This window comes from Bidens hawaiensis, unplaced genomic scaffold (genome assembly GCF_021521415.1).
Source record: "Bidens hawaiensis isolate Kalapana, Puna unplaced genomic scaffold, B.hawaiensis_p1.1 tig00009774_1, whole genome shotgun sequence".
Classification (NCBI taxonomy): Eukaryota; Viridiplantae; Streptophyta; class Magnoliopsida; order Asterales; family Asteraceae; genus Bidens; species Bidens hawaiensis.
In genome coordinates, this window is record NW_027491730.1 from 603,484 (window position 1) to 747,662 (window position 144,179).

The 144,179-nt window shown below is 37.0% G+C and overlaps 7 protein-coding genes and 3 pseudogenes across 11 annotated transcripts; 6 read left to right on the forward strand and 4 right to left on the reverse strand.

The window, feature by feature from the left end:
• Positions 1 to 5,263: 5,263 nt before the first annotated feature.
• Positions 5,264 to 10,614, forward strand: LOC143533499 (NAC transcription factor 29-like). Its single transcript, XM_077028262.1, has 3 exons — positions 5,264 to 5,683; positions 8,997 to 9,280; positions 9,842 to 10,614. Exons 1-3 carry the CDS (start codon positions 5,590 to 5,592, stop codon positions 10,184 to 10,186), a joined length of 723 nt encoding a protein of 240 aa, XP_076884377.1. The 5' UTR covers positions 5,264 to 5,589; the 3' UTR covers positions 10,187 to 10,614.
• A 1,192-nt stretch (positions 10,615 to 11,806) lies between these two features.
• Positions 11,807 to 12,392, reverse strand: LOC143533500 (protein transport protein SBH1-like). The gene has a single exon (XM_077028263.1). It carries the CDS (start codon positions 12,341 to 12,343, stop codon positions 12,020 to 12,022), a length of 324 nt encoding a protein of 107 aa, XP_076884378.1. The 5' UTR covers positions 12,344 to 12,392; the 3' UTR covers positions 11,807 to 12,019.
• Positions 12,393 to 22,301: 9,909 nt separating this feature from the next.
• On the forward strand, positions 22,302 to 29,366 carry LOC143533522 (auxin response factor 4-like). Its single transcript, XM_077028282.1, has 12 exons — positions 22,302 to 22,617; positions 22,694 to 22,750; positions 22,833 to 22,997; positions 23,104 to 23,188; positions 23,496 to 23,586; positions 24,801 to 24,965; positions 25,536 to 25,655; positions 26,282 to 26,357; positions 26,447 to 26,615; positions 27,211 to 27,872; positions 28,479 to 28,669; positions 29,089 to 29,366. Exons 1-12 carry the CDS (start codon positions 22,327 to 22,329, stop codon positions 29,246 to 29,248), a joined length of 2,232 nt encoding a protein of 743 aa, XP_076884397.1. The 5' UTR covers positions 22,302 to 22,326; the 3' UTR covers positions 29,249 to 29,366.
• Positions 29,367 to 30,108: 742 nt separating this feature from the next.
• Positions 30,109 to 50,975, forward strand: LOC143533541 (auxin response factor 4-like; annotated as a pseudogene). Its single transcript, XR_013135375.1, has 7 exons — positions 30,109 to 30,159; positions 30,870 to 30,988; positions 31,535 to 31,610; positions 31,696 to 31,864; positions 32,404 to 33,049; positions 33,701 to 33,891; positions 50,840 to 50,975. The product of XR_013135375.1 is annotated as an auxin response factor 4-like (transcript).
• A 5,585-nt stretch (positions 50,976 to 56,560) lies between these two features.
• Positions 56,561 to 58,837, forward strand: LOC143533501 (general transcription factor IIH subunit 2-like; annotated as a pseudogene). Its single transcript, XR_013135370.1, has 4 exons — positions 56,561 to 56,859; positions 57,465 to 57,938; positions 58,020 to 58,380; positions 58,475 to 58,837. The product of XR_013135370.1 is annotated as a general transcription factor IIH subunit 2-like (transcript).
• A 1,519-nt stretch (positions 58,838 to 60,356) lies between these two features.
• Positions 60,357 to 65,340, reverse strand: LOC143533542 (E3 SUMO-protein ligase SIZ1-like; annotated as a pseudogene). Its single transcript, XR_013135376.1, has 16 exons — positions 65,293 to 65,340; positions 65,109 to 65,189; positions 64,977 to 65,019; positions 64,818 to 64,884; positions 64,555 to 64,717; positions 64,325 to 64,458; positions 64,140 to 64,208; positions 63,529 to 63,616; positions 63,374 to 63,449; positions 63,217 to 63,290; positions 63,029 to 63,142; positions 62,141 to 62,302; positions 61,947 to 62,051; positions 61,779 to 61,859; positions 60,562 to 61,697; positions 60,357 to 60,487 (listed from the first exon to the last, which is right to left on the reverse strand). The product of XR_013135376.1 is annotated as an E3 SUMO-protein ligase SIZ1-like (transcript).
• Positions 65,341 to 67,156: 1,816 nt separating this feature from the next.
• On the reverse strand, positions 67,157 to 69,318 carry LOC143533502 (type III polyketide synthase B-like). The gene is made up of 2 exons (XM_077028264.1): positions 68,776 to 69,318; positions 67,157 to 68,251 (listed from the first exon to the last, which is right to left on the reverse strand). Exons 1-2 carry the CDS (start codon positions 68,942 to 68,944, stop codon positions 67,257 to 67,259), a joined length of 1,164 nt encoding a protein of 387 aa, XP_076884379.1. The 5' UTR covers positions 68,945 to 69,318; the 3' UTR covers positions 67,157 to 67,256.
• Positions 69,319 to 98,996: 29,678 nt separating this feature from the next.
• Positions 98,997 to 100,775, forward strand: LOC143533523 (elongation factor 1-alpha). Its single transcript, XM_077028283.1, has 3 exons — positions 98,997 to 99,498; positions 99,581 to 100,470; positions 100,547 to 100,775. Exons 1-2 carry the CDS (start codon positions 99,037 to 99,039, stop codon positions 100,466 to 100,468), a joined length of 1,350 nt encoding a protein of 449 aa, XP_076884398.1. The 5' UTR covers positions 98,997 to 99,036; the 3' UTR covers positions 100,469 to 100,470; positions 100,547 to 100,775.
• A 2,138-nt stretch (positions 100,776 to 102,913) lies between these two features.
• Positions 102,914 to 106,444, reverse strand: LOC143533504 (nuclear transcription factor Y subunit A-9-like). Of its 2 annotated transcripts, XM_077028265.1 has the most exons (6): positions 106,313 to 106,444; positions 105,007 to 105,190; positions 104,813 to 104,913; positions 104,462 to 104,530; positions 104,158 to 104,322; positions 102,914 to 103,563 (listed from the first exon to the last, which is right to left on the reverse strand). In XM_077028265.1, exons 2-6 carry the CDS (start codon positions 105,155 to 105,157, stop codon positions 103,159 to 103,161), a joined length of 891 nt encoding a protein of 296 aa, XP_076884380.1. In that variant the 5' UTR covers positions 105,158 to 105,190; positions 106,313 to 106,444; the 3' UTR covers positions 102,914 to 103,158. The 2 variants fall into 2 exon arrangements, with proteins under 2 accessions (XP_076884380.1, XP_076884381.1); XM_077028266.1 differs by lacking the exon at positions 106,313 to 106,444 and having other exon boundaries at positions 105,007 to 105,292.
• A 10,729-nt stretch (positions 106,445 to 117,173) lies between these two features.
• LOC143533543 (uncharacterized) lies at positions 117,174 to 139,394 on the forward strand. Its single transcript, XM_077028296.1, has 39 exons — positions 117,174 to 117,266; positions 117,360 to 117,431; positions 117,551 to 117,622; positions 117,710 to 117,775; positions 117,845 to 117,922; positions 118,000 to 118,044; positions 118,127 to 118,188; positions 120,065 to 120,444; positions 121,488 to 121,683; positions 121,763 to 121,900; positions 122,224 to 122,351; positions 122,414 to 122,624; positions 122,703 to 122,934; positions 123,026 to 123,176; positions 123,258 to 123,557; positions 126,949 to 127,171; positions 129,664 to 129,847; positions 130,944 to 131,015; positions 131,096 to 131,167; positions 131,274 to 131,345; positions 131,428 to 131,499; positions 131,580 to 131,651; positions 131,733 to 131,804; positions 131,875 to 131,946; positions 132,027 to 132,098; positions 132,381 to 132,452; positions 132,536 to 132,607; positions 133,738 to 133,803; positions 133,888 to 133,965; positions 134,046 to 134,090; positions 134,937 to 135,001; positions 135,101 to 135,477; positions 137,258 to 137,453; positions 137,521 to 137,661; positions 137,742 to 137,860; positions 137,933 to 138,143; positions 138,374 to 138,605; positions 138,681 to 138,831; positions 138,926 to 139,394. Exons 3-39 carry the CDS (start codon positions 117,597 to 117,599, stop codon positions 139,322 to 139,324), a joined length of 5,220 nt encoding a protein of 1,739 aa, XP_076884411.1. The 5' UTR covers positions 117,174 to 117,266; positions 117,360 to 117,431; positions 117,551 to 117,596; the 3' UTR covers positions 139,325 to 139,394.
• The last annotated feature ends 4,785 nt before the right edge of the window (positions 139,395 to 144,179 follow it).

Sequence of the window (144,179 nt, forward strand, 5' to 3'; positions counted from 1 at the left end):
TGGTTGGTCGCCAAATTTTTTATTTGCTTTTAATTTGTTATACGTTTTTAAATTCTAGTCGGTTCGCTGCCGTAAAATATGGGGTTATATTTATCGTTGATAGTGTTAAATGATTCCGGCCAAATTCATGTTAGCTCGCGGTTACAACCCAAGGGTTTTTTCCCGTGAGTTTTTTTGTCCATCGATTCTTGATGAATTCGCGTCAGGTCACGACTACAAAGCGCGTGTATTTTTTGTTTTCGCCATGTTCTTTTTTATGTAACTGTGTTAATTTGTTGTATTTGAGCGTGAACGAGTTAATTTATTGCTTTAGTTTCGGAGTCGTAACCTGATACCAATCGAACCCATGTTAGTACACCACAGCACATGGTTTTCTATGTACGATCAAATCTCGACAACGTCGATTCTGTCAGAATTCGCGTTAGTTCGCAAACACAACACAAGGATTTTTATAACTTTTTTTCCCCTCGATTATTTAGTCAACGAATTCGTATCATTTCACAACTGCAACGCACGTTTTTTTTTGTTCTCCACTTTTTATTTTTTTTTTAAATATGTTAAATTGTTGTGTATTTAAGTATGGACGAATTTATGATTTGCTTTATTTTTTGAGCCGTAACCAGATACCAACCGAAGTGTCATCGGTTCGTAATCGGAGCACGTGTTTTGTTATGTTAATTTGTTGTATTTTGCGTTAACAAAGTTTTTTTTGTGGGGGGGGGGGGGGGGGTAATACTGGTTTCGTAACCTGGCACTGATCGAATTCACCTCGACTCGCAGACGCACTACACGATTTGATAAGTTGTATGAGTACGTCTGTCAATAACATCAACCCGGGCACAACGCGCCAGGAATCTTCCTAGTTATTACTATGAACAAGTTTAATGTCGCTAAGTCTTGATTGGGCCACTTAGCGCACCATATTGGCCCTTGCCGATTTTTTTAAAAAATTCCGGTAACATAACGAACATCACAAAAACCGACCAAATTCGCGTAGACTCACAACTTCAACGCCCGGGACCAACAATGCTTGGGAATTTTTTACCAACCGACACCGCCCCATTGGTCCGTCTCAAGTTTTATATTTTTCTATTTTTTAGCTCTTGTAGTCTTGTACCATAACAAAGGTAATCGAAACCAACCGAACTCGTGTTGACTTACAACCTCAATGCCATGAACCAACAACGCTTGGGTTTTACCACCCCCCAGGGGTGTATAGACCAAATAAACGTTCAATATTTTATTTTATATATGTTACTTTAACAAATTTATTTTTTGGGTTTTAACACTCGGGTTTTACCAACGGCGTCAATAATATAACCTGATGATGATGTCCGAAATCGTGTTGACTCACCATCTCAACATCCGTGACCGATGACCTTTGTGTTTTACTGACATGCCCGACGTAAAACACTAGTTTTAAACACCAAAGATATGCAAAATCATCAAAAGATAATAAAAACTTGTAGATTTGTATTTGTTTATTACATGTCAAATAATATATAGTAATGTTCGGGACCATCGGGCCCAATTTATAATAAAAAGGGTATAAATGTTTGGTTAAACCACTTTTTGGAATGAAGCATTCGGAGGTATGTTACCAAACCCATATATACCCAATTACCCAAGGAATCCATATTCTCTCCCCTCAAGACAACAATTCTCTAGAGATGTGTGTAGGTAAACTACAAATGTTGTTGGTATTTTTTTATTACATTTACTATATCTAGTGTTCTTTAAATTACATTTATTATTGGGATGTGATCCTCCACACCACCCCACCCCACATGCCTATACGGCTCGTATAAGCCTATACGGTCGTATAGGGTATACATGCCTGACAAGGGGACAAAAAAAACAGTTTTTTGCAGCTTATACGACCGTATAGACCTATACGACCGTATAGGCATTAAATATCTCGTATTGCATTCAGACAAAACCATAAAAGCTATACGGTCGTATAGGGCTATATGACCGTATAGAAAATAAAAGCTATACGGTCGTATAGGGCTATACGCTATACGACCGTATAGAAAACATTTGCAGAAACATTCAGACTGCCTTAATTGCTGCCGGAAAACGATTTAAAAAAACCTCAAATTTTGGGGTGCATTTTTATTTTAATGTATGTTGACTAGATGTTGAAAAAACCTCAAATTTTTATTATATGTAAGCAACAAATATGCCTAGACAGTCTTGAGCTTTGGACGAGCTAAGCTTGAGCTCAACATTTAAACCCGTTAAGATAAATGAACCAAATACGACCCGTATAAATAACATATATTGCATATATGGTCATCATTTTTTTTTTAAAAAGTGTCTATAAACGAGCTAAATACGACCCATATAAATCACATATATTGTATATATGGTCATCATTTCTTTTTTTTTTTTTTAAAAAGTGTATATACGGCCATATAGGCCTATACGACCCGTATAGGCCTATACGGCCGTATAGGCCTATACGAGGCACAATAAACGATAACAGACAACCTCTGACACGATTCAGGTCCTATACGACCGTATAGCCCTATACGATCCGTATAGGACAAAAAATGGTGTATGGAGATCCAGGGTGGTGTGGAAGGATCCCTTGCCTTATTATTCAATAATACAATGGATGTTGTACGTGCATCTTTTACCAGTAAGTTATTAAAAACATTATGGAAAAAAGTTGATTGTCTTTAAATGAAGATGAACATAATATTGTTTGTTTAAAAACAATTAATATTTTGCATATTAATCTTAATCACTCGACCCTATATAGATTTATCTTCAATACTACTTTTTTTTTCAAACAGTATATTTTATAAGCAACCGACACTCGTCGAAAGACAACCTCCACGACCCAGAGGACAGCCAACACCACAACAACAGCAACCTGCATGAAAATAAACTTATATAAATTCGACCAAATTATCGACTTGCTTTTGTATCTATTTTTCAACCAAATTGATGATAGTTTCTAGTAAGCATTATAATTAAATTAGACAAAGCAATCTTTAAACGAACTGGCTTTACATAAAATAAACATGTTTTTAGCACAACTCTAAGTCTTATTTGAATTCATCATGGTTTAAAAGTAATTGTTCTAAACCATTAGTTTAAGGGGGTGTTTGGGATTGTTTATATTGTGAGAGAAAAAGTTTCATAAGTTACAATGTTATAACTTATTTATTTAATAAATTATAAGGAGGTAAAATAAGGAATCCCAAACACCCCCTAAGTTAGGACAAGTAACTTATGACAACGTACGTCAGATTATATGAAATGGTGCGATACGAACTTAAATGGGCTTGGGTTTGAAGAAAATGGTTTATGTTATTAAAAGGTGACACATTTTTGACACCGTAACAAGTTGGATGCATAACACATTGAACGCTTAAATTACAAATGTTAAGCATGTCAACAAGTTGACACAACCCATTTAAAGACACGAAAAACAACACAGTCTTACACTTGTATAAATATATCTTCTTTTCATAACTCTAAAATTCTAAGAATCGTTCAATTTCTCTTATCCTCAACTTTTATTTGTCATTTATCCTAGCTACTGAAGATGCAAAGATACCATATTTGTAGTTTGGTTGACGCAAGTTTAACCTTGTCAATTTTCCTATATAGTTTGGTTGTTTGTTTTTGTTTCGCTTCACCTTGTTAGTTATTTCTCCTTTTCTATTTGTTCGGGTTTCTTGCTACTGGTAAGTTTGCCGTTTTTTTGGTTTTAATAATATTGGTCTTTAATTATTCTTTTTATATGGTTTATGACAAGCCACTCAAGAGTACATTTAAGTTTTCTGATTCTGTTTATATAATACTGTGTATGTGAGGGTTGGCCCTAAAGAATTGGGCCAAATAGCTCTTACTTTAGGTCCTTAAACTTTAGCGCCATGATCTTTTTCTAAAATATATAGGAATAGGAGGCTACATTGTTGATCACATTGATAAACTTATTTAATCTAAACTAATTTAGTAGGTTATCTTATTCATGTTTAAGGTTTAAGTAAGGAAGTTTGGCGGTTAAAATACCTGCCGTTTAATTAAATTAATAAATAATCACGATTGACGATTATGAGCTTCGTAAAATTACTGAGAGTTAAAATTTAGTGCTACAAGTTAACAAATCAACCTCCAACTTAGTGTTTTTTAACGGCGACTCATACACTTATGACTCATCTACTTCCTATACTCCTTAACTACGCCAAAAGAATAATCTATCACATGCAAGAATTTGAACCATGGTCTTCATCCAAAAAAGACAAAAGTCTTTACCACTCATTCCAGACACGCAATAATGACACCTCCAATTTTGTAGAGCTCTAATTTAAATAAACATCTTTAAACAACTAATAAGTATGTAGCTGGTAAACTATACAAAGTTTTTCAGAAAAAACTGTATTTACAAGAAAAAAATATATAAATAACATACATACAACTTAATTAAACAAATATTAAGTCAAACATAAATGCTTAATAAACAACTCTAATTATAGTTATTATCAAGGTTTTGTCATTAGTGAGAGAAGATGTCGTTATCCAATTCCAGCTTTTTTTTGTACCCATGACAGTCTGGAATAATTTGTCAAGAAAAATATAAAAAGGCCAAGACAAAATTACATCATATCGCTAGTGTAACCCCATCTCTAGATGCTTAAATTTTAAGAATAGTTTCTCATTTAGCTAAATTATAATATGATGTTTTTTTATGACTTATACTGTTATTTATATATGTATGTGTATTAGTTGATTTCATCATAACTATTTTTAATTTGTGATTTTATATTGTTAATATGAATAATAGTTATTACACATTTATAAATAATATGCATGTTTAACCTTGCTAGCTTAGTCAAACTCATTATGTGAAGTTAGGTTTTGATCTCGTTTATAAAATAAACTCTAATTTGGACTTGATATCGAGCTTAAGCAGGATATCAATTAGGCTCGACTCGTTTTGAGCTTTGAGTAAGCTAATATTAAGTATTTTTTAAGCAGCTCAATTGATTTACACACTATAATTATGCCAACCTTAGTTGTTATTAACAACAAATTTAAGATTCAAATTTTATTTTTATTTTTATTTTTTCCGCATAAATAAGTACATTATTTTAAATGAAAATACAATACTAATAAAATTCCAAGTTAAATAACGCGTACATTTTTATTTTATTTTTACCGCGGTATATATAAAAGTGATAAACATATACTAAGCAAAAAATAGCAAATACATGTCTACATTCCACAACCTTGGGGACGGGTTTCACAATGTAATACAACATAAAAAGTTAAAACTAGAATCTGCATTAATATTTAATAGATTATTATTCTATAATCTAGTAAAAACGACATATATTAACTTTTGTGTTGTCCCAGATTGTTGATTGGCTAATATAAACAGTGTTTGTGATTTTGTTAATCCCTCTCCCGTTCACCCAAACAACATGGAGGTAGGAGAGGACTTTCCTCGTCTTCCACCCGGTTTCTGGTTTCACCCTTCTGACGAAGAGCTCATCATGCATTACTTGTTTAAGAAAATTAAACTACTTTCGCTTCCTGCCTCGATCATTGCTGAAATCGAGCTATACAAATATGACCCATGGGATCTTCCTAGTAAGATTTTCGTGTTTCCTATTATTATTGTTGGGTACGTTAAAGATTGATACATTTTGTGTGTACTTGGCAGGTGTAGGGGTATGGTATTAAACCCGGTTTACAATCCAAAATTTATTATATTTGGTTTGTTTTATTATATGGGCTAATACATTTGTTATTGGGCTGAGGAGGTTTGTGGAGGTAGCCCTAATTGGGCTAGGCCCATTAGGGTATCATGATGGTGGCCATGAGACTCTATATAAGGAGGTCTTCACCTCCTTATCAATTGGTCATGCTCAGTAGGTGCCACCACCAGTTTTTGTGTCTGTGAACAAGAGATCTTCAAGATCATCTTAGCGGTCACCTCCACACCCCCAAAACGCCACTGCAGATCGCGAGCAGCCGGAGGAGAGGATCAGCAGACCAGGATGCGGTTCATTCATCTCGAAATCCGTGGAAGCTCCGTCATGGGTCAGGTCAGATTCCATTTCGTGCTTCGACATTTTAGCGCCATCCGTGGGACGGCAATGAACCACACTGGCCTCTCTTCTCGGCCCTCCGATCCGTTCATCAAAATCTCAGGAAGAACCACCAAGCTTTTGGGGGAAACCCTTAGATCTATGTTTTCAGATCTGGAAAATACTTCCAGATCTGGAAGATGCAGGAGGAAACCACCAAGCTTTTGGGGGAAATCCTTAGATCTGTGTTTTCAGATCTGGAAAATACTTCCAGATCTGGAAGAAACAGGAAGAAAACAACGAGCTTTTGGGGAAAACCCTCAGATCTGGGTTTTCAGATCTGGGTTCGTCCGAGCAGCAGCCACACCTCATATTCATAGGTTTATAAACCCTATCAGATCTGTTGGTTTTACATAAAACCTACCTGATGTGGATATTCAAAACCTTTGGGTCGCGCGCGCGCCCAGGCAATTACTCTGCGCCTCAGCGGGTCGCGCGCGCGCAACCAATTACTCTGCGCCTCAGCGGGTCGCGCGCGCGCGCCCGGGCGATTACTCTGCGCCACAGCGCGTCGCGCGCGCGCCCAGGCAATTACTCTGCGCCTCAGCGGGTCGCGCGCGCGCGCCCAGACATGAAGGCAGAGCATGCTCAAGCAGCAAGCATGCTCAAGCAGCAAGCATGCTCAAGCATCAAGCATGCTCAAGCAGCCAGCATGCTCAAGCATCAAGCATGCTCAAGCAATAAGCATGCTCAAGCATCAAGCATGCTCAAGCAATAAGCATGCTCAAGCAGCAAGCATGCTCAAGCAGCAAGCATGCTCAAGCATCAAGTACGCTCACGCATATCACATGCTCACGCGTAACGCATGCTCACACATCACAGATGCTCACGCATTCAAAATCTTTAGATTACGCGTCCCACCGCGTATCAACTTCGGGTTCCGCATGCGCGCTCCCGGCGATCACTTCGCCACAGCAGTTTTGCATTCGCGCCACCGCATACAAGTTTTCGCATACATGTTTCGCACTTCCTTTTACTAATTTGAGCAATATGACAACATTATATTGACATCAAATTAAAAAGAAAGCGAAGTAAAACATACATGCGTGAGCTCCAAGCTCAAACGCGTTGACGAGTCTTAACTCTAAAACGTCAGGGCCTTAGCCCAAAAATATGAGCTTTAGCTCAAACTTAAAGGTTGGGAATCCTCATAATATCCCGTATGGCTACGCGCCAAACTTAAGGGTTGGGGACCCTCATAATATCCCATACGGCTCCGCGCCATAGGCTGGGAATCCTCACAATTTCCCATACGGCTCCGCGCCATACTTAAAGGTTGGGAATCCTCAATTTCCCATACGGCTCCCCGCCATACTTGAAGGTTGGGAATCCTCATAAACCCGTCGGCCACGCGCCAGCTTTTATTATCATTACTTTCATTGCCCGTAAGACGCCCCGCGCGCAGGTTTCCATTATTATTACAGCCCGTAAGACGCCCCGCGCGCAGGTTTACATTATTATTACAGCCCGTAAGACGCTTCGCGCGCAGGCTACTATTATTATTAACAGCCCATAAGACGCCCCGCGCGCAGGTTTCCATTATTATTACAGCCCGTAAGACGCCCCGCGCGCAGGTTTACATTATTATTACAGCCCGTAAGACGCTTCGCGCGCAGGCTACTATTATTATTAACAGCCCGTAAGACGCCCCGCGCGCAGGTTTCCATTATTATTACAGCCCGTAAGACGCCCCGCGCGCAGGTTTACATTATTATTACAGCCGTAAGACGCTTCGCGCGCAGGCTACTGTTATTATTACAGCTTGTAAGTCGCCTCACGCGCCAGCTCAGTTATTATTACAGCTCGCAAGTCGCCTCACGCGCCAGCTCAGTTATTACTCTTAGCTCGTAAGACGCCTCTCGCGCGCAGGCTTTATTATTTTCAGCTCGTAAGACGCCTCTCGCGCGCAGGCTTTATTATTTTCAGCTCGTAAGACGCCTCTCGCGCGCAGGCTTTATTATTTTCAGCTCGTAAGACGCCTCTCGCGCGCAGGCTTTATTATTTTCAGCTCGTAAGACGCCTCTCGCGCGCAGGCTTTATTATTTTCAGCTCGTAAGACGCCTCTCGCGCGCAGGCTTTATTATTTTCAGCTCGTAAGACGCCTCTCGTGCGCAGGCTTTATTATTCTCATCTCGTAAGACGCCACTCGCGCGCAGGCTTCATTGCTCAGCTTGTAAGACGCCTCTCGCGCGCATGCTTTATTACCCAGCTTGTAAGGCGCCTCTCGCGCGCAGGCTTTATTTCTCAGCTCGTAAGACGCCTCTCGCGCGCAAGCTTTATTATCCTTATAACTCGACACCACCATTATCTTAAGGATCACAACGCGTCACCATCATGGAGAAAATCTCCCAGACTCAAGACAATAAAGATAAGGCCGAATAAAAGGGAAAAAACCGCCCTAACACCTTATAAAGTCCAACGCTCCATCTAAGCGCTTGCGCGCCCAGGAGCAACGCTGGACTTGGGGGGGCTTGCAGGGGTATGGTATTAAACCCGGTTTACAATCCTAAATTTATTATATTTGGTTTGTTTTATTATATGGGCTAATACATTTGTTATTGGGCTGAGGAGGTTTGTGGAGGTAGCCCTAATTGGGCTAGGCCCATTAGGGTATCATGATGGTGGCCATGAGACTCTATATAAGGAGGTCTTCACCTCCTTATCAATTGGTCATGCTCAGTAGGTGCCACCACCAGTTTTTGTGTCTGTTAACAAGAGATCTTCAAGATCATCTTAGCGGTCACCTCCACACCCCCAAAACGCCACTGCAGATCGCGAGCAGCCGGAGGAGAGGATCAGCAGACCAGGATGCGGTTCATTCATCTCGAAATCCGTGGAAGCTCCGTCATGGGTCAGGTCAGATTCCATTTCGTGCTTCGACAGCAGGAAAGGCGTTGTTTGGTAAGGATGAGTGGTTTTTCTTTACACCGAGAGACAGGAAATACCCGAAGGGGTCTAGGCCCAAAAGGTCGGCGGGTTCGGGCTTTTGGAAAGCTATGGGAAAAGATACGTCGATTTTTGCTTCTTCAGGGTCCAAAAAGATAGGGGTGAAAAAAGCTTTGGCCTTCTTTGCTGGGAACCCGACCAAGAGTGTAAAGACTGACTGGATTATGATTGAGTACCGACTACCCGACCCATCTGGCACATCCAAACAAAACGGATCAATGAGAGTAATCAAATTCTTTCCATGAGATAAAATTTTATATTTTACACATGGCACAGGGTGAGAAGAAAAACAATCAACTCTTAACTAAATAAATGAATTAATTAAAAAACAAATTAGTCGCTTATGATTTGTTAGATAACTGGTATTTAGGGATTCGTTATGTTTATGTGTATAAATAGCCGAATTAGCATAACCAAACCAACGTTATACCAACCAATATACTTTTATTTTGTTACATGTTGTCATTTATCATCCTAAACTAAAAGAATTGCTTATATTTTGTTCGGCATGATAAACTAAATTTACTAGTTGAAATTACTTGATATATCAACCATGTCAAAAGCTGATAGTTCACTGAATTAACCCAACCATTTTTCCCCATAGCCGAATTAACCAAGTGATTTTTTATCGAGACCAATAGACTATATATACAAAAAACAAAATATCGGTTATAGATTTGGTTATAACCTATAATCAAAACAAGCCATGCTCACACTTGTTACACACGATTGTAGTAATGTTGATTCTTTGATTATATGTTTAGTGCTTTATATTTTACTTACAGTTGGATGACTGGGTGTTGTGTCGGATCCGCAAAAAAGGCAACAACTCAAAGAACATCTCACAAGTAGATGAAAACCCAAAAAACAAGTTGATGGATGGTCAATTTACAACAATATCACAGGAGTTCCCTTCATCCTACATGACTACAAGGGGCAATTCGGACATAATGTCATGGTTCAAAGAATTTCAACTAATTGGCTCGATTCTTGCGGGTCATGATCTTTCATCAATGCTGGAAACATGTTCTCCCAAACTACTTCAGGATGACAACAATTGTCGAGTTTATGAAAACAGAGATGTCACTTTTGGATGTTTTGATGGAGCTCATCAAGGGTGGATCAATTAAGCAAGCGTGATCGGGTTTGGTGTGTAAACTCTGGTGTTGTGAATAATGATGTTTATAATAAGTGGAAAGTATAAGTTATGTTATGATGTAAAAATGCTTGATGTAAACATGTTATATTTGCAAATAAAACTTGTGTGTTAATATGGCGTGTAGTGTGGTCTTTGCATCATTCTTCCAGATCTTGATAGCCCGTTCCAGTTAAGATTTCGGTACCGGGTCCTTCGAAAAATATTTTGAATATTTCTCTTAACTTGGCGAAGTCGAGTATTAGTTTGAGCAGTTCCATTAAACGGATTGTTGATAGAGGTGTTCAACGGTTCGGTTAACGATTTATTTAATTTGTTCGGTTATGAGATTTTTGTACCCATAATCGAAAACCGAACATAACCGAATTCAAAAAGGGCGTAATCGAACCAAATTCAATTCGGTTCGGTTTCTGTTAAAATCAAACAACCGTACAAATAGAATCATCCAAACAACAATTTGGTCTGAATTTAATTTATGTTTGTGTTCCGGATCCGAAAAGACGTAGAAATCCATTATAAACAAACACAACATAATGCTAAAACAAAAAGTTAAAGACCATAAAACATCTAAACCGTTAAAATATAAAAGATTTGATGTTTTTTGTCCAAATCAAATAAGGACATGTGCATTGGGCTACATGGTATAAATGGGCTTAAAAAAGAAAGGCCGTATACAAAATAATTAATATAGCTCAATTAATTCGGTTAACTGAATTAATTGAACTAATCGCTTAAGAAACAAACAGATCCACAAAATAAATCAAACTAATCGCTTAAAAAATAAACAGATCCGTAAAGCGAACCATCAAACGAATTCCGAATTCGGATTTCTTGATTACGGATATTATTTAGTTTTAACAACCTAACACTCCTAAATGCGGGTAATGATACTTTCTTTTGTCTTGACTGTTGGTTGGAGGTTAGTTGGTGAGCTCTCGGTTTCCTGTTTTATTTGGCCTCGAGTTGACTAAATTGTCTCTGGTGGTGGATCGACTATGTATGTTCTGAGTTGGCCAAGGGTGTCCCAGTTTCAGGTCTAGACCTTGAAGAGTTAAGAAGTCAGCTCGTTTTGTGCCAATCTGTGATCTTAGGTCACAATAAGGATCAATAAGATTGGTCGCTAGACATAGTGGTGCAAACGAACCGAGCTACTCAAGATCGGCTCGTGAAAAAACTCGATCGAGCCTAAAAGTAAGCTCATTTAGTAAACGAGCCTGAGCTTCACTTATATAGTTCGAGCCGGCTCACAAGCCTAAACGAGCCTGTCATTTGTATAATTTTTATAATATATACGTATATATATTTACATGTATATATATATATGTATACAATAACTAATATATTAACAAAATAACTAAACAATATGTATTAAATTTTAATTGAAAAAAATATAAAAATTAATTAATAAATACCAAAAGAGCCAAGCCGGAGCTCGAGCTAGAAAAATATAGATTGAAACGAGCCGAGCTCTAGGCTCGTGTGCACCCCTAACCTACACAGTTAGGGGAATTTCTCAGTTAAATGGTATCTTAGCTTGGCGGGCGGATAGGTACCGGGTTAATTGTCGTACTTATAAAGTTTTAAATTTTTAATAAGTTTTAATCAAGTCAAAATCTAGTGAATATCTAAAAACACAACGATTAATTCACTGAAATTAAATTAAGGATTTTATATTATACCAATCAGATAAACACAAACGATAACAAATTTACAGAGCAGCACGAGTAAGTTAGACCTAGGGTTTCCGATCGGATCATAATTCATACAACAAGCAAACAAACACAACACATCCGTACAGATTCAACCTTCATTCAACGGATGATTGGCGGTAGAGCTTACCGAACACATGCAGAGCAGTAACAAAGCCGATGAAGCAGACGCTCATAACCAGAACAACAGTCGGACTGATCTTAAGGCCTGGAGCATCGTCGGTGTAGAACCTCAGCATGTTGCCGCCGCTATTACCGCCGGATCCACCGCTGAAATTGGAGGATGATCCGGTACTGGTGAGGCGACGGCGGCGTAAGCCGGCGGTGGCGGCGGGGGAGCCGCGGGGTACGGCGCCGGGCGGGCCGGGTCGGGAGTTGGAAGCGGAGGAGGTGGTTTGAGATTGAGATGAACCTCTAGCCATTGATGATGATGCAGAAGATGATTGTAGAGTAGGTAGAAATGAAGAAGAAAGAGAGTAGGTGAGTTTGAAACCCTAGGTAACTATTTTTGGTTTTTTTTCTAGAAGTTGATTAGATTTATTAATTTAATTTAAATATTAATTTATTTATATCAAAATCTTATCATCATTATCATCATCATCATCATCATCATCATCATCATCATCATCTTTACATACGTGTAAGGTATCGCTACTAAAACAACGTACCATCGTTATTGATTCAATATCAACTTTTTTAATTTTGGTATTGGTAAGCTCAGTGTTGCAGAAATCGCTAATCGGTAGTCAAGCAGTGGCGTGAGAACTATCGATTAATTGGAATTAGTCGAAATTAATCGGATTGGACTTTAATGTATATTTTTTCAATTTTATACATACACACACATTTTTATCTGTAATTTTCAGCTTTATACATACACAAACATATTGTGACCGGAAATTGGTTGGAATCTCGCTAGAAACCGCTAGTTTTTGCTACAATCTCGTCGAAAATAGTTGATTTGGGTCGGAATCTCGCCGGAAACCACTGATTTTGGACGGAATATCGTCGAAAACCGTCGATTTTGGTCGGATTTGACCGTTGGCCGATTAATTGGCCGACTGGCCCAAATTAATCAGTGAAAGGGGAACTAGCGATTAATCGGGGATTTTATCGCTGCCTAGTCGGAATTTTTGCAACACTGGGTACGGTACTAGTATTTTATTAGAATTTTTTCTCTGGGTACTGTACTGACAAATTCAGTATTAGTACTCATTTTTCTTAAAATCCGGTCAGTACCGATTTCATCCCTAGTATAAACCAGTCACTATGAAAAACCGCCTCGAATTAGGTTTCAAACTTAAGATGTCAAGTATCAGCCATCACCGAATCAAGTTGAAATTTTATGCATGATTGTTACTTGTTAGTGATCTTTGGTAAAGGGTTATTAGTTATGCTATGCTGATGAGCGATGACATGCAAACTTTGGTATACACAAAGTGATCAAAGCACGATCTTATGGCACAAAAAGACACTTTTAAACAATTCATTCTGATTCTATGAATCATTAAATCTGGAATTGGGTTGGTTTGCTTGACAAAAAACAGTAGATGGTCTTCATCCCGTTTGACCCATATTTTTAGCTATGCTTTTCACCTCTCCCACTTAACCAGCCTGTTATTAGACAACCTTGATTGACCCGTTGATACATAAACGAGGATTAATATCTAAAGTTCTCCTATACGTATCCATTTGGCGTGCATTTCTGTTTTTGTCCAAACTACATTGTGACTTCAAACACACAAATATAGTAATATAAGTATATAAACCATGCCAACAGCCTCTATGTTGAAATTTGATTATGATTCATCAAACATTTTTAGCCAGATTTACTTTATAATATATTATATTAGGTGAAATTAAAAGAGACATGGTGATACACTGATACTGATAAGTGATTAATTCCGAAAGGAAGGCCCGAGAACAATTAACAGATCAGGCCCAAATCAAATGCGTGTACGAGTTGACGGCCCACCTTACATTAATAACTAAAAGTTTGTCTGCCTATTAATTTGTTTTTTTATTTTTACACCTATGAATCTATGGACATGACTCATGACAGCTTGCCTATCCCAATTACTTCCTCCGTTCCATTTTAAATGTCTATTTTTTCATTTTTGGTTGTCCCAATTTAAATGTCATTTCTATACATATAAATTCAATTTTTAATTGTGTCCTTACTATTAAATGTTATTTTTTAGTCAAATAAGAAAAATAGTTTTTAGTCATAATAACTTAAAGGACATTATTGTCATTTTACAGCTCATAAAATAAAATGATCAAATATTTTTTAATTTGTGTGTTTTGGGTCCCATGACATTTAAAATGGGACGTAAGGAGTATTATGTTTTTTTTTTCTTTTGTTATCTTTTAATAAACTGTATATTTTAAGCAATAATTTGTTTGATAAAGGCTTTCTATTTAGAATGTTTCAGACTTGCGGGCATGATTTTAATAAAATTATTTTGAAAAACTAGATAATAACATTTAAAAAAATAATAATAAAAAGAGTTATAAAATTCAAAAACCAAAGATACAATCGACCAGAATTGATTATTGTATGAGAAACAAAAGGTAAATTAACTAAAAATATAGATTAAAAAAAGGGAAAAGGTTAATGTTGTGAAGATGCCCCAATTGCAAGCTTGCAATGATGGCGATACGATTTGCCTCCTAGGTAGGTCTCCCACTTTGTTGTAGCCAACAATTTACACTAAAATATTTAAATGCTTAAAATTATTAGTTTTTTAATTTTGTTTTTTTAACTTGTTAAAATAGATGGGCTGTGATGTTTCTTAGTTTACTTTGTCATTTTTCTTGCGTCGATATGTGTTAAAATTAGCAAGGTAAAAAAATAAATTCATGTCTGGTAACTTTTTAAAATTAGTGATTGTTTAATATTGTTAAATTCGGGAAGGACCAAACTTGGTTGAAACTTTAATACAAAGCGGATCCAAAAGTTAGAAGACTTCTACCCATACCAACTAGACATGGACGTACAAGACATGAAAAATACCCATCTCAAATGAGCATAAGCTTCTCCCCACCTATGCTACATTCCTATGACGTTTGAAGTCAATATATTATTGATTTGTTTCTTTTCATATGTAAAACATGTGAATCGTCAATTTGGATAACTCATGTGTACATATTTAGTAAGTCTGTTTTGTTTTTAGGCATTTACTTTCAGTTTTTTCATTTTTAGCATTTTTTTAATGACTAAATGTTAAACTCTGTAGAGATTGTGTAGGAAAAGTGGTTCATTTTGAGTTAAAATAATAATAAAAATATAATAACGATACTCTCGTTAATCGCGGGAAATTCACTTAGTACAATACCGTTTACAAAAGTACATAAAAAGAATATAAAATGCAAATTTATATACCAAAATGATTCAATCCATATCTTACTAGGAGTGCTTCCATAAGCTTTCTTCTAGTATCCATGTCATGAGTCTTCATCACTTGAGTCTTCAACAAATGTTTTTTCAAAACAACAATTCGTTTATTGAAATTGGGTAACGGATTTGGTTGAGGGTCGTGTTAGACACGGGGCCCTTAAAACAGATTCTGTGCCTACTCTCAAGCGCGTCTGTTTCCCAGGGTACAACAACCGGAACAGTATGTGTACTGCCGGAGATGGCCACGAACCCGAGGAAGTCACCGGCTATATTGGTGTTTATCAAGATGTAGGAAAATTTGTTGAAGTTGTTTGACATAAATATAGAGAGTGCTCATCTCTAAATTTTGTCATGAGTGTATGTAAGTGACTCCAAAATAATTTTTTAAGTGTTTTACAACATGAACCAACAAGTTCATTATATACTTACACAAAATGAAAAATACTCAACCAAAATTAATATGTCATAAATAATAAAATTAATTTTGTTATAAACAAGATAATTAATCTTGTAATAAACTTGAAATTAATTATTGTAATTAATATGGTTAAATACTTTTAATTAGATTTAAGTGGTGAATCAAAACCATCATATTTATTCATGACATGAGTTGAAACAAACTATTTGACTAGGTCCAAACAACTGTTCGCAACAGTCTGTTATGCAGGCGCGACACTCATGCGCTCCTACGTGGGACACGATGTTAAAGATAAATCCAATTTTCTCTTCTTTGGTTATTCCAACCATACAACTTCGAGCATTGATATTCATTCATCTAAGCTCCGTTTTAGACACTCAAATCAATATTTATACAACACATATATAAATATATTATTCATGTCCAAAGTTAGTGAAAAACTCATTTTCACTAATAAGTTTTTCCAACAAATTGAACCCTTAACCTCCTATTTTACAATGTTTTGTTTTTCGTTTAACATGCTATATTTAAACTCACTTATAAAAATGGTCTAGTGTGACGTTTATACTGAACTTGATGTTTATATCCTTCTTTAAAATTATTTGTTGTTTATTTGCTTTTACTTTGGGTCAACCTTTACAAGTCTATAATTATTTAATGCTTCTAAATGATTATATATTATAAGCTACTAAAGTAAAAGTTTAATAAATGAAGTAAAACTGTTTATGGGCTGTTTGGTAGGCCTCTAAACGGTTAAATTTTAAGACGCGGTGAATGATTCATATGTTACCTCTTAATCAGTCAAACCTTTTATTGATTTATAACACATTGCCAAACAAGTCTTAGTTTGTAACTTTGCGAATACGTTAAGCTGATCTTAAAAGTTTGGCGTGTTCAAATTGACAATTTTCATTAGCATAGTTTAATAATTTTAATCCGTCTGATCATTTATAAATTATTAAATTATATATCAAATAAAAATATAAAAGTACAAATCTTCTTATGGTGTTGTTAATGATAAAAAAGAAAAGCTATTTATGTTTCTTCAAAAGTTAAAATGATTGCATTAGACAACACAAGTGTTTTTCACTTTTTTGATTTTTTTGAATAAATGGAAGACTCGCATTTTCTTGACCATTAGTAAAGCAAATGATTAAAATTTGATTCTAATGTTTTGTAATGTCTCAAGTGCAAAGTAACAATATTTTAAGTTTTTAACCAATGACTTTAGATATTATAAACTATATGAACCGTAAAGTTTTATTTTCTTGGGACGAGTGGTTAAAAAACCCTCTCTTGTTGATGTAAGTTGTTTATTTTGTTTTCGGCATCTTGCCGATTTATTTGTTTTTATATAATCTCTGTCGTTCAAAAAAAATGGCGTCTTGAAAGAACTTATACGAGGTCTCGACTCTTGAAGAGTCATGCCAATAACCGATACAAGTCAGATTTCGAGAAACTTTAATCAAATAAAATATTTACACAAATAATAGTTATAGAAAAGCAAAACAAAGATTAAACGATACATGCTTATAGATCAAGAGGTGTTTCCTCTCATATTTTCCAATATCATGGTTTTTGAAAACAGCCACCACCAAATTTAGTAAACCGAACCCTAGATGAATTGAGCTACATTGTATTTAGAGTTTGTGAATTTGATATGCTATATTGAAATTCGATGTTATACATGGAATTCTATCATGGCAGTACAACTAGTTATCTTGTAGTAAATTTGTTTGAATAGAAACAACCAACTCTTTAGCATATAAAAACATGAAATATAATTTGTGTGGGTCAATGAACCTAGAAAATATTATTATTGTGTTTTTCCTACTTTATCTTGTTGGATTATTCCTTGACCTTTACAACTAATCATCTTTATTCTATATCTTCTTTTATATCTTGCTAAAATGTAAACAAGACAATAAGTGTGAAATGTGTGAAATGCTAAGTAACAATACTGATTTTGTTCGGTTAGATGTACTAATCATGTATGTACCGCATAGTTTAAGTTGCGGCATAAAAACGTCTTATAAAGACCATGCACGAAACCTAATTGATCTTGTGAAGGGTCGATAAGTATTAATCTCATATATCAAAATTTTAGAATTGTTATATATAAGTCAATAAAAACTTATGATATTTAACATTTACTATTTTGAAAAATGTAAATTGTTGGAAAAACTATTGATTAAAGTTGACGGATTATTCTTGAAAAAAAAAGCATAGCGTTAGGCCATGGAAAGTGAAATGATATTATGATGTTTTGGGCATGAATGAAAGAAAAAGGCAAATAGAAAAAGTGATGCTAATCATTTAATTAACCCAAAAGGTTATGTTAAGAGGAAGAAGGCGTATGTAGGTACCTTCAATCGGGTATGGTATCCCCATGTGTGTAAACCGTTGTCTTCATTTAGGGGTAGTCAGAGATAGAAGGATTCAGGTACTATAACCCGAAAAAAGAGGAGAGAGAGAGTTACAGGTATTTGAGAGAATTGATTATTTAAGTAATTTTGAGGTATTAGATAGTGTAAATGACATGATTGTGTATGATTAATGTATTTTGTTCAATCCAATGTTAAAAAATAATGATAATAACTAAAGTCAGCCTGCTATTTTAACATTTTCCGTTATTGGGACCATGTGACAAGAAATGGATTCATATACCCCTATGCGCATATATGTGAGATTGTACGACTACATAAACAATTTTATAAAGCAAAGCCAAAATGTTGAAGTACATTCCTTTCAAAAGGAAATGTATACAAAATTACAAAGTAATCACAATTTTTAACATATTATTATTTTTAAAACATGTTATATTGAATTATAAATCATTTATGGTGTAATTAGGTTTTGAAGCTCAAACCCCTTCCAATACTCGCAACTAGTGATACTAAGGAACAATGACTACTAACTAACTAGTCTTCGGCCAATAGATCAGTAACCGTGAGACAGCTAATTCGATAAGTTGTCAATTGTCATACTACGAAAACATCGTGAAAATGATTTAAATATTTTGTTAAGAGTCGCAACGTTTAATTGTTTAATTTCACATGTGATTTAATAACTGTTTTATTGACTATTAGATAATTAAAATATATTTTAATAACAATATATTAAAATATTCTATATTTTGCAACGATAATAAAAAACAACATCACATTACAGAAATTAACTTTATTTGGTAAATGGTAACCACCAACATCCACTTTAATCAATTGTTGAGTACGAGCATGTCATGCATGTAATAAGAGCAGATTATTAATTGAGGAAATAATAATAAAATACAAAAAAATATTTAGTACATTCATTTTATTTTATGTATTACCGTACATATTTGGGATGTGTCATATGATTCGTTGTTAAAAATAAAGTACATGCTTGAAAATTGATAAAAATGCAGAAAAGGTAAGTAGATACAGGTTAATATTTTATAATTAATGAAACGAATGCACTAAAATAAAAATAAAATAAAAACTTGTGATACCGTATAGAGATAGAAGCTTCCGTAAATATGATGGGTTGAACACTAAAAACGAATACATAAAATTATCTTAGATAAAATTTGGAGAAGAAAACCAAACAAACTATAAAATGAATAAGTTAAATAGTAGAAAGAAATCAAAATTATGGAGTAACTTTATAAAACGTAATCAAGTTTTTTTCTTGATTAGGTGATTTAAGTTTAGTTAATGGTCTAATTAGACTAATCCTAACGGTATTTATTTATTTGTTTATTTATTTATTTATTTATTACCTTTTAATCAGGTTTACGTACCGACAAGAAATTGTAATTTTTTTTTAAAAAAATTGTTATATCATGCCAAGTAAAATATAAGAATTTATTATACTAGACCACTGAAATGGAACAAGAAACTTTTGTTTTTAATAACTTTAGTGGCATGAACAACAAATTCTAGCTAAAAAAACATTTATAAAACATATAAGGTTTCTAAAAAATAATTGTTTATTTAATTTTATAATGCATATGCTATTTGGGGTTAGGTTAATATACAAAATGAGATAAAAATATAAAAGACGGAAAAGAGTTTATGAATTAAAAAAAACCCTAAAAATTCAATAAAAATATTAATTAAAAAACATAACTTAAAATATAAATTAAAAACAGAAAGTAAAAAACTTTTCTTAACTTCTTCTATTAAAAAAAAGAAAATTAAATTCAATCTTTTAAGGCCCAAAAGTATAAATAGAGTTAAAAATAAACTAAAATGTTTCGCCCGACGTCTTTGTTCAGAAACACACACACATGCACAAGGGCGTCATTGTGTTGTGTCGTCTTTTTTTCCTCGACATTGTGTCTTTTTTCCTTAATATTGTGTTATATTTTGTCCAACATTGTGTTATATTTTGCGATATAAAGACACAATAAATCGCAAAATATAATATAATTTTGAGTAATATAATAAAATAATAAACAAAAAAACACAATAATCTTTTTTTAATGAGGACAATAAGGGAAACATTTTAATTTTTTTATTTATACTTTTTTTGTTTTTTACATAATTATTGAGTTATGATTTTGTATTATTCTTTTTTAGTTTTTTTAAAGAGTTTTTAGACCACAAATCCTTCTAATTTTCGTCTATTTAAAAAATTAAAATAATTAATCCCATGCTACTTTATATGGTAACATGCAATGAAAGTTTTTCACATCATTATGAATCAAAAAACTTTCAGTTTAAAAAACTTAACTTTCATAAAAATGAATCATAGACCCAAAATTATTAATAAAGTACATTTTGTGAGCTCTTAAATTGAAGCAGGTTTATACTTTATGCTCACATAAACTCTCACCTAAAAACAGTAAGCACTGCAAATAAGTAGAAGTAAAGATATTTTAATATATTCTCGTACGTAATATTCGTTTTCATACATCTTATTACACAAAAAATACTCTGATTCGTCCCACATATTCGAAGAACCATCACACTAAAAGAAAAAAAAACATGAATAAGCTACAATTATATACAAAATCTATTTGAAAGATCTTTCATATGAAAAAAGGATAATAAAAGAAAGTTAAATTAAGGCTGGCAATTGGGTACCTGTTAAAGACACGATAAGACCTGTTAATCAAAAAAGTGCGGTATGTGATTTTTTTATTTTCTTAAATAATTGAAATTAGTAGGCTAGACTCCCTCATTATCCCTTATTGGTACACAAAACTTAAAACTTTCTTATAGTCATGACATATAAAGTAGTTAAAAGAGTCGTATTCACGTTTGATATTTGTTTTACGCGCGTCGCCTCTTACCTGTTAAACCTGTTAAGACACGAATTGTCAGCCCTAAGTTAAATTATTGAGTAAAGTGTCATTTTCGTCCTTATGGTTTGGCAAATAATGCGAATTTAGTTCAAAAAATTTATTTTTTGCATATGTACCCTCCACGTTTCCCAGTTTTTGCCAATTACATCCAAATCACTAACTCCGTTAAATTTAATTGTTAAGTTAGGGCTAGACATGTCTTTTCACTAATTCTTTATTATAATACTTATTTTAGTTAACTGCGGTTTTCGTCCATGTGGGTTGTCCAAATCTGCGGTTTTAGTCCAATAGTTTCAAGTTTGCAATTTTCGTACTTGTAGTTTTATTTCACTTGCAATCAAACCCGAATTTATTAACCTCGTTAGTTTTGGTCGCTAACCCATTTGCGTGTCCCTCACATGACGACCAGTTTTGTCGTTTCTCTCCATAAATAAACTTCAGTCCTAATTCGCAAGACCCCTCACGTGAGGGGCTAGGGTGTATTTGGGGAAAAAAGAAAAAAAACAAAGAACAAAACTGTCCCTCACGTGAAGGGAACACCGATGGGTTTAACGACCAGACTTAACGATATTAGGGAATTCGGGTTTAATTGCAAGTGAAATGAAACCATATGGAAGAAAATTGTAATTGTAAATTTGAAACTACTGGACTAAAACTGCAGATTTGGACAAACTAGAGGGACGAAAGCCGCAGTTCACTAAAATAAGTATTATAACAAAGAAATGGTGAAAAGACATGTCTACACCTGACTTAACGATTAAATTTAATGGGGTTAGTAATTTGGATGTAATTGACAATAACTGGGAAACGTGGAGGGTCCATATGAAAAAAATAAACTTTTTAGACTAAATTTGCATTATTTGTCAAACCACAAAAACGAAAATGACACTTTAATCTAAATTATTACTCAAATGTCTATTAACATTATTGTACGGTTGTCAAACTTGTCCCCCTGTTCATAACTAACACTAATAATCTTTCATCCTAAAAAAGTTAGAAGACAGACACTTGACACATTTGGCCTTTTTCCCTTTGGTTTCTGTGCTTGCTGCCTATGCATTTGCATTGGTCCATGTCTTCAACCCCACACACTCTCCCTAAATAGTTGCTAATGGGCTGACAATCATTTCTTGATATATTTTGCTTCATCTTCATCTCCATCTTGTTGGGTGCCATAAAAAACATGTCTTTTCTTACTTATTTCACTTCACTCATCCCCTTCAAGATTCTTGATTTTCATGCCTAATATTATTCAAGAACCACTTTTTTTTTTTAACAAATTGAATTTGGGTTTGTAATGGAAATTGATTTGAACCATGTTGCAAGTGGGATTGAGGCTGGGGATGAATATTCATCCTTAATGTCATCAAATCTTGATTCTGAATCATCAATTTACAAGCAACTTTGGCATGCTTGTGCTGGTCCTCTTACCACTCTCCCAAATATAAATAATGTGGTGGTTTATTTCCCACAAGGTCATTTGGAGCAAATGTGTTCTCAGTTATCTCTTCACTTGTCACATATCGAAATTCCAAATTTGGGCTTGAAACCTCAAATATTCTGCAAAGTTGTTGATGTTAAATTACTAGTAAGTTTTGAATTTTGAGTGATTCTTCAATTTAAATTTTGGCTTTTTGATGTTTGACACAATTCTTAAAACACAGGCCAACAAAAACAATGATGAAATCTATACAAAACTCACTCTTCTCCCCTTGATAGAGGTATAAAGTAGTCATTTTTATTAGTTTTATGGTAAAAATGAAGTAAAGCTTTGAACTTTTTCTTGGTGATGAGGATGTGTAGATGACTGGTAAGAATTTGCAAGAAGGTGAAGAAGAAAATGGTGACGTGGCGGTCACAAAATCAACCCCTCAAATGTTTTGCAAAACACTAACTGCTTCTGATACATCCACTCATGGTGGATTTTCAGTGCCTAGGAGAGCTGCTGAAGATTGTTTCCCACCTCTGGTTTGAATTTTTGTTTTTTTTATTAAAGTGTTTTTAATATTTAACTTGAATTCTTATTAAAGTTTCAGTTTTTAGTAACTACATTATATTATTACTTCAATTTAAGGATTATAAGCAGCAAAGGCCCAATCAAGAGCTAGTTGCTAAGGACCTTCATGGAGTAGAATGGAAATTTAGACACATTTATAGAGGTGATTTTGATTAAAAGATATTAATTTTACCATAGTTATTTTATACAAGAACAAGAATATCATTTACATCATGAAATTTTTGAAATCATATATGCATGGCATACTAACTATTTATATATAAATGTAGTAACTTTGACAAAAATATTTTTGGTCATCCCAACCCAACAGCCTGTCTTGTAACAGGAAATGACCTGTTTTGACTTGAACCCGTGTCATGACTCGTTACCGGACCCGGACTTCCTACTCGTTTTCTAACTCTGGTTAAAAATATGTATCATAATTTGGGAATTTGGTGGCGTTTTTTCAGGTCAACCAAGGCGCCATTTGCTTACTACTGGATGGAGTACATTTGTAAACCAGAAGAATCTAGTTTCTGGCGACGCAGTTCTTTTTCTAAGGTATAAGTTATAACTATACCATTCAATAAGAATTATATGCATCTTTTTGGGTTAACTAAGATAACTTTAGACTCTTAAAAAATAATATTTGTGTGCATATGTGTATATATAAAATATACGTATAAATTGAATTTTAATAATCAAAACTATGACCAGCTGACTGATAATAATCCATATTGGTAGACGACACATATTGATAGGACTATCATTAGTCAAAATGCTAGTATGAAGTATTATCGGTAAATGGGTCATAGTTACGGTTATTAAAAATCATTTTGCCTATATATATAAGTGCAAATTTGTGGAGACAATACGCTTTTTGTCGGTATTTCATTGAAATTCTGATAAGCGAAAGATGATACTAATACTATAAAAAATAGCCAAAATGTAATATGTTGGTAATGTGTATGGATACAAGAACTTGAGGATTATTCTTTTGGTCTGAAACAGGGAACAATAAAAATGTTTGAAACACTTAGGCATATTCCAAGGGGATGGTGCTTGTAACACTTTCATTTGTTGCAGCAATAAAGAGAGTAGAAAATGGAGAAAGAATCATTTCTTTTAGACTTCAAACTTTTACTTTTACTTTTTCTGGGGTTTAAGATGCTAACAAAAAAAGACATGTATACACATGATTAAACAATATGCTTACCTTCAATATCGTTGCTACGATCATACGTGTTACATTTATATAGGAAGAATAATACGGGTCAACGGGTCATGCTCCATATCTTGTTTGAGTTAGTCGTTATTTCTACCCTATGTGTGTGTGTGTGTGTGTTTGATTGTTCACTTTAAGGAGGAAGAGAATAAGGCAAAGGGAATCCTCAATGATCTTCTCTTTTCATATTTAAGAAAGATCTAAAAGTTTTGTGCTTGGTAATGTGGGAGAGAATAAAAATGACAAATGACATTTTTTTCTTTATTTTAAAGGGTTGATGGACGTCCAATATCTCTACATTTAACAGTTATGTACTTAAACTTGGTTCTGTATTGAATGTGCGTCGCTCATAAAGATATAGTTAGAAGAGTTTGATGAGGTTTCTTATATAAACAAGACACTAATAATGACTTTAACTCAATCATTTAGAAGCCAAGATTAAATCATTATCCATTTTAAAGCATGGACTAGTAGCAACATGAACAAAAATGTTAACTTAAAAGGTCTACAATGGTGTTTGGTTTTTATTATTCTTTTATGGTTATTTTAGAGGCAAAGATGGTGAGCTAAGGTTGGGAACTCGAAGAGCTATTCGACCAAGAAATTTTCTTCCCGAAACAGTTATGCCCGACTCAAATTTCTTCATGGACATGTTTGCCCCTGTAGCTAATGCAATATCTATCAACACTACTTTTGATGTTTTCTACAGTCCTAGGTAAAATCTAAGGTCATTAAGGTGGTGTTTGGATGTGCATTATTAAACTGATTATTAGATTACTTTGGGGCCAGATAATAATGATTTTGGATTATTACTGTCATACCAATTGCAACCAAACCAGTTCATAAGTAAAAAAGGTGATTATTGGAAGATTTAAGTTCGCTTTTAGACCTTGTGGTTTGACCATTTTAACGCCTTCTTTCCAAAATGGGAATTTCTGTCATATCTGCGATTGTCGCTCAATTGTTTAACTATTTTTGTCATGACACTAACTCTGTTAGATATTTTAGGTTAGTTTTCCAGATATGACCAAAACAGCCTTTTTATTAAAAAAATAATAAACAAATTAAAAAATTTGTTAACATAAATACAACACTTAAACAACAAATAAGGTTTTTTTTTTGTAATCTATTAATACTTATGAAACACTCAAACAACTAATTATGTGAAAGATTACAACTGATTATCTGATTCTTGTGATTTGGTATATCACACAATCAGTTTTATAAATGCATATCTAACATCAACCTTTTGTTCATTTGTTAATCCAAACTTATAATGATGCAGGTCTAACCGAGCCGATTTTGTTGTTCCTTACGCGAAATATATGAACTGCATCAGCAATATGATCACAATTGGCACAAGGTTCAAGATGAGATTCAGTATGGATGAATCTCCTGAAAGAAGGTATCTTTGAGATAGCAATGATGACCAATTTATTTCTTGACGTGTCTGTTTATAATTTTCCCTTAACGGGTCAAACGCGTAAAATATATGTATCACTAAAAGCAGCTAAAAAGGAAACATGCCAAATGAATAGAAAATCACCTGAACTTTATAGTTCATATTTACTAACTTCAAGTTTCCATTGCATAAAGCCTCATAAGTTATATTAAAAGGTTAGATTATAAATGAAATAATGCAGTTTGTATAACGATATTTAACATAACAAGTATGTAGAAAAGATTTGTAGTTGCTGCAAAAGAAGAGTTTCCAATGCATAAAGCCGCCTCAAATTATTTTATTAAAGAGTTAGATTATTAATCAAATAATGCAAGTTGTATAACGATATCTGCGACATACTAAGTATGTAGAAAAGATGTATAATTTATTGAAAAGAAGTGTTTTGGGTCAATCCAACCCGATCTTGCAACAAAAAGTCCCTACTTTTGACTTTTGACAGGAACTCATGTTGAGCGATACCCAACGTGTTCAACCCGCCTATTTTTGCCACCTGTAGTAACTTTTGATACAAAGATACCACCTTTATGTTTGCTGGCGCTTAAATGAAAATCTTGATCATTTTCTTGCAGGTTTAGAGGTGTTGTGATTGGTGTTAGTGACATGGATCCTTATAAATGGCCTAAATCGAAATGGAGATGTTTAACGGTACTTCGCGTTTAACTTCATAAAAAGAAACTAGTTTCTATACATCTGTTTGTTTGTTTGTTTTTTAATGTTTTTGGTCCATTTAACAGGTGAGGTGGGATGAAGATGTTGGAAACAATAATCAAGAACGAATATCTCCGTGGGAGATTGATCTTTCGGGTGCTTCAATGCCGCTTTTAAGCATTCAGTCATCTTTAAGATTCAAGAAACTGAAGGAAAATCTTCACTCAACTCCATCTGAACACCCTGCTGCTGCTGGTATGTCATTTTCTTGACTATATAACACTAAAAAGATCTTGACCCGTTTACTTATAAATGAATCATATTGGGGATGTTTCGGGTCAACATGACCAGTTTTGACTAGGGTGTTAATCGTGTTGGGTTGACAGGTTCAACCTAAACACAACCATATATTTATTCGTGTCAAAAACATTCGCCCTAATATGCACATACTATAAATCGTGTAATCCAAACATGACCCTTTTAACTCATTTGTCTAAACGTGTCAAAAGGATTGGCGGGTGATAACCAAGTTTTAAGCGTGTTAATCGAGTCGGTGGGTTGTAAAACATGGGTTAAAACGGGTTAGGGGGTTAACCTGTTTAACTGAGCATGCCAACCAAAAACCTGATTATTTTTATGTCAGAAATTTCCACCCCTAGTTTTAGACTTCGAATCTTGTAAGTTAATTTTTTCCTATTTTAGTAATATTTTTATTAGTACTAAGTGGTCAATGATATTAATTCTTATAATTGTTTTTTTTAACTAAAAAAAAAGGATCCAGTTACAACAGAGATATTTAATTACTGTATTATTATTATTATTATTATTATTATTTCTATTTTTTTTGCAGCATGGGGTGGATGTTTAGACTTTGAGGAGTCAACAAGATCCTCAAAGATCTTGCAAGGTCAAGAAAATACTGTTGGTAAGATGTATAACCCGTTAACCTTCAGAGTACAACCCTCAATGCACGCGGGTTTTTCTCCAAATCCTGTATTATTAACCTCGGGAAAAAGTACAAACGTTGTCACCAATATTAACCCGACCATTTTGGGATCAAACAACACTAGATTCCCAACGGTCTTGCAAGGTCAAGAAATTTGCTCGTTGAAATCTCTAACCGAGCCTTGGGGCCCACCAAGAACCAGTGGTGGGCCCAACCAAACGGGTTTTTATCCACTTGGGTTCCCAATGAGTCGGGCTCCTGTCATGCCCACAATTGGGTTCCCAATTAGTCGGCCCATCTTTGGAAATGGGCTTACAAGAGATCATAATATTGTTAATGGGCTAAAGCTACAACTTCAAGCTCCCGTTGACCTTGGGAAGATAAGTGTTGACCCGACTCCGATCATTGAAGGTGATTCGGGAAGTGAGAAAAATGATGGTGGTGGTGGTGGTGGTGGTGGTTCTGATAGCAATGGCATTAGTTGTAAATTATTTGGTTTTCAGTTGAATGGAGCTTTACCATTAATGGAAGATGATCAAAATTTAAGTAAAAGAAGTTGCATTGAGGTAAAATTTGTTACTTGTAATGTACAAGTTACTAATTAGAGGTGTCAAATGGTCGGGTCGGGTCGAGTCGGGTCGGGCTTGTTAGATAAATGGTCAAAACTGATTAGGTTAGAATTTTCACTTTTGCGTCTTATATACGTTATAAATAATTAGTTTTCTAAAAAGTTGTATACGCTTAAGCTAAAAAAATTCTAATATATTTAATTTTAATTGTATAAGCTTAAGCTAAAAAGTTATTGGATGATGAAAATACCATTGAATTCTTTTAAATATAAAAGTATATTTATGATGTCTCAATACGCAATAAGTTAAAACTGATCTATTTCAAAAAATTCTAAAGACATTTTTATCATCTGACATGTTTTTATCAGATTTAGTATAAATGAAACCAGATTTCATACTTAGACAAGTGTGACATGGCCTTTGCATGCATCATCCTTAAATTTTGATCCATTATCACGTTGGGTATGTTTCTCGTTTAGTTAGTCTCTTAAAGTTTATTAATGGAAAATGAGTCAAAATTGTATTTCTAGACGAAATACGACCTTTTTGTCACATAGAAAGCTTTGGTTACAATTTTTCTTTCTTTTTTTCTTCCATATGAAGGTTCACAAACAAGGAAACAAAGTTGGAAGGGCCATTGATCTCTCAAAAATGTCAAGTTATCATGAGTTATTTAGTGAACTCGAATCTCTATTTCACATGGAAGGCGTGTTGACTAGTCAAGATGGTGTGTGGCAGTTGCTATATACCGATGAAGAAAACGACATGATGGTTGTCGGGGATGATCCATGGGAGTAAGTTAACATTGTACAATTGTTTCATGCACTATTTGAATGACTTAAGTTTAAATTCAGATCAACTTTTGAATTTTAATACGCAAGAAACAAGTTACTTTAAACTTTTATATATCTTGAAAAATAAAATCGGTTTAAAGACGATGTTAGGAATATAACAACGGTTGAAAAACAGACTTTTGTTGAATTCACACATAAGTTCTAAAACTTTATTTTTGAATGATTAAATGGTTGGAATTAAAAAAAAGTAACTAAAAAGTTATTTTAAAGTCTAATAACTTGATCATATGAGAAAAGAACCTTGTCATTATTTTCTTAATTCTTCAAAGTAAAGGTGTTTATTTAATTCATACTAAGTAAAATAAAATCAGTTGAAAACTTTTAATAGAAATTAATCCATGAATATATATTTTATGTAGTGAGTTTGCAAGGATGGCTTCAAAGATTCACATATGCACCATAGAAGAAGTGGAGAAACTAATGAGTGGTGGTGTGATTAGTGATGACACCAGTTGCTTGGAGGAAGCACCAGCCATGGTGGATACCGCTAAGTCATCACTGATAGGCACGACGGAATAATTCTCCGGTATGGTGGTGCTAGGGGTTTATAGTGTATGTTTGTGCAAGTGTTTTGTGCTAACAAGACCATGGAAGTTTTAACTTGTGTAGTAAAGAAATTTGAGTGTGACAAGCATGTAAGAATTATATGTAGTAAAAAGTTTAGGTTTATTACATAAAAATGTAACAAATTTCATTTAGCAATCTTTTGTTTTAGATTTAACTAACATCTTACAACTTAGTTAAAACTATCATAACATCACCCTTTACTTATTATTGAATTTTTAAAACTAACGCAACATCATATTTTCCACAATTTATTAATTGGCACGGTCACCCACGTCACGTCACGTCATTCTTTAAAGATCTTTCGTTCTTAACTAAGAATTTATCCTTGACCTTACATTTATCTTTAACGATTTTAATTATACACTAAATATTTCATAATTAAATGATTTAATTTAATAAACTATTAACTTTTTTTTTATTATCATAATATGGATATAAATGAAATTATTTTAAAAATATATTAGTTCAAGGTAAATAACTTTTACAAAAGAGTTTTTTTTTTTTTTTTTTTGAAGATGTGAGCATGCATCAATGCACGTCATTGAGTCAGTTTCTCACTTATATTAGATGAATTGTTGAAGTCAATCCACCATACGATACCATGATGCTTCTTGTTCGCCTATGATATTGGGCTGATGATGGAGAGTAAATTACAAGACCTAAATGAAGGCTTGAGGAGTGGAGAGCAGCCTTAGAGGGCAAAGGCTTATGCATCAGTCGGTCTAAACCCGAGTACCTCTATTGTAACTTTAGTGTGGTCAACAGTGAACTAGTAGTAACATGACCAAAAATGTTAACTTAAAAGGTCTACAATGGTGTTTGGTTTTTATTACACTTTTATGGTTATTTTAGAGGCAAAGATGGTGAGCTAAGGTTGGGAACTCGAAGAGCTACTCGACCAAGACATTTTCTTCCCGAAGCAATTATGCCCGACTCAAATTTTTTCATGGACATGTTTGCCCCTGTAGCTAATGCAATATCTACCAACACTACTTTTGATGTTTTCTACAGTCCTAGGTAAATTCTAAGGTCATTAAGGTGTTGTTTGGATGTGCATTATTAAACTGATTATTAGATTACTTAGGGGCCAGATAATAATGATTTCGGATTGTTACTGTCATATCAATTGCAACCAAACCAATTCATAAGTAACAAAGATGATTATTGGAAGATTTAAGTTCGTTTTTCGACCTTGTGGTTTGACCATTTTAACGCCTTCTTTCCAAAATGGGAATTTTTCTTAGTTTAACTATTTTTGTCATGACAGTATGACACTAACTCTGTTAGATATTTTCGGTTAGTTTTCCAGATATGACCAAAATACCCTTTTTATTAAAAAAATAATAGATACAATAAAAAAAGTTGTTAACATAAATACAACACTTAAACAACAAATAAGAGTTTTTTTTTTATTATCTATTAATACTTATGAAACACTCAAACAACTAATTATGTGAAAGATTACAACTGATTATCTGATCTTCGTGTTCGGTATCACATAATCAGTTTTTCTAATGCATAACTAACAAACCCCTTTTGCTCATTTGTTAATCCAAACTTATAATGATGCAAGTCTAATTGAGCCGATGTTGTTGTTCCTTACGCGAAATATATGAACTGCATCAGCAATATGATCACAATTGGCACAAGGTTCAAGATGAGATTCAGTGTGGACGAATCTCCTGAAAGAAGGTATCTTTGAGATAGCAATGATGACCCATTTACTTCTTAATGTGTCTGTTTATAATTTTCCCTTAACGCGTCAAACGGGTAAAATATCAGTATCACTAAAAGCAGTTAAAAAGGAAACATGCCAAATGAATCAAAAATCACCTGAACTTTATGGTTCATATTTACTAACTTCAAGTTTCCAATGCATAAAGCCTCATAAGTTATATTAAAAAGTTAGATAATAAATGAAATAATGCAGTTCGTATAACAATATTTAACATAACAAGTATGTAGAAAAGATTTGTAGTTGCTGCAAAAGAAGAGTTTCCAATGCATAAAGCCTCCTCAAATTATTTTATTAAAGAGTTAGATTATTAATCAAATAATGTAATTTGTATAACGATATCTGCGACATACTAAGTATTTAGAAAAGATTTATAATTTCTTTAAAAGAAGTGTTTTGGGTCAACCCGCCTATTTTTTGCCTCCTGTAGTAACTTTTGATACAAAGATACCACCTTTATGTTTGCTGGTGCTTAAATGTAAATCTTGATCATTTTCTTGCAGGTTTAGAGGTGTTGTGATTGGTGTTAGTGACATGGATCCTTACAAATGGCCTAAATCGAAATGGAGATGTTTAACGGTACTTCGCGTTTAACTTTATAGAAAGAAACTAGTTTCTTTACATCTGTTTGTTTGTTTTTTAATGTTTTTGGTCTATTTAACAGGTGAGGTGGGATGAAGATGTTGGAAACAATAATCAAGAACGAATATCTCCGTGGGAGATTGATCTTTCGGGTGCTTCTATGCCGCTTTTAAGCATTCAGTCATCTTTAAGATTCAAGAAACTGAAGGAAAATCTTCACTCAACTCCATCTGAACACCCTGTTGCTGCTGGTATGTAATTTTCTTGATTATGTAACACTAAAAAGATCTTGACCCGTTTACTTATGAATGAATCAAATTGGGGATGTTTCGGGTCAACATGACCAGTTTTGACTAGGGTGTCCAGTCGTGTTGGGTGGACAGGTTGCTGGTTGAATTGTTCAACCTAAACACAACCATATATTTATTCATGTCAAAAACATCCACCCTAATATGCACATACTATAAATCGTGTAATCCAAACATTACCCTTTAGCTCATTTGTTTGAACGTGTCAAACAGATTGATGGGTGATAACCAAGTTGTGAGCGTGTTAATTGAGCCGGTGGGTTGTAAAACATGGGTTAAAACAGGCTAGGGGGTTAACTTGTTTAACTAAATGGGCTAAACATGTCAACCGGAACACAACCTGTTTAATTGAGCATGCCAACCCAAAACCCGATTATTTTTATGACGGAAATTTTCACCCCGGGTTTTAGACTAAGAATGTTGTAAGTTATTTTTTTGCTTCTTTAGAATATTTAATTATAATTGTTATTTTTTTTTTGTAGCATGGGGTGGATGTTTAGACTTTGAGGAGTCAACAAGATCCTCAACGGTCTTGCAAGGTCAAGAAAATAATGTTGGTAAGATGTACAACCCGTTAACCTTCAGAGTACAACCCTCAATGCACATGGGTTTTTCTCCAAACCCTATATTATTAACGGGAAAAAGTACAAACGCTGTCACCAATACTAACCCGACCATTTTGGGATCAAACAACACTAGATTCCCAACGGTCTTGCAAGGTCAAGAAATTTGCTCGTTCAAATCTCTAACCGAGCCTTGGGGCCCACCAAGAACCAGTGGTGGGCCCAACCAAACGGGTTTTTATCCACTTGGGTTTTCCCAATGAGTCGGGCTCCTGTCATACCCACAATTGGGTTCCCAATTAGTCGGCCCATTTTTGGAAATGGGCTTACAAGAGATCATAATATTGTTAATGGGCTAAAGCTACAACTTCAAGCTCCCGTTGACCTCGGGAAAACAAACGTTGACCCGACTCCGATCATTGAAGGTAATTCGGAGAAAAATGATGGTGGTGGTGGTGGTTCTGATAGCAATGGTAGTAGTTGTAAATTATTTGGTTTTCAGTTGAATGGAGCTTTACCATTAATGGAAGGTCATCAAAATCTAAGTAAAAGAAGTTGCATTAAGGTAAAATTTGTTACTTGTAGTGTACAAGTTACTAACTAGAGGTGTCAAACGGTCTCGTCTGGTCAGGTCGAGTCGGGTCGGGCTTGTTTGATATATGTTATAACTAATTAGTTTTCTAAATATAATTAAAAAGTATGATGGTAAATTTTGGGTGATATAACTCAAGTGCACTTAAGTAAGTTTATTTATTAATAAGCTCACCCGTATATCAAAAATGATATGAACTAATATATATATCACTCCGAATATATTTAAATTTAGTTGTATAAGTTTAAGCTAAAAAGTTATTGGATGACGAAAATACCATTGAATTCTTTTAAATATAAAAGTACATTGAAGATGTCTCAATACGCAATAAGTTAAAATTGATTTATTTCAAAAAAAAAATCTGAAAGCATTTTTATCATCCGACATGTTTTTATCAGATTTAGTAGAAATGAAACCAGATTTCATACTTAGACAAATGTGACATGGCCTTTGCATACATCATCCTTAAAAATTTTGATCCATTATCACGTTGGGAATGTTTCTCGTTTAGTTAGTTTCTTAAAGTTTATTATCGGAAAAGAGTCAAAATTGCATTTCTAGATGAGATACGACCTTTTTGTCACATAGAAAGTTTTGGTTACAATTCTTTTTTTCCATATGAAGGTTCACAAACAAGAAAACAAAGTTGGAAGGGCCATTGATCTCTCAAAAATGTCAAGTTATCATGAGTTATTTAGTGAACTCGAATCTCTATTTCACATGGAAGGCGTGTTGACTAGTCAAGATGGTGTGTGGCAGTTGCTATATACCGATGAAGAAAACGACATGATGGTTGTCGGGGATGATCCATAGGAGTAAGTCCTTATGAACATTGTACAACTATTTCATACACTATTTAAACGACTTAAGTTCAAATCAAATCAATTTTTGAATTTGAACGCACAAGATACAAGTTACTTTAAACTTTTATGTGTGTCAAAAATCGATAAAAGAATGGTCTTAGAATATAAGAGTGGTTAAAAAAATAGACTTTTGTTGAATTCACACACGAGTTTTGAAATTTATTTTTGAATGATTGAATGGTTAGAATTTTTTTAAAAGTAACTAAAAACTAAAAGTTATTTTAAAGTTTAATAACTTGATCATATAATAAAATAACCCTATCATTAAATTTTTAAAAGTAAATGTATTTGTTCATTTTCATAGTAAATAAAATAAAATCAGTTACTTGTAGCAATGAGCTATGTTGAAACCCTAATTGAACCGGACATGATTTTTGTGAGAGTTCGATGGTGGGTTTTAGTTAGAATGATGATCAAGCCAATAGGAAGATAAGAATGTAAAAACCCCAATTGAAAGGATTGTTTGATTATGAGTGCTCGAGTGTTAGTGTGTAAGGTGACTCTTGATGACCATGCAAAGTGAGTGTATTATTTCATTTCTCATGAACTTGGCATTACAAAAGGAATGTATACAATATATATAGGGTCCAGGGAGAATCTCCCTATAGACTGTTACTCTTCAGGCTCCCTTTATTATCCGCTGGTCCTTTGACTTCAACAGGGAGCTGGTCATTATCCATTGGACCTTCTTTTCCCTCCAAGATCAGGTCCACTTCAGCTCTATAGCACTCAGGTTGACAAGGATAATAGACTTAGTCCAAGCCCGTCTTTCCCTTTCTCTCCAGTATTCCCTTTCTTCTCTTCCCCCTAGGCTGTAGCTGGCCTCCCTTTATCCGCTGGATATTGCCTCATCTCCTGGAGCATGCGTGCCTTGGGATCCCCCCCCCAAGTCAGGTGCAAAGTAATTTCTGACCCCTTTGACTTGGTCTTTCATCTTATTATACCCTTTGTCCTTGGGCCTCTTTTCTTGGGCTGGGTATCATGTTCTTCACTTGATGGGTTGTGACCTAGGAGCTTTCTCCTGGGCCATTATTCTCTTTGACTTAGGCTTCCTTACTTTAGCCATCCTTAATTTGAGCTCGTGTTTCCTACTGGACCTATTTATCTTATCATTTGAAGAACCCATTTCAAAGGTAACCTCTTCAAGTCTTCCCTGTCTATTATCCTTATAGCTCATGATAAAGGTGATAGACTAAGCCCCGACCCGGCTCATCCTTATCTTTCTTTGATTTATATTATCTAATCCCCTTTTATCTTTTCAGTCCATTACTGGCCCACACTTGAGTCGACGACATTTATGAAAAAGCCTCTCATGTTTCCCTCAAGATGTCATGATATCTTTCGAATCGTCTGCCTTTCTCTTGATTGTTGGTTCCTCTTTCCTACTTTGAAATTTACATTTCCTATCTCCTTATTATCTAATTGGTAGGATGTTTGGTTGGAGTAACTAGTACTCTCCATGCATCTTGGTTTCTCCTGGGCTTTCTTGACTTGGTCCCATTTATGGGACGGAGACCCATTTCATAGGAGGCTTTCTCATGTAGTCCCAACTCATCTTTCTCATAACATACGGGATAGGTTCATCCCTTTTAGACTCATTCATTGGGCTAGTTTCGGACAAGATCCTTTTTCGATACCTGGCTGAGGTAGATGATATTTAGTTCCCATGAGCCTGACCCAGTTCTCTTGGTAGTTTAATCTACATAGTCCCTCTTCTATATAATAAAGGATGAGTAAGCCATAAACACAATGGGTTGATTCCATTTGACTCATCAGATTTGGGCCCAGTAAGGTTGAGATGGCGAAGTTATGGGATGAAATAAAGACCAAGCATTATACGCTCATCCCCACACAATGGGCCCCGTTCTGTAATTATCTCTTCAAGTCCGCCAGTCCCTTATGCTAATTATTTATGATTGGGATAAGGGACTTTGAACCCGAGTTTCTTTAGCATAACCAAGAAAAGATTAAGTTTTCTCTTTTGGGTAGTTAGGTTAGTTTTATGTAATTTCTTTCTTCTTATTGAACAACCCTCCTAAAGTTGTTAGAAACCCACTAACAGACTTTAATAATGATCTTGCTATTCTTGCTTTACTAGTAGTGGACATAGAAACGAAGACACAAACAATTTCCAATGTGATAATATATGATGAAAATGTATCAAACCATCGACGTTAATCATGATGATTTGACTTACTTCTATATATTTCTCCTCTTGCTCGCGGGTGTATCATGATGTTGATTATAAGGTTTTCACCTGTGAGGTGGATGTAGTAGGTTAGCTATCAATTTGTAGTCGGTCTTTTCTTTCACTCGTTGTGAATATGATTCGATTGTCTTTCCCCCTTTAGGGGGGGGGGGTATATGTATGATGTCCCATTTAATGGGAAATATATAAGTTGTGAGCCTCATACAAGGGGCCATGTCCCACTTGGGGGAGGTATAAGTTCTAAGAGTCTTAGAAGGGGCTATTTTCCCTTGGGGAATTATGATTATTGAGCCTCATAGATGGGGCTATTTTTCATGGGGGTAATTATAAGCATTGAACCTAATGGATTAGGTTAATTTTGTATACGGATCCAAGCCCCTCAGCCAGGCCTTCCTTTCACACTTGTGAAGGAGCATTGATGTCATTTTCCCATTAACGGGGAATTATAAGTGATGTGCCTCTTAAAGAGGGCTTTATCCCACCTGGGGTAATTCTAAGTATGATGCCTCTTTTAGAGGGCTTTTATCCCATCTGGGGGAATTGTAAGTATGGTGCCTCTTTTAAAGGGCTTTATCCCATCTGGGGGAATTGTAAGTATGGTGCCTCTTTTAGAGGGCTTTATCCCATCTGGGGGAATTATAAGTATGGTGCCTCTCTTAGAGGGCTTTATCCTATCTTGGGGAATTATAAGTATGGTGCCTCTTTTAGAGAGCTTTATCCCATCTGGGGGAATTGTAAGTATGGTCGACCAATTATATTTGTTAATCATAAATATAAAAAGCATAATTAGTTTTAATACATATTAGATATCTTACACATGAAGATGATGGAAGGGGCTACTGGTAGGGGCTCATTCGCTTCTTATAATAGATAATAGGGATATGAAAGGTACTTCTCCATGGAAAATTTTTGGAATGTGAAGTGTTAACTCATGAGGCTTTTTTCCTTTCATAGCGACTTTGTCAGTCTTTAGAAGGGAACTCTTCTTCTCATTCATTGGAAGGGAATTATTTTCCTTGGAAGTCTCTCTAAAATGGTGATCTCTTTATGAGATACGTCTTCATGCATAGAAACTGATGAACGGGGTCCCTCTTGTCGTGTTAAATAAACTTCAATGACGAAGACCCACAACACAATGATAAAATATCAAATTAGTCCCCCAGCTCCATGCTGGTGTATGGGGGAGGGTTCCTTCTGAATGGAATTGACCTTTCACATATGTCGACCCTTAAAACATTCCATCCCTTGGAGGGGATTATTCTCCTTCAGATAAAATTCTTGTAATGCAAAAAGTTGTTGTAGAATGCTCTCTTTCCTTACATGAGGGGTTTCTCGAATACCTTGTAATATGAGATGTTGTTGTGGAAGGCTCTCCTTCCACATGAGGAAAAACTTTTCAAATACTTCATTAATTGGAAAGTGATTACTCTTCTTAAGAAGGAAAATCTGGAAGAGGTTGTTTTCCTTTGCAGGGAACCCTTGCCCAAATGATACTTTCTTTTTTGGAGGGAATTTTTAAATACCTCCTCCCTTGGAAAGGAAATTTTCTTCTTTGAAAAAGATTCTTAAAATATGGCAAGGGGCTTTAGTAGGGATTGTATGGGAGGAGTGTTTGTAATGAAGGGATTGTTTTGGGAGGAGCATCATTATATATGGATTGTCTTGAAATGAGGTATCCTCCTTGGAAGGAGGCTCTGTTATGACTTGCTTGTCTTGGAAGGGGTTTTGGTAAGAAGGATTGTTTAGCAAGGGCCTTTTTCTAAAGGAATTATATTGCACGGGGGGTTTGCTCTTGAGGGGTTATTTAGTAAGGGGGGTTAGTTCTGGAGCAATTGCTCAGTAGGGGGCTTCATTTTTAGGAGATGGTCCCGCAAAGGACCTTGCTTTGGGAGAGTTACTTTGGGGGAGTTATTTAGCAAGCGAGTTTGTTCTGAATCCCAAGATGGGCCTTCATATTAAAGTAAATGTCCCAGGACACCCCCTGGCAAGGGGCTCGGGGGCTTTGTTTTGAATCACAAGAAGCGCATTCATATTAAAGTAAATGTCCCAATACACCCCATTGGGAAGGGGCTCGAGGGCTTTGTTTTGAATCACAAGGGCATTCATATTAAAGTAAATGTCCCAGGACACCCCCTTGGGAAGGGGCTCGAGGGCTTTGTTTTGAATCACAAGGGCATTCATATTAAAGTAAATGTCCCATGACACCCCTTGGGAAGGGGCCTTCCTTCAAAATTTTATTGTGAAGTTTTACAATGCACAGGGTATGTATGAATTGTCTTAAAAGATATACGTCTGTGGGTTAAGCCACATCAAAAAAAAATTATCATTGTTTAAAAAAGTGGACTTCCCAACACTCTTTTATTTCATTCTATTTTAATCATCCATGTGTAGTGACAAAAAATGGAATAATCACGAGGATAGTGCTTTTTCTTTTAAATGTATATTATAAAGCCTAGCATGTAGGTTAACACATACTTTCTCCAAAACCAAGGCTCCTCATACTTATAACTCACATTTCCCTTCACTTGTTTATTTTAATGTTTTCCTCTTCCCAATAAATCTTGTGTTCTCTATCAAGATATGGCTAACTTGATTGTTTTCCTTTCCAAATTCCAACCAAAAAATAAAAAAAATCTCATATTAACTCTAATAGAGTAGGAACATATTATTTAATATCTTTTTTGTTTCTCACAATAGAAGTATGAATTTAGAAATAATAACAAAAGTTAAATGAACAACTCTAGCTTTTATTTGTCACTATCAAAATAGCCAAAGTTAAAAGCTATGTTTTTCTTTCTACCCTATGATATGTAAGATTTGACTTGTTGATATCAAATACCATGTGTAACTCTTTTATCAAATAGTTTATTCTTTCTTTCTTTTATTTCTCTCTCTCTCTCTTTTTATTAATTTTCTTATATATAGGTAAAAATGATGATGAAGTTTGATTTTCTTTATGTTTCCTTTGTATCATACTAATTATTTGAATACAAAATTAGCTTTTGGTGTCTTGATGTCCTATAACCTACACACCCTGTCAAGGTAATGCATACCTGATGAAACCCAATTGGTGAGGTGTTCCCATAGCCGTAATAAGGAATCTTTGAGAAATATTAGCAAGATTTTGTTGTTCCTTGGACATGATCCACCTAGAAGACTAGTTATCCTGAGCGAAATAAGCTTGACCGCGATCGGAGGGGGCTCCAAACTGAGCCGAAATGACTCAAATTTAAGAAGAAGGGGCTCAAAGTTGAGCTTGCTCCTTGATTTTGCCAATCGGACGTTTGTAGATCCAAATATCGTGTAGGCGTTTGTCATTTTCTTCTCGCTTTTGCTCTTCGATACATGCTCTCCGGAGAGTATTTCAAGATTCTTGCCCTTTTTTTTAAGACTCTCCGGAGAATATTTCAAGATTTTTTGACTTCACGGAATATTTTGAAAAGCCGGAGAAAGATTCCGGCCATGGAAAAACGCCGAAGAATCTGAACCGGGTTGACACTTGTTTATCGAAACAGTGGACAGACAACAAGAACCTTTTGCCGGCGAGACAATGACGGCGGCAGCGTATTTAATGGTGGTCGTCACCTGAGCCAGAAGAAAACAATAGTGGTATTCCTCCCAGGCTTTGATCATCCCTTCTTCCAAGGTTTTGGTGAGACCTTCAATAAAGAAGGTCCCACGGACGGCGCCAATGTTGAAACCCTAATTGAACCGGACATAATTTGTGTGAGAGTTCGATGGTGGGTTTTAGTGAGAATGATGATCAAGCCAATAGGAAGATAAGAATGTAAAAACCCCAATTGAAATGACTGTTTGATTATGAGTGCTCGAGTGTTAGTGTGTGAGGTGACTCTTGATGACCATGCAAAGTGAGTGTATTATTTCATTTCTCCTTAACTTGGCATTACAAAAGGAATGTATACAATATATATAGGGTCCAGGGAGAATCTCCCTATAGACTGTTACTCTTCAGGCTCCCTCTATTATCCGCTGGTCCTTTGACTTCAACAGGGAGCTGGTCATTATCTATTGGACCTTCTTTTCCCTCCAAGATCAGGTCCACTTCAGCTCTGTAGCACTCAGGTTGACAAGGACAGGTCAGCCCTTGACCCTAGGTTTTGTCTGGAGTGCCCAGGGTATTGTTGGGCTGGACCGGGCTAGACTTTTTGGTCTCTCTGACTGGGCCTGGCCAGACGTAGGTGCTGTTTGTTTTTCAGAGGTAAAATGTCAGAAGACTGCGAAACCACATCTGCCAACATCTGTAGCAGAAGAGGTGGACCAAAACTCTGCAGTCTGCAACAAGAAGACTGTTTGTTTTTTAATAACTGCAGACTACCAAAACTATTCTAAATCTAATCTAATCTAATCTCAGAAGACATATAACAAGTTAATGTTTGATATATTAGCTAGCATTCACAGTTCAAGTAACTTCAAAGCAATTATCTTTTCCACAAACTAACGCCTAACATAGCAACAATTATCAAGTAAAATCATGAAAATGTTTATAGCATAAAAATAACAATCAAAACACGTATTCATTACCACGAGAGAAACAAACACACACTCTGGTTCAATAAGCCCTAACAATCACCAAAATCAATCAAAACATGTATTAACCACTACGAGATAGCATAATCTGGTTCAATAAACCCTAAAATCACCAAACTCAATAATAACAGAACCTACACACCAAACATCAATAGTAACAAAAGGTATGAAATTAAACCTGATATGGGGGAATAGAGGACGGCGGGGTTGCAGCGGTGGGGCGGCACTGGAGCAGTAGAGCGGCAGCGGCAGGTTGCGGCGGCGCTGGAGCAGTGGAGAGATGGGGTTGCAGCGGTGGGAGAGTTGGGCGGCAGTGGAGCGACGGGTTGTGTAACACCCCGACCGATGGCGGATTATACATCGGGGCGCCACGTATTGTTTCATTACTCGTGACACTATTTGGGTGTCAATATTTAATAAATACATTTTCATTGCGCACGCGCAGAACACAAATCGTAAAGTAACATAGATCATATCATAACTCAAAATATTCAAATATCATAATTTGTCTTGTTACATTTTAATCTAGGTCCAAAGAAAAAGAAAACATCCTACGTGTCCTTGAGATTCCCAAAAGCAGCTACAGCAAACCTGAACATGTGTTAAAATAAAACGTCAACACTTGCGTGTCGGTGAGAAATCAAGTTTAACAGATATAAATAGATAACAACAAATACTGCGCGCAACATGTGCTTAACTGGGGTTTAACATAGGGTGTAATCAGATTGTGATCAAGCCTAAATAGATCATAGCTCATAGTTCAATCCGTGCTCCCACTCGAGCACAAAAACAAATAATCATACGTGCATGTGTAAACAAAACAAGAAAACCGTAAACGATAGGTCTCCCGTGTTCATCTAATGGATCCATGAAAACTTCGGAATAGGCCGAACAAAGCGGTTAATGATTCACACATACAAATAAACAGCCAAGTAAACGTCCATAACACATGGGGTTTTGCGCACATAAATTTCATAAACAAGTTTAAGACTCAAGTTGTACGAACACATGAACATCCCAAAACGTTAAAAATAAAAGGGGATTAAGTACGAGATTACTCACCTGAAAAAGGTGTGTTGAAAGATAATGCAATAACCAACTTTTAAACAAGCACAAGTTAACCTATAAATAAGAGGTTATTGGTTTAACGATTGGTTTTTATGTCTTGAATATATGCAGTAAGTATCGATTTTTGTTAGTTAAATAAATTAAAACAAAATGTATATATTATTTTTTTACCGAGATTCTGGGCAGAACAGAAGAGAAGACGGAGGCAAAGAGAGGAGTGGCGTTGCAGAAGAATCACGGCAGAGAGCAAAGGGAGAGAGATTTGGGGAGTGTTTAAGTGTAGTGTGTGTAGTGTTAATAAACAAGAAATTAGCTTAATTTATAGGAAAAACCCAAGGGAACACAATCCCTTAAAAAGGGGAAAAGATCTTATCAAATCAAGCAAAAAATATTAAAAAGCACAAGAATCCAAAAGCAAAAGATAATAAAAAGATATGCCGGCAGCTGCAGGGGATGGGGAAAAGCTGACAGGTTACAGATCAAAGCATGGGAGGTGTCAGATAAAGCACTGTTCAAGACATGTAAAAGAAGATTTCAAAAGATTATGTCAGTCACTTTTTCTGTCAACCAATAGGATTGGTGCGCATGCTGCGCCGAAAGTGGCTTTTCGGACAGATGTCGGAACTGACCTACAGTGCTCAAACCAAAGATAAGATATTTCAAAAGCATACAGGCTGACCTAAACTGAAGAAAAGACTTAAGGTCTAGCGCGAGAAGACTCGAGCGCGCGCGCGAGGGCGAAGGCAGACAGAGAACAATCCTTAGCGCGCCGCGGGAAGAACTACAATCCTTAGCGCGTCGCGGGAAGAACTACAATCCTTAGCGCGTCGCGGGAAGAACTACAATTCTTAGCGCGCCACGGGAAGAACTATAATCCTTAGCGCGCCGCGGGAAGAACTACCATTCTTAGCGCGCTGTGGGAACAGTTCGCCTCGCGTATCGCAGGAACAGTTGGTCTTCACGCAGGCTTCCTTGTAAGGAGTCTGGCGCGTGGAGCTGCGCAGACATCCTTAGGCAGGAAGAACCAAAGGACAAGCAAAGAGTTTGAGAGAAAAAGGGGTTCAAGGCGTAAAGGTTAGGCAGAGGGGCGGGACGGCGACAACAGAGAAAAAGGGAGGCGGGACGGCGACAAGAGGAAAAAGAGGCGGGACGGCGGAGAGAAGGAAGAAAGGGACGGGTCGGCGGAAAAGAAATTATTATTATTAGTAAGTAATATAAAAATATATATATATAATTTATTTAATGTTAAATTTACAAAGATTAATAATCAAAATTTAAATCATAAAAAGAATCGGATTCGAAAACGGGTACCTGGGTCGGGTCGAATTGGGCAGATGTCACAGTCTCCCCTACTTTAAGAAATTTCGTCCCGAAATTTATCTCGAAGCAGGTTGCGCAGAGAAAAGGTGCGGGTACTTGATCTTCATTTGATCTTCCCTTTCCCAAGTGAACTCGGCTCCGCGCTTGGACTGCCAACGAACTTTGACAATAGGGATGCGACTGCGCTTGGTTTGCTTTACCTCGCGATCCATAATCTCAACAGGCTTCTCAACGAAATGCATAGACTCATCAACTTGAACTTCATCAAGTGGTATGTGGAGGTTCTCGTCAGCTAAACATTTCTTGAGGTTGGATACATGAAAAGTTGGATGCACATTGCTGAGCGCGGGCGGCAGGTCCAGTTTGTAGGCAACTTTTCCCACCCTCGCAAGAATCTTGAATGGACCAACATAACGAGGTGCAAGCTTACCTTTCTTCCCAAAGCGGACAACACCCTTCCAGGGCGACACTTTGAGGAGAACAAGATCACCAACTAGAAATTCGAGAGGCTTCCGCCTGCGATCTGCGTAACTCTTCTGTCGGCTTCTGGCAGTCAGCAGATGATCACGGATCTTGGCGATTTTATCGGTTGTCTCTTGAACTAGTTCGGGTCCTGTGATTTGAACTTCACCCACTTCGTTCCAACAAATCGGCGAGCGGCACTTTCGACCGTAAAGTGCTTCAAATGGGGCCATACCGATGCTGGAATGATAACTGTTATTATAAGAGAACTCAATCAGAGGTAGGTGTGAATCCCAATTACCTCCAAAATCAAGAACACAAGATCGAAGCATATCCTCAAGGGTTTGGATGGTTCGCTCAGACTGTCCGTCAGTCTGAGGATGATATGCAGTACTCATGTCCAAACGAGTTCCTAACGCAGTTTGGAGAGATTTCCAAAAGCGAGATATAAAACGGCCATCGCGATCGGATATGATGCTCAAGGGAGCACCATGACGGCAAACAATTTCTTTGACATAAAGATGCGCAAGTTGTTCAACACGGTAGGTTTCACGAATGGGCAGAAAGTGGGCAGACTTGGTCAATCGATCCACTATTACCCAAATGCTATCATGTTTGCTTGCGGTCAAGGGTAACTTGGTGATAAAGTCCATTGCTATACTTTCCCATTTCCACGTAGGAATTTCAGGTTGTTCGAGCAAACCAGATGGGCGTTGATGTTCAGCTTTTACCTTAGAACAAGTTAGGCATTTAGCTACGAACACAGCAATATCCTTTTTCATACCAGGCCACCAAAAAGAAAGGCGCAAATCTTTGTACATTTTGTCAGCACCAGGATGAACGGAATACCGAGTTTTGTGCGCTTCACTCAGTATGACAGAGCGAAGATTCTCATCATTGGGAATCCAGATGCGATTGAGATAACAGAGAATTCCATTCAGGTTAGGGACTAGATGCGCTTCTGCACCACACGCTAATTCGGCGCGTAGGTTGCCTTTGCTGATCGATGCGCGTTGCGCGTCGCGAATGCGCGATTCAAGATCGTTTTGGATCGGCGCGAAGTGAAGCTGCGTGCGCTGCAAAATACAGTTGAGTTGACTGGGTTTGCGGCTGAGCGCATCGGCTACCACATTAGCCTTTCCAGGGTGATATCGGATCTCACAATCGTAATCGCTGATGAGTTCGTTCCATCGGCGTTGTCTCATGTTATGTTCCTTTTGATTAAAAATGTGCTGAAGGCTTTTATGGTCTGTGTAAATGATACACTTAGTCCCATAGAGGTAGTGTCTCCAGATTTTTAAGGCAAATACAACTGCACCAAGTTCGAGGTCGTGAGTCGTATAATTCTTTTCATGAATTTTGAGTTGCCTAGACGCGTAAGCGATAACCTTGCCTCGTTGCATAAGTACACAACCGAGACCTTGGTTGGAGGCATCACAATAAACGACAAAGTCGTCAGTACCCTCAGGTAACGCTAGAACAGGAGCTTCGCACAACATTCGCTTGAGCGTTTGAAAGGCTTCTTCTTGCTTCGAGCCCCAAATATACGGTTTGCCTTTGTGTGTTAATGCTGTTAAAGGCAAGGCGATTTTTGAGAAGTTCGAAATGAATCGCCGGTAGTAACCGGCTAAGCCCAAAAAGGAACGGATTTCGGTAGGAGTGGACGGTGCAATCCAGTTCTTGATTGCTTCAATTTTGGATGGGTCGACATGAATACCCATCTTGTTTACAACATGACCAAGAAACTGTACTTCATCAGACCAAAACTCACACTTGGAGAGTTTGGCATAGAGTTGTTCGGTTCAAAGCTTTTGCAACACCAACAGAAGATGTTGTTCATGCTCGGCCTTGGTTTTGGAATATACCAGAACGTCATCGATAAACACGATCACGAATTGGTCCAAGAAAGGCCTACACACCCGGTTCATTAGATCCATGAAGACAGCGGGTGCGTTGGTTAAACCGAAGGGCATGACCAAGAATTCAAAATGACCGTAGCGGGTTCGAAAGGCAGTCTTGGGAATATCCTCTTCGCGGATACGCAACTGGTGATAGCCAGAACGGAGATCGATTTTGGAGAAACAAGAGGCACCTTGGAGTTGGTCAAAGAGGTCGTCAATACGCGGTAAGGGGTACCGGTTCTTAATGGTGAGCTTGTTCAGCTCGGTAATCGATACACATGCGAAACGAACCGTCTTTCTTTTTGACGAACAACACCGGAGCACCCCACGGCGAAGAGCTAGGGCGAATGAATCCTTTATCGGTCAACTCTTGAAGTTGACTTGCTAATTCTTGCATTTCAGCGGGTGCAAGTCGATAAGGAGATTTGGCTACGAGGGATGCACCAGGGACAAGATCAACACGAAACTCGACTTCCCGAGCGGGAGGTAGACCAGAAAGATCATCGGGAAAGACTTCAGGAAAGTCACGCACGATGGGGATTTCAGAAAGTTTCTTCTTTCCTTCATCGGGTTTGACCACATGAGCTAAGAACGCGACACATTTCTTCCGTAAAAGTCTCCGGGCTTCAGTGCATGACATAAGTTTAAGACCGTTAGATGGTTTATCGCCGTAGATATGAAGATCTTGACCATTTTCCCGAGGAATGCGAATCAACTTCTTGGCGCAGATTACTTCGGCGCGATTTTGCGAGAGCCAGTCCATACCAATAATCACATCAAAACTTCCAAGTGGCATGGGAATGAGGTCGATTAGAAAATCATGTTCATTAAGGTTAAGCGTGCAATCTTTGATCACGGAGTTTATTAAAATAGTTTCACCATTAGCCAATTCAACTGAAAAGTTTTCGTTTAAGTTTACTCGCGGTCGCGCAAGTTTTTGTTCAAATGCGCGAGAAATAAAACTCCTATCGGCGCCAGTATCAAAAAGTATAGATGCATATTGCCCGTTAAGTAAAAATGTACCATTAACCACGTCATTATTCGCTTGCGCTTGGTGCGCGGTTATATTAAAAGCTCGTCCGCGCGTCACTTGGTTTGAAATTTGGTTAACCGGGTTAGCTTGGGTAATTTGTACTTGCAGTCTCGGGCACGCGTTCCGGAAATGACTGGGGTCACCGCAGTTATAGCACGACCTGGGTCGTGGATTAGGGTATGTTGGTTGTGGGTTTAGCGGGTAAGTTGGTGGTGTTTGCGCGATTGGGTTGGCGGGAAGGACTCTACAGTTCTCAGCAGTGTGACCAGTACGGCCACATCGGTTACATTGTCGACACGGGACTTGAGTTGGATGGTGAAGTCTACAGGTTGGGCAAAAGGGTTGGTTTCCTGTGTAAGGTTTCTTAGTTGACGGGGCAGGGAGTGCGGGATTGGTTAAGGCATAGTTATGGACTACAGGGGGTGTTGGGTAGGTTGACAGTAGGTTAGGAGCGTATACTGGAGGTTGGTAGGCAGGTTGCTGGACAACGAGCGGGTTGGTAAGCGCGTAGGTTTGATGATTGGGTCTGCGCCTACGCTTGAGGTTGTTACGGTTTGAGGGTTCTGGCTTGGTTTCTGTTGGTTCTGGGACAGTCTTGGTGAGTTTGGTCTTTTCGGCTCCCCGAAGGAACAGGGTTCCTGCCCTGACATGGTTGTCGCTGAGCACAGCGGCCAACTCGATGGCGTCAGAGAGGGTTGCTGGGTTCCTGGCCCATACAGAATCTTGAATTTCCATGGGGAGACCCCCAAGAAACTTCTCGATGGCTCGGCGGGAAGGGGTAACTAGGTGCGGGACAAGCAAACTTAGTTCGTGGAAGCGCGTAGCGTACTCGCGCGCTTCGCCACTGTACTGCTTCAAGTTCCAAAATTCCTCATTTCGTTGGGAGGGCAGAATTCTCTAGTCAAAAGTTCCTTGAATTCCTCCCAGAGCATGCTAGAAGCAGCCTCTGCGCCACACGCATGAGCTACTCCGTTCCACCAAGTAAGCGCCCTTGATTCTAGGACACTTGAGGCGTATAAGGTTCGTCGGTCTGGAGGGCATTGGGTATGGAGGAAGGTGTTCTCAATTTTCTCGAGCCATTGGAGCATTACGGTGGCTCCTTCAAGCCCTGTGAATTTCGGAGGGTTACCCGCATTAAAGGATTTAATATTGTATCCGGAGGGGTTGGTATTATTTTGGTTTAAGGCTTGGGCTATTGCGGCGGCCATTTCCTGGGAACGACGCTGCATACGTCTGCGCGCGGCTTCTCTCCTCTGATGACGACGAACTGATAGTGGAGGCATTCTATAAAAGTTTTAGTTTTTGTTAATATCTTGGTATGGGAAATCGTTTTAGCGCAAAGTATATCGTCGCAAAGCTTGTTTCGCGGAGTTAAATGCTATCAAATTTTGAAGTAATGTATGAATTAAATGCAAACTTAATACAGGTAATGAATTCGAATTGAAAATCGACAATTCATGCATCACCATGACTTTCCGAATTCTCAATTTAAAATATCGAGTAAATGAATATTGGAGATTGACAATTCATGTATCACCATGCTTTTCAAATCCTCAATTTAAAATATCGAGTAAATGAATATTGGAGATTGACAATTCATGTATCACCATGACTTTTCAAATCTTCAATTTAAAACATAAAGTTAATGGGGATTGAAAATCAACTATTCATGTATCACCATGACTTTTCGGATTTTCAATGCTAAATCCCAACAACAAACGAATATGTAAGTAAAGAAATAAATTGAAATTTAACAATAAAAATCGAAAGTTCGCGGATAAAACACGAAATCATGTGCTGCGTATGCGCAAGCATATTTTATAAATATCGAGTAATTAACAATAGCGCGCAAACATGAGATATTTCTCATGCGCGAAAAGGGACTCTTAGGTATTCTAGGTCGTTACGTCTAACCACCTATCCTAAAGTCACGGAGCTCTGATACCAATCTGTAACACCCCGACCGATGGCGGATTATACATCGGGGCGCCACGTATTGTTTCATTACTCGTGACACTATTTGGGTGTCAATATTTAATAAATACATTTTCATTGCGCACGCGCAGAACACAAATCGTAAAGTAACATAGATCATATCATAACTCAAAATATTCAAATATCATAATTTGTCTTGTTACATTTTAATTTAGGTCCAAAGAAAAAGAAAACATCCTACGTGTCCTTGAGATTCCCAAAAGCAGCTACAGCAAACCTGAACATGTGTTAAAATAAAACGTCAACACTTGCGTGTCGGTGAGAAATCAAGTTTAATAGATATAAATAGATAACAACAAATACTGCGCGCAACATGTGCTTAACTGGGGTTTAACATAGGGTGTAATCAGATTGTGATCAAGCCTAAATAGATCATAGCTCATAGTTCAATCCGTGCTCCCACTCGAGCACAAAAACAAATAATCATACATGCATGTGTAAACAAAACACCCGTGTTCATCTAATGGATCCATGAAAACTTCGGAATAGGCCGAACAAAGCGGTTAATGATTCACACATACAAATAAACAGCCAAGTAAACGTCCATAACACATGGGGTTTTGCGCACATAAATTTCTTAAACAAGTTTAAGACTCAAGTTGTACGAACACATGAACATCCCAAAACGTTAAAAATAAAAGGGGATTAAGTACGAGATTACTCACCTGAAAAAGGTGTGTTGAAAGATAATGCAAGAACCAACTTTTAAACAAGCACAAGTTAACCTATAAATAAGAGGTTATTGGTTTAACGATTGGTTTTTATGTCTTGAATATATGCAGTAAGTATCGATTTTTGTTAGTTAAATAAATTAAAACAAAATGTATATATTATTTTTTTACCGAGATTCTGGGCAGAACAGAAGAGAAGACGGAGGCAAAGAGAGGAGTGGCGTTGCAGAAGAATCACGGCAGAGAGCAAAGGGAGAGAGATTTGGGGAGTGTTTAAGTGTAGTGTGTGTAGTGTTAATAAACAAGAAATTAGCTTAATTTATAGGAAAAACCCAAGGGAACACAATCCCTTAAAAAGGGGAAAAGATCTTATCAAATCAAGCAAAAAATATTAAAAAGCACAAGAATCCAAAAGCAAAAGATAATAAAAAGATATGCCGGCAGCTGCAGGGGATGGGGAAAAGCTGACAGGTTACAGATCAAAGCATGGGAGGTGTCAGATAAAGCACTGTTCAAGACATGTAAAAGAAGATTTCAAAAGATTATGTCAGTCACTTTTTCTGTCAACCAATAGGATTGGTGCGCATGCTGCGCCGAAAGTGGCTTTTCGGACAGATGTCGGAACTGACCTACAGTGCTCAAACCAAAGATAAGATATTTCAAAAGCATACAGGCTGACCTAAACTGAAGAAAAGACTTAAGGTCTAGCGCGAGAAGACTCGAGCGCTGCGCGCGAGGGCGAAGGCAGACAGAGAACAATCCTTAGCGCGCCGCGGGAAGAACTACAATCCTTAGCGCGTCGCGGGAAGAACTACAATCCTTAGCGCGTCGCGGGAAGAACTACAATTCTTAGCGCGCCACGGGAAGAACTATAATCCTTAGCGCGCCGCGGGAAGAACTACCATTCTTAGCGCGCTGTGGGAACAGTTCGCCTCGCGTATCGCAGGAACAGTTGGTCTTCACGCAGGCTTCCTTGTAAGGAGTCTGGCGCGTGGAGCTGCGCAGACATCCTTAGGCGGGAAGAACCAAAGGACAAGCAAAGAGTTTGAGAGAAAAAGGGGTTCAAGGCGTAAAGGTTAGGCAGAGGGGCGGGACGGCGACAACAGAGAAAAAGGGAGGCGGGACGGCGACAAGAGGAAAAAGAGGCGGGACGGCGGAGAGAAGGAAGAAAGGGACGGGTCGGCGGAAAAGAAATTATTATTATTAGTAAGTAATATAAAAATATATATATATAATTTATTTAATGTTAAATTTACAAAGATTAATAATCAAAATTTAAATCATAAAAAGAATCGGATTCGAAAACGGGTACCTGGGTCGGGTCGAATTGGGCAGATGTCACAGGTTGATGTTGGGTGAGTTGGGTGGCAGTGGAGAGGATGAGGGGATTAGGGTTTGGGAGTGTCTGATGGAATAAGAAAGATGGAAAGAAATTGGTTAGAAGAGGTGAGAAGTAACAATACCAACACTTCTGGGAGAAGAAGGCGCGCAGACGTTTTTTAATGAAACGTCTTCGGAAAAACAAACACAGTGCAGAGCCCAACGTCTGCGCGCCCTCTTCTCAGTGCAGACAAAAGAGGTGGAGAAGTGCTTTTGAGGAAAAACAAACAGCACCGTAGTCTCTTCAAGCTACAATGTGTATTCAAAGAAAACTTTTAAAAGAAATTAATCCATGAATATATATTTTATGTAGTGAGTTTGCAAGGATGGCTACAAAGATTCACATATGCACCATCAGTGGCGGATTCAAGGCAGAACAACGGTGGGACGATGCCCACCGTCCGGAAGCCAGAGAGCCGCGTCTACGGGTACACGTTAGTATATTATGACTCAACAATCAGTTCGTGCCCACCGTCCGGTTGCCGGCCATGCCCATCGTAGGTTATCGTTTGGATTTACATGGACCTGAGTTCTTGACCAGCGACGGTGCGGCGAGGCGGCGATGCCGACTGTGAAAAGGAAAGAGAGAATGGGAAAGACAGAGAACTGCATACTTGCTTTTTTTACTTTTTAGAGTTGTTTAAAAAGATATAGTATTATAAACACCTAACTTTATAATCCCATAATTAAAAGGTATAGTATTATTTATTATATGCCTTACAAACCTACCATTCACCCACCTACCGACTTACCGATTATAGCTTCTAATTTTACTTTGTCATTTTATTAATTTTTATGTTTCATATTATGATTTATTTAATTATACTTGTGAATGAACACTCTTTTTATATTTTACTTTACAATTTTATAAAAAAATTATTATTTGGTTAGAATATAATTTAGTTAGTTAAAAAAATATTATTATCATGTAAAAAGGGAAAAGATAATATATGACCCTCCGTTATTATCGACTATTGCCAATAAGTTGGCGAAACATATATAAATAAAAAGTATATTTTGACTCTCCGATTAAAAGTTTTTATCCTTTCATATGCCTCGAAAGTTCATTCCACTGTGGGCCTACAAAATGGTTGGCCGGCCCTATTCTATTTGACCCGACACATTTTTTACCCGATAAAATTTTGTGCCCCCGTATCGAAAATTCCTGGATCCGCCACTGTGCACCATGGAAGAAGTTGAGAAACTAATGAGTGGTGGTGTGATTAGTGATGACACCAGTTGCTTGGAGGAAGCACTGGCCGTAGTGGATACCTCTAAGTCGTCACTGATAGGCACGACGAAATAATTCTCCGGTCACCATGACGATGGTGGTGCTAGGGGTTTATAGTGTATGTTTGTGCAAGTGTTTTGTACTAACAAGACCATGGAAGTTTTAACTTATGTAGTAAAGAAATTTGAGTGTGACAAGCATGTAAGAATTATATGTAGTAAAAGTTTAGGTTTATTACATAAAAATGTAACAAATTTTATGTAGCAATCTTTTGTTTTAGATTTAACTAAAATCTTACAACTTCGTTAAAACTATCATAACATCACTCTTTATTTATTATTGAATTTTTGAAACTAGTGCAACATCATATTTTCCACTATTTAGCATTGTCACCCACGTCACGTCACGTCATTCTTTAAATAGCAATTTTAATTATACTAAATATTTTATAATTAAATTATTTAATTTAATAAACTATTAACTTTTTAACCATAACATGGATATATAAATAAAATTATTTTAAAAATATATTAGTTTAAGGTAAATAGCTTTCACAAAAGAAATTTTTTTTTGAAGATGTGGGCATGCATCAATGCTCATCATTGAGTCGGTTTCTCACTTATATTAGATGAGTTGTCGAAGTCGATCCACCATATGATACCATGATGCTTCTTGTTCACATATGATATTGGGTTGATGATGGAGAGTAAACAAGACCTAAATGAAGGCTTGAGGGGTGGAGAGCAGCCTTAGAGGGCAAAGGCTTATGCATCAGTCGGTCTAAAACTGAATACCTCTATTGTAACTTTAGTGTAGTCAATAGTGAAGACAACATCCAATTGATAATTAGAGGACAATTTGTACAACAAACGACCAAAGTTTAAGTAGATAGGATTGTTCGTCCCGAGTAAAGGGAAAATGGACGATGATGTGACTCATTGGGTGCATGTTGGTTGGTGTAAGTGGAGAGCAGTCACAAGGTTCCTCAAAAAATAAAAGAGGAAAAGTTTATAGGATGACAGCTTGACTAACCATTAGGTTATGGTTATGGTTAATTCGTATTTGATAACCAGCTTTAACCAAAGTTAAGCCGAACCTTGTAGGTTTATGTTTTTCCCAATTTTATACGCCTTTCTCCATCTTTTATATTCTTTAAACATTTAGAAATTTACTGCAACTACAACTATTTATATTGTAGCTTGGAACTCGCATCTTTCAACTTCGAAAACTTCATAACTGAGAAAAAAATGCATTAGATAAGCACATTAGTCGATCATTCAGTTATGACTATAATTAAACAATCATTGATGTATATAAAAATATACATCTTTTTAGTATCAAATAATCTCTAAAAACTGCAATTTATATCAAATAATATAGTTCGAATGACTACTTATCATGTTAAAATGTATTTTCAGGTAAATCCAAGCATCAAACGAAGAAACGAACGAAAAGTTAAAGAAAAATCAAAGAAAACCCAAGAAAATAGCAAAACACGTCCCCATGCTTTCCTGTGCAAGTAAGACGAAAATCTGCAAGAAAAGACAAAATACTGGACACGGGGGTTGTGCCTCATGAAGCACGCCCACGTGGTGAGTCAGCATGTACAAACTGATAGAGCATTAAATGCGAGTGGACAGCTGGACACGGGGGGGGGGGGGGGCGTGCTTGATCTCCCAGACTGCCTATAAATAGTGGAGCATATTGCATTCATCAAGTGTGCTTGAAGAAAACTTCTATTCAAGATAAAACATGGATCCTCATATTGTACTTAGAAATGATGAGATATAAGCTATGATCTATTTCTCTAGTTTTGATAATTCTGAAGTAACATTGTTAACACGATTACTTAGGTTATCATGCTAGTTAAGAAAATCATATGTTAAAGGAATGTGTAATTATAACCTATTTAAATAAACTAAAGGGAGGTTATGTGATGGACTATAACCACCCGAAGTTGTTAACATTGGTATATGAGAAATCGAAGTCAATCCTAATCTTTATAGTTTACTAAACTACTTGTCTACTTAAATTGACATTCTCGTGGTAGACATTGTCACACCACAACCTAAGGCGGAAATGTCGGGGTGTGAGCTGATTGCTCACAGCTCTCAAGGTTCTATCATGCAAAATTAAAATTATAATATCTATTATTGCAATTTAAATAGTACAACAAATTCAGATAATCATAGTACATAAAATTCATAATTAAACAAGTAAAAATAAACATCCAAAAATAAATTCTTGTATCTTCTTCTCTAACATGCATCCTAAGTTGCTTCAAACAATCTTGATAATCATAACATGCAGTAACCTGCATATTCATCAAAAATACTATATGTTTTGTCAACACGAGGTTGAGTGAGTAAACACCAGATTTTGTGAATATATAAATATAAGATAAGTAAAAATGTGCAAATTGTATCAAGTGAGATAAGCAATTCAACCAATAAGCAAGTAAATGAGTTGTCGATGAGCACGATGCCAGATAAACTGGACGATGGCTATTACGACAGTCGTATGATCATACTGTTATGAGATTATGCTCGATTCAAATAGAGCATATAACACATAAGATATAAATTGTTACACGCACATGACAAACAGTTGCAGTTTGCGTATTAGATAATAGTAAAATACATAGTAACGCATACGCCCCCAAAACGGTAAAAATGAGTGTAAAAAAGGGGAATGTGATACTCACCTGATCGGATGAACGAAATATAAGTGATAATGTGAGAAAGATAAATCATTCGGGATTACTGTCAATGATTCCTATTTAAATAATGGTAATAAGATTAATTATAAAGATTATCATAACTCAAATCCCATCAAAATCTTAATTTATTAAATCATGTTATAATCATCAAGGAAGAATGAAGTGGATTATTGATCTTATATGGTAATATTTATATAATTGAATTACTCATTTAGAATTTCTCTTCTTTTTCACCTATTATATATATATATACTAGTTTTTATCCCCCGTATTACAGGGGCTGTTTTACATTACTCGTTTTTAATATTTATATACTTATTTGGGTTTAATTGTATTTATTATAATGAAATTTATAATATACTTAGAGTTTGATGATAAAAATGTTTCACAAATAACTAAGATGTTATAACCCAGTTTAACAGTTATTTGGGTTTGGTAAGACCCAAGACCCGCTTATTTTTTTTACTATAAAATTGTTTTTTAATTATAAATAATATTTAAAAAAAATCATATAATAATTTTTAGAATATCCTATTTTATAGGATTTTTACATCAATAATTTGATGAGAATAATTTTTAATTTAATGAGATGTTATAACCCGTTTAAGAAATATATGGGTTTGGTAAGACCCATACCCGTGAATTCGTCAAATGCATGAGAAGCCTCCATTTAAAAATCAAGCAAATCCGGTGACTCCAAAAAAAGGGGGAGCGACCACATCGCGACACCATGGATTTTTGGGTTTTTGTTTATATATATTATAGACATATATATAAAGTATTCTATTAAAGCTTAAAAATTACATCAAACTGACTAAACTCTCCGATTGAATTAAAACGAATGTTTATTATTAGAATCTTTTGTATCCAGGATCGATACTTGGTTCTTACCAATACTATTTTACATATATGATTGCTACACTTGCATATTTTGTGTGTGTTTAGTCTTAGTAGAAATCACTTTTATAAATTTAGAACACGGTCTTGTGCGAAAGCTAAATCTCCATACTATTTTACCATACCGCACGCACCAACATCAATCGTCCATAACCGAACTAAACCGACTTCACACACCCCTAAGACAAGCATATAAGTAGTGCTGTAAACGAACCGAACGAACACGAACACGGCCTTGTTCATGTTTGTTCTTTAAGGAAATGTTGTGTTCACGAACGGTTCATGAACACTTACCGAACGAGATTTTATGTTCGTGTTCGTTCATTAAGGAATTGAATATGTTTACGAATGGTTCACGAACACAAAAGAACACAAATAAAATCGGTAGACTAGAGACTGAGATCGATATGTTCATCATTGTGAATAATGAAAGACTGTAAGCGAATCGAACAAACACGAATAAGGGCATGTTCATGTTCGATCATTTAACTTTAAATGGACACGATCACTTGATCGAACAAATATTTATGTTCATGTTCGTTTATTTAAAAAAGGAACATTTGTGTTTGTTTGTTTAAAATCTAAACGAATATAACTGAATAAAGATAAACGAACATATATGAAAAAATGTAAATAAACACAAACAAACATAAATGAAAACACTTAAATGAACACAAATTAACAAATATAAAATCTTTAAATAGATTACCCATCTAGAAAAATATTTAATTACTTTCTATTAATACATAAACGCACATAAATAAGTAGACACACAAACATAAATAAACAAACATAAACGAACGTTCATGAACATAAACGAACGAACATAGCATGTGTTCATGTTCATTTGTTTATTTAAACGAGCACAAATTTTTTATTCATGTTCATTCGTTTATTAATAAACGAACTTCACGCTAAACGTTTACGAACAGTTCACCGCACGTTTGGTTCATTTATAGGCTTTCACATAAGCTACTTGGGCTTGAAAAGAATTAATTAATTAATTACTAGTAGTGGGCTAATCCAATTCTCTAAATCTCACATTAATAATATTCTCTATCAATGAGTAAAGAAGCAGCAGAAGAACCCTAACATCAACACTCACTCTAAAATTGATACACTCCAAAATCTCCTTAAACTCCAACTCAAACCCATTGTCTGAAATCACTGCAATTTATTTGCCACCCAAAACCCATCAATGAGCAACTCCGGCAACGGCAGACGGAAGCCGGTGAACCACGAGGAAGAAGACGACGATGATGAGGAAGAGGGTAACGAGAGAGACATGGAAGCGTGGGAACGAGCATACGCAGATGAACGATCATGGGAGTCTTTACAAGAAGATGAATCTGGACTCCTTCGTCCCATTGATAACCAGGCTTTGCATCACGCCCAGTATCGCCGCCGTCTACGCTCACTCTCCGCCGCCTCACGCATTCAGAAAGGACTCATTCGTTATCTCTACCTTGTTATTGATCTCTCTCGGGTATTATTATTATTATTATTATTGTTGTTGTTGTTGTTGTTGTTGTTGTTGTTGTTAATAATGTTGGATGTAAACGAACCAAACCGAACCGGACGCTAAACAAGGCTTTGTTCATGTTCATTTCATTAAGCTTTTGTCGGGAAACCGGACACTAAACCAAACAAGAATCTTGTTCGTTACCGGTTCATGAACACAAACGAACGAACAGGAATGTGCACACACGATGTTTTAGTTGATTTGGCTAAATGAGGATGGTCAGTGTCAATGGTTCGGTCTGCCTAACGAGTTTGTTGTGTGTTTTTTTTAGCATTCATATTCACATGTTAAAACTTTTAATGAAAAAACATAAAAAAAAAGTTTATGAACACGTAATCAACGTAATCAAACGAACATAAGCTTTGTTCGTGTTTATTCATTTAGTTAATCCTAGGAAATTCCTTGTTCATGCTCGTTCATTTATTACACGAACGGACATAAGTGAACTTCCAGCAGAACAGTTCGTCAAGTGATCGGTTCTTTTACAGGCCTAAATGTTAGTAATTATTGTTAAATTGTTGATGAAATCAAGTTTTTGTATTTGTGATTCATCAAATATTAACATGTAGGCAGCTGGAGAGATGGATTTACGCCCAAGCCGAATTGTGGTGGTTGCAAAACAAGTAGAGGCTTTCATTCGCGAGTTTTTTGACCAAAACCCGTTGAGTCAAATCGGTCTAGTAGTTATAAAAGATGGTGTGGCTCAGTGCTTAACCGATCTAGGTGGCAGCCCCGAGTCTCACATCAAAGCCCTAATGGGAAAACTCGGGTGCTCGGGTGAAGCATCACTTCAAAACGCTTTAGAACTTGTACACGAGCAACTTGATCAAATCCCTTCGTACGGTCATCGTGAAGTTATTATCTTGTATTCGGCTTTGAGTACTTGTGATCCCGGCGATGTGATGGAAATCATTCAGAAGTGCAAGAAATCAAAGATTAGGTGTTCGGTCATTGGTCTTTCTGCAGAACTTTATATATGCAAATATTTATGTCAAGAAACTGGAGGATTATATTCTGTTGCTTTGGATGAGATGAGCAGCTGAGTTTGTGTTGTTTTTGCCAAAAGCTTAAAGAACTTATGTGATGTAATGTTATTATTATTGTTTTGTAGGCGCACTTAAAAGGAATTAATATTAGAGCATGCGCCACCACCGCCAGCTATAGCCGAATTTGCTATAGCTAATTTGATAAAAATGGGATTTCCACAAAGGGCTGCAGAGGGCGTTATCTCCATATGTTCGTGTCATAAGGAAGCTAAATTTGGTGGAGGGTATATTTGTCCACGATGCAAAGCGCGCGTATGTGAGTTACCGACAGAGTGTCGTATTTGTGGTTTGACACTTGTTTCTTCTCCACATTTGGCGAGGTCGTATCACCATTTGTTCCCGGTAACGCCTTTTGAAGATGTTGCCCCTATGCTTGTGCCCAATCAACATCGTCGCCCCAAGAGTTGTTTTGGTTGCCAGCAGTCTCTTTTGAATCCTGGTGAGTATTATGAATACATTCGTGAATACATGACCACTTAAAAGAGTTGTTTAAGACGAACATGCTTATTAATGATTGGTTTAATGATGTGTAGGAAACATGCCGGTTCGATGTGTTACGTGCCCAAAATGCAAACAATTCTTTTGCCTTGATTGTGACATATACATTCATGAGAGTTTGCATAACTGCCCAGGGTGTGAAAGCTTAAGAGACTCCAAATCGGTTGGTTGATCAATTTAATTTTGGACCCGAAAAATGATGCATGAAATTAAAGTGATGCATGAAATTTGTGTATTTCTTTTTGTTTGTTGTTCTTATACGTTGCCTTCTGAACCTTTCATTATATCGTGTAACTTGTAAGCATGGTTTCTGATAGGATTTTGATCCAGAAGAACTAAGGATTTTTACCTTTCTATTTTTACATCTGTTCAGGCAGAATCTAAAGATATATGCTATTGAAAAATAGATATTTTATGAATATTTTGCATCCTGATCGTACAAGTTATACCAACCGAGCACGAGCTTACAAACAAGGTACAAGGCTGAGCAAAATAGAGCAAAACAATACAGTTCATCACCTCAATGGCAGATTTGTGCATAATAAATTTACATATGTTACATAGCTGAGGTTATTTCATGTTTTGTTTTTTGATACGGGATGCGCCTCATTTCCAAAGACTCTTATCGCCTCGTGGTCATACTTTTAGAATCAAGGTTCAAGCAAATGACATTTACAGTATATTTTTCTACCAAAAAGGTATGCCACAGAACATGGGTCTGTGATTAAAAAAGAATCTATACCAGCCTTGTTGTACCATAACATTAGCAATTAATACAAAAAACATATCAACATTAAAAGGAAAAAGAACTCGGCACTCAGATTAGGGTTAACAGAGAGCAGATGTGTTGATCTAGAGGTAAAAAAAGGTGATGATATAAAAGAAAGAAAAGCTTATTATCAATCAATCAATCAATCAATCATGCCCAGTAAAATCCCACCGACAGCAAAGCTATAAGTAGGGTCTGGGGAGGGTGGGATGTAGGCACACCGTACCTCTATCCAAAGGAATAAAGAGGTGGCTTCCAGAGAGACCCTCGGCTCTAAGTACATGTGTATGAAGCAAAATAAAGGAAATCAAAGTTTAACAGTTATATAAAAATTACTACTAATTATAATAATATTAATAATAAGATCACAGTTTAACAGCTATATAAGCTAATAATAATTATAATAATAATAATATATGTAAGGGAAATACCATTATGGTATGTGACATAAATAAGTTAAGTCTAAGCCATAAGGTATTCAAATCTCTCTAAAAATCCTTAACTTTAATTCTACTTCTCCACGAATTCCTATCCTCAACCATGTCCTCGGAGAGGTTTAGGTCTATCAAATCATGCCTAATCCTCTCATCCCAAGTCAATTTCGGTCGTCCTCTACCCCTCCTCCCCTCTATAGTAATGTTTTCTACGGATCTAACAGGATTCGTCGTCTGTCTTCTCTTTACATGTCCAAACCATCTCAATCTCCACTCTCTTATCTTGTCTGCTATGTTCGCCACCCCTAATCTCTCGCGAAACACAACGTTTCTTATTCGATCTAGCCTTGTGTGCCCACACATCCAACGTAGCATTCTCATTTCTGCTACCTCCATCTTCCGCACTTGTGCCTTCTTGATGGCCCAACAATCTGTTCCATATAGCATTGCAGGTCTAACTGCCACCCTATAGAATTTTCCCTTTAGTTTAGTCGGGAAACTCTTGTCGCACAATATACCTATGGCTGCTTTCCATCTACACCATCCTACCTGAACTCGGTGGGTCACATCACTGTCTAATTCCCCATCGCTCTGTACAAATGATCCTAAATACTTGAACTTCGTTACCTGCGGGACCACCTGCCCTTCAATTGTGATCTGTGCGTCTTCATTGTCGTTTATCCCACCAAAATCACAGTGGAGGTATCAATCTATTTATCTATCTTCTTCAGAGTCTGTGTCAAGAGATAGGAACAATCGTGGTCTCACTGAACGCTTTTGTCCAGGACATGAAAACGGGTCATCAGATCTCGTCTTCCCAGGTTTCATTCCGAGAACCAAAGAATCTTCAACAAATCCATTATTAGTTTTTATAAAAATCATTTTACATCAAAATATTCCAAATTCACAAATATTTTACCAGCATCTGTCACCGCATTCATCGTGCCATTTTGAGACAGTGGCTGTTGACTCGAGTTTAACCCATTAATAACATCAGGTTCACCGCCACCTAAGCGGAGGGATATCCAGTCATCACTGGTCGAATCCTCGGGCATGGTTGACTGATCTTTCGACTTCACCTGCTCGGCTGCCTCAGGCGGCCTAGTAGGAAGAAATAACTGAAGTGACGGGTCATCATGTTCGAAAGCTAACGGGTTATCAACTAGTTCATTATTAATGTAATTAGATTGGTAAAACGAAGAACCGGGTGCGGAATCCAATCCAATTTCATCTGGGAATGTGAAGCCATCCATGGATGTAGGACCGCCAAGTCCATCATTATTATTATCTGACCCAAAGAGCTGAAAACTGGGTCCCATTTGACTTGTTGAAGGTAAAGACCAAAATGGTAACCCCGAAATCATCATCATTATTATTATTAAATAAACCTAAGGACGAACTCCCACCAACAAAAGGGGTAGAATCTTCAGCTTGTGGAAGAACAGAAAATGTGTCATTATTATTATTATTATAAGTAGGTGCTGATGTCATCGGGTTTTCAGTCTCGTCTTCCGAGTCACTAAGAACGACGACATCAGCATCCGCATGGACCCCACCTGGCGGGTTCAAGTTGGTAAACCCATATCCCAGATCCATGGTTGGTGAAAGTGGACCAAAATCAGCAGCGCTAGTGGTGGAATGACCAAAGTGCCCTCCGTCTTCATTAATACTCGGATCTTCACCGTCTTTACCACTGAAAGTAGCACTGCTGCAAACTGGAAAACCATTATTCCCATTTTGCCCGTTATTCACAGATTTTTCGGGCAGTTTATTAGCAGGTTTGCTAACTTCCCAAATTCCATTACTGTTCTTTTTTATCCCGAGTTTTAAACCTGTGTTATAAACTTCAGAACCAACTTCTTGTTTAACCTGTTTTGACGTTTCGGGTTTAGGTTTCGGTTTCGACTCGACTTCCATTGGAACGAAAAGAGTGCCATCGGCTAAATGCCACTGCCCAAGCTGCCCTAAACTTTTTTGGTCGCTTTCGGCTTTTACACGCCAAGAACCGTCTGGTTTCACCTCAATTTCTGTTACATCCTCTTCACAATTTTGCATCTTTATGAAATAAAGTTCGGAAAGGTTAAGCAAAAAACCCAAAAAAAATAAAAAAATGATAATATGTTGAAGCAGTAATACCTTAGTTGTGATACGACTAAAATATGGATCAATAATAATATCCTCCAAGGAGTAATTCTTGAGACAAATAGGGCATTGCCACTGAAAACAAGCCATGAATTAAAAAAAATATGTTTAATTTATATACGATTAAAAAGCGATTTAAAATTATTTTTGTAAAAAGCCTGCCTTTCGAGAGCGTTGGTTCATTTGTACAAATACTTCAAGATCAAAGCATCCCATGTGAGCACAAGGTTTGAATCTTCCAGCAATTTTCATTCTTGAACCACTCATCTGTATTCATACTGAACAAAATAGTCAACTTCCACAAGAAATAACTTATTAGTGTTATAATTAACAAGTACAGAAAAGGTATTACTTACAGGACACCGTAGATTAACAGATATAGAATCGGCCACAACCTCCAAATCACTGTCACTATCTGCATTATCTGTAGCGGGCCCACCACCAACACACCGACAAACACGTGCCACCGCATCTTCAAATCTCTCGCCATCAGATTCTTTGGGAATGAGGTTGAGAATCTTTTAACGTTAATGAGTAGCAAAACTGTATTAGAATTGCTAGAAAAGCCTGAAAATAGTTTATATACAGCTAGGCCTGTAAATGAACCGACGTTCAGTGAACAAGTCGTGAACCGATCGGTGGGAATTAATAAACGAATGAACATGAGCACATGCCTGGTTCGCTCATTTATGTTCGTGAACATCCGTTCATTTAAATTCGTTTATGTTCGTTTGTTTACGTCCATGTATGTTCATTAGCGCATGTTTATTCGCATACGTTCGTTAATATATTCAATATATTTATATTGACCCATTAGAACGTGTTTAGTTATAATAACTTTTCAGACACAACATATTGTTCTTCACAAGTTCGCATTACCATTAACTGGTTTTAGCTCTGTTATTTTTGTTCATCTATGTTCAATTTCGTTTATTTACATTAGTTTATACCGTTAATGAACAGGAACATGTTCATATCTTTTTGAGAAAATGAACACAAACAAGAAAACTATGTTCATTAAATTGTTCGTGTTCGATCGTTTGTTAGGCTATAGTTAAACGAACAAACACAAACATGCTCCTTTTGTGTCCATTCAGTTCATTACAAGCCTACGTGTACCAAATTAGGTTGGACAGTTAAAATGAAATACATCAGATTTAATTTAAACGTGTTATCATAGATAGAGTTAACAATGCTACGCTTTTACTAATTCACGAGTCGGTTTAAACACAATTAAAAAAGACTAATGTTTTCTCACCTGTGCGCCGTCTCACAATTCTGACACCGAAACAGAACACACGAGCATCACAACCTGTCAATGAAACTTTGTTGTTTCCTTCACGGATGCATGGCGTAATCTGACGTGGCAAAGATAAAACAAAGCTAAATAATAATCCTTAATAAGATAATATTAATATCATAAAAAACTTACAATACGGCCATCATCTCGACCATTTGCTCCCAAGAGTTGAGAACCTGGTCTGTTGATTGCTCGCATAGGCATACCTGCCACGTGTCACCCCAAATCTAAAACATAAAAATTGAATTATATATTATTTATTGAGTCAACATAATCAGATACAGCATACCGTTGACCTGTAAGTCTGCATACTGTGGCCATTGCATTCTAAAAGAAACCTTGTCATTCAAGAGCATACACCAGGCCTATTAATATATGAATAACCAGTTATCATTAACATGCTATTATCGTTTAAAAAATACGGTGATAACTGATAAATCCAACCTGAAGTTCAAACTCTGGTTTTGCTAACAAATCCCTGTCCGCTTTTGTAAGTTGAAAAGTCTTTTCAACTCTCTGCATTGGGCTTGTACTGAAAATTATTTTGAATGCATTAATACAAGTGACAATTTCAGCCTAAATGCTTATAAATGAACGGACATGAACATAAAAGTTGTTCGTTTAATTAAAAGAATGAGCATGAACACGTCGGGCACGTTCGTTTATGTTCATTCAATGAAGTCCACTTATGTTGGTTTGTATGCATCTATTTAACTCCTTTTGTTTAAGTTCGTTAATATATTAATTTATTTTCTTTTGGCTCATTTCAACTTGGTTTAATTTATTAACTTTTCCGGTCCAACACATTGTTATTCACATTACTTTTAGATAGTTTTAGTTCAGTTATATTCGTCCGTTTACGTTCGCTAACTGTTCGTTTATACTGTTAACAAACAAGCATAAACATACATAAACACACTCATTTTCTTAACAAACGAACATGAACAAGAAAACCATGTCCATCTAATTGCTCATATTTGATCGTTTGTTCGGTTAAAGATAAATGGACGAACACGAACATGCTCCGTTCAACATGATAGAACTTATAGACCCACCCATCTGCAGGGACGCTTGCAATTGTTAACTTCGAAGGATATAACGGATGCCCCATGGTTACCCAAAACCTGCATGCTCAAGAATCATTTCAAAAAATGTGCCTCTCATTTCTTATTAAGCAATTGGAAAAACTAACACGTTACAAGGCAATAAAATATAATATATACTTTATCATGTCACTTACGGATCTGCACGAGCAAGCCTACAAAGTTCACAATAAAAAGGTGTTGGAGGTGTTACTTGAATGCCCTCTATTGGCTTCTCGGGTATAACAACACAGACAATATGTTGCAACGTGTTGCACTTTATATCTTCACACTGAACGCGAGTACATAAAGCGATTACAATTATGAATTTAGGGGGGGGGGGGGAGAACAAACAATAGAAAACGGGTAAGATGTTTAAAAGTCAAACCTTTATCATTGACTCTGTTCGCAAAGAACTTGCACAGAGACAACGAACTTTTTCTCTTTGAAAAGTATCTTCAACTTCCTCTTTAAAAATTGTATTAATAGTAACATGTGAAATGCTTTGACTTTTTGATGCCAAGTCAGATGCCCCTGGAACCTGCAACTTTCTGAGGACAAGAGAATACTGTTAAAGTGTAAGGATAAAATAAACAGGCAATGGAAGGTATATTATATAAAATAACACATATAACTGTAAAAAAAAGTAACCTGTGAACATCGTCAACTAGTTTTGCCACTTCTTCCTTACTAGCAATGTATTTCCTGGCCCGTATTCCTGACATAATATTTATTTGGTTTAAGATACAAAATAGAAGATAGAAAACAAGAATATATCTGTTGGAATTAATGAGAGGAAGTACCATTTACCTCGATCATCTGAGACAATTGCTAATATTCGGTCAGCAAGATCCTACAAACAATGAAACCAACAGATAAAATAAAAAAACTTGATTCTTTCATAGCAAGCCAACTGAACACTAAAGTAGTGAAACACTAAACCTGCTTCTTTCCTTGTTTGGAAAGACCAAGTTGAGAAAGAATGTCTTTAAGCTCTTTTATCCGGAAATGTGCTAGTTTTTCCTACAATAATAATAAAACACATTGCAACCAATTAAAGCATGTGATTAAAAAGGATAACAACAGTAGGGCTTCTCATCTTCAACCATAATATGAAAATATGTACATTTTTTGCCCAAAAAAGGAGTGCAAGTGATAGAGGATATGTGTACATGTAACATGATACATGAATTTCAGAATTCAGATAAACAAAAAATCATTGCAAAGCTATATCAAACCAATAGACGACAAACTGTTTGCTAATTCATGCATTATACCATAGTTATTAAAAGCACTCGCTTCTTGCGCCTAGGCCCATTTTCCAGGCGAGGCCCAATATATGCGCTTCTAGTTCCTAGGCCCTCCCTTCTTGAAGTTGAGACGCCTCTATTGTTATTGATGACGGATCAAGAACAATGATCATTTGAACCTTTACTATTTATTAATATTGGTTTTCATGTTTTGAACTTAGAGCCGAGGGTCTCTCTGGAAGCCACCTCTTTATTCCTTTGGATAGAGGTACGGTGTGCCTACATCCCACCCTCCCCAGACCCTACTTATAGCTTTGCTGTCGGTGGGATTTTACTGGGTATAATTGATTGATTGATTGCTGTTTTGAACTTTTGAAATTACATTTTGAATCTTTACTCTTTTAGAACTTTGGTACTAATTAGATGAAATACAGCGTTGTATAATAGCTTTTCGTTTATTTCCTATGAAGAACAATATTATTATTCTAATACATAATATACTTTATTTTTTTTCATTTAAGTGCGCTTAATCAAAGTTGGACGGACTTGTAAGGTGGAATGCAATCCGATTAAGTTCATGCAAACAAATCCGGGTTTGGATCCTCTGCACCTTACCTTACGTTTTCTATTTTGTTGTTATTAATATTCCTGGACTGGGTCCCTCCTCTTCTTATTATTATTGTACCTTTGATGTACATTTCATCTCATTATTATGCACTGCCCTAGGATTACGACACGTGTGTCTGCATACATTACATTCTATACTACCGGCCGTCGATCTTGGACTTTAACCGTAAGGTAGATTGTTAAAACTTTTTGGATAGATTCAATGATGTTTTTTTTTGTCACTATATAAATTTCAAACGTGATAAAAGCCTGAAAATTTGAAAACATGTGTTTTCTTTAATAATTTTCATGGAAGAAATGTTGGCATAAATATTAAAATATTATATTCATTTTAACGTTCAGGATAAACATTTGTTACTGTAATAGTATTTTTAAGACAATTGATTTCAATGATTTGTGGGTTAAACTTCAATCTCACAGGTATCAAATTCTATGTAAGACTGTTTTTATATCATCTACTTGAAAATGTTATGATTATATGGATATTGATTTTGGTTTTAGGCTAATTTGTCTAAAAATTGGTAAATCTATAGATGGCCAATTCAATAGTAAATGAACTAGAAGAATTAGGTGACCTGACAATCTGACATGACTCAGAAAGTTCTAATACAAGGTTGTTAAAAGTCCAAGAATAAAAAAATACTGAACCTATATTAATAATAATGGTTCCGTCACTAGACTAATAATTAGTGCTTGTGTGTTTTATTCAGTGTTTTTTTTGGAGAACATTTGTTTTGTTGTGTAAGCCAAGAATCATTCCTTTCAGTTTCTTCATTTGATTTTTCGGAATATTCTAAGCTTTTGTTTTAGTTCGTGATTAAAAAAAGTTCTCGTGAATTGGTGGATAGTTGTAAATTTGGTGATGTGGTTTAAATTATGATTATTGTAATCTAAATTTCCTCGTGTGCTTGAATTGATACATCCTCGATGTAAGTGCTTGAAGAAATATCACATTAAAGATATACGCCTATAAAATCTAGCAGTTATGAAAGAAATCTGAAGTTATTTCAAGACCGATCATTGAATCGTCTCTCACTCTATTAAAGACAAATAAAAGATTCGCTGGTAATAAACGAGACATCATTTGTAGATTCGATTAACATCAATACAAGAAATCTCGACCCTATGCAATATTTGAAGTCTTAAAACATAAAATCATTTAGTTTTGAAACAATACTACATATCTCTTATTCTAATCGAACTCCAAACGTTACTACACGATTAAGTTCCTTGTAAGAATTCCTTCAAAAGTAACACCCGGCCCAAAAGCCAAAATAAGGCCCAAATCAGGCCCACCATCTTTTCCTTCATTTTTCCTCTTCAAACTCTCTTCTATCAAATACTCCAACACATACACAATTGTATTACTACTAGCATTCCCATAATCTGCCAATGCTCTTCTACTTGCACTCAGTTTTTCGGGCCACAAGTCGAACTTTTTCTCTATCCGATTCAGAATGGCCGGCCCACCCGGATGCACGGCCCAAAACAAATCATTATAGTCCATATCATCATTCACAAGTTTGTTCAATAACTTGTCACAAAAACCTTTTACATTCTCCTCAATGATTTCAGGAAGCTCTCTATCGAGTTTGAAACTAATCCCTTCTTCGGTTAGCCTCCCATCAATGACCTTTTCGGTATTGGGCAAGAAATTTTGTATCGCGGTATGCAACTCAAACAATGGGCTTTCCGGCCCAGTGGGCTTTGACCCAATTATCATGGCTCCAGCACCATCTCCAAAAAGTGCAACCCCAACTAGATCATAAGGCCGCTTAACACTAGGCGGTTTGTATCCAATAATAGTGGTTTCAGAGGTTGCTAACAAGACTCGGCTTCCTGGATTGTTTTCAGCTATATCTTTTGCCACACGGAGCCCTACTACCCCACCCGAGCAGCCCGAGAAGTAAAGCATGACACGATTAGTGTCAGGGCTTAGCCCGAGCCCTTTGGCTAGGTAGATGTCACCCCCTGGGAGTCGGGCTTCACTAGACGAAACGTAGACCAAGTGTGTGATATCGGATACGGGGCGGCCCCATTTCTTGATGCATGATTCTGATGCTTCAATGGCCATTTGTGTAACAGCCTTGTTGCAAATGTCAAGTCTTTGCTTGACTGTTGGGTGGCCTTCAAGTGCTAACTCAGGGTACTTCTTGAGTATCTCTTGTGACATAACCACATACCTTGTTTTCACTGTTGTGGTTTTACCTATTGTATTACAAGAAAGCAAAAGAGAAAGAAACCATAAATATTATTTATTTTTTCTTTTTTTTTTATGAAAACTAGACCTATTTGAACTAGGGATGTTCAAGAAGCTTGTGGCCTGATACTTGCTTGAAATCGACTCGTTTGTAAACTAGCTGAGCCCGAGCCATGGTAAGTCGGTTTTTTGACTAGCTATTTTGGCAAGTTTTGAAACATAAAACATAAAATAAAATAAAATAATTTATTTTTACGTATTTCAATGTATTGAAAATGCAATCAATCATACCTAGTAAAATCTTGCTTATAGCAAAACTATTGGTCATGTAAAAAATACAACATTTTAAAAATAAATGAGCATATTCAAGCTTTTTTCGAGTTGAATTCAAGCTCAACATTTCAACTCGTTAATAAAAGTGAGCAGAGTCGACCTAGCTCATTTAACTTCAAGCCCAAGCCCAAGACCAAGCTCAGCTTTGCTCAGCTCGGCTAGAAAAGGAGAATACAAAGGATGAAAAAACAATCTTTACATAGGCGAGTGAGCTTTCGCTTGAGTTCCGGATCATCACAATTAGTGTCTTTAAAATACCCATCAACAAGCAGATCTTGCATGACAAGCTGGTGAGGAAACGCTTTGCCAAGAGCCAAAATGTTTGCTTTCCCCACACCATTCTTCATCAAGATCTCTTTACGACTCATCACGTTAAACAAATAAACCGATAGATTTTGCTTAAGAGGGTGAGATGCAATGCAATGTGAATTGTTGTAACTGGTTTATATAGACAAACTTTTCGCACTGACTTGGTTGAATATGATTAAAGGGAGAGTAAATTAAAGAAGGGGTGTCATGGTTTTCTTTGTACATTGTATAATTATATGGAAGGTTAGTTGAAAAGTAAAAACGTCATGAGGTTGTGCTCTAAAGGAATGGTAAGTATAAGGCAGGTAAATTGTGATATGGTATCATATATAAAAGATTCTTTAATGCTTATTACATTGTAATGATGAATGATGAAGAGAGAGTTTTGGTTAAACTTTTTATACGATTATATTTTATTTCTTGCTTTCGTATTTTCTCTATATTGGTTGAGGTTCATTGATAAAATTTCTAATCTTTGGACGTAAATACATGTTCAATCCAAAGTTTGGTTCTTTTAAATGTTGATCTTTGATGTTAGAAGTGATTGGTTTCGCTATTCGCTTTCAACTAATATCTTCTTGCATCATTTTTTACTCAAATTTGATATTTTACTTGGAACGAGTTTTGTCTCAAAATAATTACATCTCGAACGAGTTGTGTCTCCGTAACGAATGTAACAATTAATCCTTTATATTGCCTTTTTACCCACCACCAATCTAAATAATGTATGGAATATCTCTCTTAAAATGCCTTCTTCCATGTGGTAGTCATTCCAAAACATAATCTCATTCCCATAACCAAGGGTCCCTTCAATCTTGGAATGCATGTCAAATCCAATTATACTCAAATCTGATTAAACATCAAAGATACTTTTGCATACCCATATTATTGTAGACTTTCTTACATGAACCGTCTTAATATGTCTTCTTGTGTCATGAATCGCCTTTACAACTTGGACACAAAGCTACTCCTTGTTTACTTTCTGTCTTCACCACCATATTGTCAATAATGCTACGTGTTCATCTTTTACACGACCCACTCCTAGGCCAATGAAGAGGTAGGTCCCCGCAAAGCCCAGTTGGACCCGCAAGACACACCTTGAAGAGGTACGTCTGCGCAAAGACTAACTGGTCCGGCAAAGACTAACTGGTCCCGCCAGCTGTTCCCGCAGGAAAGCCTCCCTTGGTACAGTACCCTGCCTGTTCCCGCAGCTATGGGTACAAGCCAAGAAGGAAGGCTACCCGCACTAACAGTAAGGCTACACGCATAAGGCACTAGCTCTTACACTTCAGCAATGTCACCTGAGGAAGGAATGAGCAAGGCGGGAATATTCCCGCCCAAATGAGCCAGTCCGTACGCTTCTGGAAGATCTTTTGTACTATACCTGCCAAGGTATGGACAAAATAGACAAGATCTGACCAAAGCAGCCCATGAATCAATCACAGGGTGACAGCTCACCGACAATAGTACGAGGAGGAGCACGCTCCAGTACAAAATGTCACTATCAGCCGCTGCCTACCCACCAACTCCCATCGTGGCACGTACATAGCCCGTAGTTGGTGGAAAAGGAATATTATACAGCTGGCCGTACCTGCTTGGAAACCTACCTTCGGCTATAAATACTCCAACACCTTGGAACGGTATCATCATCTCATATCATCTTATCTTATCCTCTAGCTATTTCTCTCAATATACACCTATATTCAGAGCAATCTAGTCTGATTCTCACGCCGGAGGGTGGTCACAAGGAGGAACCCCCCCTTCTCAGTGACGAGCTCACGGTGTCTGTTTTGCAGGTCAAGAAGAATAACCATCTTTGCCGGACCTAACCCTCGTGTGAAACATCTACTTAACCCTAAGATTATCCGTAATCTGCCAGGGTCGCCTAGTGTTTCTTCATTGGCGCCATCCGTGCATAAAAGCTAGAACTAATTCAGTTTTTTCAAAACCTCTGGAAAGATGGTTAAGGTCACTGCGATGCCAAGGCCAACGAGTGACCAAGAAACTCCGGTAACCACAACCCCAGCTACTGGGGGAACACTGGCGAGTACACGACTTTTACGAACACTACCCCGGTTACTCAAGCCGGGGCAAGTGCAGTAAACAATCCTCCCCTGGGATTCATTGATACCCAGTTGGAGAAACAACAGACTAGGCTCCCCCGCCAAACACTTGATCAAGTTAAAGCTTAGGCGGAAGCACGTCAAAAAGAATTCCAAGCTGAGTTGGATGAACGTTTACGTTCACTCCAACAGGCTAATGACGAACTCGGAAGCACTCGACAACAGCTCAACATGAGCAATGATTGCGAGTATTCGGATGATGAGTGGGAAGAATCTGACAGTGACGCAAACCCTCGTCATAAGACGAAAGGGAAGCGTAAAGAAACGGACCTCCAGCCGAGAAGAAATTTTGGAGAAACCTTCAAACCAAGGAACGCGGGGGGAAACCCACGTGACTTCTCCAAAACTTTCAGACCAACTGTTGCAAATGCGGGAACGTCCAAGTTTGCAAAGGACATTGCGGAAGCAATCGCCCCGAAGAGTGCCAAACAGATGTCCAACATCGGCACTTATGATGGCATATCCGACCCAGACGATCACTTGAACATATTCATAGCGGGGGCAAACGTCAGCAACTGGACGGAACCCACGTGGTGTTATATGTTCCAGATGACCCTGGTCGGAGCGGCCAGGGCGTGGTTTGATCGTCTACCGGTCCACCACATCTATGATTGGGCGGACTTCCAGCACAAGTTCAGCCAGCACTTCAGTCAACAGAGAAAATATACTGAAGAGCAGTAGACGATCCTCAAATGCGTTAGAGAGGAGGATGAATCTTTGCTAGACTTCATCACTTGCTTCAACTCAAAGAAGCTGAGTCTGGGCACCATAAGTGAAGATCTCGTTCGCGCCGCTTTCATTCAGGGCGCCGAATACCCAGAGCTTATCCGCACATTGACGGGTAAAGATGGCATGCCATCCACATGGGATGCCATCATGACGGCAGCTAAACGCTTTGCCGAAACGGAGAAGCAACTGGGTAGAAATCTTCCCCAGAGTACAAACCTCTACACGCAAAGGACCAGAGAGAATAATGTCCGCACCGCCCGACAAAACAAGAAGAGGAAGCTAGGTATTTGGCAGTCAAGGGTAAACTTTGACACCTCATCCAGTTCTCGCCCTCTATTAGGCGGAAGGGATAACACGCACCCACCAAACCGAAACCCCCGATGGACGCCACTCACCAAAAGCGTCACGGAGATATTTGCCACTTAGAAACTCCCATGGCCAAAAGCTCCAATGATCCGGCAGCGTCATAACGCGGATCAGAGCAAATCCTGTGACTTCCACGGGATAAAGGGCCACACCACCTCGACCACGTACTTCAAGGTCGCATTTTGTCAACCCATCTTGTTCAGTTTTAGCATTGGCTTATGATTTCTCATCCATACTCTTCCCGAATCCTTGTGACACTTCCCAAGACATCAAATCATGCTTCGTTCTTCCCGAGATATCATTCCATGCTTGTACAGGTCTCTCATTTAGCATCTTTAACGATCAATTACCTGAAATACAAAAGCACGTATGAAGTACCAAAGTTCTAACAATATACTCAATAAAACTACATAATTAATACACTAATATATATAAAAAATACCCGACCATCACTAACATTAAAATCATGTTCAAATAATAGTGATTATTCTGAGTTAAAAGAATATTAGAAGATTTAAAGTTGCATAAAATGAATGTAGCGATTCTTATTTATAATCGTTGAAAGTAGGGTTGCCGCTTTTATCCGTAACATGAAACCCAACCCAAGAAAACCCGTACTTGAACCCAAACTAACCTGACCCGAGAAACTCGAACCCAAGAAAATATTAACCAGAACCTGAACCGAAGTAATTCGGGTTGGTTCTTGGGTCCGAATTCTAGGTTTTGGGTTAACCTGAAAACTTTTAATTTTAAAATCATATTTGTGTTTAGGTATTAAAGGCTAAGTCTTAGCCGCTGACATTAACATAATTTAGTCCAAGTCGATTGTTCTCATTCCACATATTATGAATCGAATGTTTATTGCTTATTATTTTGAATATAAACCATAATAAACACTTAAATTAACACTTCAAAATTCACTAATCGTCTCTTGTCAATCCATATGGAGAATACTTATTATATGTAGTAACGGATTTAGTTGGAATAAACCAATAATTTTAATGTCATATATTGAAATAACTTAAAAGATAAGTACCATATATGAAAATTTGTTAAAAAGAGATGATAATAGGTATGGTATTGACAAGTGACAAAAATAATAGCCTTTTATTAGAATAGATAGATTTTTTTGGGTGATGCTAACTGTATCCCTCACCCATATATTTTTACTAAACATATATCCTCTCTCAAATTTTACATTAATACGATTCAGGCCATTTTGTTGTTTCTTTTATTATTTTGTTATCTTTTTTTATCATTATTATTTTTATAAAAACATTATTTTTATATTTTTATTTAATATTTTTTTCATTTATTTTTTACGTATATTTAAAAGTCTTTAGATAAACAAAAACGTTGTTTTTATTGTTTAAAATTTTTGTTTTCTATACTTGTTTAATCATTTTGGAGAGCGTTTATTTTTCTAAATTAAGAGATAGTTTACATTATTATAAAAAAACATATTAATTTTTATAAATAAAAGTGTTAAATAACATACAACTTGATAAACAAATTTGGCTCTTTTCTTAGATAACATTAATCCCATTTATCCAAACCTAACAAAAAATCAAATTGTTTTGAATATATTTTATAAAAAAATAATAAAAAACTAGTTAGAGAAAGCATACAAAACTTTTTAATACATGTAAAAAATAAACAAACTTTTAATAACAACTTAAAGAAATAAAATAATAAAATAAATATATAAAAAACTGTAAAACAAAAATAAAAACTTTATAATTTTTTATTTGATATTTTACGAGAATTATAAAATAACATAAGATAGACTAACATGAGGAAATGATAGTTTTGGGGGTGGGGGGGGGGGGGGGTTGTATGGTTAGCAATGGAAGCGGTACGTATAGGCTGGCCTTTTTTAAGAAAAAAGAATTTATCGCTTTTAAACCGATAAATATTTGATCAAGTGATGTTCAGGTCACTTGCAGATATATTTTTATCATAAAAGTTGGTGAAGAGGTAGGTCCCAGCAGAGCCCAGTTGGACCCGCAAGACTCACCTTGAAGAGGGACGTCTGCGCAAGGACCAACTGGTTCCGCAGGACCCACCATGCTCAGAGATGAAGACCTTACGCACAGTACGCCAGCTGTTACCGCGGGGAAAGCCTCCCAATGGTGAAGTACCCCGCCTGTCCCCGCAGCTGCGGATACAAGCCATCAGGGAAGGCTACCCGCACTAATAGCAAGGCTACACGCACAAGGCACTAAATAATTCAGTGTCACCTGAAGGAATGAGCAAGGCGGGAATACTCCCGCCCAAATGAGCCAGTCTGTATGCTTCTGGAAGATCTTTTGTACTATACCTGCCAAGGTATGGACAAAATAGACAAGATCTGACCAAAGCAGCCCATGAATCAATCACAGGGTGACAGCTCACCGACAAACAGTACAAGGAGCATGCTCTAGTACTGTTTGTCACTATTAGCGGCCTACTCACCAACCCTTGTCGTGGCACGCACATAGCCTGCAGTTGGTGGAAAAGGTGTACACAGCCGGCCTGGTCACTATCAGCCGCTGCCTACCCACCAACCAGCATGGCACGTGCGTAGCCCGTAGTTGGTAGAACAGGAATATTATACAGCTGGCTGTACCTGCTTGGAAACCTACCTTCGGCTATAAATACTCCAACACCTTGGAATGGTAGGATCATCTGGTATTTTACCTTCACTAGCTATTTCTCTCAATATACACTTATATTCAGAGTAATCTAGTCTGATTCTCACGCCGGAGGGTGGTCACAAGGAGGAACCCCCCCTTCTCAGTGACGAGCTCACGGTGTCTGTTTTGCAGGTCATCTGAAGAACATCCTTCTTTGCCGGACCTAACCCTCGTGGGAAACATTACTTAACCCCCAGATTATCCATAATCTGCCCGGGGTCACTTAGTGTTTCTTCATTAGCGCCATCCGTGCATAAAAGCAAGAACTAATTCTCAGTTTTTTCAAAATTTCTGAAGAAATGGTTAACGTTACTCCGGTCCCAAGGCCAGTAAGTGACCAGGAAACCCCGGTAACCACAACCCCAGCCACTGGGGGAACACCGGCGGTTATACAAATTTTACGAACACTACCCCGGTTACCCAAGCCGGGGCAAGTGTAGTAAACAATATTTCACTGGGGTTCACTGATGCCCAGTTGGAGAAACAGGCGAGGCTCCCTCGCCAAACACTCGATCAAGTTAAGGCGTGGGCCGAAGCACATCAGAAAGAGTTCCAAGCTGAGTTGGATGAACGCTTGCGTTCACTCCAACAGGCTGACAAATTCGGAAATACTCGACAACAGCTCAACATGAACAGTGAGTGCGAGTACTCGGACAATGATCGGGAGGAATCCGACACAGACGCAAACCCTCGCCACCGGGCGAAAGGGAAGCGTAAGGAAACGGACTTCCAACCAAGAAGGAATTTTGGAGAAACCTTCAAACCAAGGAACGCGGGAGGAAACCCACGTGACTTCTCCAAAACCTTTAGACCAACTGCCGCAAATGCGGGAAAGTCCAAGTTTGCAAGGGACATTGCGGAAGAAATCGCCCCGAGAAGTGCCAAACAGATGTCCAACATCGGCACTTATGATGGTCTATCCGACCCAGACGATCACTTGAACAGATTCATAGCGGGGGCAACCGTCAGTAACTGGACGGAACCCACGTGGTGTTATATGTTCCAAATGACGCTGGTTGGAGCGGCCAGGGCGTGGTTTGATCGTTTACCAGTCCACCACATCTATGATTGGGCGGACTTTCAACAAAAGTTCAGCCAACACTTCAGTCAACAGAGGAAATATACTGAAGAGCAGTGGACGATCCTTAACTGCGTGAGAGAGGAAGATGAATCTTTACTAGATTTCATCACTCGCTTCAACTCCAAAAAGCTGAGTCTGGGCGACATAAGTGAAGATCTTGTTCGCGCCGCTTTCATCCAGGGTGCCGAATACCCAAAGCTTATCCGCACGTTGACGGGTAAGGACGGCATGCCATCCACATGGGATGCCATCATGATGGCGGCCAAGCGCTTTGCCGAGACGGAGAAGCAACTGGGTAGGGACCTTCCCCAGAGTACACATCTCTACACGCAGAGGACCAGAGAAAACAATGTTCGGATCGCCCGGCAGAACAAAAAGAGGAAGCTAGGTATTTGGCAGTCAAATGTAAACTTTGACACCTCTTCCAGCTCTCGCCCTCTTGTTGGCGGAAGGGATAACACGCACCCTTCAAGCCAAAAACACCGGTGGACGCCACTCACCAAAAGCGTCACGGAGATATTTGCCACCGAAAAACTCCCATGGCCAAAAGCTCCAATGATCCGGCAACGACCTAATGCGGATCAGAGCAAATTCTGTGACTTCCACGGGACAAAGGGTCACAGTACAGAGGAGTGTACATCCTTGAAGGATATTGTTGAAACATTCGTCAAGGATGGAAGACTTGCACACCTTGTGGCATCAATCAAGAATGGAGGGAGGAACGATAATCGGTACAAGGGCAACGGACGAAAGCCTGTTGACATCAGCATCCACATGGTTCATGGTAACGTCAGAGAAAGAAAACGACGAACGACAGAACCATGTGCGTGGAAGGAAGCTGAAGTGCGCTTCCCGCGAGTGCCAGGAGGGCCCAGCAAGGAAGGCCCTATCGTCATCAAAAGCCAGCTGGGGCATTACATAACTTCCCGCACTCTTGCTGACAACGGCGCCTCGTCAACGGTTATGTACAGGCAGTTCTTCGACAAGCTAGACGACGAAGACAAAGAACGCCTGGAAACGGTTTACGCCTCGATGGAAGGGTTCGACAGCAGCACAAACACCCCCCTGGGTATCCTATCTTTCCCCGTTATTCTCACGGACGGGAAATACTCCCGCACAGAAGACGTGGACTTCGTCATAATGAGGAAGCCACATCACACATACGACATTCTCTTCGGGAGAGATGGGATGGCTTCAGTCCACGGCATGATGGGGTGGCCAACAGCTGAGGGTGTAGCGATGATCACCGATATCCCCCAGATATGCATCGCATCCGTCTCATCTAAACCCAAACCAAAGATGGCTAAACCAACCATCACCGAACCAGAAAAATGGGCCTTCAATGGCAAACACCCTGACCAGGCTGTTACCATTGGCCCAACAATTACCGATCCTACACGCACCTTACTCAAACGCTTACTGCAGAAAAACGCTGACATCTTCGCCTGGACACCAGCTGACATGACTGGTGTACCTCGAAGTAAGGCAGAGCATAAGCTCAAGTGTGACCCGGCTTTTACGCCAGTCATACAAAAGCGCAGAGTAATGGGGGCGGAACAGGCTAACGCGTGTGGAACCCAAGTCAAGGAACTCCTTGACGCGGGCATCGTACGCGTTAGCAGATATCAAACATGGGTTGCAAATCCCGTCATGGTACCGAAATCTAACAAACAATGGCGCATGTGCATAGATTTCAAAGACCTAAATAAAGCATGCCTCAAAGATTGTTACCCGTTACCCGAAATTGACCTCAAAGTGGATTCGTTAGCACCGTTTCGCCTTAAATGCTTCCTTGAAGCATATAAGGGGTACCATCAAATCCACATGGCTGTAGATGATCAGGACAAAACCGCATTTCGGACGCCCGATGGCACATTTTGTTATCAAATGATGCCATTCGGACTTAAGAATGCAGGGTCCACATACCAACGCCTGATGGACAAAGAGTTTCATGCCCAAATTGGGAGGAACTTGGAAGTCTACATGGATGACTTGGTCATCAAAAGCCCTGAGCCAGAAGCGATGTTGAAAGACATCGAAGAAACTTTCAACACGCTCAGAAAAATAAACATGAAGCTCAACCCGAGCAAGTGTTCTTTTGGGATGGAAGAAGGGAAGTTCTTAGGAGTCATCGTTACTAAAGATGGCTTCAGAGAGAACCCTGAAAAGGTCGAAGCCATTATCAAAATGGAATCACCTACTACCATCAAACAAGCTCAGACACTGAATGGACGCCTAGTCGCACTTAACCGCTTTTTGTCAAACCATGCGGATAGGTCGTTCCCATTCCTATCAACATTGAGAAACTGTTTAAAGAAAACGCACTTCCGCTGGACACCAGAAGCGAATGCAGCTTTTCAGGAAATTCGGTCACGCTTGATCGAACTCCCAACGCTCACAGCACCAGAAGCGGGGGGGGGGAATTAATCCTATACCTCTCCGCCACTGACAGAGCAACCGGGGCAGTTCTACTAGTAGAACGGAAAGGCATCCAGATGCCAATCTACTATGTTAGCCGCGTCTTAACAGGCGTAGAAACCCGGTACTCTACCCTGGAAAAATTAGTCTTAGCGCTTGTACAGGCTTCACGCAGGCTAAGACGATATTTCCAGGGTCACCCAATCACCATTCTCACCAACTTCAAACTCGCAAACGTTCTAGGCAAGCCCGAATTATCGGGACGTCTAGCCAAATGGGCAATTGAGTTGGGGGAATATGCGATAAAGTACAAGCCAAGACCAGCCATAAAAGGCCAGGTCCTGGCCGACTTTATTGCAGAAGTCCCCGCTTCGCGGGAGAAAGAGTGCCAGGAGGAGGCCCAACCCTATCCAGCACAGGACATCGATGATGTCTGGCGACTCTACACTGATGGAGCAGCCAATAACGAGGGTTCAGGCGCAGGGTTGAAATTAACCAACCCAGCAGGCCAAGAATACACTTACGCTATTCGACTGGACTTTCCAAGTACGAATAACGAAGCGGAGTACGAAGCATTTTTGGCCAGGTTGAGAATTGCGCGTAAGATGGGAGTGAAAAACTTGGAAGCCCATGTGGATTCCATGTTAGTAGCCAACCAAATAAACGGGACGTACACGGCCGTGAACGACACAATGGCCCTGTACCTCGCACAAGCAAAAACCCCTATGCGCGATTTTAACGATTGTAAAGTCATACACGTCAAGCGTAGCGAAAACAAATTTGCGGATGCGTTAAGCAAGCTTGCATCATTAGCCTTCACCCACTTGGAAAAGGACATTCGCGTTGAACTCCTTGGAGCACCATCAGTCCCGCACAAGTAAATTTGTGTCATCCAAACCGGCATGGAAACGTGGATGACACCAATCATAAATTACCTTGCGGCGGGTATACTACCAGAATCAAAAACACAGGCAAGAAAGATACGCTGTAAAGCACTGAACTATCAACTCGTTGATGACATCTTTTACAGACGTAATTTTCTTGGCCCACTCCTAAGGTGCGTGGACAACCAAGATACTGACTACCTCCTAAGGGAAGTACACGAAGGCATCTGTGGAGTACACGCAGGTCCACGCGCTGTTGTAGCTAAGCTAAACAACGCGGGATACTTTTGGCCGGGGATGCATACGGATGCGCTGGTATACAACAGAAAGTGTAGGTCTTGCCAGCTCTTCGCACCCAACACGCATCGCCCGAAGAATGAACTTGTTTCAGTCACCTCTTCATGGCCATTTCAGAAGTGGGCCATCGATGTGACAGGCCCATTTCCTACAGCAGCAGGAAACGTTCAGTTCCTAGTGGTAGCCATCGACTACTTCACCAAGTGGATAGAAGCAAAACCCTTAGCCCAAACAACCGCAAAACATATTAAAAAATTTATTTGGGAATTTATTATTTGTCGTTTTGGACTTCCACAGACTTTGGTGAGTGATAACGGCACCAACTTTGCTGAAAAGAAGCTACAAAAGTGGCTAGAAGAACTTCAAATCACCCACACCTTTACCTCAGTGGCACACCCGCAAGGTTACGGTGAGGTGGAAAGAGCAAATAAAAGCATCGTCGAAGGCATAAAGAAAAGACTCCTGGAACACAGATCCGGCTGGGTAGACGAAGTTCCACACGCCCTTTGGGCAAACAAAACGCTGAAAAAGGCCAGTACGGGATAAACCCCGTTCAGCCTCACTTATGGCACTGAAGCCATGGTCCCAGTCGAAATTGGTTTGCCCTCACCAAGGGTCTTGATTCAGCCAGAAGACAATGATGCGGAAAGACGGTTAGACCTTATGCTAACCGAGGAACGCAGAGACTTAGCCGCAGCGCGTGAAAAAAACTACAAGCGACAAATGCAAAAGTACTACAACACGCGGGTAAAACTCTGCAACTTCAATGTAGGAAACTACATATTGCGTAACAACGAGGCTTCAAACCAAGAGCGCCCAGGAAAACTGGCACCGGTCTGGGAAGGACCATACATTATCAAAGAAGTTTTGGGAAAAAGCGCATACCGGCTCGAAAGGCTCGATGGCACTCCTATCCCAAGAACATGGAACGGAGCTCAATTACGCAAATGTTACATGTAGATCAATTCCAAATTTGTAAAGAAAAGGCATAGAGCCACTTCTAATGCAAATGATTCTCCTTTCACATTGTGTTGATAGCCTTAACTTTATACTTATGAACTTCCCACGCTGATATGCCGGTATTCACCGCATAAATATGGGAAGAAGTAAGTCGTTGCGTGTGGAAGGCGGCAAAACCCGCATAAACACATAAAACGGTAAAAATTTCTAAGGAAAACCTTCACGCAGGTCAGCTATAGGTGAAGTTTGGTCATCTCAATAAATGAAAGTGATGGTCCTACCCGCACAATCATGATAAAGGAAACTGAACATTGACCTATTGGCAACCGCACATCGAAAGGTTAACTTATTCAAAACACTTAGAAAATTTCAAAGGAAAAGATGAGGAAAACTTCCACGCAGGTCAGATATAGGTAAAGTTTAGCCATCCTACTAAGTGCAAGTGACGATCTTATCCGCACAATCACGAAAGAGGAAGCAAAACTTTAACTTATTATCTGCCACGTTGAAAAGTTAACTTATCTAAGTACTAAAGAAATTGCTAAGTTAAATCAAAATATGCGTGAAATAAACAAGGCAAGGCATTAGCAAATAATCTTTATTCCATCGAAATTCAAATATTACAAAGATTGCTGGGTACATACCCGCATACAAAAGAAGCTATACAAAAATAAAAATCTACTATAAGGGTGGAAAGGGATCTTAAGGATCAAGCTTCAGGACCACTTCCACTTGGACTCGTACCATCAGTAGAGTGTGGCGGTTCAATGAAAGCTTTAAGGATAGCTAGCCCATCATCAGCAGCAGCAATCTCGTTCACCTTCTCCACCACCGGATGCGGGAAGGCAGCATACTGATTCACTGCTTGGTCATACGCAGCTTCAGTATCCACATTGTAAAGAGGGAAGTTGGAAGGCGGGATGCCTTGTTCAACAAACCCTAGACCAAGCAGGAAGCCAGCCTTTTCCCCATCCTCATGAGAAGCGTTGAGGGCTGCGCTCATCGCATCGTCATATGATGTGTTCGTGAACACCCGATGCACAACCTACAAAACAGAAGTTTGTCAACTCAAGAGTAAGGAAAAGCGTAAAGAAGTTAGAAGTTAGGAAGCTGCGCATACATGCGACAACGCTTCTCGAAGAAGCCATTCCTTGGCAACCAGAGCCTCCTGGAGGGCAGCTTGAGCTTCATTACGGGCGCGTTCGGCTTCGTTCTTTGTGAGGTTGGCAAGCAACACATCTTTGGCTGCAGCCTCTTCGACGCCCTTTAGCTTACGCTCAGTGTGGTCAAGCACCCCCCTCTGGTCCAAGATCTCTTGGAGCTTCTTGGCATCTTCCATGGCCAAGGCATCATGAGCCTGCTGGAGCCTCTCTAATTTGGCTTTAAGTTCCTCATTTTCGATGCGCAGAGGCTCAGCAACAACTTCAGCCTTGGTGGCCCTCTCGGTTGCGTTCCATGCAGTTTCCTTGGCCAGCCGAAGCTGTTCGTTAACAGCTTGGGCAGCCTTGGAACGGCCTCCAGACGAGCCTGAATGTCAACCTCAAGGGCCTTGAAGGCCTTCTCCTTTTCCGCAGCAACGGCGGCAAGCTTCGCATTCTCCTCCCGGATGGCCCGCGCCTGAGCCACTTCAAGGCTACGCGCCGTCTTTAACTTGTCGTTTTCACGACAAAGTAGCTCGACGCGCGGCTGCATCCGGGCAAGAAGGATTCGGAGCTCGTTGGACAGCCAACCTTCCTGGTAGCTGGCCATGGCCTCCCCCAGCGCGCCGCTTGGGGCGGCGTGACGCGCCCATTCGACGCAGTCCTCAGCAGTCCGGAGGGTCGTTCCCCGGCGGATCTTCCACCGAGGAGCGTACACCTCGTTGGAATCACGAACTGCAATAAAACAAAAAACAGTTAAGAGAAAGAAATGATGAAAGGGATATAGGCCAAAATAACCCTACGCACCTGTAGGGTCGACAACAGGCCGATAGCCACCAAACCCATCACCTGAACCTAAGGGATATCCATCCAAAAGGTCAAGGAGACGGGAAGGAGGCAATGATTGGCTAGACGCCCCAACCCCAAACGTACCTGAAGGACTGGCCATAGTCGCAGGCGCCGGAGGAGGCATGGTGGACGCTGCCGCGGTGGAAACCAACGGAGGTGAACTCACCGGAGGTGAACTCACAACCGTGGCCGCGGCTGCGAAAGAACCCGCAAGAGAAATCACCGCCGGCTCAGTGATGGATTCTGTGAAAATGGCACTGACAGCCGGCGGGGATAAGGTTACGGCTGGAACAGTTGGCTCAACGGGATGAGCAACTGAACCAGTACTGCAAGCAGGCGTAGCCGCCTGGGTCATCGCCTCGGGTAGGTTGACCAAACCTACCTTCATGGGTCCAGAGCTGCTCCCTCCCGCTCCACTTTGGAATGCCGTAGCATCCACGCCTGCACGAAGACAAGATATATAAATATAATAGCGGAAAGATAAGAAGTTAAAGTTATGAACACTTACGGGTCTTTTTGAGCCTGAAGGTGCGAACAAGCGGGGACGAACCCGATGGAGCCGGCCTCTTCGTACCGGTTACCGTTGTCGTCCTGGGCTGCTCGGAGGTGACAGCCGTTTCAACCTCCGGAGCAGTGGTCTCAACACCACCTGGGTTCCCCGCCGCCTCTTCACTCTCGGTCTCTGACTCAGACCGGTTCACCGGGTCGGCGGTGGAGGCTACCTTCGCCTTGCCCTTCCCGCCAGCAGCCTTCTTCCTCGCCAAGAAAGGACCATCTGCGGATTCCTCATCAGAAGATGACAAAATTAGAGGAATTCCCGCAGAGGTTTGAGCATTGAGAGGGCGAGGGTCAAAAAGTTCTTTACCTGGCCGCCTGGCGCTCAGGATCTCGTGGCCTTGCGGGTAGACCTCCACGAACCGATCCGCCTTTTGCTCAAGGATGGGCAACTCGTTCTCATCTAGAGCACGAGTACCCATCCGAGCGGGACCATCACTCTCCCGCAGCTGCAGGAGAGACTGCAAGTCGTTTCCCTCTGTAAACAAAAAGAAAACGGTTAGAACAAAAACCCTAAATTAACGGATAATATGAAGCATACCGTAAGGGACAGAGTTCAAACCGTATTAAAGGACGATGGGAATCTGTGACGCCTCCTTCCACACCCGGCTCATCCCGAGCATCACCATCCCGGACTCCGCAAAGCGGTACACCGGAGTCTGGATCCGGGAGATCTTGGCGAACCATTCCGCCTCCTGGTAGTTGGGGGCGTGAAGGGCGGGGAGTGCTCTCCCATTCTTAAACGTCATCGCAAGGGGGATGACGCGAGCGGAGATATAGAAAAACTCCCGTTTCCACGACCGAAGACTGCGCTCGGTAGCGCAGATCTTCACACCCTTGATCCGATTGACCAAGGTGTACCACCCCTGGATGCACCTCCAAGAGTAGAAGGTCATCAACCGATCAACGTGGGGCTCCACACCCAGAATGAGGCACACCCACTCAAAGTGGCGGATCTTGGCGATCGCCATCGGGTGTACCTCCTTCAGATGCACACCGTGCCTCTGCAAGACACGGTATACAAACTTCGTCAATGGGAACCTGAGATTCCCATAAACGAAGAATGCAACATACACCCCTATTTTGCCCTTGGGGGCATCGTACACCGTCTGGTGTGGCTCCGGAAACTCAGGCTCGAACGGCTCGAGCATGAACTTCCGGACGATGTACCGATAGAGCTCGATGGGAAGAGCACACTGGCATTCGCCAGCAGTGCTCTTATCGTCCTTATCGGAAGTGGACGATGAATTCTCGACGAACACGTCAGACTCCTTGGCAGTAGCCTCAACATCATGGGAAGAAGACATTCTGGAAGGATGAAAGGCAACGATTTCAGAAAGAATATTTGCCGGAAATCGCTTAGAAGGAGAAGATAGAAGTGAAAGTGTGGATTACAAAGGACCCTCTCCCCCTTTATATACTCATCGCAATGAATGCGATGACTTTAATGCGGAGGAGAGAGAAAGGAGCTGGTGCAATGAAACTATGACACGTGGAAAAAGCAAGCTGGCAACAGCTGTTGACGGGACGCGCGCCGTAAAATCCGCACCTACGCGCCCAAAAAATCGCGCCCACGCGCCTGAAAAAGCGTCTGGAATGACCATGTACTGTCACGTCGCCATAACTTCCTGCACGTCCTGACACTGTCAGAAGAAACCGTCGGAAGACGTTTCAACAGTTTGGACTGTTCTTATCCTTTCACCAACTCTTCGAATTTCAAAAAGATTCAAAAATAGGAGGGAATATACCCCCCTTACCTGGGCAACCAAGTAACTATAAGACAGGTGCAGGTACAGTGTCAAGGCAAAACCCTTCACATACTTAGCACCCGCAGGGAATGGACGCCAAGAATACCTTGGAAGTAAGATAACTATAAGACGAGTGCGGGTACAGTGTCAAGGCGAAACCCTTCACATACTTAGCACTCGCAGGGAATTGAAACCAAGAAGGATCTTCTGGGCCATGCTTGCGGAAAGGGAAATAACATCCCCGCATAGCGGGAACGTTGAGAACTAGATTGTTTGAAGCTCCAGGATGGAATTGGTTCTTTAACATAATTGATCACTATGTTTAAAACTACCAAAACCTCGTGGAAAATCTACAAGTGAAACTCAACGCTCCTGACTTGCGAGGAGGTTACACACCTACCTGCATCATACCCAAAGATCAAGCAGAAAAGTCGGGAATTTCTGCACGTGACATTAGGGAAACCGCGGGAAGAATCCCCACGGACAACCTTAAAACTAAATCCTTTTCAAAACCCCCTGCTTAAGTCCAAAGTTCACCTCACTTATTAACAATTCATGAGAAGAACATTGGACTGGGGGGACTTGAAGAGGTAGGTCCCAGCAGAGCCCAGTTGGACCCGCAAGACTCACCTTGAAGAGGGACGTCTGCGCAAGGACCAACTGTTTCCGCAGGACCCACCATGCTCAGAGATGAAGACCTTACGCGCAGTACGTCAGCTGTTACCGCGGGGAAAGCCTCCCAATGGTGAAGTACCCCGCCTGTCCCCGCAGCTGCGGATACAAGCCATCAAGGAAGGCTACCCGCACTAATAGCAAGGCTACACGCACAAGGCACTAAATAATTCAGTGTCACCTGAAGGAATGAGCAAGGCGGGAATACTCCCGCCCAAATGAGCCAGTCCGTATGCTTCTGGAAGATCTTTTGTACTATACCTGCCAAGGTATGGACAAAATAGACAAGATCTGACCAAAGCAGCCCATGAATCAATCACAGGGTGACAGCTCACCGACAAACAGTACAAGGAGCATGCTCTAGTACTGTTTGTCACTATTAGCGGCCTACTCACCAACCCTTGTCGTGGCACGCACATAGCCTGCAGTTGGTGGAAAAGGAATAGTACACAGCCGGCCTGGTCACTATCAGCCGCTGCCTACCCACCAACCAGCATGGCACGTGCGTAGCCCGTAGTTGGTAGAACAGGAATATTATACAGCTGGCTGTACCTGCTTGAAAACCTACCTTCGGCTATAAATACTCCAACACCTTGGAATGGTAGGATCATCTGGTATTTTACCTTCACTAGCTATTTCTCTCAATATACACTTATATTCAGAGTAATCTAGTCTGATTCTCACGCCGGAGGGTGGTCACAAGGAGGAACCCCCCCTTCTCAGTGACGAGCTCACGGTGTCTGTTTTGCAGGTCATCTGAAGAACATCCTTCTTTGCCGGACCTAACCCTCGTGGGAAACATTACTTAACCCCCAGATTATCCATAATCTGTCCGGGGTCACTTAGTGTTTCTTCAGTTGGGTTCCATATCAATTAAAGAATCCATTTCACATATTAGTACACCACGCAATTTTATATAACAAAACTAGTTTCATGTGAAATAAGAGAATATAGTGGATTTTTATGATAACAGCCCTAAGTCAAATAATTAAAAAAAAATGACTGATTAACATAAAGTTAACCATGTACTTAAAATTTTATGCACATTTTCTTCCATCATTGTATTAAAAAGTTATGTGTATATTAAAGAGTTTCATAGAAATATTGCATCTGTTTTATAGTAAAGCTGATATACCAGAACAAAACTATTGGCAATAATAAAGTAGTTTATTGAAATTGACTCCTTGTTTTGACATGTAATGTATATAAAAACAAGTATAACCAACTACAAAGCACTTGTATTATATGTAACAACTTCAACATATTATTATTAATTAGTAGCACGTTGGAAATAAAAAACATGCATGTCAAATGAATTGAAATTTCCAAAAAATGACTTTCTAAGGATGGACCGTTAAAGTTGTTTGTGAAATTCAATACACAACCATATACATAAGTACACACACGATGCATATCACATTATAGTTCCACTACAATTTATCAACATTATAGTTCCACTACAATTTATCAACGTTGCACGATTGGTACAAAGGATGTCATAGTTCTTAAAGGTGCTACAACGAATCCAGTCGAGTGGATCAGCTATAGAATAGGGATTGCAGTAAAACTCAGACCCGATAAGAAAACCCAAAACCCGACATAAATGTGGCGGGTAATACCCGATCCATTAGGGTTTGAGATGAATTTGGGATTGGTTTTGAAGTTTTTCATGGGTTTGGGATTTGTAATATACCCGATTATATACCCGATGTACTCGACATAACTTTTGTTATATATTTATTTACATATATATTTAAATGTAATACGAGTGTATAAACTTTTAATAAACCTATAATAATAAATATCAAATAATAAATCATAAATGCATATATGATCAGCTATCTATTAACAACTAATATTGTGATAGCCTGATAGTAAGAAATTCAAATTTATACACAACATGATCTTTATGATTTTGAAGTCAACACTTTTTATTTTCTTTTTTATCTAGGTGCAACAACCGGACATGTAGTTCAAAACCCGATATGAAACCTGAAATTCGATGGGAAAACTCGAAACCTGATGAGTTTAGGACAGGTTGGACAGACTTTACTAATCGGGTATTGGTTTGGGAATGCCTAGACCCGTCTCAAACCCGACTCATTGTCATCAGTCTAGAAGTCTAATGAACCGGTTCTAGTATTTCCCGACTAGGTCTTCGTCTGGTAGGTTAATATTACGGTTTTGACCCTATAGTATCCAAACCCTCTAAGAAAAGAGAGGGAAAGTAAGTAAAGTAAAGCAGTATTGAAGAGGTGAAATAGTTTTCTTTCTTTTCTTTAAATGTGAAAGAGATGTAAGCCGAAATCAGAACCCACCAGTACATAACCCTAGAAATTCTCCCATCGATTTAATTAATGTTTCACCCAATTATTTCTATACCCCTCTTTAAAGTTTGAACACACACACACACACATACTCAACCGCCATTCCAACTTTCACACTCACACACTTGATCTGTAATAATAATAATAATTATTATTATTATCCAAAATGCCGTCGTTGTCGTTGTGTTCGTCGTCGATCTTCAACAACGGCCTCCCTCTCTGTCTCGCCGGCGGTAGCAGCAGCTATCGCCGTTCTCTCTCTATAATCTACACACACACACACTTACTTATTTTTAGTTGAATTTGTGGATTTTGACATGTGAATTGGAATAGGATTGCAGATCATGACCGGAGACGTGAAGAGTTTAAGAGATCACAGACGGAGGTAAGAGAAATTGAAGCTGTTGTTCTCAGATCCGTAGATCTGGTGATCATTTTGAATCACGCTGCTTCTAAAGCCAAAGCTGCTTAAACAAACTGTTTGTTGTCGCTGCCTCTGTATTTGCCCTAATTTCACGTGTAAGATGAACTCCACTGTGCTAGCCCTAGCTATTATTATTATTATTATTGTGAGATCATGATCTCATAATTCGTTTTCATATATCGGTTTTGAATTTGCAATTAACAGTGTGAAATTGTGGATTAAATGTGTTAATTGTAATTTGTAATATCAAGAGAGTCTGATCCAAGGCCACTTGGTCAGGTGTGGGTGTGCTGGTGTTTATTAGGCTATGTGCAGCGGAGGGGCTATAATTGGGGCGAATTGTGACACGTGGCGCCCAGTCAGCATGAAGTGGAAATTTGTTTTTGGGGTGTAATGGTGTAGGCCTAGGGGCTACAAGTTGAGCCCACAGTTTCTTTTTTATTATTTTCTTTTTATAACTAAACTAAACAAATAAAACCAGTTTATTTAAATAATTAGATAAAAATGCATTAAAATTAAAAAGAAATACAAAAAAATAAAAAACATAACTAATAATGCATTAAAATTAAAAAAAAATACATAACTAAAAATATTAAAAAACATAACTAAATAAAATACTAATATCCATAATATTCGCGCATTTTTTCCATTCGTTGTCATTGCAATAATGCGGCATCTTCGTGTAACCCGGCATCTTTGAGAGATTTGGATTCTTCACTCATTTCCTGCAATTCCAACATTTGGGCAATCTTTTCGTGTTGTTTGTTGGTTTCGTTCATGACATCGTTGAGTTCCTCGACATTTTTTTGATGATTTCTCTATGGTAGCGGCGACTTCCACGAGTGTCGGTTGGTTCGGGTTGTTTGTAGGATTCATTTTGCTAAATTTTTTGAAGAATTTGGGTATGAATTGTGTATGAAATGGAGAAGAAGGTGTATATATATATATATATATATATATATATATATATATATATATATTGTTTAAATTATTTTTTTTAAATATTTGACCGTTTACAACGGTCATATGAATATAATAATATTAATTTCTTCTCTACTCGGCGACAAACTAACCTCGCCCCCGCCCCTTTTCGTCCATATATCGCCCCTGGGGGCGGTGTTCTAGCCCTTTGTCGTCCCTTCTCGCCCCATATTGTAGCCCACTACACTTGGCCTTGGGCAAAAATGTTGCATCCTATCAATATAACACATGCTTGTTGTCATGTCATAGTCCATGGAAAAAAAATTGCTTTGTTTGGATTGTGATGTGATTTTAAACATTTTCTGATCTTATCTATATAAGTTATCAAAGAAACATGGAAACTATTTATTTTTAGGCATCCAAATTTAAGGGGTCCAAGTTAAAAATAAATTAAAATAAAATAGAGTGAATTGTAATTTTTTAAAGGTAAACAAGTATTCTTACCCCGCGTTGCTGGGGAGATCATATGAATAGTCAACGATACAAATAGTTTTTGAAGCCATCACGACTCTACCACCACCAACGGTTCTGAATCAGAGACTCGGAATGATAGCCGCCTCAACTATCATCATAGCCCTTTTGAAACAAACCGACTCAAAATGGCCCATAAAATCGCGTATCATCATAAAGTCGACTCAAAACCAAATGACCGCTTTACTCATACCAGTTACTAAATTGGCCACTTTGAGCAAATTAGTCTTTTTAATTTCATGTTTGAAACCAAAAGGGCAAACAAACCCTTCCCATTGCACCTTCTGCCAATCAATAAAATTGACTTCAGGATTAACAAAGTCAACCCTATCACAACCAATAGCAAATATGAATCCAGAAACATAACAACCTGTATTCTTTAAAGTGTTCTTTGAAGTTGATGGTACCATTTCAGAACCTCCTAAAACCTCTGTCATATAACAAATCATGTCCCAAAACATAGTATTCATAACACGTTAGTTGACCTTAAATTAGCACCATTCACATTATACAAAACATAAAGAAAATATACATCAAAAAAACATAGTTGATGATAAACATCATCGGCTCAGAAACATAATCATCATCGCCATTGTCAACCAAACCAACTTAAAAGTCGAATGCAAGCCGCCTGCAAACACCGAGTCATAGCTGCTACCACGACTCATGGCCACCAAGGGTTAGACGATTATCATAGACTCAGATACATTATTATCATAGCCGTTATCAACAAAGACGAAAATTGGTAACCGCAACAGCCAAAGCCGACTCAAGGTCGGCCGTAAGTCTGTCGGAAAAAAACACCAGCTCAAATTCGCCGTCCAGTCAATGATAGACCACAATCGTTCAATCGCAACCACAGTAGGCATCTGCCACAGCCACCAAGGGTTCCAAATCAGAACCCGGCAACGATAGGCGACGTGCAACACCAAGTCAACGCCGCCTGGGTTCCCAAATGGAATCCGGCCACCACAAAACTCAAATGCCAAAGGTTATTTAGGGTTAATACCAGAAAGATGAAGGCGACGACAGTGACGAAACGAACCTACTGATTAATCTGAACGACACTCCGCCACCACCACACACCCACCAGACCACTAAAAGACATCCGCCGCGTCGTAGACGGAAAGGCCGCCGCCAACAACAGGGCAGCACGTAACATCTATCTGACAACGGCGTAAAACCGAGGACGGAGACGTAGTGGCCACAGTTTGAAGAGAGATGGAGTGAAGTCGGTATGCATGTGCAGGTGAATGTTGAAAACCTTAGGTAAAAAGGAAGAGTTAATAGACACGTGTATGGACATAATTTGAAGATTTCATTAATAGTAATATTAAGAGGGAGTAAAATGTTGGTTTTTGATATATATATATATATATAATGTGAAATTAGATAATTACATTAAACATCATTTAAGTGTGATGCTAGTGGCTCTACATGAGTTTGAAGGATCTTTTTGCTACGCCGGACGCCTTTGGGTTATTTTTGTGGGCCCTCTTTCTCTCCATCTCTCTAATCGATAGTCTAACATCATAAAAACATTTGTTTTTTATCATTCCATATTTTTTGCCTACCCATTTCTTAGCTCAACATCTTATTCTATACTTAATTTAGCGTTGTAGATGGGCTAAGCCGTGTATAATAAAAATACGTATAAAATATTCCCTAACTCTCAAACTGATACTATTCCTTACATTTGGTATTGCTCCAAAAATCTCCATGTAGAGACTTCGGTTGCAAAACATAATGGCATTAGTCTTGTCATAGATAGAAACTAGTATTGAGCCCACCCCGCGTTGCGGGGTTCAAAATAATGATAAAGATGGTGTTTAACAGTCGACAGAGTAACTTTGTAGTGTTTCAGCGTCTCTTCAACTATACCATGTAGCGTCTCTTCAACTATACAAAATATTTGCAGGAGCTATTAGACATGCCAAAAGCATTTGCTTGACAATTATTGCCACAACATACTTGACCTGTCACAATATGTAGTGCATTGGTTGCTCCTGCACAATGTTGCAAAAGTCGCTAGGTGGTCCCTAGACGGCCAACCCCCTTGGAGGGAGTACTCGGAGTACTCGGGGAGTAATTGGAGAGTACCCGGACATGATAAAAATAAAGAAAATTAGATTTTGGGTAATATATTTATTTAAATGTCATAAGTTTACTAATATTTATAACAAAATAAATGATTATCAATATAAATAAGAGAAATACATTTTTAAAAACTATATTATTCTAAAAAATGTTAATCATTAATTAAAAATAATGATATTCGTTCTTTAATATTATAGAAATACGAATTATGTTGTATTTTTTAAGTCAAAATAGACCCAAGTTAACCGACTAGATGTGATTCAGGCTAATGTTGACCACCTTTGACCAATTTTTAGTAACTAGGCGGAGTTAAAGAAACTCCCCTCGGCACCATACCTTGTAGCGAGTACTCGGAGAGTACTCGGCCTTGTAGACCTACTTTTACAACATTGCTCCTGCATTGGCCTTTTTATATTTTGGGCTTTCAAATCAGGCTGGTCGTGGTTGTTGGCATGAGGCTTGTTGTTGTAGCCGCAGAGACGTTGTGATGAAAATGAAGGTCTTCATGATGCATGTCGAATATGTCTGAGATTTTGCTGACAGTTATTGATTCGTCAGATTTGACAATGAGGTTGGACCTCTTTATAACTCTTACCATTGCAGATGTTTCAGATGGTAGAATCTTTTTATCAATGTAATATTTGTCTACAACCATCTCATGACACATAGCTTTTAGCGTTTCCGTCATTGTTTCATTGAAGATAACGACATTAGTGGTGTCTATCATCAATGATTGAGGCATTGAGACGGTATCTGTGAGTGAAAAGAATTATAATTGGTCAAGATAATACGACTTAAAAGTATTAGTTTGGGTGTGCATGTAAGTTTTTTGGTAAAGTCACCGTACACGGAGAAAACAACAACTTTAATATATAAATAAGCGATGCTAAAACAGAAAAATGTTTTGAATGGAAAATTAACTAACCATTAGAACAAATGCAAACGAGGAAACCACTTAAATACTCCCAACAGCCGCCAACAACCTCAACCATCTTCAACATGATAATACAAACAATACACAAATAAAAAAATTGTATCCACAAAAGAAAAGCATTTTGTGTAGCACAAATCAAATTCACAGAGTAACACGGAGAAAACAATGATTAGAATGATAACTCGAGAAGTATGGCTATTGTTATGATTTAAATGAAATTTTATATTTATATAATTGACTATTAAAAGCAATATTGATAAACATCACCAAACTGTCCACTTTATGCATTAACTCTGAAAGTCAACAATTATTAAACACAACAGTTTAACATGAGTACATGAACTTCCATATCTACAAAACCCAAATTAGGATTCAATCTCAAAGCTTTAAGCTTTTCGAAGTTAGTTTTTGGAGATTTTTGAAAGTGGTCATAAAATTAAGTGGATCACCCAAATGAATTAAGTGGATCACCCAAATGAATAGATAACAAATAAGCACAACTACAAAGGCATGTCGGAACACACAATCACTCACTGACGATAAGATTCTAGGATTCAAAAATATTGAACCAAAACAAACACGCAAACGTATTTATAAAATTAACATGAGTAGAAGCAAATTGAAGAAACTGAATTAGATAAAATACAATAAGAAATACACAGACGAAGGAAGCATTACCAGCAGTTAAGAACAGTAATCATGGTTCCGATTTATGCAAAACAAAGAACGCAAATCAAATAACCATCTAAGACGATAATGTGAGCTAAATCTCGAATTAGTTAATTAAATCGATTAAGTTAGTCTGCATTATCAGTCAAGCGGCGATGGTCCATGCCCCCACCAGACCACCGCGACATCACACCACCGCCACCTAGAAATGGAACCCGACAACAGTAGGTTATGACCGATGATGATCGGAAAGGGATGAACCAATCATGTAGACAGACTCCATTGTATTTAGATGCCTTCATTTCTCTGGTTTGAGGCGAGAGGCAGTGTTTTGTTTCTCTGGATGATGGAACAAAAGTTGAAAAGTGGAATTTTTGGTCCGATGACAAGATAGTGCAACTCATATCGCCTGATGTACATCTCATAATGCAACATCCGGTCATAAGAAAAGAGTACAAATTCAACAACATAATGCACAACCATCACTTTAGTTGAAATTGTAATATTATATTATAAATTAGTTCTACTTATGACTAACATCATGGCATCTATTTAAGCATGAATAATTTAGAGAGGAAAGTATCAAAGACTAATAGACAATGAGTGCTACTTGAACTATCGAACTATAGTTATATTTTCTCTTGCATGTATGATTCATGGTCCCTTAGTCATCTTATGTGTTTTTGTACATTATTTAATTTTTTTGTGGGAATTTGCAATTAACTATGAGTTTAAAATACCCCGAACAAGCAATTAAAAGGGTTTCGTGTTGTTATTAATGCAAGTTGTATTTCAGTATTTGTTTTGGGCTGCCCATTCCAAATAGCTTGGCAATTGCCGAGTCGCTTCCTTTTAGGAGTTGACCATCACACATGCTGTACTTTCAAATTTTTAGGTCCATTCCGAAAATATAAGAGGGTTTTTTACATTAGTTTTTTATTATGAAAAAAAATGGCTTCAATTAAAGTTTTGTTTTAGGAATAAAACAAATCTTGAACTACCCTTTGTAAAGGCTTTCACTATTTACGTAATAATCTTTATCACAATATTTTAATGTAGAAAAAAAAATACCAAAAATCCATTGAACGCAAATACAAAAAAGGATAAGGTTTAAATCAAAATAATAGCAAAGTTATCTACTTATTGACTTCATGTTAAAACCTTTCAAGATTCTCATGTTTTCAAATAAAATGTAAAAATTAACACGGTAGAAATGTAATGTTTCTATTCTAATTTTGGTGACATGGTGGAAGGTATTTGATGATTAAGCTAACGACGCTAAATAAAGTAAACTAGTGTTACTAGACTACATATATAGCATGATGGAAGGTAGTTGATGATTAAATTAACAGTGTAAAATGTAATGTTTTTTCTATAATTTTGGTGATTAGTGATTACATTGACAGTTTGAAAATGTAATGTTTTTTCTCTAATTTTATAAATTATCATTTGAAGAACAAATTGTTCATAAGAAACACCTACAACAAATAAAGATAGTGTTAACACGACGTGGTTAGTTAACAATTTACTTTCTTAATTGTTCTACACTTCAAACAGTTGTATGAACTAAATAACAAATAAGATGTTATCTATTCTATATATAAAGCATGTGTGAGAGACCTCTTAATTTTTAAGAGGTACCAAACTTATTGCTTTTAGTACAAACTATAATGCATAAAATTAATATATTTTAGGGGCAATTTTGTATTTTAACAATTTTGTCTTTTAGCATAACCAAAATCATGTTACGGTTTATTTTAATTTATTAAAAAATAATTACAAGTTTAGTCCTTTTTACTTTAATCACATTTTGTTAATTTATATAATAGTTACATATATACCCATTATATTAAACCAACTACCCGACGACGTTTAAACGTTTATAACTTTTTCACACGCTAATATTTTTTTAAAAACATTATACTATAAAAACGAGTATTTTATTCTCTTTAATTTGAGTATGGTATTGCTATACTTTTTTTCATTTTAAAAACTTAACGTGTTACGTGATTACCAGTAAAGACCGACAAACGAATCGGACGGTTTCGGTCATTTAGGTCATGGGTCTAAAAGGTTAAGGTCAGAATGAGTCGATACAAAAAGGTCAATTTTGGTTTGGGTCGGGACGGGTTTGGTTTGAAAGGGGTCAAGTCATAACAAATTTCGGTTAGAACATTGTCAAGCGAAACGGGTTGCGGGTCAAGACGAGTTCAATGTAGCGTTACGTTGTGACGTGCTTACTAATACCGTTAAGATTCCAATGCCGCAATACAAGCATACTATCGTCGGGTTAAGCGCATACTCTTATGAAGTCACGCACATACAGAGGCAGTAAAACCGGTTATGCATCTGATGTCATGTTTGCATGCATACCTCGCCGCATCGCGTGGACACGCAGCTAGTTGTTGAAGAAATAGCACATCCAACCTATTATAATCCATTTTAATAGTGGTTATTGCGACAACTATTTATGATTTGATTAGTTATCTTCTTCATATGAAAGAGGTAAGTGTACCATATGTTAGTTCACTATACAAATTGATAAACCAAACTAAATCAAACATACATTTATATTTGATGAACTTTTTAAGAACCTGTGTACAACTAGTACTATGGATAAAAATTTGCACTAGATAATACATGTTAGACAAGACTATACTTAAAAGTTATATTAGAAGTGGCCAGAGACACGTGAGTGTTGAACCTATGACCTATCAACGTTTATCCACGGTTATCAATGGGCAGAGGCATGGGGTGTCGAAGAGGGTGACAGACTCATGCCCACTCTCCCAAAAGGCTAATAATTGTAAAAAAAGAAAACATATATGTTTTATATATAATTTTGTGTTAAATCAAAAGATTACTAAATGATTTCTAAGTGTAATGGAAAGAGAGAGAGAGGTGTGAAACCAAAGGGTCTTGAGTTCAATTTCAATTCCCGTTAGCAGTCTTACTTTTTTTATAGGTATTAACTTTCTCTTGTGCTTTACAAGGGTCATTTTAATAATTTTCTTAATATCATTATTATTACTAATAATGGTCATTTAAACATCTTTATTATTACTAATACTTTTTTTTTGCTTTGGTCCGTATTAGGCAATGGAAGTTTCGCCCGATTGATAAGCTTGTCAAATTAATTATCATGTGATTAAAAACGTGATAACAAAGGCCTTTTTTTCACTCGTCTTGACCCCCAAAATTTTAAGGAATTATCAGAGAACCTTTTCCATGAGCAAAGTGTCACATCTTCATTATCCACCATTACGAGCCAATAAGTGCATACACAGTGCAAAACCTGCAAACTTTCATAGGCAAGGTGGAGAAGAGTTGGGCAATTTGTCATGACCAAAGCCCGTCCACAAAACTCACCATGGACGAGAGAGGAGATGATTGTGAGAGAAGAAGCAAAGGGAAATGACATATCGTACGGTTCATGATAATCTTGTAGACGCGTTTGACTAGGAGTTTCTAATCTCCATCAAATGAAAAAGAGTTTTGACTTTGAAGAGTTTTCTTAGAACGATAGATTATATATATATATTTTTTTTGAATAACGAAGAATCTCACGTGTAAATCATCTTTTTTCGGGGCCATATCTAAGGTCGACTCCTCGACTACCTTGAGACCATACCCCCTGAACGAGATGGAATCTGTAAACCTTCGCCTGTTGTCAGGTTCGAACCCGAGAATAAAGCCATGATTCGTCTCTTCACCTAGTCGACTGTGAAAATGACCCAAGCGAAAATCAAGCATGCATCTCCATTAGAAATGATAGACCAACCAACCACTAGACCAAATTCACATGACAATATATTATTATATATAACAATTAAGATATTCGGTGCCGCTAACTCATTAGACCACCTGGCAGCACCATATTGGTCCATCTCATTTTGTTTTTTGTTTTTATCTTTTTACTTCAGGTATTGTAACAAAAAACCGACTGAATATCAATTTTGTTTTTATTTATTTTAGTTTTTAGTTCTGAAATCACTACGAACGTGACGGAAACCAACCGAATTGGCGCAAACTCGCTGCATTTTGTTTTTATTCCGATACAGTAGCGAATGCAAAGAAATCTGACTGAATGCCAATTTTGTTTTTTTATTTTTAGTTCAAGTACCATAACGAACATGACGGGAATTGACCGAAATTGCGTAGACTCACCACCTCAGCGCCTGAGATCGACAACACTTGGTTTTCTCAACACCCAAAATTTACCGACCGATACACCTCATTAATCCACCTCGATTTTTAGTTTTTATTTGTTTTTAGTATCGTTATCATAAAGCACATAATGGTAACTAACCGAATTCTCGTCGACCTACCGCCTTAAAGACAGTAACCAACAACACTTGAGTTTATCATAACCCATGTTTTACCGACATGTCCAACGCAACACGTCGGATAAAGTAAAACACTATGTTATATACCAAGTTATAAATTTACCTATTTTTCTCTCTTTTAATTCAAAGTCAAATAAAACTAATTAATCGTGTCATTAACCAACAATAATAACGAAAAACAGGCTACAGGGCAACAATTAATTAACATGGAATCCACGGCGGATAACCAAAACAATATACAACAAACCCTCACACCTCCTCCACCGTCAGATCACCCAATCCAACGGCCCACAGAAAACCCTAGCATAAACCTTCATCCTTCTCGGCTATAAAGCCTCTCTGCAGTCTACTCTCTTTCTTAACAATTTCCCATCATCCATCGGCAGCCACTCAACAAATCCTTCAGCAAGGTAACCACAAACCTTACCATTATATGTATCTATATAACTTCTATTACATGGATCGTGATTTTTATCCAGTTGATTATTGAGCTTGTTATATGATGAGATCAGCTGATTTTGATTTAATAACTGTAAATAGATATGTTGAATTTTAATTATATTAAGATCGACTGATTTTGATCTGATTATTGTTTCTGGTTTACTTGGATTTGTTAGATATACATGTTGATTTGTTCGTTATTCAGTTTTTTTTATATAATTAATTTAGTATTATTTTTGGTTCTGTATTTTGCTTATAATGACGTCACACAGTATGAACAACTGTATTGATAAGTTCATATTATATTGTATTGATGTTTAACTAAGTTGTATATTCAATATAAGCTTCTATACATTACTGCTTTTATCTAATTGGTTATTACATTACATACACTCTTTTGTAGTCAAGGGCGAAGTATAGTTAGGGCCCGGGGTGCCCCCCCCCCCTGTTTTTTTGCACAGTAGTTTAAATTTGCCCGTTTTTGCCCGAAATTTTTTATACGTAGTGTAAATTTAGCCGTTTTAGATCGAATTCGTCCAAGCTTGGCCACTGTTTGTAGCACAGTTTTAAATCAGTAGTTATTGATATGGGATCCGGGATTTTCTTATTTGCGCACGTAGATTATTCACTCATCCTTTTGCTACTAGCTTATTTCTTCTTATAGGTGAAAAACCGTAGCATAATAAAGTAAAACGATCTAATTTTTTTTGCAAAAATGAATTATCGCATTCGAAGGTTGGAACGGATATTTAATAATATTAATCCAAATTACCACGAATCTCAATGACCATTATATAATCAAGTTCATGTTAATTATATAGTTTGAAGCAACTAGTGAATCTTTTTGGGTTTTCAAATTCATGTTTGCTTTTGTTTTTCTGTCTTTTTTTGGATTTGAGATATTTATTATTTAAGGTTACTTATTTTAATTCAATTGGTTGTGGCAGTTTGTTTGATATCTCAGAATGGGTAAGGAAAAGACTCACATCAGCATTGTGGTCATTGGACATGTCGACTCCGGCAAGTCAACCACGACTGGACACTTGATCTACAAGCTAGGTGGCATTGATAAGCGTGTCATCGAGCGGTTTGAGAAAGAAGCAGCAGAGATGAACAAGCGTTCTTTCAAATACGCCTGGGTGCTTGACAAACTTAAAGCCGAACGTGAACGTGGTATCACTATTGATATCGCGTTGTGGAAGTTTGAGACCACCAAGTACTATTGCACGGTTATTGATGCTCCCGGACATCGTGATTTTATTAAGAACATGATTACTGGTACCTCGCAGGCTGATTGTGCTGTTTTGATTATTGACTCGACCACTGGTGGGTTTGAGGCTGGTATCTCTAAGGATGGTCAGACCCGAGAACATGCTTTGCTTGCCTTTACTCTCGGTGTGAAGCAAATGATCTGTTGTTGTAACAAGGTGAATCTTTTGTTTTAAATAACATAATGTGAATCTTTATGTGTGAAAGATACTAAATTTTGATTTTGATAATATTATGCAGATGGATGCTACCACCCCTAAGTACTCCAAGGCACGATACGACGAAATCGTCAAGGAAGTTTCTTCTTACTTGAAGAAGGTTGGTTACAACCCGGACAAAATCCCGTTTGTTCCCATCTCTGGTTTCGAGGGTGACAACATGATTGAGCGATCCACAAACCTTGACTGGTACAAGGGTCCAACTCTCCTTGAAGCTCTTGACCAGATCAACGAGCCAAAAAGACCATCTGACAAGCCCCTTCGTCTACCACTTCAAGACGTGTACAAGATTGGAGGTATTGGAACTGTGCCTGTTGGTCGTGTTGAGACTGGTGTTATCAAGCCCGGTATGGTTGTCACTTTCGGTCCATCAGGGTTGACCACTGAAGTCAAGTCGGTTGAGATGCATCACGAGGCTCTACAGGAAGCTCTCCCTGGTGACAATGTCGGGTTCAATGTCAAGAACGTTGCGGTTAAGGATTTGAAACGTGGGTATGTTGCATCTAACTCCAAGGATGACCCGGCTAAGGGTGCAGCCAGTTTCACTTCACAGGTTATTATCATGAACCACCCTGGCCAGATCGGAAACGGGTATGCTCCCGTTTTGGATTGCCACACTTCCCACATTGCTGTTAAGTTCTCCGAGCTGTTGACAAAGATCGACAGACGGTCTGGGAAAGAGCTTGAGAAGGAGCCCAAGTTCTTGAAGAACGGTGACGCAGGTATGGTTAAGATGCTTCCAACCAAGCCTATGGTTGTCGAGACTTTTTCAGAGTACCCGCCACTTGGAAGGTTTGCAGTTCGTGACATGAGGCAGACGGTTGCTGTTGGTGTGATCAAGAGCGTGGAGAAGAAGGACCCGACTGGAGCTAAGGTGACCAAGGCTGCGGTGAAGAAGGGGGCCAAGTGAAGGTGCTGGTTTGATGGGAGTGTTTTATTTGTGTTTTTAAACAATTTTAATTTCTATATCTATTATGTTTGTTTTCAGAAAAGGAGTTTTGGTATTTGGTTTTGTGGCTTGCATTCCTGTGCTCTAGCCTCACTTGTGAGGATGTGTGGAGGTATTGAGCAACTTGTTGCTTGATGACGGTGATGCGAGTTTACAAATAGCCGGGTTTTGACTTCCTTTATGATGTCTTTCTTATTAAACTTTTCAAGACATTTATCGAAATTTGGTTATTTTATATTTTCTTTATCTGATGGTTAATTTTGTGGTTGGGGTTGTTAACTGATTGATCGTAGGTTCGTATCCTACTTGAACTACTTATTGGTGGTAGGTTCAAATCCTGCAGGGGATTTGGAAATCACCGGAAACACCCCGGTATAGGGTTGGGGTACTTTTTTGTTCCGTTATGTTGTTGCAATGGACCGTCAACTAGTTTGCGGCTCAAAGATTGTTAGTAGTCAAATTGGTATGATCTAAAATCTAGCATCTGATCTAGTAACCCTTTCGCTTCTCAGTTCTTTCTATAATGATTTGTGATGATAATTAGACCAAATGCATTCCTATAACTTTAAGATGGTAAAAAACATCTAAACATAAACATTCTTTTAATTGTTCTATGATGATTAATTGATTATCACTAGTTCTCGTTTTCAAATGATTTAAATAGCCTAAGACTTGTAGTTTTCCAAGCAAGACTCAAAATATTGAAGTCACATTTTGTGTGTTTTGATAGCAATGACATCGCAATGACATCGGCCAAGAATCCATTTTACTTTGTGCCTAGCATCTACATATACACCCTTTTGTGTGTTTTGATAGCAAAAGCATTTATATTTGGTATCCGGGTCACAAAGTAAAACATTATTCTATTCGTATCATCGAAAGAGAAATCGCTCAATATGTTATTCTTGAACAAGTATACCACAACAATCCATCCTTTTTTGATGATGATAAAATCATTATAAAAGCTAGTTAAGCAGAAGTTAATATTCATGTCAGCATGCAAATATCTTCTATTCTTTCCATTTTGTTTAATAAAGCGTTAGGACCGCATGAAACCACACAAGCATATACATGATCAATCACTTTGATGAAAATATGTTGGATTTTTGCAAAATACATTTATCTATCAAAACATTGAACTTGACTATCCCCATCAACAATCTCACAATCTCAATCTCACATTATAAAATTAATTTCTCTCTCTTCAATCTACAAAATTTAACCCACTCCAATCTTTTACTTCCATTAACAACCCAATCTCATCCTTTTTTATTAAATAAATTCAATTTATAATTAGTTTTGATTAACTATATAAATATAATTAAGTAATTATATTTTTTTTTAAATATAAAAAACTTTAAATAATTCAATAATGGTTAAAACTAAAATTTTATATAAAAAATACGATTTTTTAAACAAACTCCATTTTTAACGAAATTTATACCGGAATGCTCACAAAAAAAAACTAAGTAAGACTGTGTTTTTAGATTTTTTTAAAAAGTCAAATATAATAAGTTATAAAACAAAAACCAAAAAGTATATATAATTAATTGGTGAGAATTAAGAAGAAAAAATAAAATAAAAGCACATCCAATTACATGCTGACACGTGGTCATTATTGAGAAAAAGAGGAGATTGCAATCCCAATTGGTGGACCGATTGGTTTGCCCCTTTAATGCCATTTTTTCTTTTTTTTTTCCTTAATTGTTAAGATTGCAATCCTTGATCAGGAGTAGTATTAGGAAAGAAGTTCATCCCAAGACAATGTACATTATATCTAGGTCTATCACAATTAGCTCGCAAAATAAAAAAAAAATAACGAAGAAAACCGTGTTTGCATGATTATATTTTGACAAATCATTCTATGAGGGTATTGAACGTTACACATTAAAAAAAAGTCGCATTTTAAGAAAATATAATACTACATGACGAATATATGTATGAAATTCTCTCTAAAATATCGTTAAACTTTAGAGGTGACACTCATGACTTTTTTAGTACAAAGATCTTTACAAAAATCCCCTAAAACTAAAAAAGGGGCACATTATACGCACATTCGTGACGTATTAATTACATAACTAAAATCATGCTGGTCTTATGGTCATATGACTCGTTCGTATGGTATGGACTGGTCTTATGGTCATATGACTCGTTCGTATGGTATGGACTGTCAAATCACACTAGCAATGATATGCGAGACTGACATAGCGACATGCCGGCATATAAACTTGGCATATAAACTGATGTGACATGACATTCCACGGATAACTACCCCACTATATATGGTCCATATAAACGGCTACAGCCGTCTATACGGCCCCATATGTGCGTTGGGGTGGTGTACTTATGATAGCACCTCTAAACTGAGGTGACATATCATGACTAGGTAAACAAACAATATATGCATAACCAACATATATGGAATTCTAAACTCATGTCAACCAAAACTAGCAACGATTAACTACATTTAAAACGGCTCAAAAATACCACAAACCATTCTTTCTAAGCCTCACAAACACCATCATACTTTGTACACAAACAACTAACAAAATAAAAAATCCACAAAACAACGATCATGACAGACAGACAGGCCATTTACCTTTTTACCCTCCAGCCAAGAATGAGCTGCCATCCCTGTCGTCATCTCATCATCATTTCATGGCAACCGCCCTCTGCGCCGCCTGGTTTGACTGCATGCTTGACCACTGCTGACCTAAAGACCCACCCTCACCTACCCCTATATCCGAACCGTGCAACTGATACGAACTGACCATATTGCCCCTTGCTTCTTGGCTCTCATATCGTGCCCCATCAGCTGAAAACGCGCGGCCATTGCATGAATTGTTGACCATCCCGCCAGTTGCTTCTTGGTGGGTGTTTAAACTCTCGGTGGACTCAGAGCGGGCACGCTTCATGCTTGATGTACTTGATGATGTGGCGTTCTTGTCATCAGTGGCGGACTTTGAAGCATTGCCTTCGGTTTTCTTGGCGAAACGCCCCCCAGAACTCCTCATTCTTCGCATCGCGTGTTGATGGCGGGATTCATGGAGGTATGGCTGTAAAATTTAACACGTAAAACATTAAAATGACATCTTTTAAGATCTTTTAGTTTGTAATCAATTGGTGTCAAAGATCTCATTGTAAAAAACTGTTAGAAACTATTTAAATAGTTAAAAGTCTAGTTTGGCTCTTACCAACTTTTAATACATATAAATTATGTAGTTAATAAATTCTGTATTTTATAAAGTCTGCATTATATATATGCATCTTACCAGTATTATTTTTACTTTTTACATATACAAGTGTGTAAAAATTACAAAATTTTAAATTTTTTTCTTAAAATAAATGACTTGGCTAATAAGCCACGAGACGAGCCAAGTCCGAGCCTCTAACCTTTAAACTTGTTAAAATAAACAAGCCGAGCCCAAGCCTAACGTTGCAGCTCGTTAAGATGAATGAGTCAAGCCGGCTCGACGAGCTACGAGCTAGCTCAAGCATTCTAAGAGCCGAGACCGAGCCTAATGTTTCAGCTCGTTAAGATAAACAAGCTGAGCCAGCTTGCCGAGCCAAGCCTGAGCCCAACAAATTAGCTCGTTGAAATAAAGCTCGGCTCAGCTCGTTGACAGCTCTAACTTATATTGTATGTCAACCTTTCTATCCTTAATAAGCTTTTTTTCAAGTTCAGCTTTCGCGCGCGACTGTCGTCGCCTTAGAATAGCATGATACTGTTTCGCGTTCACATAAACGGGTTCTTGCGCCATTTCAAGAGGCAATGGCATCCTTACTTGGTGCATATCAACAAACTGAGGATGAACCTTGCATAACACAAATCATCAATCAGTCAAACCAGGTTCATCAAACGTGCGGGTCAGAGGTCAAAATGTGTACTTCATTTGGGTTGATCCAAAACACCATTATATTTAACATACTTGAAAAAAATACTACTAAAATTACCAAATGCTGACCGTACGCCGCCATCATCCCACCGTAATAGGGATCATAGTAAGGATTTGGTGCACAAGCCTGCGAAACATAGAAAACACCTCAATAATTGCTACACGACGATTAATTAAACGAGCAGGTCGGGTCAGACGGGACCAGTTGGATTGGTGACTGAATGGGCCGGGCTGGCCCAACCTACACACGCTTCCTAATCCTTATATTACTTTATAAATAACAGCGTTAAAAATTGATCACATTGTTGCAATCAAAATCTAAACTTTTTCTTAACAATAACTGATTTAGAATGTCAACCCGTATGACCGTTACCCTTTTTTTTCTTTTATCCAAGTCAAGGAATCTTACAAGTAGTTCAGGTTGCGGGACCGGTACAACGGCTTCTTCATTCCTTGGAAGTATGTTTTGTGTTCCAAGTTGGATATTATGTTGTCCTTGTTGAAAGTTATCTGAGTTCAAAGGGAATAACTCGTCATCAATATATGTATATATTTTAAAATTTTAAATAATTTAATATAACAAATACAAAGATAAAGATTAACCTGAAGACAGATATGGCAGATTATGTGTTTGTTTGCTGACATCAGCTTCATCCTCGCTAAAAACATCATCAGACTGTGAATCGCTGTCTAACGAGTGTTCTTGTGATGATGAGTCGGCTGAGTTGGCCCGCCTCATGGTAGCGGTGGACATGGAGCGGGTGCAATACGTGCCAGCAAGGCGTACCTGTTGCAGACAAGGAGATAGTCAATTTCAAAACCGTTTGATCAATTTTCATATGATTGAACACACATATACATAATAACAACAATCACTTTCTCAATTATTAAATATTGTATAAAACTTGCTAACTTAAAACGGGCCCAGAAGGGTCAAGTGACTCAATTTGACATGAACCAAACCGATATTTTTTTAATGTGACTTGATTTTACCCGAAACAAACTGACACATTTTTAAAGTGACCCATTTTGACCAGAAACCATATTGATACCTTTTTAAGTGTGACTCAATTTGACCGAACCAAACTGATACTTTTTTAAGTGACTCATTTTGTCACAAATCAAGCTGATACTTCTTACGAGTGACTTGTTTTGACCCAAATCAAACTGATACTTGACTCGTTTTGACCCGAACCAAACTGATACTTGACTCATTTTGACCCGAACCAAACTGATACTTTTTTAAAATGACTCGTTTTGACCCGAACCAAACTGATACTTGACTCGTTTTGACCCGATGCAAACTGATACTTTTTTAAAATGACTCGTTTTGACCCAAACCAAACTGATACTTGACTCGTTTTGACCCGATCTCACTTTCTCAGAACCCGTTTAGAAGCCCGTTTCCAGGCTAAAATACACAGCATGCACTCAATTATATCTGCATGCATCCAATTGTATCCACAATTAACTACAAGGATCAATTGTTCCATACAATAACTAACCATCTTCAAATTACTACAACATACGAATAATCAAAACCCCAAATTCAAAAAGCTCAAAATTAATTAAAAAAAATTAATTCAAATTTATAAATTCTGCACCTTTAAGCACAAACAAAGCTCAAATTACATAACAAAAGAATCAATTCAATAAAAAAACCATTAATTGAAATCTAGAAGCTTCGAAATCGGAAGCAAAACTCGAAATATCCAATCGCATGCACCCAATTCCAATAAAAACCCGAAATTAAACATGCACAAACACAGAAATCAATAAACAATTAAACAAATCCAACATGCAGAACTGAAACACCGATTACAAAATTAATTGATTAAAATTAAATCAACAAACAGAGAGTATAATATTAATAATAATTGATTGATTGATTAATAATAATAATAATTACCGGCAGAGGCGATTGGAAAAAACCCTAAATAAGAGAAATCGGCAAGGGAATCGGAGAGAATTGAGAATTGCGGATTGAAGAAGATTTAGAGTGAGAATAATACTAATAATTATAATCGCTATATCTTTATAAATATTAATAATAATAATATTATATTATGTTTGTATGTGTTTATTGTCTGTTTCGAAAACTTGACGTAACCCCACCTTTTTTTATACATCGACGCGTGTATGTTTGCGACACATCACCACATCCTAGAATCTATTCTAGACTTTGTGGTCCTTTACTTTTTATATTATTATTACCAAACTATGCACCAGTTATCTTTTATTTATTTTTAACGTTACATTACTTTGGGTTTAGTTTAGAGTGAAATACATCTTGTTGCCACACGACCTAGAGTCAACGTTTTATTAACAGACTCTGCACTTTAATAGGTTTATTGTACCGACATTTAAAGTTTTTAGATTCTTTTTATTATTTACACGATTTATATTTCCGTCTCTGAATTTTAATAGAGTTATTAGTTTAGAATGTGTTTTCTGACCGGTACTTTTTTGTTTATCCTTTTTTATGTGTTTTGTTAGTTTTTTTTATTTAACTTATTATAACTAAAGCTAACTTTTAACTTTAGTTGCTTCTTTTTATTGTCGTTTAGGTTAAATCCTACATGTTCTATACTAATATATTACGTAATATACATCCTCATCAACCTCCTACGACCATGCCATGAAGCTATGGCTCCAACACTAGTCTATAACATAATTACAAGAAAACAAGTTGTAAAAGTGTATTAATTTATATAATATATACAAGTTTTTGTACTCGCGTGTTGCGGCGTGGGGGTCTATTAGTGTGTTAATAGGCAGTGGGTATATACATATATGTTTGGTCTTTTTTAGTACGTGACACACGATTAAATTCTGAAACAAAACTACACGAATAGAATCACTTTATTCCAAGTTTGGCAAACAAAATAAACAACAAATGACATAACACTACTGTTTGGAAACTGTTGAAGCATGAAGACTACGTTTCAGTGAGTATGAAAAAATGAGTTGGACTGCGTGGTTGAATTTTGTGGTCAATATTTGAAACTTTAATCGATAGTATATTTGATAAAATTTGCGGCTATAATTTGATAATTTCATGAATAATAGAGATTTATTGAGATGTTGAAAAAATGGCTTTTTTTATTTTTAGTAAAAGATAGAATGATGTTTGAAATGATAACAACAAAATATTAAAAACAGTCAAATCAATGCGGATGCAAATAAGATTTCTGATGACGACCTCGCTTATCAAATAAGATTTTTGTCAAATGACAAATTCAAAATTCAATGGGTCATTTTTCCACATTGAAAATAAATGATGCATGTCATAATATCAATGGTCTTACTTTTGCAATTTTATAATGGAGGTGAGGTGAAAGATAACTTCTTGACCACCCAATTTCATGCCATTTCTAGCATAATAGATGCTACAAATTCATCAAAAGGTAACCACATAAAAAGGCACATCTGGATGGTCAATCTTTAAAATAAAAAGTAAGGGATGTTAAAAGCACAAGCGAACATGGATTTTAGTCGAGACAAGCCCAAGCACAGTTAACCATCATAACCGTCTTATTAAAAATCGTTAATTTAGTAGCCTTTTGTTTACTTAATAGTTTCATTTGAATAATGAAATTACACACGGGTAGAAGGTTATTCACATTTTATGGAATGTGACGTAGATGAGATTTTGAAGATCGCCATAAATATTTATTTATAATTTAGATAAAGTGTGGATAGAGAAATGATGGGGATGATTAGAGGTGGCAAATGGGTTGGGTTGGGTTGGGTCGAACGAGTCATGGGTTGAAATGAGTCATGGGTCAAAACGAGTATGAGTCAAAATGAGTTTGGGTCAAAACGAGACAATTAAAAATATGGTTGTTTTGGTTTGGGTCAAAATAGGTTAGGGTCAAACCGGGTTTTGAGGTTTTTTTTTTTTTTTTTATGAACAAGAATAACGGCGGAAACATTTTAGTTATTTTAGATTTTTCATTTTTTACTTGTATTTTAAGTTATGATTTTTTAATTAATTTTTTTAAATTTTTTTTGAAAGGTTTTCTATTAAGATAAAAAACCCTCAAAAAAATATTCAAAAATAATAATAAAAAAATTATAACTTAAAATATAAATCATAAACAAAAAAAGTAAAAACACTAAAATGTTTCATACGTTGTCCTCATTCCATAATAAAAAAAAACCATCTAGAATCGAACCGAAACCGAAAGAATCGACGAAAATGAAACAAAGAAACAAAAAGCCAAAACCGGACCACATCAATAGAAATCGAAAAAATCAATCAAAACGAAACTAAAAGAATTCAAACCAAAAAAAAAAAAACAAAACTGAAAAAAAGAACAAAAACGAGTCCGGAATCGACCAGAAAGAAACAAAATAAACCAAAACCCAACACGTCACGAGTGAAAACTCGTGTTGACTTGAAACCTGAACCGAACCCGTTCCGATCTAAAACCCGTTTCGTGCCGAAACCTGTCCTGTACGAAAACCCGTTCCGATCCGAAACCTGTCACATTTCCTTAGGACACTAACCCACATCGACCCCTTTCTTTGAACTTGTCGACCCATTTTGACCCGAAAATAAAATGATGGAATTTCAAATGACTCATTTTGACCCATTTATTTAAAACCTTTTACCCAAACCAACTGATTTAACTTTTAAAACAACTCAAATTGACTCATTTGAAAGGGTTTAGGTCAAAATTTTCACCCCTAGAGGTGATGTTAGGAACCTTGCTAAATGAGAAGGCCTCCAATGGCTTAGCAGACTACTCAAAAATCAAACTGACATCAATTACCTCACAAAAATAGTTAGTTAGATCAAACACCGTTAGAACACACTCATACCATCCACCGTCATTATATGTCACCACCATAACTCTTCTTCATCGTCACTACCAACATTGCTAGATGTCACACCACCTTTTACTAGTCTCATAATTGCTAGCACCATATTGCCCAACGACACCAGTCCCAGTTATCTATGTAAAACCAATTTTATAGAATCCCTCACCACAACCTTTTAGTAATTCGGAAAACATCATTCATAAGCTATTGGTAAACGTTCTAAAGTATTACATCTTTAACGTATAATTTATGTATTTAACTATATTGGAATTTATTTAATCAATATAACATGTTTTAATTGTTTTTGGCATTTTTCTAATCTTAACAATACAAGCTTCCCTTTGGGTTGGGGCTGATTAATGAGCTTGTTTGGGAATTGGGGACGTGCCACCTAGCATCCCACGATTCCATACTTGAAGAATGGAAATTATCAGGTGAATCAAAACCCGTCAGTGATTCAAATAACCATTTAAAAAAAAGTAATATAATCTTAAGTTTTTAACAATAGAAAATAAATAAAACTTTGAGTTACTATTTTGAAAACTCAACTTGTCATACTTTTTACACTAACTTTCATACACAAACTTAAACTAAATGAAAAGTATAACTTAATTAAACCCGAATCAGTTTTAACTTTATTTTATTTCCATCTTATAATTAATATCATTTGCCGACGTACATGTGCACACAAATTTTGTTAGTCGACAGCAAGAAAAAAAAACTTGTACAGCAAGAATGTAAGATCCACCCACACACGTTTACTAATATTTTAGGCATAATGTGTGTAGTCTAATTATATTAGAAATAAAACAAGAAACATTTATAAATCAAAGGAATATGTGTCATTTTGGTTGACATAGATATACTATTCATAGTTTAAATATTTCTTAATCTATTTCATATATTCCGTGTTCCAGATACTAGAATAAATATCCGACGAATGAGAACTATCTCTATCAAGATGACAGACCCATTCTCTGTACTATCAATAGGATCAATTATAACAAGTCACACACTCATATTCCAGAAATACAGAAACAAAGAAATTCCACGATCGAACTACCAAAATCAAATTAGCTAGAAATCCGAAGCTCGAGTACGGTCCGTGCGCCGTTTTCCTTCTCTACCATGACGAATCAATTGATTCAATGTAGGCATCGCACTCTTGACTTTTGTCCTTCCCCCCGATTTTTGCCCTATCGCTAGTGGTTACTCCCGATCCGAAGCACCCCTTTTCCATTCATAGAGAGATCCAATCGTCAAAATCAATAAAAAGGCCATCATGGACCAAGATCCAAAGGGATCAATCTTGTTGGGAGGTAACATATCTAATACTGAGGGGTGTGGGGGCTTCAACGGGGGCGCTAGAGCCCATCCGCTCGCGCCTCCAGGCACTAACACCACACCACCAGGGGCGCTAGCGGGAGGATAGAGGCTGTCGTGAGCTGGTTAGCGGGAGAAGAGAGAGAGAAAGTTACCTAGATTTTAGCAAAAAGAGTCGTTGGACTCATATTAAATTAAAAAAAAAATATTTTCTTAAACTTTTAATATTTACCTTTATAAAATATACTCCATTTCACAATTATACACCTTTCCTCTTAAAATCCTCACAAAATTAACACAAAAAAAATATCGTGGTACTCGTCTGATTCCGACTCCTCCGAAAAGGATGATTTGCTTCTTCATGTAGGATGATTTGCTTTTTTTATTAATGTGTGTTTTTTTTAATATTTTATGTGTTTTTTTAATAATATGTTGTTTGAATATATTTATAAAAAAAATAAAAAAAAATTTCGCTGGAGCCCCTCCACACCAGGGGCTCCAACACTCCCTTTATCCAGTTTTTCTCTCTGCCACACGTCATAATATTATTGGTTCTTGGCTCCGCTGGAGCCCTCACTGGAGCCTCCACACCCCTTAGTCTAAAGATGGATAATTGGCTCGTTTAGAAGTCAATTTGTTTAATGATTTGTACCATGTTAAGGTCATGTTTAGGATTAACAAAACAATTTATTGACTCATTGATTAAAAAAAAATCAATATTAAAAAAATGTTTAGCAATCCCAAAATTTCATTTTATATAGGTTTTTCTTTTTTTTTTATTGAGATTAAAAAGTTGTATTTCAAAAATCATAAATTCTGATTTTGAAAAAGTCAATAAGTTATTTTCATATCAAACTTTTAAATATCATATGATACCTGTTAACGGTATAATAATTTTTGTTATTAAAAACATATGAAAAGAACATCTTGTAATGAGAAGTATATCTAATAAAATCGAGAAAACAATACGATTTAACTTTCTATGACCTAAGGTATATGTCATGATCTAGGAGTCCATAGTCACATGCATATTATTATTTTTATTTCGTACGTGACATTTTTGGTGACTAGTCCATGAGATAATACTTTAGATCAATTTTGAAAGTGACTTAAAATGGGTTAACACTTGTTATTTACACTCCAAAAGTCATGAGATTCTTATCCAAATTGTTCACCTGTGTGTACGTGACACTTTTACGTGTGTGATGAAATAGGATCTCTCTCAATTTATCTTTTATAATAGATCGTAAAGTCAATGTTAACGTCTACACTTTATGGCATGTCGTATTCGTTAATACATCAGTGTTACGTGTGCCTCACACACTTCATATGCATTTATATTAAGTGTTCGTTGTATTTTACTTTTCATCTAAAATGTTGTACTTTGATTAAACACATATTCGTTTAATGTTTATATATATCTTAATTAACCGGGCCGACCTGACAAACAAACCGGTTAAGGACCAATTACCTGACAAACAAACCGGTTAAGGACCAACTATATAGGAGTAAGTTTGGAACTGAAAAAACTTGATTGTTTGGAACATGTTTGTATTTTTTGAAGAGGTAGGTCCCAGCAGAGCCCAGTTGGACCCGCAAGACTCACCTTGAAAAGGGACGTCTGCGCAGTTGAACCCGCAAGACTCCTTAACGGACGTCTGCGCGGTTGAACCCGCCTGCGCAGAGACCAACTGGATCCGCAGGACCCACCATGCTCAGAGACGTGACGTCCTTACGCGCAGTACGCTAGCTGTTCCCGCAGGAAACGCCTCCCAATGGTTTCCAAGTACTCCGCCTGTTCCCGCAGTTACGGATACCAGCCATCAGGGAAGGCTACCCGCGCAGCAAGGCTACACGCACAAGGCTTAACTCATAATAATTCAGTAGTCACCTGAAGAAGGAATGAGCAAGCCGGGAATACTCCCGCCCAAATGAGCCAGTCCGTACGATACTGGAAGATCTTTTGTACTGTACCTGACGAGGTATGGGCAAAAGATCTGACCAAAGATACGACAGCTCATTGACAACAGTATGGCGAGCAACGTGCTCTTGTACTGTATGTCACTATCAGCCGCTACCTACTCACCAACTCCTGTCATACCACGTGCATAGCCTGTAGTTGGTGGAAAAGGAATAGTACACAGCAGGCCTGGTCACTGTCAGCCGCTGCCTACCCACCAACTACCAGCATGGCACGTGCGTAGGCCACAGTTGGTAGAACAGGAATACTATTCAGCCGGCTATACCTTCTTGGAAACCTACCTTCGGCTATAAATACCCCAAATGGTATGATCATCTAATCTTATCTTGTATCTTACATCTTATACCTGATATCTGCTCTAGCAATATCTTAATATACACTTATATTCAAGAGCAATCTAGTCTGATTCTCACGCCGGAGGGTGGTCACAAGGAGGTACCCCCCCTTCTCAGTGGCGAGCTCACAGTGTCTGTTTTGCAGGTTATCAGAAGAACCATATTTGCTGGGTCTAACCCCTCGTGGGAAACATCTATTTAACCCCCAGATTATCCGTAATCTGCTGGGGTCGATTAGTGTTTCTTCAGACCCATATTATATTCATAACAAAGCCTTTTTGAGTTGGTACATACCAATTTTTTTTTACGTCAGTTTGTATATCTAAATTGGTTCCAAACTGACCTAAACCGATTTATATAACTAACGTTCGAATGTTATTCATTCATCAGAAGCGGTTTATAACCTCAAACTCGTTTACGGATTGGATGCGATTTACAACTCGAACCAGTTTAGGCCCGGAACTCAATTCGTAAAATTTTTCGTTTTTTTAGTAAAATTTTTCGTTTTTTTATTTATAGTTTGAGTTATGTTTATTTATTTATTTATTTCCACAAATCTTTAAAACACTTGTCATTTTTGTCTCCTTTTACATTTTAACTTTTCTCACTACCTTAAAACATGTTAAAATATGTGTTATATATATATATATATACTATATAATAAACAAAACTTTCTTATTACCACATGTCATCACCATATTAATTCTTACAAAATTTTCCTTCTTCTCTCTCATATTAAATACATTTATCTTTATTATTAATAATTTTGTATTTTAAATTTTCTTTCCTCTCTCTCATATTAAATACATTTTTTTTCTTTTAAATCATTCAAACTCTTAAAAAACAAATTAACTATTCAAGTATTCTCGATGTTTATGTTAATTCAAACGACTGACTTTTTAACCGGTTAAAGTATCAAACATGGTTCAAGTCAACACAATTTATTATTAGATGGGTTTCGATCCACGGGTTGGTTTAAAAAAGTAGCCATTTACAACATTTTTTTAATTTGCTATTTAATCAACCCATCATTTATGTTAAGTTCATCATCTTAAAAATACACAAAAATATTAACACTATACTACATGTTTTGGTTTTTCATGCGGTAAAGACAACTTCTTACCTTTGTAATACAAATGTTAAACGTTAGCACACTGTTAATCAGACGATGAATTGACTTTGTATATCCTTATATTCTTCATATGGTATCTATCAGACATAAAATAATACGTTACAAGAAATTATTAGTTTCTTGACTTTTTAAATGACCTCAAAATATAAGGTTGTAAAGTCATATGTTAGTTCTAAAAGCTGATGTTGAATTGATGCTGATTAAAATATTAACTAGAAAATTGGTCTATGCAATGAAATTAAGCTACATGTGAAAATACAATATGATAGCCGTGCTATAGAAGCCGAAATCATACCCGTAAATAATATTGGAACTCACAATTTTATTTATTTATTTTTTTAAATCCTACACCTTTAGATAAAGATACTAATTTTAAAGAATGAAATTTTCACTTAATTTTTGTTTGGAATGAAGATTAACAAAAGCGAAGGTCAATCATTGTAGATTGTTGGTTTGTTTTTTAGACAATTTGTTTTAACTCATGACCAGTTATTTGTTGTATTATATAGAGTTAAAATCAGAAAATAATGTGAAACTACTAAGTTTTGAAAAAACAAGTAAATTTACAAATAAAACTACACATATTGTGTATCAAGAAATATTTAGAGATTTATAAATTTTTATTTCCATATTGTATATTGTGTAATTTATTATACCATATAATATATCTTTATATCTGTTCAACATATTTTTTTGTATGTCACATTATGTTATTGTTTAAATAAATTTATTTATTCTAACCTGTATGCTACACGAATAGCTAACCCAGTATATATATATATATATATGTATATATATATATTTTCTTATTTTCACATAAAGTTAGGGCATGTTCCAATTAAAAAGTTAATTTTAATTTAAAGTAAATTACCAACTCCTTTCTTAAGTAGTATTATTTTTTCGTAAAATCAAACTAATTTATGCATAAATGATTGAACCAACAACTAAAACTATTTTTTCTATATTAAATAAATTATTAGTTTTTATTAAGGCAGATTTGATTTGGAAACTTCGTCTGTCTGTGGTGCTATTTAGCCTATTAGCATTGATCAGTAAACAAGAAAAGAGGAGTAATATTAATTATATTTTGATATTGACAACAGTGAGGGCGTTAAATTGGATATTTAAAGAATGGGACGTTAAAATTCAGAGGAACTTGTGGAACATAAGCGGAGAACCATGCAGCGGAACAGCCCTGGGACCGGATTTCGACGAGGATTACAACAATCCATCCATTGAATGTGATTGTAGCTTCCACAGCAACACCACTTGCCATATTACTAAACTGTACGTAACTCTTTTGTGTTCTTCATTCACTTATTGCTTACTCTATCAGATGAAAATTTGAAAGGGAGTAGCTGATAACAAAATCTCAAAATGTGAAAACGGAATAGATGATTAACTAAAAACTTGAAGTACGTTATTGGCGGTTAAGTATTATATTTCTTGTTGAAATTCAAATGGGTTAGTACCACCAATGAGGCCATCACCAATGTTGTCTCCACCATCTACTTGTTGACACACCCGCAACCGACCATGCTACCATCGCCACTAGCCACCATATTATACATAAAGCAGGTGAACCTATTTTGGTACCTTTTTCTAAAACGATTCATTCAACCTGACTCCATTTTGGACACACTCGTTTCGACCCGAACCAAATCGATAATTTTTTTAAGTGGCTCGTTTTTACCCTTGGGTATTGACCTGCCCAGTTTGCCCGGGCCTAATGGTGTTTTCTTCAGGAAATCCAGGTTTATGATCTTTATTGAGGCGTTGCTGTAATAAATAATAATAAGGTTCTTGAAAAATTAAGTCACAGTGGGATCTGAGTTGGATATTAGTAAGCGTTATGAGAATCTAACCAGTATACTTTGACCCTATATGTGATTGAACTCTTTTCAACTCATGAATTGTATCTGTTATTAAATCGGTATTCTAGAACTTTTCGTCTTCTGCATCCAGGAAAGTCAATAAACTTAACAGGCAAGGGGTTATTCCTGAAGAAATTGCTGCTCTAACTTATCTAGCCGTACTGTATGATTTCTTCTTTAATATTTGTAAATCAAATTCAATCTCAAGTCTTAAAATGCTCGATCGTATCGTTTCTACTGTAGTGACTTGCATATTTCACCTCTACAGGAAAATTGATCAGAATGCATTCACTGGTACCTTGCCTGCATACCTTGGAAATTTATCTGCTATGGTGATCTTGTAAGTGTAGGATGTTTATTGAATTATTTATGTAAATTGGAATAATTATAATTATTCGGTAATATATCTTTTGTGTCCTACCTATACTGTGTGATTGCTGACACTTTTTCTTAATTCCATCTTGGTCAACTTTTATTTGACTTATCTTAACAGGTCAGTTGCTCACAATCGATTCTCCGGTACGATACCCAAAGAGCTTGGAAATCTTAAAGAACTAGCGATGCTGTGAGCACCTGTTAATGTCATTTTGTATATTAAAAATTTGGTTATTTAGATATTTTAATATAGTTAAACTTGTCTGCTTGTTTCAGAGCAGCGAGTTCTAATAACTTTTCAGGCAGTCTTCCACCAGAACTTGGAAACCTAGTCAAGATGCAACAAATGTATGTTTTCTTGAATATATTAATGATATATGCACATGCAAATGCACATATAATCATATATAATCTAGTATCTGTTTAGAAAGCTAATTTGTACAATGTTAACTAAAATTTGCAGTTACCTCGACAGCTCTGGTGTTGGTGGCGAGATTCCCTCAACATTTGCCAACCTCACAGATTTGCGTGTCTTGTACTTACTCTTTTTGTCCATGAATATTCTTATATCAATATGGAATAAGTGTAAACCAGAAATATTATGATCGCTTATTTTCCCTTTCAGTTGGGCTTCAGACAGTCCGTTTACAGGAAAGATACCATCTTTTATAGGAAACTGGACAAAGTTAGTTAGCCTGTGAGTAAGAATGGTTATATAGTGCACAATAATTTACAAAATTGTAAAGTACTCATTTTGCAGATGTTTGACTTTATAGGAGACTTCAAGGGAATAATTTTGAAGGTCCTATACCATCTAGTTTTTCAAATCTGACCTTGTTGACCTCTTTGTGAGCTACATGCTTTCTCTCTCTATATCTATACATACTCGCTCTCTCTCTTTATATTTCTTCCTTTTTGTTATTCAATTACTTGAACTTTTACAGGCGAATAAGTGATTTGCAGAATGTGAGTTCATCTCTTGATTTTATCACCAGTTTAAGGAATGTAACCGACTTGTAAGTCACACGAATCTCTTTGATTTTCAATCATATACATTGCATTTGTATATTTTAATTTTCAAGATACTAATTTTTTTAATGTTTAACTAGAGTTATAAGAAACGCATTAGTTTCTGGTCCTATTCCCACAGGCATTGTTCAATTGCAAGACCTACGTACACTGTAAGTTATTATGCAAAAGTTGATTAGATATGCTTTTCTTATTCTCTAGAAGGCAGTAAGCTGTTATTGTATCACATTTCTTATAATGTATTTCATGCACTATTTATTCTATTTTGCAGGGATTTAAGCTTCAACAATTTAAACGGTTCACTTCCACGAACATTAATGAATATGAGTTCTCTAGTTTCTTTGTAAGTTATCACTAAACCCTTTTTTACAATATCTGATCTATTTACATATCTATATACAAAGTTGTTAGTTGTTCTTAATGTGATCAGATTCCTTGGAAACAACAGCTTGTCCGGTTCTCTTCTTCCTGATATAAGTACAAATCTTCTGAACATGTAAGATTTATTCTTTAATCAAGGTTTTAAGATTTTCAGTCTCTTGATTTGATGAAATTTTATATTCAGAGATTTCTCTTACAATCAACTGTCGGGATCTCTCCCTCAATGGGTGACTCCAATGTGGTCAAGAGCTAATCTGCAATTGTATGTTTACATCTCTTAATTAACTTTAAGGATTTTAGTGACTTATAATTTTTAACTTAAAATGTATGTTATTTCAGGAATTTGGTGGCAAATAACTTCATATTTGACAGCACAAACATAAGGTAATCAGTTAAAAACCCTTTATATAACAATTCCAAGTTGAAAGTTCTATATTTTTATGAGTAATTGCATCTCCATTTGCAGTATTTTCCCAGGATTAAACTGTCTTCAACGAGGCTTTCCTTGCAACAGGAACACAACACCTTGTAAGTTCATTGTTTCTTTGCACATCTATCTAAAAACTATTTAATTTTTTTTAGAGTAATTAGTGTTGGTAATCACAGACCGTATTCATAAGTTGGTGAATATGGAAGGACCCAAGTTGACAAGTCGGTCAAGTTGGTTTAGTTTCCTAGTTGTAATATGATTAATATATAGTAATGTCTTGGTCACCAAGTTAGCGTTAAGTTATAAATATAGTGCTTGGTTAGAGGCTTTATATGTGTGATCAATAGAGTTTTTGAGTTAGTTTTCTTATTTGACGTTGTGTTTAAGTTCTAATTGAGTCATCATTTAAATAGAGTTTTTGAGGTTAATTCAAAGTCAAATATGTAATTATTACTTTTAGTAGGATTAATATGTATTAGTGTAAATTAATATGTAACAACCCGCGTATAAATAGGGTGCAACATCGATCAATTCGTATTCATTAAGATCTCAAGAAGCAAGAATCGATCAAGCAGTAACAATGGCGACTAATGCAAGTGGAGCCTTGTTACCTGTACTAACCACAACCAACTACACCACTTGGGCGGTCATGGCTGAAACAATCCTAAGAGCAAACGGTGTCTGGGAAGCAATAGAACCCGCAACGGGATCAATTGTTGATGATAGGAAGAACTGCATTGCTAAGGCGATCATATATCAATCACTACCCGATGATCTGTTGCAACAAGTTGCTAAAAACCGAGTGCCAAGGACGTGTGGAAGGCGCTTCATGCTCGGCACATAAGAGCCGATAGAGGTCGGAAGTTTCGTTTGGAGAGTTTAACGAATGAGTTGGACTCGTTGAGGATGAAAGAACACGAGTCGATCGATGAATTCTCCGGCAAGCTTAGCGGGTTTATGGAGAAGTTTAAAGACCTTGGATCGAGCCTTGAGGATGAAGCGATGGTTAAAAAGCTTTTTCGTTCTGTTCCGAGAAAGTTTGTTCCGATGGTAGCGTGCTTTGAACAAGTGTTTGATTTGAAAGCTATGCCTTTTGAGGAAGCGGTTGGAAGATTGAAGAAATATGAAAAGCGGTTGGAAGATTGCCGAGGGTATGGCAACAGAGGTCGCGGAAGAGGACATGGTAGAGGGCGAGGAGACTTCAACAGAGACGAAAGTAACTATAGATGTTACGAGTGTGGAATGTTTGGACACTTTGCGTACGAGTGCACCCTGAATCAGGATTAAGGGGGTGAATGAAGGGTTATCCAGATTGCTTTCACATGTGATTGTTTAGTTTATGTTTTAGGTTAAGAGTTTGAGTTTTAACTGGGTATTGTTTTTTAGTTTATCTATTATTTTTCGACAGTTTGTCTAATAGTTTGATGTTGTGTCTAAGTTAGGTTATGAATGAGTCATTTGAATCTGGAGTTACGATTGCTTATTACTAAAAATAGTGTCATGGTGTTTCACAAAAATCCTGGTTTTCTTGTCTTGTTCCTGTTGATCGACTGTTAGTGTGTGATCCGGGCCAATGATTGGTATTAGAGCGGGTTAATCAAGAGTGGTTTCACATGTGAACCGATGTGGATAATGGTTTAGTTTGTTTCTTTAGTTAAGAGGTTGTGTTTTGATAGGGTATGGTTATTTAGTTTATCTAGCTTATCTTATAACTTGAACTTGTGTTTAAGTTAGGTTATGAGTGAGTCATTTTAATAGAGGGTTATGGTTGTTTATCTTATGTACTGAGTTCTTGACACTTATTAACAAAATCAGTGTCGTGGAGTTCCACAAATGTCCCGCTTCTCATTTTTTTGTTCATGTTTGTGTGTGAACTGGGCCAACATCATTTATCCTCCAAGAAATTTTAATTCATTAAATTTAGTATGAAATGATGACGTGACCATTGATAATGATCTTTGTTGCTTACTAAAGATTCCAGCTTTGCAATCAAGTGCGGTGGTCCAGCAACGAGATCCCTCAACAACATTTTATTCGAGACTGAGAACGACACAACCCTTGGACCAGCCTCCTATGATTTATATCAAGAAAAATGGGCAGTTAGCAATGGGGGCATTGTCATTGACCGACCCGACCCGACATTTATAGTTTCCACCTCAATGCGAGTCGATGGCACGAGATATCCAGAACTTTTCAGAACTTCTAGAAAGTCCCCAGGCTCTCTTAGATACTATGGTTTAGGGCTGGTAAACGGGCCATATACTGTAAGACTTTTCTTTGCAGAGACTGTTTTTAACCGAACACCTAACACCTGGACGGGTCATGGCAGACGTATGTTTGATATATATATCCAGGTTATTTCTTTATTTTCCTTTAAAATATATCTGATTTAGTATGCTTGTAAACGAACTGAACAAACACGAACCGTGTTTTATTGTTCTAGTTAGTTCATTAAGAATGAATGTGTTCGTGTTCGTGTTCGTTTATGGCTGTTTATTAACAGTGTGGACGAACAACTCACAAATGTAGACGAACAAACATTATTAAACGTAGATGAACAAACATAACTGAGCTAAAATCAATTAAAACTAAAAATAAACAGCAGTGTGCTGGGCCAAAAACTAGACTATATTATAATGTGCCTAAAAAGTTTAAATGAATATATTGACGAACGAGAACTTAAACAAAGGTAAACTAACGAACATAAAAAACATAAGCGAATATAAATGAACTAACATCAGCGAACGAGTGAAACATGTGTTCATGTCCGTTCCTTTATTATATAAACGAACTTCCCGCCGCAGGGGCGTAGCATTACTTGGGCCAGGGGTGGCCCCGGCCCCCTCCGTTTTTTCGCTCGGTAGTATAAAGTTATCATTTTTCGGCCGAAAATTTTTATATATAGTGTAAATTTACCCATTTTCGACCGAAATTTTGAGCCCGGCCCCCTCGGTTTTTTGCTCGGTAGTGTAAATTTATCCACTTTTTGCCCGAAAGTTTTTATACATAATGTAAATTTGATCGAAATTTTGAGCCCGGCCTCATTTTTTTTACTCGGCGGTGTAGATTTATCCTTTTTCAGCTGAAATTTTTTATACATTGTATAAATTCACCCGTTTCCGACCGAAATTTTGTGCCCGCCCCCCTCTAGTCTATGAATTTTCTTTTATACATATTGAGTCCGGCCCCCTCGACGTGTATGTCCAAGCTTCGCCACTGTCCCGCCGGACAGTTCACTGAACGTACGATTCGTTTACAGACCTAGATATTAGGAAACAAAAGTGTCTAGAAATTAAAGTTCTCATATATGTTTTAAACCTAACTTAATATTGTTTCTTCTCCTTTTGTTTTACAATTTTTCAAAAAAGCTACTTAAATTTGTTGTCAATTTCTCTAGGGAAACCGTAGACAGAAGGATTTTGATATATCAAAAGAGGCAGGTGGTATTGGAAGAGCTCTTGAAAAGGAATTTGATGTTACTGTGACACAAAATTTTCTTGAAATTCATCTGTTTTGGGCCGGGAAGGGGACCTGCTGCATACCCGAACAAGGAGATTACGGACCTTTAATTTCCGCCATACAAGTTTCTCCAGGTACCAAACATGAAATACACACATTACTTAATTTATGCTGATTTATGTGATCTCTAATTATTTATTATTTTAATCACAGGTTTCAAAGTTAAGAGCAACTCAAACAAAACTGGAATGATTGTTGGTATTGTAGCTTCCGTGGCGTCTGTCAGCCTTCTACTTTTAGTTTTTGGTTTTTACATGAAAAGGAAAAGGTCAAAACACGGGGAAGAAGTCGGTACTGATTTTGATTTCATAATTTTCTTTTGTTTAAATTACATAAACTTCGTATATCTTTATACCTTCTTGCACGTTATGTTCTTTATCTTCAATAATTACTTTGGACATCTTTATGTAAGGGTTTTATAACAAATTTGGACCTTTACACTAACTAATCAAATAATTTAAAGATCAATAGTTTTAAAATTTCACGAATAGTCCAATTGTTCTTATCAGAGAAGGTTAATTATATATATTTTTTTGTAATTTACTCTAATTCTTTTCTTTTATGTTTCTTGAAGGAAATCCTTACCTTTTTTTTAATATATATTTTTTTCCAAGTTTTAACAGATATTCCTGGAATTGGACCTAAAGTACAAACTTACACCTTCACGGAACTGAAAGCTGCAACTGCCGATTTCAGCAGTGCAAATTTGCTAGGAGAGGGTGGTTTTGGATCTGTTTACAAGGTTTGATATTAATTTATATTTGATTGCATAATAATTTAATAATAAGTTATGATATGTCACAGGGTATACTGAATGATGGGAGTGTAGTAGCAGTTAAGCAACTGTCAGTAGCATCACCCCATGGAAGGAGTCAGTTTATAGCCGAAATTTCAACCATTTCAACTGTACAGCATTGGAACCTGGTAAAGTTGCATGGTTTTTGCGTAGAAGGTTCTAGAAGACTTTTGATTTACGAGTATCTTGAAAATAAAAGTCTTGATCAAGCACTCTTTGGTATGTCAAATCTTTAATATACTTCACATGCTTGTTCCTATCACATTATCAAAATCTGAATATCTTGATATTATTTAGGAAAAACCAATGTGCACCTTGACTGGTCAACACGCTTTAATATATGTTTGGGAACCGCAAGAGGACTGGCTTATCTTCATGAGGAATCAAGGCCTAAAATTGTGCATCGGGACGTGAAAGCGAGTAATATATTGCTTGATGGAGAATTATGCCCCAAAATATCAGATTTTGGATTAGCAAAATTGTATGATGATAAGCGAACCCACATGAGCACTCGGGTTGCAGGAACCATGTGAGTTTTTATACTCTTCTAGTCTTGTTAAAGTAATATGTTAACTTTGTTTTACAACTAACTATATGTTTATGATTTGAACCCTATATAGTGGCTATCTTGCACCCGAGTATGCAATGCGTGGACATTTAACATCAAAGGCTGATGTTTTTGGATTTGGAGTTGTTTGTTTGGAGATTGTGAGTGGGCGGCCCAACCATGATGAGAAACTGAACCCGGAACAGAAGTATCTCCTACAATGGGTAAGTTGATTGGGCCCAAAAGTCCTCTGTTCATACTTTCATATATAATATTCAAAAGAATTTATGGTACTTAATTTTTAGGCATGGAGTCTATACGAAAACAACAGACAAGTGGAGCTCATAGATCCGTCTTTGTCATCTTTTAACGAACAAGAAGCTACTCGTATGGTAGGGGTAGCACTTTTATGCGTTCAAGCATCACCCTCGTTAAGACCTGCAATGTCGCGTGTAATTACAATGCTTTCAGGTGACGTTGAAATACTCGCGGTCACAACTGACTGGGATTTTAATGATACTACCAACACTTTTGATGATGAAGAACCTATGTCTTGTGAAAGTACAACCATGATGACTGCAACTACAAACACAACCTCAACTGGTGTGGATTCCATGCCATCACCCATAATGTTGTCGGAGATCATACGCAAGGGGAGTCTTAGAGAAGGAAGATGACACCATTGTTGATTATTATTGTTCATCTGGTTGCATTTTTTAAATTTTGTTTTGACTTTTGTTTGTTTATCACATTGTTTTTGCTCATAATTAAGGTGACATTTAAAGTTTTATTATATTTTTGTATTACCACATCATTTGTTCATAATGGACCAATGGCTACATTTTTGTCTCGTAGAAAGAAAGTAACAATTGTTACTAAATTTCTTTATTTTTGTTCGGGCACAATGATAGACCCAAATTACAAAATTCTCCATTTTCAAATCCGAAACATGTAGGCTCAAAAAACTTTTAAACCAAACCCGTCGTTTTTTAAATCCGTGGAAGACAAAGTTTGCACGAAATCCATCTTGTGAAAACTCGTCTCCCTCAACACCCACCTTTGCAATGATCCAATGACACCATGTCTCTTCAAGCTCCTCCGATGACACCATTTGACATTGTGTAACCCTTTTCTTTAGAACGACGACTTTCTTGTGTTTAGGCCACCGCATTCCTCAAATTGGAAAGTCATGTTGTCCCACTCTGGCTAAACTATGTTGTCTTAACTGGGTCCACACTAACTCAAAGTTTGGTTTGGGCGTTTGTTGGGAAACCATACAGCCGGCTGACACTTGACAGACTGACAGTCGTTGATCTAACTGATTGTTTTAAAGCATTTTTCGTTAGGAAAGTAGCTAACTCATTTGTTTTTTCTTGTGAAGTTACTAGTCTAGGTTTAGTTTTTGTTTTATAATATATAAAAAATAATTGGAATATTGGCCAATAATAATCCATATTTGTTTTATTGCTACTGGTGGTCTCAAATTTACAAACGCCGGCCCCCAATGGACCCTGTTAAAAAGAACTTAACAACGTTATGTTTTTTTCCGAACTTTAAACTAATGTTTTAGGCTTTTGATTGAAATAATTATATGAGTCAATTGATGTAAAACTTAGCTCGAAACAGTGCTCCCAATTTGATGAATTTTGCTTTACTATCCAAATGATGGTGGAGATGGTGAGATGTCCCAACTTGATGAATTTGGCTTTACTTTGGAGATGGTGCACCAAGAAGGACACACTATGGATGAGTCGTATTAAATGCAATTCACTCTTGATGAAAATGGTAGCGAGGTTATCTATTTGTGGCCCGTAGCATAAAATCAAAGATTGGTACATCTCTTTTCGATGGGTGTATGTTTTTATTTAAGGTGTATGTTTGTTAGGGAAGAAATCTTACCAAACTCAAGTTTGATGTTTGGCTAGGCAGGTTCACTCTGAAAGTTATGTTTCCTGATTTATACAAGTTGCAGGCGAATAAAGAGTGATTTCGAACGAGAACTAGCTGGTCTATTGCTAATCTTTCGAGAACAATATGCTTGTTGTTTAAAAAAACAAAAAATACAACTAGGAATGGTAGACGTTTGTTGTGGTCATCATCACGCCCACCCCCTCAACCACTTGAATATAAAGAGTAGTTCCTTTTTGCCTCTCAGTAATCGGATGCGATGATGGCTTTCCGGTTCAAGTTTCCGGCACCGCTGTCGTCAATTTCGTGTTCAAATTTCATCGTCTACGTTCTCTGCATCATCATCATAATGCTTCAGAAATCAAATGGACGAACTACAGATCCTGCAGAAGGTACTCTTCGATTCCTTTATTGTAGCTCATTACTAGCTTAATTCGATTAATATGTGATCATATTCGAGTATAGAATTCTACTGTTTATAATAGCTCATGAACCATGTGCACAGAATTAGGTCATGTTATGTGCATGAATCGGTTTGTTTGAATTGAAACTGAATCGAAAATATTGTTCATAATTGATAATGATAATTCATAATCAACACCGATTACTACTATCTTAATTGATAATTCATGAAGACGAAGAAGCTTACCTACCTGCTTCCAATTTGCCGACTTAAGGAGTCGTTAACGTTCAGAAAAACTCAAAATAGTGTTAAACCGGTAGTTAATATGTCAATAATGAATATAGTCTGAAGGCAATAAGAATAAGTGGTCAACATTGACGGCGACTTTATCTTTAGCGGGCATTGACCGGAAGATTTTGGAAAGCGAAAGCATAATATAATAAATTATATTTCCTACCTACCTTCATTATTTCAAACAATTTTTTATTTTTATTTTACGTAGCTGCCCTTATTTTATTTTATTTTATTTTATTTTGTGTTCATATTATTAAAAAGCCAAAACAAAAACCCACAGCCTCTTACTTCTTGAATGGCCACCTCCCTTTTCATCTAAAAAGAGTTTTTATGAGTTTATCCTATGCACAAAATAAAAAAAATCCCCTTAAAACAGAAAAAAATAAAAAAAATCTCAACATCTTACTTTAGTTGAATCACTTTTAGTTGAATTGTTAATGATTTGTCAAATTTGATAATTGTCTCATTTTAACATCAGTCGGTTATGCATTTATCTATCAATATGGATGGGAGTATATAATTAAAATATTTGTTATTGAATTTTTGACCTTTTATGTTTAACTTTAAAGTTTAAATGTTTACCCCTATATTTAGTTCAAATGTACAATATTCTATAATTTATTAAAATTTTTACAAAATATCAGGCCCAAACTTAATATCTTAGGTCATATTTTTTCGGCCCAAAAGTTTTTAGCTAGACTAACAAAACCGGAAAAACTGAATTGAGTTCAAAACAGAACCATAAACCTAAAAAAATGAAATTGAGTGATTTTGAGAATAAAAATTATAACCTGAAAATTTGGTTTTTTGGTTTGATTTTGGATCAAAACCGCACAAGCACTTCCACTTGTTTGAAGTATTTAAACTTTTCAGTAAAGTGAAAAAAAAGAACCTTTTCAACCTAAGAAGTTATGTAATCCACTCCCCTTGATCTCATATCCCCCAAAATAGCTAGCTAAACGTCTTCGTTTTTGTTTAATAAACCCTGCTATTAATAGAGGATGAGTTGCTCCTTTTAATAAAAAAATTACTTTAAGATCTAACCAATCCTGCACCGCCATTTAAGTTATACAATGAATTATCCTAGACTACCCTAAGTAATGACGCTACTTGTTTCAATCACCCTAAATATTTTTAAGTGTCCAGTGTTAAAAAAAAACGCTACATTCTTTCACTCTCTCATAGTGGAACCCGGATCCCTCACCCCAAAAGGAATGTGGGTTGGGGCTGACGGTGGAGTACCCGAACCCACTACCCGCCCCCCCCCCCCCCCCCACCTTCCAACAAGACTAGTTCCCAAGAAGAAAGAGTAAATGGGTAATAACTAACAATGGTGGAAGACCTGGCAAGTCAATAGAATGAATAATTGAAGTATAAAGCCGCATGAGAAGATTATACCGGTCCCAACACTTGACACAATAAAATCCTCTGTATTGACTTTTGCTCAATTCAATTGTAATTCCACGCTGTCTTGTCATCGTCTCAATTATCGGAAACCAACCGACGCAATGGTTTTCCGGTTCAAATTTCAGCCGTCGATACCACAAAATTTCATCATCTTCATCCTCTGCATCATTCAGATATCAAACGCTAAAACCACAGATCCTTCCGAAGGTATGTATGTTGTGTACTAACTCTCTCGTAGCTTATTACTTTATGATATTCGAGTTTACAATTCAACTGATTGGATCTGATTTTAGCTCATAAATCGCTTATATCATTCAATCGATCAACTCCAAAAGTTAAGTTATTAATTATTAATAGCTTCAAAATCTAAATGTTTAAACAATTGGTCAAAGTCGGCGACTTTAATTTTAGCAAGTCTTGACTATCAGTCATATCACTATCTTGAGGATTTTAGAATCTCATTCTTTATTTCTATCTATAAAATTTAACTAAAAAAAACACATTTTTCTGTTTTTTTCTCTAAAATTTGTTTAATTTTTAAAAACCTAAAACATCCTATTATCTATCTCTCTATAGTTATCATACTCACGTAAAGCTTATTTTATTATAGTATTGCTTTTAATTTATAGAGATTTGACTTTATGCCTCAATAAATAGAAAAAAAAAAGTTAAATTTTTCTAAACCATCTCTCTATTTTAAAGATTGGGATGTGTGGGTAAATCAGATATTTTTATGACAATTTTCTATATAATTTCCAATTTTCATAAAGATAATATCTTTTTAGGGCAATTGCTACGTGTATTTGTACATTAATTATATTTTTTACTATTATAAAGATATTTATGTTAATAGGTAAACATAGATATTATACATAGGATGATAAACTGTTTCATGTATAGAGGTGGACAATGAAATCGGTTAATCGAACCGAACCGAACCGAACCTACTACCTGAACCTGAAACCGGATCGGTATTATAGGAATCGGTTTTGAACTGAAATTAACCGTAGGTTTAAGACTGGTTTGTAGTGTGTAAGCAGGAACTGGTTTCACGAACCGACCACTAGGACCCGGTTTATGCACCGCTTTGGAACCGATGCTCACGATCCTATTTGTGTATGTATCTATTTATGTTTGGTATATATGTATGTTATGTATTTATGTGTCTGTCTATTTTATATATGTTTTATATCTATATTTTCTTATACAAACCGGTTCCACAGCGAACTTGAACCAGTTCCACAGGTTTGGGTTTTCAGGTTTGCAAACCATTTTCACCCACAAACCGGTTTTGACTAGGAACCTAACTGTTAGGTGTATACCGTGTATGAATTGATTTTTGCACCTCTATCCATGTCTATATATTTTTGACCATATCAGAAAAATGGTTGACCATTTAACAACTTGAACATAAATTATAATATCAGAAAAATAGTTGACCTTTTAAGTTTTAACAACTTGTAACATAAATTTTAATAACTATGTTGTATTTTGTTGAATTTATAACTGAAAGACTTACCTACCGTGTTTACCAAATTATTTTGGATTAAAATATGGAACTAACAAATATATATATGAGAACACTTGCATGCATTGACATTATACTATACAATTATATATTAAAAACACTGGTGGCTCAATTTGAATTACGGTTTATAATAAACTATTGATTTTGTTAATTGAGGGACCAAGCAACGAAAACATCAATTTTATTTGTTACTATTATTGTCATTTGATTTTTTGTTAATATTATTGTTATTGTTATTATTTTTATTATTGTTATTGGTAAAATGAGTTGACAAAGAAACTAACAACCAATTCAAGGTCAGAACAAACAGTACATGCTTATTTTCTTCTTTTTTTTTTTAAGTTTCCATGTGACTTTGTATTCAAGTTATTAAATAGGAGGGAGACACTTTCTTGACATTTTTCTTCATCTTTCCCAGTTTCCCACTAGCAATGGTTCCGGGAAAATTTGGTTGTCTCTTGGTCACTTGCAATTATTTTCAGCTACAAAATATCAATTTGTATGAAATGTTAATGATCACACTACTAATTAGTAATTACCATTAGATTCGGCGAATTTAATTCAAACCTGGAATGCATCATAATTAGTAATATTTTCTTTATATATGCTATATAAAATTTAAACAGTATAGTATTTGTATGAGCATGGGATGTGTTTCCTAATTCCTAGATTAGTTGACCCTGTTATTTATATAGCTTTTATTTAATGTATTAATTATATATCTGTACAATAATTGTTATTATGTGAAAAATCATGATAAAAATGTCTAAATAACATATATTATTTTATGTAAAAAATATCATTAAAATACATATAAAAGATAATTCTAAATATAAAAAATATTAATTAATCATTAATAAATGAGCCGAGTTCAAGCTTCAGAATTAGAGCTCGGATTGAGCCGAGCTCAAGCTTTAGAATTAGAGATCGGATCGAGCTCGAACTTTGATGAGTTAAGAAAGCTTGAGCACCGACACTGCTTTACACTACTAATAGAAAGGGCCCAACTTAATAAATTTTCTGTCTATGAACCGGTGCAGGTTAAAAAAATAAACTTTATTTATCTGTTTTAACTACACTGACTGTATGCATGAAACTTGTAGCATCCATCAACAAACAAAGTGTTATTTTGTACACAATATATATTCTGATTGTGACAATGGTACAACAGTGACGGCGTTAAGAACGATATTTCAAAAATGGGACGTTCCAAATCCGAGGAACATGTATAACATAAGCGGAGAACCATGCAGTGGACCAGCGCTCAGTGGATATTTCGACTTGGATTACAACGATACAGCCATCGAATGTAATTGTAGCTTCGACAGTAACTCCACCTGCCATATTACTAAACTGTAAGTCTTTTGTTTTCTTCAATCACATGCTCACACTTATTTTGTTTTTCTTGAGGAAATTGATGGTGTTCGATAGGCCTGTAAACAAACAAGAACGGAGCATGTTCGTGTTTGTTCGTTTAACTTTAACCGCAAACGATTGAACATGAACAATTAAACGAACGGGGTTTTCTTGTTCGTGTTCGTTTGTTAAGAAAATGGGGGTGTCCGTTTATGCTCGATCGTTAACTGTATACACGAACGGTAAATGAACGTGCATAACTAAGTTAAAATCAATTAAAAGTTGTGAACAAAAAATTGTTGAGCCTAAAATGTTAGTAAAACTAGATTAAACTGTAACGGGCCTAAAAAAGTTGAATGGATATATTAATAAATATAAGCGAACAAACTTAAACAAACGTAAACTAACGAACATAAACGAAAGGACTTTCACAGACATAAATGAATGAATGAGACATGTGTTCATGTTCGTTCATTTAACTAAATGAACAAAGTTTTTGCTCATGTTTGTTTGTTTATTTAATAAACGAACTTCCAGCCAAACAGTCGAGGTCTCAAAGGAATAAACGATAATGACACAAAATATTTAAGAGAACTCAGTTTTATTATGCCAGGGAAATATAACTCAAAAGCACTAATACAAGAACTCTCAATTATAGACTCGGTTATGATATATATAGTGTTGACACGACTTAGGCAACAAGAAAACTAAATAACCCTAGAACCCATTATTCTAATCAATCTAGCTACAACAGCTCGGGCCTGGTCGTAATTAACCTTCAAACAGTTCATGAATGGTTCACTGAGCGTTCGTTTACAGGCAACGACGGAATCACAGATTTGAAATTACGTTCAACATTGTTGTGAATTTACAAATAAAGGTGCATTCTTTGAAAAATTGAATATCCAAACCAGATTTGGCTAACAATTATCATGACTTCACTCAGATTAGCAGCACATCTATTATATTGAACTAAAAGTTTGAACTTTATTCCAATTTCTGACTTGGATATTATTATTAAGTGTTACGAGTCATTTGAATACTTTTCTTAATTGTATCTCTTATTAACCTGGTATCCTTAAACTTGTCATCCAGGAAAATCAATAAACTTATCAGTCCAGGGGTGATTCTTGAAGAATTTGCTGCTCTAACTTATCTCACTACATTGTACGCATTCCCCTTTAAAATTTGTAAATCAAGTTCTAACTTTAGTCTTAAAATGTTGACAGATTGTCATTTTTCTGCAGGAAAATTGACAAGAATGCATTGACTGGTACCATGCCTCGGTGGTTTGGAAATTTTTCTTCTATGTTGTTCTTGTAAGTGTAGCATGTTTATTAATTTATTTATTTATTCGAATTGATCATTTGATCTACACACACACACTTCCATCTTAGTCAAGTTTCATTTGATTGATCTTAACAGGTCAGTAGACCACAATCAATTAACGGGTACTCTACCCCGGGAGCTTGCAAACCTTAAAAATCTAATAATGTTGTGAGTACCTACCTCTTATTATCATTTTCCAATTAAAGTTGAATCTTTACATATGGTTAAAGTTGTCTGTTGTATCTTTCAGGGCTATAGGTTCCAATAAATTTTCAGGCACTCTCCCACCTGAACTTGGAAACGTAGTCACATTGGAACTACTGTACGTTTCTTTGAATATATGAACGATATATGTAGTATTTGATTGGATGCTAATTTATAAATCTTAACTGAATTTTGCAGCTATCTGGACAGTTGTGGTCTTGGTGGTGAAATTCCCTCAACATTTGCCAACCTCACAAAAATGCGTGAGATGTACTTTTTCTGTCCCATTTTTATTGTTTTGAAATAAAAGTGAAAACCAGTTATGTTTAGGTCGGTTATTTTTACTTTCAGGTGGGCTTCAGATGGTCCATTTTCTGGAAAGATACCTTCTTTTATAGGAGGTTGGACAAAATTACAGAGACTGTGAGTACAAATGATATTTTGAAGTTACAAAAATGTAAATTACTCATTTTGCCGATGTTTGATTTTATAGGAGACTTCAAGGGAATAATTTTGAAGGTCCTATACCAGCTAGTTTTTCAAATCTAACCTCATTGATCTCTTTGTGAGCTACATGCTCTCTCTCTCTCTCTCTCTCTCTCTTATTTTTCTCCTCTGGTTATTCATTTACGTGAACTTTTACAGGCGAATAAGTGATTTGCAGAATGCGAGTTCATCGCTTGATTTTGTCACCACTTTAAGGAATTTAACTGACTTGTAAGCACCCAAATCTCTTTAACGTGCAATGACTTAATGGGGGATCAGGTGGCTTGGGTTAAATTGGGTATATTTTGTATGTGTTGAAACAGGCTGCGTTGAGCTCAATAACTAGTGTGCTAAGTATTATTACAATAACTATCAGGGTTTCAAATTTGAAAAGACTATTTTATTAAGGTTTTAAATTTAAAAAGACAAATTACCCTCTCATGAATGACACATGTCTATCTTGTGTATAATTCAATGTTCAAGTTACTAATTACTTTTTTAATGTTTTACTAGAGTTATAAGAAACGCGCTAGTTTCTGGTCCGATTCCATCAAACATTAATCAATTGCAAAAGCTAGAAACACTGTAAGTTATAATGCAATATTAATTAAATAAACTTTTCACGCTTCTAGTACTGAATTTCATTGACTATTAATTCTATTTTGCAGGGATTTAAGCTTCAACAATTTAAATGGTTCACTTCCACAAACATTAATGAATATGAGTTCTCTAGTATCTCTGTAAGTTATTACTAAGGGGGTGTTTGTTTTTTCTTCAAACATCTTCAAGGGAGCTAATGTCTGCAGGCGCGCAGACATTACCCTTGAAGACTGTTTGTTTTTTTTCTTAAAACAGATCTGAAGTTATCTTCTTTCATCTTAAAAGAAAAGCAAGGAAATCTTGCTTAAAACATCTTCACAAAAAAACCCTACTCTTCTCCCTTTGCAGCCACCCTCTCATCCACTGCTCCTACCACCGTCCGCCAACACCACCACCCACCGTACGCCGCCACCACCACCCCCGTACCCCGCCGCCACCGTCCACCACCATCCACCGCCACCACCACCGTCCACCACCCACCATCCATCACCACCACCGTCCACCACCCACCATCCATCACCACCACCGTCCGCCACCACCACCACCATCCATCACCGCCACCACCACCATCCATCACCCACCACCACCACCATCCATCACCGCCACCACCACCACCATCCATCACCGCCACCACCACCGTCCACCACCCACCATCCATCACCACCACCGTCCACCACCCACCATCCATCACCACCACCGTCCGCCACCACCACCACCATCCATCACCACCACCGTCCACCACCCACCATCCATCACCACCACCATCCATCACCGCCACCACCATCCATCACCGCCACCACCACCACCACCATCCATCACCCACCACCACCACCATCCATCACCACCACCGTCCACCACCAACCAAAACCATCCATCACCACCACCCATTGTCCACCACCACCATCCACCGCCACTACCCACCGTCCGCCGCCACTACCACCATCCACCACCACCACCTTCCACCACCCACCAAAACCAAATCGGCATGGCAAGCAAAGACTAAAAACTAGATGTAACTTGAATAAATGACTTCTATCTTGTGAGATAAGTTTGACAGTTATGCAGACAGTATCAGCTTATAAAAACAAACAGTCTTATATTTTCAGCTTGCAGATCTTCAGACCACATCTTCAGTTACAGACATGAAAACAGATGAAATCAGTTTGCAGACAGTTTATGTCTGCAAAAACAAACAGCACCTAAACCTTCAATGTCTGATAAATGTAACTGTTTCACTTATACAAAGTTGTTTATTGTTCTTAATGATCAGATTCCTTGGAAACAACAGCTTGTCTGGTTCTCTTCTTCCTGAGAAAGGTACAAATCTTCAGAACATGTAAGTTGTGTTTTTGCATTAGTTTTGTTTTTGAATAAGTTTTTATGATTTTCATTCTCATGATTTTTTAAACTTAATTTTCAGAGATTTGTCTTACAATCAACTGTCGGGATCTTTCCCTCAATGGGTGAGACCAACGTGGTCAATCGCGAATCTGCAATTGTATGTTTACATATCTTCATTAACTTTGAGGAATTTAGTGGCTTGTAACTTAAATTTGAAATGTTTGTTTGTTATTTCAGGAATTTGGTGGCTAATAACTTTATATTTGACAACACAAACATAAGGTAATTATTTAAATACCCTTTCTTTTTGGTATGGTAATCATTAGAAACCAGAGAAATACTTTATAGTAGGTTACACTTTGGTTTGATGCTAATTACAATAAGGATTGTATACGACAATAATTTCATGCGGAGTGTAAGGGAAGTCTATAGCTACTGTAAACACAGTGAATATTATGTGAACTGTTCATGAAGCGTTCCGCAAGAAGTTCGTTTATGTTCATTTATTTACTAAATGAGCGAACATGAATACATTTCTCGTTTGTTCATATATGTTCATGAATGTTTGTCTATGTTCGTTCATTTAAATACATTTACATTTACTCGTTCGCTTGTGTTCTTTCGGTTACGCTCATTTATATTCTTTAGTTTACGATTATTTAAGTTCATTTGTTTGTGTTTGTTAGTTTACGATTGTGTAAGTTTGTCTGTTTAAGTTAGTTTATATATTTATTCAGTTTTTTAGGTTCAATACAATTTAGTCTAGTTTTTGTGAACTAAAATATATGCCATTACAATTTCTTTAGTTTTGTTTACTTTTTAGGCCTAACAAATTGATGTTCATGTTTACTTTTAATTGGTTTCACTCAGTTATATACGTTTATGTTTGTTTATCTATATGTTCAATTATGTCCATTCGTTTACGTTCTTGAGACCTTCGTTTATAAACAGAAACGAACACGAACAATAACAAGAAAACTCTATTTGTTTGTTTGTTCAGTCGTTTGTTTGGTTAAAGTTAAACGAATGTGAACATGCCCCATTCATGTTCGTTCGACTCCTTTACAAGCCTACTCAGTTCTGATTAGTGTTCTATATTATTTTGAATAATTATATCTCCATTTGCAGTACTTTCCCGGGATTGAATTGTCTTCAACGAGGCTTTCCTTGCAACAAGAACACAACACCAACTTGTAAGTTCATTGTATCTTTGCACATCTATCAAATGCATTATCAAATAACTTTTTAATGATGGCGCGACGATTAATGATGATTTTTGTTTCTTGCTACAGATTCCAGCTTGGCAATCAAGTGTGGCGGGCCAGCAATGTCCGTCGACAACATATTATTCGACCCCGAGAACGACACAACACTTGGACCAGCTGCCTTTAAGTTATATCAAGACAAATGGGCAGTTAGCAATGGGGGCATTGCCATTGACCGACGCGACCCAACATTTATAATTTCCACTTCAATGCTAGTCAATAACACGAGATATCCAGAACTTTTCAGAACTTCTAGAATGTCTCCGAACTCTCTTAGATACTATGGATTAGGGCTGGTAAACGGGCCGTATACCGTAAAACTTTTCTTTGCAGAGACTGTTTTTGACCTAAACAATAACAGCTGGACGGGTCATGGGAGACGTGTCTTTGATATTTACATCCAGGTTAGATCTTTAATCTATATTATTGTATATAGTAAATGAGAAGTTTGGCAACATAGCATGTGATTGGTCCATGTGGTCTCACATGGCTGGTCGACCATATTTTTATTGTTTTTTTTAACTTTTGTTGGTTCGCCGCCGCAAAACACAGGTTTTTTCCGCCGCGAGTTTTTTTGTTTGTCGATTCCGGACGAATTCGCGTCGGTTCGCGGCCGCAACGTGCGTATATGTTGGTTTTTGCTGTGTTTTTTTTATTTAAGTGTGTTAAATTGTTGTATTTTGCGTGTGGACGAATTAACTTATTGCTTTAATTTTGGCGTCGTAACCTGATACCGACAAAATTCGTGTCGGTTCGACACCACGTGTGGTTTTCTTTGTACGATTTAGTGCCGACAACATCGATTCCGACCGAATTCGCGTCAGCTTGTGAACGCAGCGCGCGAGTTTTTTTACTATGTTTTTTTGTCCATCGATTACGGAATCAACGAATTCGTATTAGTTCGCAACAACACACGCGTTTTTTTTGTTCGGCGCATTTTTTTATATTTTATATATGTTAAATTGTTGTATTTAGGTGTCGACAAATTTATGTTTTGCTTTACTTTCGGCGCCGTAACCAGATACCAACCGAAGTGCTGTCGGTTTGCCACCACAACGATGGTTTTTGTTATGTTAATTTGTTGTATTCGGGTGTTAACAAAGTTTTTTTGGGGGTTTATTTCCGGATTCGTAAACCGGCACCGATCGAATTCACCTCGACTCACAGTCGCATTGCACGATTTGGTAAGTTGTACGACTGCCAATAACATCAACCCGGTGCAATGCGCTGGGAATCTACCTAGTTATATATATATATATAGATAGAAAGATAGATAGATAGATAGAGAGAGAGAGAGAGAGGTTCCAAAGAAAACATCTTGTAATTTGAAAAGCACAAAAACTACTACCAACCAATCATTTTTTTTTTCATTTCTTTTAATTGTACGGTTGGTATTGTAAAAAAATTAAAAAGCTATATGTAGCTCGTGAAGTTACATATATGCATCTCATATGAGGTAAATATATAGCTCACGAGGTACATATATGTAATATCGCTAACTACATATAGTTTTTTTTTCTTTTTTGGTTTTGACAAAGATTAACAACATACAATAAGAATGAAAAAAAAATCTTGCTTTAAAGTGGGTTTTGCAAAGTTTTCAAGTATCTTAGTGGTTTTTATTTGATATATATATGGGTTTAGTGAAAGTGTAGTTACCTATTGAATTCAAATTTGTATGTGTGGGCGAGAATACATTTTTGAATAGTAGTGTATTGTGTGGGTTCATATATTTTACTATGTAGGAATTATTTGAATTGTGTATTATGTAGGTTCATATATGTAGGTTACTTTGAGAACTTGGGTGAGTTTTGAGAACCGCAAGAAACTTGTCCTAACCATCGATTTTTTTTTTCTTATTATTTTTTTTAGCAGACAGCTTAATCCAACCTAATGGACTAAAAAGGGCATTTGGGTCAAACCATAGGGACTAATACCCTCTGTTTTTTTAATCATATCTAGACGTTAACTATATATAACTAAATACAAATGGAGAACAATCTGTATGACAGCTTAATCCAACCTGACCCGCACAGTCTGTTTTATTCAAACCTGTTTTAAAAATTTTGGCGACATTATGAAACAAAGCTGTCAAGAAATAAAAGAAGTCTGCCTATGTATGTTCTAAATTCTAAGTAAAATATTGTTTTATTTTTGTGAATGACGAGCTGTCAATTTCTCTAGGGAAACCGTAAACAGAAAGATTTTGATATATCAAAGGAGGCAGGCGGCATTGGAAGAGCTCTTGAAAAGGAATTTGATATTATTGTCACACAAAATTATCTTGAAATTCATTTGTTTTGGGCTGGAAAAGGGACCTGCTGCATACCTGAACAGGGAGATTATGGACCTTTAATTTCTGCCATACGAGTTTCTCCTGGTACCAAACGCACATTATTTTTATTTGTGCCTACAGTTATTGTAATTGCTAATTATTTTAATTACAGGTTTTAAAGTTAAGTCCGATAATTCAAACAAAACCGGAATGATCATTGGTATTGTAGCTTCCGTAGCGTCTGTCAGTGTTCTGCTGTTAATTTTCGGTTTGTACATGAAAAGGAAAAGGTCGAAAAACAGGGAAGAAGACGGTAATGATTTTAATTTCATAATATTATTTTTTCTTTTATGTCTCTGGCGGAGAGTCCTTATTTATAATTATTTTTAGCAGAAATTCTTGGAATGGGGCCTAAAGTAAAAACTTATACCTACGCGGAACTGAAAACCGCAACTGCAGATTTCAGTAGTGCAAATTTGCTAGGAGAGGGTGGTTTTGGACCTGTTTACAAGGTTTGATATTAGCTGATATTTGGTTGCTTAGTAATTTAATTACAAGTTATAATGAGCTGTAATATGTCACAGGGTATGCTGAATGATGGAAGTGTAGTAGCAGTTAAGCAACTGTCTGTAGCATCACACCATGGTAGGAGTCAGTTTATAGCTGAAATTTCAACCATTTCAGCTGTACAGCATTGGAACCTTGTGAAGTTGCATGGTTCTTGCCTTGAAGGTTCTAGAAGACTTTTGGTTTATGAGTATCTTGAAAATAAAAGTCTTGATCAAGCACTCTTTGGTATGTTAAATCTTTATACACCTTGTCACCTTGATCATATTATTAGTTATATATCATTATACTTGTCATGTTCAGAACCAAAGTAGGAAACAACAAATTGATTCCTTTTTAAAAACAGATGAACATTATTCTCAATCCTGAATAAAAATAGTTCTCTAAATAATTATGAAAGAGGGAATCCAAGCGTTTTGGTGATCTATAGTCATATAAAATATCTTGATATCTTTTAGGGAAAACGAATGTGCACCTTGACTGGTCAACACGGTTCAATATATGCATGGGAACCGCAAAAGGACTTGCTTATCTTCATGAAGAGTCAAGGCCTAGAATTGTGCATCGGGACGTGAAAGCAAGTAATATATTGCTTGATGGAGAATTATGCCCTAAAATATCAGATTTTGGATTAGCGAAATTGTATGATGATAAGAAAACCCACATGAGCACTCGGGTTGCAGGAACCATGTGAGTTCTTGTGTCTTTGCTAAAGAAATATGTTATTTTCATTTATTTACTATTTATAATCTGGACCATATATAGTGGCTATCTTGCACCGGAGTATGCAATGCGTGGACATTTAACATCAAAGGCTGATGTTTTTGGATTTGGAGTTGTTTGTTTGGAGATTGTTAGCGGGCGGCCCAACTATGATGAGAAAGTGGACCCGGAACAGAAGTATCTCCTACAATGGGTAAGTTGATTGGGCCCAAAAGTCCTCTGTTCATAATTTCATTTTATATATAACAAATTAGCAATCAAAAGAATTTATGGTACTTAATTTTTAGGCATGGAGTCTATACGAAAACAACCGACAAGCGGAGCTCATAGATCCATCTTTGTCATCTGTTAACGAGCAAGAAACTACTCGTATGATCGGGGTAGCACTTTTATGTGTTCAAGGATCACCCGCAGCAAGACCCGCAATGTCACGTGTGATTGCCATGCTATCAGGTGATGTTGAAATACCCCATGTAACAACAAAACCAAGTTATTTGACAGATTGGGATTTTAATGATATTACCAACGACTACGATGATGGAGATCTTAATTCTTTTGAAAGTACAAGCATGATGACTGCAACTTCAACTGCAAATACAACAACTTCAACTGGTGTGAACTCCATGTCATCACCCGTAATATCGTCCGAGGTTATAAGCAAGGGGAGTCTTAGAGCAGGACGGTGACACACCATTACCATTGTTGATTATTGTTGTTCATATGGCATTGCGTTTTTAAATTATTGTTTCTCAGTTTTTTGTTCATAATTAAGGTCTTATCTTTTTACCACGTTGTTCTTTTTCTTTTTTTTTTTCCTGTTCATACATAAGGTCACATTTTTGTTTTTGTAATGGTTTTGATTCATATAAAATAAAGTGACAAAATTTACTCAAATTTCTGTAATGGTTGTTGACAGTGTGTAGTTTATTCTTTTTGTCAATCCTTTTCTTTTTATTTCATTGAGAAAATAGGCAATTAAAATTTTTTTTGTTGAGGTTAATTGTCAGTATTTTTTATTTTTTTTACTATAAAGGGAGTGTTACACCTATAATTAACATGATCGTATTAACTATACATGTGAAACAATTGAAAAGGTAACAGAAATCAGAGTTGTAAAAATTGGTTTAGGCAACTGAGTACCTGATGAGTAATGTCTGAGTACTCCTCGTCTAGGGCGAGTATCCACAACTCTCTAGTCTACAGATGTGAGAGATAAGAGTAACCAACTTATGAACTATTTAAATAGTAATTACCAACGAGAGATGAACCATCAATAATTCTCAGTGGTTATCTCAACAATATGCATTTGAAAAGTAATTATGTTTGCTTAATATTCTGTATATAATAGTGTCATGATTAAGAAGATTTGTAATTAGATATATTCGTTAGTTTTTTTTGTTGTCTCCATGAACAAGAAGATTTGTAAGTATTTTAGGTCGTAATTTTGTTAGGGTCTAGTCTAGCATCATGTTGTAGTAAATAATTTAATTATTTTTTGATACATATTTCATATAATAAATGTAAATTTGATATTCCAAAAAAATGGATTTTTTTTATAAATGGTTGTAAGTTGTAACTAATAGTTTTAAATTCATTTACCAATTAATATAAAATTTATAAAAATTTGACCTCTTTAGAAAACCACATTTGAGCAAGAAAAAGGATCTGCCACCATGAAGGTCGTTTAATCACTAAGATAAAGTTTGAAAAATCTTATCAAAAACCTTCTATCAAGAAAACATTTTCATTTAATTATAAGCATATCAATCTTATAACTAAATTAGTTGTCCATATTAACTTCTCGTACTACTAAAAACACTTTTTGCATTTAAGCCTATATATATTGTGGTCTAGAAGGCATATGTTGTTTAATCGTAACACTTTAACATTAAATTTAAGTATGACAGCCGACCAAAGATAGAATACACAATTATTATGAAGGCATATGTTGTTCAAAACTAAACAATTATTAGAGTGTGCAATTTGTACTAAACAATGTTATATTATTATATTAGACAAAATGAAGATCGATAATATTAAATTTGTGTATATTCTTTTCATGGTTCGAAAAATGTTGCACTATTAACTTTAATGGAACGTATGATATATATACACACTAGTTTTTATTGCTGGCCACAAGATTTTACATGCTTTGTATGTTCTTTTTAACTTTATTCCAAAAATGGTGTTAATAATGTGGCTATATTTCTATGTTCATAAAAAAGTCAAAGAAGATGATAGAACCCGATCTTTAATCAAAATATGCAATTATAATCAGTGAAAAACTCCCATTGGTCATCACTTTAGTATAATAAAACCCAGTTTTATTATACTGAAAAACAGTTTTTGAATTTTTTTTAATATTATTTTAGATGTAATAAAGTTGTTGAGTAAAAAATCAGACTCTATTACATTTAAAAAGTAATCATTCTTTGAATGTATGTAAAAGAGCCTGATTTCTTACCAGTAACTATTTGGTTGATCAAAGTCAAACTTGCTATTAAAACTCGTTTTCTTTGTAAGGAAATTTTTTGTGGCAGAGGAAAAGAACACATGAGCGGTAAGCAAAGGTGTCAAGTTTTGGTGTTTGTGGGTGCACTAGCTAACTATTAAATCATGAATGTTTTGACCCAAAAGTTGAAGAAATCTTGAGACACCTTATTTGGTGTTTTAGAAGCCCTTTTTCTTTGTGGAAAAAATAGGAGCAACCTAGGATTCCTGAAAAGGTGTCAATGTTTTGTAGTGTTTTGTTGGTATCATATCCACAATTTTCTTTTACCAATCAAAAGTTAAAGTACGGAATCAAAGCAAAAGGCTATGTGGAATATGATCATGCATGTCTCTTAAGGAAAACATCATTTGGTGAAAGTGACAATTTGTAAAAGAAAACATCAATCCATATGCAGAGTTTTCTTTTATAAAACTAAAGTTTGATTCATTCAGGTTCCTCATTCCAAGGATTCCATTCCACTCAACTTTGGCCTCAGGTGTGTGCGTAGCCGGTCGCGAGCACGTGCAATGCTCACAAGTCTGGCTAAAATACATGGATTACTTGGTTCGTTGTATTAAATGTACCTAACAAAACTTCTACTTCTTAACATGTGGACACAAGATTTTTTTTTTTTTTCATTTAAAGAGCTGGCGATAGAGATCTATTGAGTTAATTAACCTCGCTAATTGGCTCATGGAAATATTGCTATCTTATGCAAGGATGGGGTGTGTGACTTGGATTGGGTTTAGACACTAAATAATCGGCTGAATTGTTAACTTCGGTTTGGTAAATTTACTTACCAATATTTGTGGAAGTTTTTGTACTTATAGTTGTTTAGGACTTGTAGGTGATTTATGGATCTAATTGTAAAACTAGGTAAGTCAAAGGGCGTGGAAAATGAATTTAAGCAAAGTTGTGAGGGTATGAGACTTTCATAGTTCATAACTATTTTTTTTCTCTTTAACAAAATTTCATCTTTACATGGCGTTTCTAAGGATTTGAACCCAAAATCTTACATTACATTTATGAAGGGTGACATCATACCACTACACCATTTGATTATGGGTAATCTTTTATCCTTATTTTAGACTTTGATATTTATATAAGTAATTTTTAACAACATTTAGTTAAGCATATAATTTGATTTTTTCTGATAACTTGTAACAATTTTTTTAAACTCTACACGCACTTTTGTTTATTTATTTATTTTGGTTTACATTCAGATGTATATTTTATTGGAAACCGAACTTTATTCAGAATAAAGGTTATTTATATATATATATATATATATATATATATATATATATATATATATATAGGGAGATGATCATGAGAGAACTTCATTTTATAGAGAGAACTAGAACTAATAATGAAGTATTTTTAATTTAATTAAAAAAATATTTAAAAATTTTTTTCATCCTTCTTATATGTTGTTATTCTTCACCACAAAAAAAAAATAAAAAAAATTAACGAGTAATGCATATATGCAATACACCGACTTTATTTATAATGCATATGTGCAATAGTGTGCATTTTGATATTTGAAATAGTGTTGAATAGCATATATATAGTTGTTTGTATTGTTTATTTGCAATAGTGTTATATTATATACAAAAAGTAAAGACAAAATGGCAAAACTGGTCCTTTATGTTTGCACGTTTTTTCAATGGTCATCCTTTAGCAAACTTAATGACAAAGAACATCCTTTAAGTTTCAAATCTCTATCACGTTACGTCCTTTGTCACTAACGGAGTTAATTTTTTTTGTTAAATCTGGTCATGTGCCTCACACATGAGGGTAATTTGGTCATTCATCTTATTCATTCTCTCTTTCTTTAACATTCATCTTCTTCACTCTCTCTCTCTCTCTATAACATTCATAAGATTCAGAACTACCACCTCTACCACCATCACCAACCAGCCACCACATGCCACCACCCATCACCTGCTGTTGCGACCACTAATTTCCACCGGCAGCAGAAGGTTGAAATTGAATAGAGATTTGGGAGGCCACTAAAGATCCAAACCCAAACCCTAAATCATTTCACTGTTTGCAAACCCAAATTCCTTATTGATTCTCAATTATCTGCATTGTAGTTGCAAGCCCTAATTTTTATATATCAATCTATGGAGCCGTTGGTGGATGTGCGTGTATTGAATCTGAGCCGTTCATGAATTAGGGGTTGGGTGGCGGATGGTGATTAAAGGTTTGGTGTGGGTTATTGGGAAAGATGACGTGGAGGGTTTGTGGTGGTGGAGGAGGGAGGTGACGGTGAGGAGTGGTACGGCGGCGGTGGTGGTTTCAAAAACCCAGTGCTGCTGCAAGGGGTGTCACTGGGAAACCGAGGGTCACCGGAGCACCTCCTATGCCTTAAAAAAGATCATCAGAACTTCCAAGTTCGGCCGGCGGCGAGTAATCCACTCCGGCGCTGGTAAGCCCAACAACCATGGTTTGTTTATCTCTGATTTTAATGGCTTAACTTTGATTGGAAAATGCAGCTCACTAGAATCAGAACCAGATTGGTGATATTGGGATTAATCAAAGGTTTGATACAGGAATTGTTAAAAACTTAGTTAGAATTTTGGTTTGCCTAGGTGGTGTTGCTAGTTTGAATTTTGGGTGGTGATGGCAGTGGTTCGTGGGTGATGGTGGTTCTAAATGTTAAAGAGAGAGAGAGAGAGAGGATGAAGATGATGGGTGAAGATGTTAAAATGATTTTTAATAAATAGAAAATGACCAAATTACCCTCATGTGTAAGACACATAACCAGATTTAACAAAAAAAATTAACGCCGTCAGTGACAAAGGACGTAACGTGCTAGAGATTTGAAACTTAAAGGATGTTCTTTGTCATTAAGTTTGCTAAATAACGACCATTGAAAAAACGTGCAAACATAAAGGACCAGTTTTGCCATTTTGTCAAAATTAAAAAAAATCGATATAGTGCATATGTGCATTAGTGTTGTATTACATATATGCGATAATGTGTTTTGCATACAATTATTAGTGTCGTATTTGCATATATTCAATAGTGTGTATTGCATAATGCAA

What these genes read in the sequence shown, in the direction of transcription:
- LOC143533500 (XM_077028263.1), bottom strand. Translation starts at nt 12,343, where the DNA reads ATGGCTAGAGGTTCATCTCAATCTCAAACCACCTCCTCCGCTTCCAAC.
- LOC143533522 (XM_077028282.1), top strand. Translation starts at nt 22,327, where the DNA reads ATGGAAATTGATTTGAACCATGTTGCAAGTGGGATTGAGGCTGGGGAT. An exon ending in GACGCAGTTCTTTTTCTAAG is followed by an intron (nt 23,587 to 24,800) that starts GTATAAGTTATA and finishes TGGTTATTTTAG; the next exon opens with AGGCAAAGATGGTGAGCTAA. An exon ending in GATGAATCTCCTGAAAGAAG is followed by an intron (nt 25,656 to 26,281) that starts GTATCTTTGAGA and finishes ATTTTCTTGCAG; the next exon opens with GTTTAGAGGTGTTGTGATTG.
- LOC143533504 (XM_077028265.1), bottom strand. Translation starts at nt 105,157, where the DNA reads ATGTCCACCGCTACCATGAGGCGGGCCAACTCAGCCGACTCATCATCA. An exon ending in TCTGCCATATCTGTCTTCAG is followed by an intron (nt 104,914 to 105,006) that starts GTTAATCTTTAT and finishes CTTTGAACTCAG; the next exon opens with ATAACTTTCAACAAGGACAA. An exon ending in TCCCGCAACCTGAACTACTT is followed by an intron (nt 104,531 to 104,812) that starts GTAAGATTCCTT and finishes TATGTTTCGCAG; the next exon opens with GCTTGTGCACCAAATCCTTA.
- LOC143533502 (XM_077028264.1), bottom strand. Translation starts at nt 68,944, where the DNA reads ATGAGTCGTAAAGAGATCTTGATGAAGAATGGTGTGGGGAAAGCAAAC. An exon ending in GCGAAAGCTCACTCGCCTAT is followed by an intron (nt 68,252 to 68,775) that starts GTAAAGATTGTT and finishes GTAATACAATAG; the next exon opens with GTAAAACCACAACAGTGAAA.
- LOC143533543 (XM_077028296.1), top strand. Translation starts at nt 117,597, where the DNA reads ATGAATATGAGTTCTCTAGTTTCTTT. An exon ending in CTTAAAAATCTAATAATGTT is followed by an intron (nt 131,346 to 131,427) that starts GTGAGTACCTAC and finishes TGTATCTTTCAG; the next exon opens with GGCTATAGGTTCCAATAAAT. An exon ending in CAAGAACACAACACCAACTT is followed by an intron (nt 135,002 to 135,100) that starts GTAAGTTCATTG and finishes TTCTTGCTACAG; the next exon opens with ATTCCAGCTTGGCAATCAAG.
- LOC143533499 (XM_077028262.1), top strand. Translation starts at nt 5,590, where the DNA reads ATGACCCATGGGATCTTCCTAGTAAGATTTTCGTGTTTCCTATTATTA. An exon ending in ATTTTGTGTGTACTTGGCAG is followed by an intron (nt 5,684 to 8,996) that starts GTGTAGGGGTAT and finishes CTTCGACAGCAG; the next exon opens with GAAAGGCGTTGTTTGGTAAG. An exon ending in AACAAAACGGATCAATGAGA is followed by an intron (nt 9,281 to 9,841) that starts GTAATCAAATTC and finishes TTTTACTTACAG; the next exon opens with TTGGATGACTGGGTGTTGTG.
- LOC143533523 (XM_077028283.1), top strand. Translation starts at nt 99,037, where the DNA reads ATGGGTAAGGAAAAGACTCACATCAGCATTGTGGTCATTGGACATGTC. An exon ending in TGATCTGTTGTTGTAACAAG is followed by an intron (nt 99,499 to 99,580) that starts GTGAATCTTTTG and finishes AATATTATGCAG; the next exon opens with ATGGATGCTACCACCCCTAA.